The 127,720-nt window shown below is 39.7% G+C and overlaps 1 protein-coding gene across 1 annotated transcript; it reads right to left on the reverse strand.

Moving 5' to 3' along the window:
- Positions 1–5,868: 5,868 nt before the first annotated feature.
- On the reverse strand, positions 5,869–89,246 carry FBLN1 (fibulin 1). Its single transcript, XM_086610763.1, has 17 exons — positions 89,165–89,246; positions 75,499–75,598; positions 67,330–67,465; positions 59,983–60,154; positions 59,093–59,152; positions 55,793–55,894; positions 54,333–54,470; positions 50,164–50,301; positions 47,693–47,836; positions 46,659–46,787; positions 46,028–46,153; positions 45,336–45,455; positions 44,348–44,479; positions 43,668–43,791; positions 29,721–29,863; positions 27,608–27,739; positions 5,869–6,008 (listed from the first exon to the last, which is right to left on the reverse strand). The coding sequence occupies exons 1-17, from the start codon at positions 89,244–89,246 to the stop codon at positions 5,869–5,871; spliced, it is 2,118 nt and encodes a 705-aa protein (XP_086466889.1).
- Between the last annotated feature and the right edge of the window lie 38,474 nt (positions 89,247–127,720).

Raw genomic sequence — 127,720 nt, forward strand, 5'->3', positions numbered from 1 at the left:
CAAGACAACATCCCTCAGTCGTTCAGCCATTTCTGTAGAGGAAGAGCAAGCAGTATTTTGCATTCACAAAAGCTCTCTGAGGTGAGTCACGATGACATGACGTAAGGGGAATTACTACCAGAGGGGACGTGGAAGAATCCGTGCTCATCTGACACGTAGAGCAAGGCAACACCCTGAGCCCCGGCACACGGACAGGTTGCTGCAGGCGGTGAGCTGTGAGCCCTGGGACTTCCCACCAGGCAGCCTCCAGGGAGCCTGGCTGTCCAGGGGTGCAGGGCCCACGGGGAGCTCGACACGGTGCGTCTGGCCACCGAAATGGGTGTGCATTGCCCACCTGTGTGTGGGCTCTCAAACGCCGCGGCAACTCATGCCGCATGATGCCTAGCGTAGCAAATGGAAGGGACACCCCCACGGGACAACTGGTTTTGGACTTCATGCGGAAGTAAGCTAAAGGAGCTGATGTTCCTCTCTCAAAATCCTTGTAGTGCTATTCACTGGTCATTCACAGGGTATTTGTAAACTATCGATTGTCACTGTGCAAGTCGCTCTTGTCTCAACAACCTGTAAATGGGGTTGTTCTGACTTGCCTGGTCTCTCATAACTTTCTCCACATACGTTCCTTGCTCTTCAATTTCTCCATTAGCATCAGATTTATTTGCATGAGCTATGCTGCACGTGTGCTGTGCCTAACTACGTCAGCCGTGGCCAACTGTCACCAGTCCTCCCTACGACCTGGGCTTGGCCTCGGCACTTCCAGCAGCAGCAATATTGGGTTTTCCAGGCCAGGTTTTAATGTCTTGGATTCAGATGGCCAATAAATGCATTAAGCTGTCAACTAAGATTATTGTCTTGTTCAAAAAGGGTATCACCTGACAGCATATTGAATAGGGACAGTAATAAATGCGTCACTCTTACTTGTGATGAAATAAATTTTTACACAACTGCCTCTAAACCTGGAATTGAACATAAAAAACTCAGAGTGAGCTCCCCCTGGCTCTTCTGTTAATAGCAATTACTCCAGACAGGACACAGGGTATGCTTTGCTGCAATATCATGAGAAGTTTGGAATTTACATGATGGTAAAATGGCCCTGGAGGTACCATGACTGATTGCGAAGGGAACTAATCCTCTAACTTCCATGAAGGACTACCTGCCTGGGAAAGCCCAACCCACAGACAGCATCCCTGGGGTAGGTTTCTTGTCCAGTTGCATTAGTGATCTTGCTAGTGTCAAGAGCGAGAGACTTGGGAGACGAGCTGCCAAGCTCAGCTGGGTAAGATAAAAGGCAATATGGTCATGGCATGAACATCTCCATCCCAGCAGGTGTGAATTGCTCCTCAGGCATCAGGATTTCTTGTTGTAAAGAGCCTACCTACCAAGCTACACATAATACGTACATACAGACAATTTTCTGTGCAATATGGATTAACACCACCACAGAATACCGAAGAGTTGTGTGTCAGCATCCCTGTAAAAGCCTTTTATGAAATACTAAATCCAAGCTGCTGAAACATCACAAGAGGATTGCTAGAGGCTATCGTTCACAGCCACTGTTTCTAAGAGCTCGTGCTCTTTTTTCTCGTGCCACAGCTGGCACCCATTTTCTACATCAGTAACATTTTCACAAGCAGACCAAAAATACAAATACTCATTTAAAAAGTGAAGGTAGCATTCACTGGTGAGCAGTGCATATTCTCTGTGCTCAGGGGAACAAATAGCATATTTAAACATCTTCTGACACCTGCTCCTGAAAAGAGTTGCCTTCACAGGGGTACCTGCAAACCAGCTGATATAAGGCAGCCAGTGTTGAATTGGTGGCTTTGTGCCACTCTTCAGAATTAGATATTAAATAAGAATTGCATTCACTTCAGGTACCAGCAAGCATGTTTTTAGCTGGCTTGAAATATGGGCTGTCATCACATACACTTGCTAATTGAACTACAGATCATTACAAAGAGTTACTATATTTAATTGGGAAGCCATCTCTCTTTTAATTCCTTTATACCGGCATGGATGTGAGAACACAACTGTACTGAACCTGCTGCCATAAAAAGTGCAGTTTGTCACGTGTTGGTGACACTGGTGTAACTCACCCTGCTCCAAAAGTCAGTGTTTTGCTCCACCCTGCAGTGCAGGAGGCAGGAGGTTTCACCAGGGCCATGCTCGCAGCACTGATGGATTGCACGTGTTCGGGCACTGAAGCTGTCACCAACTGGATGGGCAAAGTGGATGCTGCGATATTTTTCACGGGCCAAATTCAGGCATAGTGTGATTTTTGTGGTTGAGGCAGGAACACATTAATGCTGCCTGAGCTCCAAATAATGGAGGCATTCACAGCGCTGACAAGCAATTTGCCGTGTTGGAGCGTTACAGTCACCAGTGGCTTCCAAGAGTTACCATACGGTGTATACAGGTAGGATAGCTACCCTGGAAAGGCACATGGTATTTCTCTCCAAATCATGAAATAACTTTTGTCATCCCTGCACAAGCTTATCCAGCTGTCATATGTGGAATGTGCTGATTTGAACGCTGCTGTGAAACTTGTTTGTTCCTCATTGCTGTTGTCCCTGGCTGTCGTGCCCTCCCTCTGCAAAAGGAGTAACCATGCCAGGATTACACATGCTCTTTGCCTTCTCTATCCGCTAATAAATTACAGATCCATCAGGAAGTGATTTTTAAGCTGAAATACAAGTAAGCAGATCAGCCTATCAGCAAACTGATCTGAAATCTTCCTGGTTCGTTCTTATTTTATTTGACTAAGGCTATGGCCTCGGTTGCTCAGAACCATCTACATACACTGAATGCTTTCTCAGGCAAACCAGAAATACCTCTGAGGCAATTTTTCCTGCCGTAAGACTTGTCCTAGAAGCATTCCCTGTAGCACACGAGAAGTCTTCCCATGTATGCAGGACGCCTGACTTTTGGCAGAACAACCTGACACCTACTGCTCCTCCCATCGGGAATCTGGCTAGCACCTGGGAGCCTTTGCTCATTCGAGTGATTTTTGTCCCTCCATACTCATCTAGTGTCAAATAAGACAGTTTATAAGGTAATTCGATCCTGTGTAGTATCTGTAATTGTGTGTTATTACTACTCATTCTTTTATTAGCGTGTGATTGTTTTTCCAAGGCACGTGGTATCATTCTGTGTATGACTGAGCAGATGACTCCTAAAAAGCAGACTAATGAACACTTGTTCTTGTCGTTTTCTTCTAAATGCTAATTTACTTGTGATTCTGTTTCCCCTCAATTGGAACGATTTGAACTTAGATCTAATCAATCCAAAGAGAGCACAGCAAAGGAAAAGCCCTCGAAGTCAGTGGATCTCAGGGACAATTTCATAACCCCACTGGAACAGAAGCACGTTCTCCCACTTGAACAGCTTTAATGATTTGCTAATAAAAATTGCAAGTATTTTAACTTTGTCCTATTCACAACAAATTAAACTTTATTGTCACAAGTTTGGATGAGAGAAATATTTAATCTTTCCTATCATTATTGAATTATCTGTTTTTTCTATGCTGATCTATTAAAAGTTAAGACACATCACAGTGACCATGGCACTAAGCACTCTGTAATTTTATTACACACAAAACATAAAATCATCTACTGGATCAATGTTGTCATATGACATTAGGACTATTTAAAAAGCTGCTTGCAATTTTCAAAGATTATTTGGGACAACGTAGGAAAACAGTTTTCCAGGAAGTAGTGGTAATCTTTCTTCTATTCTATTTTTACTCAAAAATGCAGAAAGAAGGGGAGAGGTGTGTGTGCACGCGCACGTGTGTGTGTGTGTGTGTGGTTTCTCCTCTACAGAAAGAAGTCTGTAAATTAGTTTGTTCATCAGTTCGATCCTAAAATTAGATTTCTGCTGTCCCAAAGTTCTTTCCACTGCAACTAAATACCACTTACAGAGGAAATAAAGGATCAAAAATTACAGTCTAGAAAATCAGATGGAAACAGTCTTTGTATTTTTGGTACTAAGGCTACTTTCTTTTCCCACACGGGCAAGAAAAAGAACTTGACAATTTAAGGAGAGTCTTCCAGCCTCCTTTTCTCGGACTCTGTTAGGATAACAAAACGTTTTACTTTCCAATCTAAATTGGAATTACGTAGGCTGGTAATCCCTGCAGTCAACAGTATCTCTTGTACTTCGGAGTTTTCCAAAGTCTCCATTAGTTAGTTGAATGATGAAGGTCACCTGCTATAAATATATCTGCTTCATGGCATTTTTCCACGCAAATATGTAACTATTTATTGAAATCAGGACTATAGAGGTGGCCACTAGCAACCTAACAACACTGAATATGTTTTAAGCGGATGGAATCCTGAAAACCAGGCTATGTATGGGGTTGGGATGCTATGTAAGTGTGACAAATACTGCCAAGATGGTATTCTTTAGTCAAATACTATTTATAAGAATATGTTATCATAAAATCTTAAGCAGTGAGAATGCTGCAGGCAGAGAAGCTTCCCTGCCACAGAGAATGTAATGAAGACTTCTGTATGTACCCAGTGAAGTTGCTATGATCTTTTATTTGCAATGGATCAGAGAGGATGGTCTTTATTAGTCTTATTCGAAGATCATTCAGGTCAATGGAAAGATTCCCTTAAGCTTCAGGGGCTTTTGTATAAATGGAAGAGACAAATGCCTAGTGCCAATAATGACCGATGAAATAGCGACTGTTTTGAGCAGGGAATGTGTAATATCTACATATAATTAATTTGCTCACAGGAGCAAATTAATTTTTGTATATTATATGATTTTTTTGGTAAGTAGAAAACATAGCATGTGTCTGAGTATTTCCCATCTGACTGACTTTATTTCCTCATATCTTAACAAACATAACAAACTAAAACATGGAGCTATTTATTTTCTGTTCTGTAATAAAAAAGATACGTTACTTTGATGCCTATAAAATACATTAAACATTCATTTATTTATTTGTGAGAGTTTCATTATATTATTACATATGCCTTGGTTTGGTGCATAGGAAGTGTACAGTTTAACATGCTGATTTTATTACCAATTTAAAAAAAGTATGGAGCTTTACTCTATAACAGACAGGAGATAAAGGTCTGAGTTTCCATGTATCGCTGAGTATAGATGAGACTGGAATTTAAACAGTATGCCTTATCCTTGTAAGAGGTTAATTTCAGTGAGAGGTATTTGTTTAATTAGAATCAAACATAATCTTACAATCAAATAATAAGTACAAAGAAGGAGTATTTTTTTAATATGTGCAATAGCTTGTTAGTCTCTTACTATTTCTAATTCCTTTTGCACTTCCTCTTGTAGCCGTAGCCAAATGGTGCTTTTTAAATATCTAAGCTAAACTTTTCAGAAAGGATTAGCAATTCTGGATGCCTATTCAGAGTTACCCTACTGGGGCCCAAAAGCAAATATTTAGCACTTTCTGACAATCTGACTCCTTCAAGGTAGTTAATATTGAGATGAAATCACGAATCCTTACCAAACTTCTTCCATCCGAAGATACCATATGTTCATCCCAATGAATTCTGACATCTATTTTGTTCTACATCCTCAGTCGCTCTGGTTATCTGGCCAAGGAGCAATAGTTAAGATCTGCCTAAACATTTAGAAAAGTTTTAAATTTCACTAGGCAGCTGAGCACTTTTACACACTACTTATTTATACAGACAACTACTACATCAGGCTCACTTCATTTGCTCCACCCTATGTCTAATCAACATAATAGCTTGTTATTTGTCTTAAACTATAAACCAAATATTTAAAAATAAAACAAAAAACACTATTGGTTTTACAAACAAGTATATGACATAATAGTTTGTGGTAATGATTTAGGTTGGAGTGGCTTGCTTGTCTGGGATTTTAAACACTCTCTCAGAACCAGTACTCGGAGACAAAGATGTGAACATTGACAATGTTACGATGAGATACCACTCCACCCATGACGTAGTTCATCTCCAGTTTCAGGATGGCATGGAAAGGTCCAACAATGGGCCTCACCTGGCGAACTACACCTGTTGGGATAGAAATAGGTTGCTGAGATTAATAGGAGAATCAGAAGAGTTTGGATGAGCTACACCCTGCTTCATTTCAGCAAGAGAAAAACTCTCCTTCATTTTCAGTATTGCTGACGGAAAGTTATTTTATCTATTGGACTTGTAAATGGCTTGCAAGAAAGTTTGCAAAATAAGAATAAAATATAACTTTTGAATCAAAATATCTTGTAAAGATCTAGAAACAGCACTAAAATGTTGCTGATGGCAGAAAAAGTACATATTCTGAAATGAGAAATTTTTTTTTTACCTTTTATTCAGAGTAATAAACTCTTGAAGAAGTCTGCGACACTGCTTTTTCAGCAGGACATAAGGAGGCTTTCCCTAGGTAAGCCAGCACATATGTGGCCCTGAGAAGTACATAAGCACGCACACCTGGAAATGCCATGCAATTTCGGGTACCATGTTGAAAACCCCATTTCAGTTGGAACAGTAGAAATTATTTGTAATGGCAATTACGAGGCAGAAATAAAATCCACACTTTCCCTACAAAAATCTGGTAACACTATTTGTAAATTGACAGTGCATGCATCACGGATGGATAACATCACTGGAAGCAAACAGAATAAAAGCAGATCACTGGGCAAGTTCATGGTGATGACACAGGGCCAAAGTGAAACTAGGAGGCAACATACAGGTCCGGCCCAGAACAAGAGGACCTACAGCTGTGATGCAGCTGGAGACCAGCTCTCTTCCAGCACAGCTCAGGCAGGGACTGAAGGTGAATTGTGGCTTCTGGACTTTGGGCAGGGTGAGGGGGAGGACCCCGGGGAGGTCCATCTGGGCCATAAGGTCTTATCAGTGCCTTGACACACTGTGGCCAAACAGAAGAGCATTTACAGCTTCAGATCTACACGGAAGAAAGTTGACAGGACCTTTGCCGTTGACTCCAAAGGCTCAGGATCAGATCGTAAACGTGTCCTCCCTTCACAGTTATTTTCTAGGTTTGGTGTTATTAGAGCAGGGAGCTACCAAACGGCTCACATCTGAAAGGGTGTATCCAAAAGGACAAAATCACGGGAAGCTGAGGTCAGCCAGCAGGCACGGGGAGTCTGGCGGAGACCCTCCTTCTGACAGCTGACTCATCTGACAAGGGCCTTCGATTCAGAAGGAAACACACAGTTTAAGAAAGGACTATTTGAGACGTATTCCTTCTGCATGCTGGGGGCTACATTTCGCAAGCGCGCAGCACACCAGCGCCTTCCCCGAGTCCCAGCCGACCTCCTCCGGCAGTCCCCTACCAACACATTGGCTGGAGATCTGATGGCAGAGATAAACGCTTGCTTATGCAGCCTGTCAGCGCCTTCTTCCAAGGCAGTGATGACATTACAGTTTTGTCCTCTTCAAATACCAACTAATATCTTCAGTATGCAGTAAAATTGCAAACTTTTCACCACATTCACTCTGCTTGCCATATTTGATGAATACACTTTTTCAGCATCCTTCCCCCTACAATTTATATGTACATACAAACACATATATACACTTTTCTTTTTTTAGATTTTTTTTTTAGTTTTCTTGGCTGCTCTCCTGCACCTTATAAAAATGACTGGGCTTGGCAGATGATATATTGAAAAAGAGAAGCCTTGCTAAAATTGCCCTCCCTTTAGGGTAGCATTTAAAGCATTTTGCTAACAACACATCACGTTATTGCAGGCAGTGCTTTAACTGACAACCACGGAAACACGCAGCATTGGAATCACTCAGCACTGGCAAGCTGTTTAACCCACCCTGTTCGGGGCTCACGCAGTGATCACCAAGCCTCGGATGGCAAAGGTTGCTGCTTCCATTTAGCAATCTTTTTATAGTGTTCTACACTTTCTTGCTCCGCTCTAGTAGAGTCTGCTCTAGTCTAGAAGTGGGATTCTATATTGTGTTTTTTTCCTGACATGACGTAATTCCACTCAGGATGGTTTATGCTACAGTATGGCATCTATCCATATGTTATGGATGTAGCATTCAAAGCAATTAGTAACTTTTTTATTCTTGTTTGGATGCATTTGGCTAAGAGGCAGAAAAAATGGAAGATTTATTTTCAAGGTGGAACAGGCAAATACACTGTGATCCATGTGGCAGTACTTTTCCATGCAGTTCTCTTGCTGCAGTTTTAAAATCAAGCCTAATAATGGTCTGAGAAGTGAATGCTGCACATGTTAAGACAGCTACATGGAAGAAAGAAATTGAAGGGATGTACAAAGAAACACAATACTCTATATTTATTTATCTGTTTTACCGTGCCAATGTCCTAGATGGTCCTGAAATGACCACCAGTGCAAAAGAACTACTTCCCTTCCTCTCCTTTTAAATAGACAGGAGGATGCAGTCAGATGGGTTTGCTCTACAGCATGTGTATAAGGACACAGTCATTCTAAATGGGCAGAAGGAAAAAAAAAAGAGTAAGAAAAAACCCTTGAAATCATAGAATCATAGAATGGCATAGGCTGGAAGGGACTTTAGAGATCATCTAATCCAACCTCCCTGTCATGGACAGGGACACCTCTCAACTAGATCAGGCTACTCAAGGCTCCATCCAACCTGGCCTTGAACACCTCCAGGGAGGGGGCATCCACAACTTCTCTGGGCAATTTATTTCAAAGTCTTACCACCCTCTTACTGAAGAATTTCTTCCTAAGATCTAATCTAAATCTGTTCTCCTTCAACTTAAACCCATTTCTCCGTGCCCTATCAGTGGACACTCTTGCAAAAAGTCCCTCTCCAGCCTTCCTATAAGTTCCCTTCAGGTATTGGAAGGCAGCTATTAGGTCCCCCCGAAGTCTTCTCTTTTCAAGGCTGAACAATCCCAGCTCCCGCAACCTGCCCTTGTAGCAGAGGTGCTCCAGCCCCTGGATCATCTTTGTGGCCCTCCTCTGAACATGCTCCAACAAATCTATGTCTCTCTTATGGTGGGGACACCAGAACTGGACTACTGGAATGTTCTACAGAAATGTTCTACTGGACAAAAGCATATGACAAGTTTTCATCTCTTGGCAGATTTACTCATCAAGAGCTTACCATCTTTTTGGGGAAAAGTGTAAAATGAAAAACCTGAGCATTTTTCTCCCACCAAACTCAAGGACCAATGTGAGTGGAAACCTTGCCATAGCAAAGTTGCTCAAAGCCTGAAACCTGGCTATGCATTTATCCAGTTCCCAGCGATCTTGTTGCAGTGGTCCTAGGACTTGTCTCAGAAACACTGTTAAAGGCTACCTGCTAGAATGTGTCACTGAATTTTGATGCTGCCTGTGCCTGATTTTCTAATATCTTGTGCCTTTCACATCAGGTATGAGTGAGGCACAGCTGTTCCAGACCCAAACAAGGCCAGCAGTGCCTTGTGCCTACTCTTACAAACAGCTGTCTGCAGAAAAAGCTTGAGGCTCAGGCCTGGTACATGTAATTCACATACATGATTCAATGAATCAGTCAATATCTCAAAAGCATTTAACACAGGACACATTTGAAGATGCCATGTGTAATAATTCTGGATGGTTTTAAGTGATGTGGATTTATCAATTACTGTAACATAAACATGTTGTTCCACTATGCCTTTTGGCAGACTAATGCTAGGTCCAGATTTGTGGTCTGGCATCCTTCAGCATTTATAGCTGAATACAAAGTATAAAAACATACTTTATAGTAACAGGAAGGTTACAATTTTTAAATGTACTGAAAAGTCAGGAAATGTAGAAATTAAAGCAGCTGCTTTTTAATCTCTTTTTACCAGTCTAAATCCAAAGTAACTGGATGGAGCCACTCAGATTCGACATGGGCATAAATGCAGACTGGGACTTGGTCCTGGATCACCAGAGCAGTACACACTGTCCTGTGAGTCGCTCTCTATAGGATGCCGGAACAATGGCGTTGATCCTCAGGAGTCAGTACTGGGGCCAGTGTTATTTAACATCTTTGCCAGTGACATGGACAGTGGGATCGAGTGCACCCTCAGCAAGTTCACAGATGACACCAAGCTGTGTGGTGTTGTGGACACGCTGGAGGGAAGGGATGCCATCCAGAAGGACCTTGACAGGCTGGAGAGGTGGGCCTGTGAGAACCTCATGAAATTGAACAAGGCCAAGTGCAAGGTCCTGCACGCGGGTCAGACTTTTTACAAGGGTATGTAGCGACAGGACAAGAGGCAATGGATTTAAACTAAAAAAGGGGAGATTTAGATTAGATATAAGAAAGAAATTTTTCACTCTGAGGGTAGTGAGGCACTGGCACAGGTTGCCCAGGAAAGTTGTAGATGCCCCATCTCTGGAAGGGTTCAAGGCCTGGTTGGATGAGGCTTTGGGCAACCTGGTGTAGTGGAGGGTTCCCCTGCCCATGGCAGGGGGGTTGGAACTAGATGATCTTTGAGTTCCCTTCCAACCCAAACCATTCTATGATTCTATGATCACTGAATGACCTGAAAACAGAGTGCTCTCAGATACCACCATCAGCTGGTCCTCTCTGGGACCAAAGCTGCAGACTCTACAGTTGGTACATGGTGTGAGTTTATTTAAGCAAGTTCACTCAAATCCTTTTCCAACAAATTTAGATTTCAATGATGTTAGCATTTTGCACCAAAAAAGCCAGGAGAATATTTGTCTATATTAAAACATGGTGAATCACTGATAATAAGTGAACAAGGAGATTCACATTGCTGCTGAATCCCATGTTCCAGGCAATCTCAAGCATCTGTGTTGTCTTTCCTACAGGCGCATCTATGCAAGCAATCGCTGTCACCCTCCAGTCTGATGTGCTGCTGTTAATACTCTTCAGTTCACAATCTGTGACCCAAACACAGACTCAATCTACAGAAAACCCTACGCGTCACAGGCCAGGCAGACTACTTTCCACCAGCTCACCTTTGTTTGTGTTTGCTTTTTTGTTAACTGAGCAGAGATGTTATTATACGTCCCAAATCTGCTTGGGTATCTTCATGGTTTGCTGACCTCCTTTTAGAAAACAATGATAAGACTTCTACGCCTTGCACACTTTGCCCTTATTGTAAACAGGATCTACGCCAATCCTTTCCATCTGTTGACCTGTGCAAGCAAACAGCCTTGGCTTGAGAGGCAGTAAGTCTCTGGATGTCACAGTTGTTTCTGCAGCGATAGTCTGATCACGGCCCGGAACTTTTAAAGCTCTGTAATTAACACACTGAGCTGCTCTCTTGCCCTGTTTCTTCTTCTTTCATGTTTCATATTTTCATTTAGTCAAAGGTAGAAGTATGTCACCATGTATAGTGAAGACATTAACCTAAATAATATATAATACTTATTTTCAAGTGAGAATAATGATAACAACCAACAATCTTAGAGCCACTGTCATTGGATTACTGAGGCTTTCCTTATCAAAGAAGATGGGATAAATAAGACAGCAAGGTTAATATTGTTAATCTTCCTAAGCCTTTCAGCAGAATTTCTATTATTGTAATCAGATGCCACAGGTATTCCTTGGCTTGTCTATACCTCTTTAAGATATCACTACATTTCTCTGCTTTGAAATATGTGAGACCCTCAGGCAATTCACCTCTGTGTCTGGTTTCTGCTTGTATTTTTGCATTAGGCAAAGATTTGCAAAGAAGCTCTATTTTGAACTTAGGAGAAACACTGCTGTTTCATTACCACATTAACCCCTTCTGGATGACAAGTCTCCCTGTTACCCTGCATTAACATTTTGTCTCCAGAAATCCACGCTCCTGATTCTGCCTTCTGTGCTAAGCTCACTGCCCAGTATGCTGAAGCAGCACTTGCAAAACTCTTTAAAATACTTTAAAAAAAACCACTTTTTTTTTTTTTTTTTTTTTCCCCACTGCAAACCACAAAATCTGCAGCAGTTACACTTGCAATGAATCTGGGTCATTGTGTTCCTTACACCTCTTGCTGAACACTGAATTTGCATTTTCTCTAGAGAAAGTTCCCTCTAACAGCGATCTCCACTATTTGCTGGAAAGCAAAGCAGAACCAAAGCAGCCTATTTTCACACTGCCACTAGAAAAGGCTGGTTGGGGTGGGTAGAGAGCATGCATTATGTTCTGTTTTCTGTTCCAGAGGTGAAGGTTGCAGGATTTTCCACAGGGATTGATTCTCGAGTCTAGTCAAACATTCAAATCTGTATCATCATAAGAACACAGTACAGACATAAGCTGCACCCATTCCTCAAAAAGAGAGCCTCAGATAATGTAAACTTTTAAGGACTCCCACAAAATCAAGCTGAGAAGCTTCAGTGGAGCAGGCAAAGAATCAGAGGCTGAAGAGAGGCAACAGGGACAGATTACTGGGGAGCTGTATCTGATGACTGCTGGAAGAGGGGATGCGCTGAAGTAAATCTCCTCTGGCCCTACCTGCATATACATATGCAGGCATATGTATTTGTGTATACGTAAACAATCCAAACTACGGCCAAATCAAAAGCAGTTCTTCCAAATAACCTGTGGGCTATGCTCAGGAAAATACAATAAACTCAGTTATCAAAAATGTGATCAATTCCCTCAACCACAGTTCAAGCTCTCTGTTAAGTAACAAGCACAAGAGCACTTTTCCTCTTACCACCTTCCCTTCTTTTTCCCCATGCACCATCTTACAGCTCTATTGTTTTGTTCTGGTCATCACACGCCAAAGGACGGTAACAAAACTACCTTCCTTTTTCCCTTTGTGCTCACAGCAAGCACACAGTCTCCCTTCTGTGGTTCTTCTCAGGTGGCAAGTTAACAGTATTGCCTCTTTTTTCATTAGTGCAAGACTTCACACTTGACATTATCGGCAGGTACTAATTTAACCAGTTTTTCTGGGAACAAACCATTTATTTAGCAAAATTTGCTATTTTTTTTTACATTGTTTAATTTTATGATCTGTAGTAAGCTAAAAACTGACCACAAACTGACTAAACTTGGGATGGATGGTAAGAATTACCGACAGAGCATAAAGTGGTGAAAAGAAGAACAATTCACTTTTCTGAATTGTTAATCTATAGTTAACATATTAATCTGGTCCTAAATAGAACAAAACACATCTTTTTATTCATTCTGAGATCTATTTTAAATTAAACACTCTGTAAAAAGTATCTCAAATAGTAAGAATGGGATATATATTTGAAATACCAAAGGCAGACAAACAAGTCTGAGCATAACTCATTGTTCGCTTTTCCTTCAAAATAAGCACATACTGCACTCAATTTTTGTGTGTGTGTGTTTGCATCCTGGCCATGTATTATTAAAATTAACTTTCACAAATCCAAAACTAAGAGGACAACTGAGAATTAGTCTTCATTCACTCTACTGCAAGTGGAACTACCGACCATATAGTAAAAAAAATATAAAAATTGCATTAATTAGAATTAACAGCAACTTGGTATATGAAATATGATATGAATTATTGTGTGGAATACAGCTCCATAAGAACACGGTTCCACATAAAATAGAGTCATAGGCAGCAAAGGGTCTAAGGGCTGAGGAAAGCTAAAGAATTTCCCAGGATCTTCTTGGTAATTCTCATGTGCCATGATGTTTCTCTGCCCGTGATACACAGCCTGTTCACTGGCTGCACCAGCTCTGAGGTCCTCAGGCAATTTCTAATCAAGTACATGCCAGAAAGGCAGGCAGGACAGCAGGGTCAAAAAGCAGAGCAGAGTATGAGGCCAAACAGGTGAGAGGCAGGAATACATGCCAGGGCTGAAAAATGAGTAGCTTGTTCATGCAGAATGTATGGCACTTTGATAGCAATACACTCATTTCTGTTCCTCATGAGATAAATAAAATCCCATGTGAGACGTCTAAGAGCCCGAGCAAACCAGTTTTCCCCCTAAATTTCCTAATCCTCAGGCTATAAGTCTACAGATCTGATTGTAAGGGAAAGCTAAAGCCCCTCACAAAACGTGCCCCCTTTGAAAAAAACACAGGAAGGCTTGCCAAAAGAACATGCTATTACATGGCGAGAGATAGTGCTGTCTGTTTTCAGGTAGAACTTTTGGGATGAGCTGCTATGACACCTACAAGAGAGAGATTTCAATGACACAAAAAACACCTCATAATTTTTCCTCTAGCTATTTTCCTTGTGCTTTAAATGGATACTTGGAACACAAAATTATTAATTTGGAAACATTCAAGTACCAGAGAATGTGATGAGAGCTGTGGAGTGGGAGCCTAAACCCAACTGAAACTCAAGTAATTTATTGGGCTTTATACTAACTTCCAAATAATCTCAGCCTATGTTCTGAAGTCCTGCATTTGGCTGTTCCTAGATCTCTGTTTCCCCACAGAAAACGCTCTGGTCCTTTTTACAGCCTTGTCAGAGGTGAATAGTCCTAGCTGCCACAATGCAGCAGTAACTACCCTTTTTTAAGCAAAGGATCTTTGGGAAACATAAAAATAGCCTTTAAATAGTCTGCTAGTCTGTGTCAGGCCACAAGTATGTATGACTATGTACAAAGGATGGACATAGGCTCTCCCCTAATGTTCATGAATGTCTTTAATCCCATGTGGGCGTTGCAGTAATGAAGCCAAGAGGTTATCATTTCGGCCTCCTAGAACCTAAAGCCACTGCGTGGCTACTAAAGGAAAGTAGCCTAAAACACCAGCACGCTAGCAGTAATGTTCGGTGAACAACTTTTTGTAGGGGAAAAGCATGTTTATGAGTTTCCCTTAAGCAATACAAGAAGACCAATCTCCTCATGTTAATGCAAGATCCTGGACTATAATTTCAAGTTTGCTTTTTCTCCTCAAGGCCTCTTGCTTTATACTGCTGGCCAAGATTTTCAAAATTAAGAGTAAACATCTCAGATGCATCAGTGTGACTGAAGAACCTAGTCATGGTTTCAAAAGAGATGTTCAAGCAATTAGGAAGTTTAGGACTAGGGAAATGATCCTTGCAGTGGCTATTTTAAAAGGCAAAGTTGATAGGATCATTCCAGAAATGAGCAAGAGAAAAAAATCCAGCCATGAATAAATGCTTCCTTGGATCAAACCACAGACGACGAGTTGCCGGTTAGGCTTGAATACCAGAGTATCTCAGTCTACAACATGTAAATACATATCTATAGTATGAAGCCAAAACTATACAGCCAAATATTTTTGGCTCCGTAGACCTCAACTCAAAGAAGTCATGGCAAGATTTGTAAGAAAAAAGTTATTTCTTATTTAATATTCAGTATAAATACACAAAGTTCATCAATAAGGTTGAAAGCATTCTTGTCACAAACAGAAAAAATATATTTTAGGCTATTTTATCCACTTTTTTTTCCCGTAAAAAGCTTTGGGGCTATGCATACCTTAAAGTTTAATTAAATTCCTTTCCTAAAGGCTGCTCTTTATTCCAAAAGGTTATGCCAAAGTAATGATTTTCAGTGCTTAAATTGCTCTGCCAACTCAGTTAGTACAGTATTTAACTGACCTATACCATGACAGGGGAGAAGGGAAGTGAATCAACTACTGGGTCATTGCTTAACGTTTCCTAGCTTTGAAAATATAATGTTTCAAACATTGCGCATTAGGGAATGTCTTACTGCATTTGATAGAGTGAAAGCTGCAAAGTTTTTCCTTTCATAAAAATCCAGTCCTATCGCATTTTAAAAATCACTGCAGATGATTATTAGAAATTATCAGAACCATAATCACAGAATAGTTGAGGCAGAAAGCACCTCTGAAGACCATCTATACAACCTCTTGCTCAAAGCAGAGTCACCTAGAGCATGTTGTTCTGGGCTGTGTTCAGTCTGGTTTTGAATATCTCCAAGGATGGAGACTCCACAGCTTTAGGCAACCTGTTCCAGTGTTCACCCATCTGGAACAGTCAATGTCCCTTGTTCACCCAAGGGACAGTCAATGTCCCTTTGAAAGGCAGCACAACCCTCTGGCATATCAGCCACTCATCATGGTTTTGTTTCCTCTTCAAACCTGCTAAGGTGTACTCTGTCCCATCATCCAGACCATTAATGAAGAAACTGACATCAGCATTGATCCTCCACATACACCACTGGTGACTGGCTGCTAGCTGTGCTGCAGATCACAACCCTTTGAGCCTGGCAGTTCAGTCATTTCTCAATCTACTTCCCTGTTGTCGTGGGTTAGGCTGACCCTCCCACACAGCTGGTCACTCCCCCTCCCCCACTCCCAGGAAGGAGGGAGAGAATTAAAGGATAAAGGAGAAACCTGTGGGTTGAGATAAGAACAATTTAATACAGATGATTTAATACACAGTGTAGGTGCTCACCACCCCCTCGTATGCGAAGCCCGTCTCGTCCTGAAGCTGCAATCCCGGACGAACGCGAGGCCCCGAAATAGAGAGGGGCAGAGAGAGAGAGAGAGAGAGTACTCTGAGAGTGGGAGTACTGGGAGAGAGAGAAAAAAAAGAAAGAAAAAACAACACAGCAACAGCGCAGCAAGCGCAAAAGAGCAAAAGCGCAAAAGAGCCAAAGCGCAAAAGCCCTTCTTCCCGGCTGACCCTCACTTTTACACTGGGCATGACACTGCATGATATGGAATACTAATTGGCCAGTTTGGCCCTCAGTCTTAAGTTCCACCACAAATCACAAGGGGAATCGTGTCCCCCTTGTCCCAACTATGCTCCCCCCTTATCCCGCCGTGCTTCTGCACTCCGGCACACTGAAAAGTCCTTGGAGTTTCACATCCAACCACAAACATCAATTTGCTATCAGTATTCTTCTCAGAACGAGCCTCTGAGTAAAACCAAAACACGGAGCTCTTCTGGCTGTTAAAAAGAAAAGCTAACCCGGTCCCAGCTAAAACTGGGACACCTGTCCACTTCTCTAGTATACACTTCCTCAGGTTGCCTATAAGGAGCTTAAAGTGTTTAAAGCCTCACTAAAGTCAAGACAAGCAACATCCACTTGTCTTCTCTCATCCACTAAATGCAGTCATCTCGCTGTAGAATGCTGTCAGGTTGGCCAGGCATGGTTTCCCCTTCATAAATCCTTGCTGACTACTCCCAGTCACCTTCTTGTCTTTACTACATTTGGAAATGGTTTTCAGGTGGATTTGTTCCATCACGTTCCCAGAGACTGAGGAGAGGCTGACCAGCCTGTAGTTCCCTAGGTCCTCCTTCTTGGCCTTCTTGAAGATTGCAGTGACATTTGCCTTCTTCCAGTTCACAGGAACTTTTGATCACCACAATCTTTCAAAGACAACTGAGAGTGGCCTCAAATTTACATCGGCCAGTTCCCTCAGCACTTGTAGGGGCACCCCATCATCTCCATGGACCTGCGTATGTCCAGTTCGTTTAAATGTTCCCTAACCTGATTCTTCTCCACTGACTGTATTTGAGAGATGGGCCTGTATGAACCTTATGAAGTTCAACAAGGCCAAGTGCAAGGTCCTGCACATGGGTCAGGGAAATCCCAAGCACAAGTACAGGCTTGAATGGATATATACATACAAGAATGGATTGAGAGCAGCCCTGAGGAAAAGGACTTGGGGGTGTTGGTGGATAAGAAACTCAACATGAGCCGGCAATGTGCCCTTGCAGCCCAGAAAGCCAACCGTATCCTGGGCTGCATCCAAATGTGGCCAGCAGGTCGAGAGAGGTGATTCTGCCCCTCTACTCTGCTCTCGTGAGACCCCACCTGGAGTACTGTGTTCAGCTCTGGGGTCTCCAACATAAGGACACAAGAACGAGTCCAGAGGAGGACCACGAAGATGATCCAAGGGCAGGAGCACCTTTCCTATGAAGAGAGGCTGAGAGAGTTGGGGTTGTTCAGCCCAGAGAAGAGAAGGCTCAGGAGACATCTTATAGCAGTCTTTTATAGGGAGCCTACAAAAATGCTGGAGAGGGACTTTTTACAAGGGCATGTAGTGATAGGACAAGGGGCAATGGCTTTAAACTGAAAGAGGGGAGATTTAGATTAGATCTAAGGAAGAAATTCTTTACAATGAGGGTGGTGAGGCACTGGCACAGGTTGCCCAGAGAAGTTGTGGCTGCCCCACCCCTGGAAGTGTTCAAGGCCAGGTTGGATGAGGCTTTGAGCAACCTGGTGTAGTGGAGAGTGTCCCTGCCCACAGCAGGGGGGTTGGAACTAGATGATCTTTAAGGTCCCTTCGAACACAAACCATTCTATGATTCTGTGATTTCTTGCTCCAGACCTTCCTACTGCTCTGAGGGCCCTGGGACTCCTGAAGGCCAGTCTTATTGATAAAGAATGAGGCAAAGTAGACATTGAATACTTCAGCTTTCTCCATGTCTTTTGTCACCAGGTCTCCTGTCCTATGCAGAAGCAGGCCCACGTTTCCTAGTCTTACTTTTGCTGTCGGTGTACTTGTAGAAGTCCTTCTTGTTGCCCTTCTCAGCAGTGGGATGGGCCTCCATAGGCAGTCTCACAGGCATTGTGTTCCTCCAGTCCTCTCTAGTTCATGACTGTGCCTAAAGGCACAATCTAGCTGTCAAACTGCAGGCATTTCCCAGACCACCAGATGTCTGCTGCTGACTTCACAAAGTACACCTTAGATTCCTCCATCTCTCAAAAGCTAAAAAGTCCTTTTCATTTGTTCTTTTTTTTTTTTTTTTAGGTGAAAGCTATCTATATTTCTGTCAATTATTTGTGACAATAACAATGTAGGCTCCTGCTATGTGGTGCTCTATAGTTTCTGATATAATCTTTTTTATTAATAAGTGGCTGCTCTTTGGAAAATGAAATATTTCTTGGTAATCATCACTGAAGGCATCAAACCATATACAGAAAAATAGCTCTGAAAATATCATTAATCCTTGAGCTGCCACACCTGACAAACATAAATACGGTTAAAAGATTCAGAAAACTCATTAATCAAAATACAAGTACTGAAATAGATTTCCTCTTGCTTTGAAGTATATTGCCCTCATAACATTGTGAATTAGACCTTCAATTCAAGTTTGATGGTGAAGACTTCACAAAATAATAGATTTGGAGAATCAAGTTAGGGTTGGATGTTAACAAAGTTTCCAGGCTGATGGAGAACTGCTTCGCAGGAATGTGGCCGGCTATACGTATCTTTGCTGAAATATCTGGGGACAAGATTTTCAAAAACATGTACTTTTCAAACATGAATCTCCGAGATCTTTATTCAAATTCATAAGAAAATGGCCTAATTTTCAAGTGTGGAGCAAGCAAGTGCTTATAAAATGCTTCAGAAGTCAGTTTGGACACATAAAATCGCACTTTCATAAGCTACATGACACTCAGGGCAATCTCACTGTAGGTTTAAGCTGATCAAAAATAGTGGTCCCACTATATCCTCCACCCCTTCCCTTGGATTAACACCTGAAAGAAAAGATCCCAAAATGTATCTTGCCACACAAGCGCTAATGCTGACAACAACGGGCTGGAGTGTTAGTTCAGAGGTAGGAGAGGGCGATCTCCTTTTGAGGATCAGCAAAGCCCTAGATCACAACACAATGCCAACGTTCCCTATGAAGGAACAGAAAGGCAACGGTGATTTAGGTACTGTGAGCATTGCACCAGTGGCATAAAGAGGACTCCTAATGACTTGGGCCAGTTGGTGCAGTGCTGACCACAGTGGGATGTTATCTCAGGAACAGGCAAAAATGTCCGTGTCCCTAGAGCAATTCGATAACCACTTCCCAACAGTGCAGCTCAAAGCTGTACTGCAACCTTCTCTGAGAGACGTAAAAGAGGATCAGGGGTAGGGCACGACACCCCTCAGAAAGAAAGAGTAGTGGAACGAGGTGGGCCTGCACCCGCGACCATAAGCAACACCCATTGCTCAGGTCTCTCCCATGCTCAGAGTATGTATTGACCACAGTAATAATTTATAAACCACATAGACAAAGGTCTCCTTTAAAGACTGTCCAAACAATTGTGTCTAAAACTTCCCAGGTACTCATAGTCTTTGAAGTTTCCACCTAGGGTATGGGTCTTAGTTTAAGTTTAGATGAAATTGAATCTGCTTCTCTTTTTGCCTTTCGTTTCACCTCTGAAGAAAAATGAAAAAGGAAATGACAGTACAAAAATTACATTTCAGCATGAAAAAAGATCTTTCTGCCTTACTCAACAGATCAGAAATTTGGGATTCAATTTATTATAAATGCTATCCTTCAACCACTCAATGAAGGTTAATTTCATTAACACTTAGGCTTCTCTAAAAAGCTTTGATTACTGAAATGTTTCACATAAAGAGGCAATAAAAAGGCCTCATGGCATTAATACATTTTTTGGCCAGAAACAAATGGTAAATATTTTCAAAGCTATTATCTGTCATGTTGGATCATATGGAGCCTTGGTATTATGAAAGAATTAAAAACAACCTTTGATTTTACTGAGGTTTGGCTAGTTTACAAATACTATGATCTTTATTAAGGATACCAAATAACTTCAGAGAGATGTGCTCTTATCTTGGTTTGGCAAACTTGAAGTGCTTTTAGATCTCTGGTTTGCCTTCCAGCCAAACCTTGCAATGGGTTTTAATGTTGACAATGCTGCAAAATCACTCATGCCTAAAATGCAATAACTGTACTTGAAGTAGCCTCATTAAAAAATAGTTTGCACCATATATTTTTTAATCCTTCCTGTTCTACCGAGATTGTGACATGCTTTATGTAGTATAAGAATCTTACATATTACAAAAACAGGTGGAAAACATTCAAGGCTGAATGTCCAAAACATGCAAAATCATATCTATCAGCCTCCTGATACTTTATTCCCACTATGTTATTTACAGGGGGTTTAGTGTCCGTCATGGTACATCATCACGTACATGCAACCTCTCCACTTAGTGGCTTAGTTTACCCTACCTGTCCCACAACCACATTATTCTGTTTCAGCCAAGCTTTGATACAGTAGCATATCCATGACACCTGGGCAATTAATTATGGTAAGCCGAAGCATTTCTTGGCAAAGAGCCACATTATGGCACACAGCACGATATGGCTCTGTGATTCAATTTACCATGGAAGAAAAAGTACCTAATCCTGAGGATTTGACATGAAAGCCCTGATATAGCCGCTCAGTCATCACCTAGAGGCGACAGCCCTGCTGGTATTGTTAGCAGAACTTCTGACGAGGGAAGCTTTCTGAATCTTAATGTGTGTTAATCCCTGACCAAATTCTCAAAAATAAGGCTGAAATAAGGGGTCACTTCACCACATTTGACTCCTTTAAAAATAAAAGTTAGGGTGGGTTTTTTTTTAAGTGAGTCGCGTATCTGTGCATCATACTAGGAAAGATATACGCTATGCCTTGAGTCTCTTGCTTTCTGTCTCCAGTTTTATGGGGTGTGTAGGAGCTACTGCAGGAATGAGATGCTTACTATCCACACACACACTCACAAGCAGCAGAAGCAGCTGAATCAGTTGCGCAAAAATTTCACACTTGGAGATCCTCAGAAAAGCAGGTCTCTGACTACCCTAAACCAGGGAAAAGCACCTCAGAAGGCTGAATTCACACAGACATCTTTCAGAGGAATTGCTATAGCATGTTTCTCAGAGTCCTGGATTCCAACTCTGGCTTTATTTGCTCATTTATGTAATACCTAAGCCCACTGTTTAAAATTAATACCAAAAAACGCACGCTAGATAATCTGAACCAAGGACCTTCGGCAGTCCCTTTAGCTGTTCCCTGACTTGGCAGGTTTTATACTTCACATCACAGTTCACAAAACTTCGTCAGAGTTGCAGTGTGATTTATTTGTCTGCTGGCTTTATGGAAACTGTAACCGGAGGTGGTCTGCGTGAATGTTTTTGAAATAGGTTACACCTTCCTGCCCGCGGGGTGAGATGAACATTGATCAAGGAGGAGCGTTTGATTAACCAGATATTTGCAACGCGCTAGGAGTGAAATTTGGCATTAGGAAGGTTGTTCCACTCGAGCACGAGGCTCATTCTCACCAGAAAAGCACCTTCAGTATTTCTCAGACACAAAATGAAAATTCACCTCCTGCTCGAGTTGCTTGTTTGCCTCCAGAAGCGCTCTCCAGCCTGACATTTTTTCTGGAGGGGAGGAAGGGTGTTGAGAGATTTGGCTACTGAACAGCGCAGTCATCAGCATCCTGAAAGGGCAGGCTCAGGCAATAAATCTAGGACCTCGTTTACCAAATGGCTTCTGGGCACCCTCGTCTCAAATGTGTAGTTGCTAATCTCAACAGGGCAACTTGGCATGGAGAAAAACTCACAAAATATCATTTGGTGAGGGGCTCCTCTTGTGAAAGGGGCAAGCCTAGATGAAACCAGAACAAAGATACTGAAAGGGACTGTGTCTGTTTTAATGTAAGGCTGCAAGAGCCTGTCGAAAAACCTGCTGAATTATGTCCCTGCTCTATGTGCTCACTGTGAATGACTGGACAGCATCGGTTTTGTATTGCCAGACACCATTGTGGTTTCATGCTAATGACATTATAGTCATGACAAAAGGTGGCTATTGTTGCTTACTTTCTAGTAAGAGTATCCACAAGGGGAGATAACGTATGTGCTGAGATCCTGGCCCCTGTGAACAGGGAGCTCTCCTGGGTGCCCCGGCTCTGCCTACACCCAGTCTCCAGTTCCCCACAGAAAGGCAACTGTAGGTGAGCTGTGACTTTCAGCATCACGGCCGTGCCAGAAAGCCCAAATCAGTCCGGGGATCTCATTATGCCAACACCGTAACAAATGCATGGTAAGAGCCAGCCAGCCTCTGGCCCAAAGATAAAGAGTCTAGAGCAACAGAGGATAAGGGGGAAGCAGAGAGGAATGTGAAGGTACTTGCCCAGCACTGCAGAGTGGGTGCAAAGTTCAGTACCAACGCTTTTGGTGACTCTGAATTTAATGTCAGACCATACAAATGTTTGCCTGGCAGACTGTGAAAAAACTGCCACACTGGGAATGGCCGAACTACTTACGAGATACAGAACTACCACCCCTGTGCTAAGGACAGGTTTCCCCAAAAGTCAAATAAACCTCCAGTCTCCTTCTCCTGCCTCCAACCAATATGGGATCCCACAAGCACACTTTCTTATGGTATCTGGTTTTGTTTACCTTCTGATCATTTTTTCAAAGTCTCTCCCGAGCCTCTGGAATGGGCAATCAAGATAAACAATTACAATACCATAGTAGAAATTAGACTACCAACAAATCCAGTGTTGTGCTATCTGTAGTTGAGACGCTTTCTGTAATGGTTCAAAGGTAACATCATGAACTATCACATGTGTAAAAGAGGCTGGAAAGTCAGGACAGAAATAGCAGTGAAATCCTTGCAAATAACAATGGAGAGGAGTAGTATATATCATCTGTAAAATTATGAGCAACTGTTCATAATGTATTCAAGCAGCAGCACAACACCCTTGAGAAGCTCTATAGGTGTAACTGAAATTTTATAATGTATTGGCTCTGAATGTTTTTGATAAGAATAGTACCACTTTGCTTAACAGGCAAGAACACATGCTTAGGTTAGTATCAAATGCAACATGGAAGATTTCAGCCTATCAAAACTACTTTTAGCTGTCTTACAAAACTTTAAAATCTTCCTGAAGTTTACCAGACTACAAGGTGGTATTACATTCACCTAAGGAAATGAATGCATAGCTGAGGGGGAAAATGTTTTATAGTATCTGATAATACCTTAGGCATTGATAGGACATTTTCGTACAGGTTGAAAATGCATTCTTCATTTTTCACTGACAGCTGGTTAAAGGAGGAATGCAGTGAAAAGTCTATAAAAGCCTTAAAAAAAAACCTGGATAGGTCTGCACTTCTGTTTTTCTCCCGCCCATGCTAATAAATGATGTGCAGTTGTTAACAGTATCTTTTGGATTCAGTGCCACCTTGGGCTGTAACCACACTAGGCAACAGAGAGCCTACAGCACTTCTTGAACCAGGAAAGAACGGGGATTCTCATCTCTTTTTAATACAAGAGGGTAGAAATATTAGAGGCAACTTCTTACACAATTCTTTTTCTTCAGTTTACATAAGTCTACTCATGCCACTCCAGCAGGCTGGCTTTCGTTCCTTCTCTTCCCCTGGAAGATACTTTCTGTAGGTCAGCACAACTAGTTTTGGAATCTGCTCTTACTTCTTTTGGCTTCTCCATTTCTGATTCTGCTGCTCATTGATTCCCATTTGATATATTTCCTTTCCTTGATTTTGCAATACTGTCCTCACTGCTTTCTTCTCCTACCTTTGTGCCTGCTCCTCCTACATCTCCTTTGGGAGACTGTGTTCTTTCTTTTTCTGACATTGCCTGGGGCAGCTCTTTCCTCTGTTTCTAGTTCCTTCTTTTTCTTCCTCACAACCTGCTCCTACACACTCCCATCTCCTCCTATGACCTCAGCTGCTATCTCTCCATCAACAAATCAAAAACCAGCCTGATCAGCCATTCTCCATCCAATCCTACATATTTCTCAGCTTCATTAACATCTTCTCCTTGATGTCTCAGTGTCAACTTAAAGGGGTGATGGCTAAAACTGATGACCTTACTCTCTTCAGTCCACAATTCTCTGTCAGTGTTGAAGTCCTCACTTTTCTTCTGTAACTCCACCTCTAACAGCTCCTCCCACTCTCTAAACGTTTACTAAAATAAACCTGTACCTTTTCACTTTTTTTTAATGCTACACTTTTGAGAGCATCTTGTTCCTTTCCACTAACACAAACACCATTTAGATGCAGGTCCTTCTTAAGGCATCATCTCTCTTTTTGTTTGTGACAACCTACCAAAAAACTGTTTTACTAATGAAGGACTTCCTGCAAGAGCATCTTCATTAATCTGTCCTTTCTCCTCCTCTTTTCCCAGTGCTCCCTCCTTTCTTTGAATTCCTTCATTGGTTTCCTCTGCTCTGACATCAAGGCAAGGTTTATTACACGCAGCTCTGAGTAACACTAGTATCTATTTTCCTGCTTTTTTCCATATGCTTTTATACATTTCCTATCTCTCTGAGCTAGTCCATGTCTTTTCTTTAAAAAAAAAAAAACCACCACCTCCTGTAGAGGTTTTGTATCTATTCTCTTGTAGAGAAAATTTGTCTTGTAGATAAAAGATATTTAGTGATCTAATTTACATTAGCAGATAAAATAGCTTTGGTACTCTGGCAATTTCTCCTGAAATATTACAATAGAATGAAACATGCTTATTATTCCTTTGCCCATGAATCTATGATTTATTATCAGACTAAATGTATTCTTTCTGCTACAATATAGGCAGCAAAAAAAGATTAAAATATTGGCTACACAGATTGGAGAGGCGTATGTCCATCAATGGACATCAAGCATGATGGTCCTTTTGACGGTGCTTTTCCAGAAGCATATAAACTGATGATTGCAGCAAGTTAGAACATTTTATTTGGAGAAAGATCCCTGTATTCCTGTCTGTTACTGGTCCATATGCTGGACACTGGTTACTGGGCTAGTTGGGCATTTGCTCTGCTAGACTCCCTGTGTTACATCCCCGCAGTTCTTATGTTCCTATAACTCAACGGGATAACAAATAAAGCTTTCTGATATCATCTGTGCCCTTTGTTATTTTCCACACTTATACAAACCCTTCTCCTTTCTTTACAAGAGGAGCTAACTTTGTGAACTCCTGTGGACAAGGATCCCACCTAACTTATTTGTCTTGAAAACTTCCCAGCGCTTTTATGGGAACACCTAACATTCTGATTATTAATATCAAGAAAAATTATATTATGATGAGTGCAGCAGAACCGCTGCTGGCAGAATTATTTGCAATCCTAATTTCACACATACAACATGCTGTCCTGAACCTCTGCCCCTCCAGGTAATATCAGCTGGGGCTTTTTTTGTTTGTTTTTCCTTTTCCAATTCTGCTGCAGGCAGCTTACTTTGCAGCTTCCATCTATTAATCTCAAAGTACTTTTACACAGAGGAATTAATTAAGGCTTTTACATACAAGAATTAATTAAGACAGTAATAGGCATGTTTTATCAGCTCCATGTTGCACATGGGGGAACTGAGGTGAAGAAAGAGTTGCCCAATTCTTCTGCAGAGCTGGGAACGTAGTTAGGCATATATCATATCCTCTCAACCTGGTGTATAAGAATATCCTTTCTCTCCTAACATTGTGAGGCAGTTATACAGTTTACCAAGTAAAATACCATTGACACGCAGTCCTATTATTCAAAATGGAAATGCTTCCCTCAGGCGAATACCTCGGCCAGTCAAATTTTTAAACATATCCTTCTTTCTTATTTCAGACAGAAAGAAGCACACAGCACGAAAAGCAAACTACTGTAACTACTGTGGGATCTGATAACATTTATACTCTTCTAAAGAATCAGCCCAGTACCTTAAATCTTTAATCTTATCATCCCGCTTTACCAGACTCTCCCTCTTTCTCAGCATTCACATGTATACTTCTGTTTGATAAAGAAATATAAACCTAATGACTTAGGATTTTTATCTACAGTTCATAAAACCTTTGCACTGCTGACGCCGTACTATCGTGCTTGTGAAATGCAACAGTGCCACCTTCAGATCACGCTAAACATGACTTTTTCACAAACCAGCAGTACGGATGAACAGCAGCGATTCTTCTTTTCATCCAGATAGGAGCAGTGTATATACCTGAGCAGAACCTGCACGTTCACGTATTGAAGAACAAATGTCCACTGGGAACACTGGTCCTCTATTTTCATAAATAAACATTAATAAAGAGGAATTAAATACTACCTTTTAATACCTGGCATATTCATTCTCCAAGCATGAGAATCACAGCATATTCCCCCGCCGCTGCACTACCAACTCACACTGGGCAAAGCAGCACATCAGCTGGGACGTGCTCCTGCTCTGCGACTTTCAGACAATTTGCCAACTATGCCTGGGTATGTTGAGTTCCACAGTGAGAGCCAAGCTCCCTCACAAGCCACTGTAAATATATATCTGTATGCACGTATGTATATATCCCATATACACTATACACATTACATACTGGACACAGTATGCATTATATCGCCCAAAAGGGCCCTGATCTGAAAGAAACCTACCAGAAAGTACGACCCCAGTTGCGTTGCCGCCCCTCCCTGCTATATGACGAGATGCAGGTCTAGTGCTTGACCCATACACACAAGTATACTTCGTGCCATGTCTCCTCCCTGCCAAACTGAGACTATAAATCAAACGTGTATGTTCCATTCTGAAGTTTCTTCTAAACCACAGCATCTGACAGATCTTTTTTATCCTCAACAGAGGTACTTATTCAAAACTGAACCAGCCTGTCTTTAAACATTAAAACATGTAACTTTCAATAAATTCAGTCCTGCTTTAAAAATTTTATTATTATCCAAAAATCAGTGCAATGCTGTTTAAACAAGAAAAAACAGTTAGTTAAATTTACAGTCTCTTTGCAGACATACTACATATTTTTGATTATAATGGGCAGACCTCATAATTTTAAAGCTAAGTCTTTTGCATTTTTAATTAGAACCAGTTCTGAAAAAAGTTACAGTTCTTCTCAAATTAAAGTTTAGGCCTCTGGTATTTTGAATAAAAAACCCAACTGTGATATTAATTCAAATTACACATATTGGACTGGAGAATATTAAATCAATACAGGCTTGAAAATCAAGGTGGGAATGAATTACTTAAGTTAATTTCTTCTTCACCCTTGTTCTACAATATTATTGAGAGAAGAAAGCAAGCAGAAAACACTCTACTCACCCACTGTCATACCATCCATGTAACGCTTGATGATATCAAAGGAATCTCTTAAATTTCCTTCTGTTATGTCAAATATGATATCTGCCTGGTTGGCTGGATATGTAGGTGTGACGGCACGAAGAAAAATAATCTCTGCAAATAAATAGTATCACAGAACATACTGAGAAGAAATTGAAAGCACCACTGAAGAACCTAACAGAATTTTATCCAAAATTACTTGCCTCCAAAGCTGGTGGAGGACACCTCCCCCCTCTTCCCAGTTTGTCCTTTAAAACGGAAAGAAAACATCTGGGGGAAAGGAGGATTTGGATAGATTTATTTTCTCCTCCTGAATCATCCAAGAAGTCAAGAAGCCAAAACACTATTACTTTCAGGGTCCAGAAGGATCATTCTTAGAAACCAGTCAGACTTCTTCCAACTCAAATCGTTCTACAATCTATGATTCCAGCACGCACCCAAAGAGGACAAGACTGAGGACCCACAGGCTGGGCAGCGGAGGAGGACCAAACAGGTAAAACCCTGACCTTTGATTCCCTTAGGCAGCTACATAAAGTATTGCCATTACAAATTACAGAGTCCTTTCGAGTATTGGAGGAGGGTTTTAAGTTAAAAAAAAAAAAGTGAAACTATTTTTCAAGCCCCTTGCGAGAGAGGTAAGTAGTATTATTCTCATTATTATCCTTACTCTCTAGGTGATGAAACTAAACCACGGGGCTGTAAGAATTCACTCAAGGCCATGCACTGAATTACAGTTTAGGAACATCTTCTGGGCTTTGGTAGTACTCTCAGATCGCTGCGACTCATCTCTTTTTATTAACTCATGAGGATGGACTAATGAGGGAAAGGTTTGGGAAGCATCCTGGGCCAAATCTTCAGCTCTGCTGCCAGTACACCTGGTGAAGCTGCAGGGGTGTGTATGGGAGTAAAAGTGGCTATGGGGCATTCCTCCGTTCCCTGTGAAGCAGGGCCAGCCAAGGCCTGACACAATCTACAGCAGCTCCACACGGCTAAGCTATTGGTGGTTAAATTGTTCCTATATGAAAGGATTGGGATGTCTCTTGCCCAGCTCCTTCTGCCTGGTACAGAAGTGAAGAATCTGCTTCGGCTTTCATTTAGGACAACTTTCTCAGATGGCAAGGCTGAGACTCTGGGTGCATCAGAAATAGGGATTTAAGATCTCTAAAAACACCTCAAAAATAACCTTCCTTTCCACTGTCTCCTTCTCTCTCTATGTCTGTGCCACACAGTTAAGCTGCTGAGTGGCTCACCCTACAGAGAAGCAGGGCTGAAGGCAGTCCTCCCACCTATGGATGTGCAGGCAATCCTCAGTGAAGCTGCTAGAAAATGAATACAAATGCCAAGGAGCAAAAATTGGCTCTTGATCTGTAAGTCTATACGTGAGCTGAGCAAAGTGAGTGCGATCCTTCTGACACTTGCAGAATCTAAAAACTTGCAGAGGCTGAAGGAACTAAGGAAATACATGAGTGCCCATCAGAGTGCACCACCTGGGGCTGGAAAACTCACTTTGGATGACTGCACAGCCACTCACTTGGATGCTTTTTGAAAATCTTAGCTTAAAACTTTCTGTCCAGTCTTTGGAATTTCCCTTCCTTTATTGTATATTTTAGAACACTTTTTTTTTATAGGTCGAAAATAGACAAATCACAGATAGCATATTCAATAGTTGTGATTAATGTTTGCATGTAGATAGAGGCTATAATCTTGGAACAAGCCACCCGTCAATAGCAAACAACAGACCATAAAGAGACAGAGAAATATAATGAGCACCTACTTCCTATGGCAAAATATGAAAAAAAGGGAAGAAAAATGTCATGGGGAACACGGCTACTATATAAGTAAATGTGGTAAATGGGAATTCAGACCCAATATTTCCTTAGACTGTATGAGTTAGAGCTCAGAACGATTTTCTTTGCCCCATAAAATCAAAACTCCTGGATATCGAAGGTTTTAATTAAATGAATAGTACACTATAATTTGGAACTGTGCAAACATTTTACTGCACCGGTAGCTAGTCTGGCTTTAGGCAAGGATTTCCGGTGGAGGTTTTATATGTTGTTCGTCTATCAAATGGAACAAGGAACAAACCACTTACCTTCAGGTCTTGTAAATTCTCTAAACGTGGGCAATGAAATGACAGTGTGGGAAATTGTGTGGACTGGATCCAACACACAGTTGACATCATTTGGTCGACAAGACTTAATGCAACGGATAGTATCTGTCTTTTCAAGTCTGACACTAAGAGAAACGAGAGAGAGAGAGGCATATATATTCTGAAAATTAATTACTTTGTGTTTTGCAGTCTGGGGAGCTAGAAACTATAACTGATGTAAGTGTTCATTCTTCACCTCAAAAACTTAGACAAATGCAGATCATCAGAACTGCTGGACCACTGAAAAATTTGGCTAAGAGTTGCAGTCAACCCCCCCTCGAAGCCATTTCTTCAAGCCAGGTGTGCAAGAATAGGGAGAACTGTAGTGCAGAAGATACCATGTAAATTTGCTTTCCAAGTAGAAACAGGACCAAACAACTGGGCCCAGGTCCTCAGCTGCAGTGCACTGGCGTGGTCTCACCAATTCTGGTGAAGCTACACTTATTTGCACAAGGCTTTTTGTACTCCACGTGATATCAATCACGTGGAGTACAAAAACAATCTACAAAAGCAGAAACAATTGTTTCCATTCTGGAAATCTGGCAGGAAATATCTGAGGGGCCAACTTTCTTTCACGATTTTCAGTGCAGCAGGAGCCAGAAAAGCCTCTCTTCAGTCTTTTTTTTCACATCCTCCCTTTCCATCTAAACTGAGAAAACAGAGAGGAATGGAAAATGGGGGAGGAAAAAAGTTAACCACATTATTTAAAACCTCAATGATCGAATTCTGAGTTTGGGGAAATGGGAAGGGTCATTTCATATTCCATCTCAACCAGCTGCTCATTCGTCCTTGAAAGTCTATTAAAAGTTAAATGACTTCTTCTCACCCTTGTCCACTAGAGTGAATTTAAAGTCACTTACAGTTCAAGAACTTCACACAATACCCGGTCTGTGTTTGTGGGAGATGAAAGGGCTATGCTGGGACTTACAATGTGACTAAGCCTCACAAATGATCTCAACTTTGACCTGCCCATTTCTTCATATTTCTAAGTGGAAAAAAGAAAAGACTGCAGTGTCAGAGGGGGGGAATTAAAAGATTAAAAGGAAGAAAAATTCACTGAGTAAAAGGGAAACAAAAATGGAAGCTTTAGTTTGTCAGATACCTCTAGAAACAAATGGTTCTTGCTCTTTTCAAAATGTGTTACCCAAGTCCACACCTACAAGCCATCTTTTTTCAGATGTTCAAAGGGACTTTATGGCTCTATTAATAATAATAAATACATCAGTAACTTCTTATTATATGCTACCCACATTTGCTCATCAAAGAAAACAAAGCCAAACATGCTGATATTGTATGAAGCTAAAATAAAGATAAAAGAGAAAACATGAATCAACATTAAGGAAATCATGCTTCAACAGATGTGAGCTGGCATAGTCCAGGGGAAGGCAATGAAGCCGGGTTAATTTACACCAGCCAAGTCTGGCTTATTATTCTCACTCTGTAGTTGATGTTTTCAGACTGGCCAGGAGATATAGGCCAGGAGACACCTTTTACTTCCCACTGTTATCTGGGTACAAAATTTTATAATTTCCTAGTCATCTCACAGGGAAGAACAGAATAGGCCTTTCTGCTGAAATGCCTCATGCTAGTCATTTTCGAACAAAATAATTCTGGACATATGGACATAATTGTCTGACCTACAATAAGAGATTCCATCCCCTTATTTTAAACTTCAGCTGCCAAATTAAAAAAGGAGTTCCAGCTAGCTGACCCTCATGGCTGTGAAATAAGGATCTGCTAAACTACATAGCCTAGTTCCAGCATACAATGGTCTACTTCAAAATATGTAACAAATGGAATTGAGGCAAAATGTACATCATTCGTGTTTGTTTCCCTCTCTCCCGTTTTTTTTTTTTCCTCACTGGATATAGAAGAGTTTAGTAGGGAGTTACATCTGCACAGCCATACAAACGCACACTGCATCTTTCCTCAGGATCCTGCTAGGCTGGGATCACAACAGCCAAGTCAGACTGGTTTTACTTCTAGTAACGCGTTTACAAATTCTGAAAAAGTTCCTGAAAAGTTTTTCTCTTTGCGTTATATAACATATAAATAATAACTATAGCATCAGCTAAAGGTTTCAGGGACATCAATAAACAGTAGCTTCCATAACCCATTTTGGGACATTATTACTAATAATGTAAGTACTGGCACAAGACATACAGCATCCTAAATTTTCATAGCTGTATTTAGCGAATAGAATTTGTATGCAAAAACATGGTGGTGGGAGTGTCTGAAGCGTTCTGGATTGGTCTGTCTTTGCTCCTTCCTGGGAAGAAAAGAGAGCTTTTACTCTTTTTGTTCAGCTGGAACAAAATTTGGCCAATACAAACATTTCTGAAATTCTCATCCAATAAAGCCATGCATTTGTTTAAGATGAAGTCCTATGTAAGACTTACATTCCTAACTCTCACTTCTGACACACTGTAGTAAAACGTTCTAACGGTACGCATAAGGTACCCTGCATAGAGAAATGGAGGACCACAATGATCACAAGTGATTTGTGATAGTTCCTAACTAAAACTAGTTTCTAGATCCATCCAGCTTGTAACCATACATGTGACAGGTAAACATTTATGTCAGCTCTCTTTCTTTGCACCGTTTCTCTTTCTTCTTACAAATCGCACAACCTTTTTTATTTGCGTGCTCTGTCCACGCTGCTAAATATTCACTCTCTGATCTCCTTTCTTTTGATATCCCTGCTAACTGCTTCAGCATATCCAAAGTCCAGTTGGTACATCTTTAGACATCTTCTGGAATAATTGCTTTGACAACTAGCATCTATTTCAAATCCTGATATTTGCTATTAATGGTGTGCTCTGACCTCAAAATATTTCTTAATTTTATCCTTAAACATTGTCTTTGCATTTGATCTTCTCATTTGCTGATGCTTTCCTTTTTGCTCATGTCCTGCTGTAGTGAGGACTGTGACTGACAAACGTTTCTTTCGAAGTGGTGAGAACTTTCTTTATTCAAATCTTTCCTTCAAAGTTTTCCCCTTTAGCAAAAATTGCAGCTTTGGAGCTGGTACCTCCTCCAAGCCTTTTTCATTTAAAAGAGAAAAATGTTAAGAAACAGCTCTATTGCTCTGATTATTTTGCAAATCAACCTTTCCTGAATATAAATTTTTTATTTCTTCTTTGGTCCTGGTGTCATTCCTTTTCATATCCTCTATTGGATTCAATCAGTAAGTTCTTCAGACCAGGAGCTGTGATTTCATTTTCATTTGGAAAGAGAGATATTGAGCTCCTGGAGCGAGTCCAAAGAAGGGCGACTAAACTGGTCAAGGGGCTGGAAAATAAAACTTATGAGGAGCGGCTGAGGGAGTTGGGGCTGTTTAGCCTGGAGAAGAGGAGGCTGAGGGGAGACCTGATTACAGCCTACAAATACTTGAGAAAAGACGGTGGGGAGGTGGGGGAAGGGCTCTTTACATTAGTGTTGGGTGATAGAACAAGAGGAAATGGGTATAAGCTTAGTCAGGGAAGATTCAGGTTGGATGTTAGGAAGTATTTCTTCTCTGAAAGGGTTGTCAGCCACTGGAATAGGCTGCCCAGGGAGGCGGTTGAGTCCCCATCCCTGGATGTGTTTAAGAATAGGGTGGATGATCTACTTGAGGATATGGTTTAATGGGGATTAGGGATGGTTGGACTCGATGATCTCTAAGGTCTTTTCCAACCTAGAAATCTATGAATCTATGAACCACGCACATAAATGACACTACATAATTACATACATGTTCTTCAAAGTTCCAGCTCAACTGCAGAATTAAAGCATCTAAACCAGGAGAATCTGAGCTCCATGTTCTTGAATTACTTACTGCATGCAATTAATATGGTAACGTTTTACAATACTGAGGGCCAAATTCTCATACTCCCTTCTTTTCTTGCCAAACAAATATATATTAATGCTTGCAAAAATGAAGTTTATTTTTGAATCTTTATCCTACTTAATTATGGCCTCATAATGAACTGGCAGCCAGAGGGCATTTACATACAAGCATCTTCTGTGGCGGTAAGAAACCCCATTAGCTCAAGTAGCACGGGCTTGTGCTTCCAAAATTTAAAGCTGGGACTCTATCCCCACTGGCAACTTCTGGCAGCTTTATAAGTATGTGTCAACAGACTTATTAAACATTGGCATTCCTCGTGAGACTTGAACTCCAGTCAGCGAGCTGGGATAAACTTTGCCTTAGGGAACATATAATACTCTGGCAGAGCGCTGCGATCATGCCCCAATCTAGTGCTTGGCTCATGATGAGCCGGAGAGCCCGCAGCTTTCAGCTAATAGAGCGATTCCTTGTGTTCAAGTGATTAAGGCTTGTGATCTTGGTTTAGAAGGTTCCCAGTTTCTAACCTTGAACCTTGCCTGTGCTGTCTGTATTTACATAGTGAGGCGTTTTTAATATGTGTTTCATATGGATTGTTCCTCATTAATCTATGGACTGACTATTCTACCTATGTACAGGGCAGCAGAAATACCTAAGCCCAGGACTGTGTAAAAGAACATTAATTTTTAGATCATAACTCTGGTATACCTTGAGCTGACTGACAAGGACTCAAGAGTAAAATAAATCCTTTTCCAGCTCACAAAACAAAAGAATGCCAAACAAATTCCGTTTGTAATGTCCACATTGTTCTTGATTGCATAGAAGTAGAGGAAGAAATTCATAGAAGTAAAGGAAGAAACATTTGGATATTGGAATTCCGGCCAACCTTTCAGGGATGCTAGGGTTTGGCTGGGGTTCTTTTGGTGGTGGTGGTGGGTAAAGTCTTTACAGTTAAAAATTTATCAGCTTTGATATGGCAGTTAGAGAGACAAAAATGTGATGAGACCAATTAAGTATCTTTTTCAAATGCTCCTGCAGACACATCCCAGGATATAATAGCCTGTGAAATCGAAAGGAGCTCTCTGCTACTAGCTGAACACTATTAGGAAATCCATTGCTTTTTTCACATCGTTAGTTTTTCAATTCAGTGGAAATTCCACAGAAAAGAAGATGAAATATCTCCAAAATAAATGTTCTTTAGAGGAGATTCTCCTTTGTATCACCCTTAAAAGTCAGAACTGGGACCTGTACCTGGTGGAAATCAGCACAAGCTCACTAGGTACAACAGAGCACTGATAACTTGTGCAGCTTGAGAACCTGGCTCCACACTTTCTAAGTGACTTGTGCACCAGGGCACCTCTGAGGTCCTAAGGGCCTAAGTTATGCCCTTTTAATAGATTTTCAGAAAATGATGAAATTCTCTAAAGATGTCTCAGCTGAGACAGCTCAAATTATGCACCTATTTTGTTTTGAAAACTTAGGCCTAAACATGCGCAGCTGTGTAACATCGGACGAGACCAACTCCACTACTGTGTGAAGTAAATTAACAGTTTTCAATCCCTGATACAGTCAGATAGTAAGCTCTTGGACACCAATTTCTGCTTTTTATAATGATGCAGAGTATACATGAGAATCTCCCCAAACTGAGATGTTCAGTGATAGGGGAAAGTGGAGAACCGTAACAATGATGGCAAATAAAATGCAAGTGCAGGATGCAACAGAGGAACTAAAACTTTATTAAAATCAGGAAAAAAAAAAAAGCTACTCTTAGAAGAGAAAAAAAGCCAATGAGGTCTGTAAGTTAGGGATCAAAGCTGTGCAGAGACAAAGATAAAAAGTTTGGCAATAAAAGTGTTGACAGTTCCATGGCGGAAAAGTTGCATTTGAATTGTCAGAAGATGATCTCTGGGCTCTGTGATTTGCCGCTGCATGACCACAATGCCACTGTGGTTGTTCACTTTTTTTGTGGTGAAAAAACCCTCCTGGTTCCCGCTGATGATGGACAGCAGAATTTTATCCCCAGGGACAGCATTGGAAGGGCCCATGCGGAAAATGTCGGTGGGTACTTGAATGTTGGTAGGAAAAGAGAGGTGATAGTAGGTTATTCTCAGAGGCAGGCTCTGGCACTCCTTATTTTCATTACAAGGCAAGCGCTCACAGCGACTGCAAGAAAAGTGAGAACACAAGACAAGAGGAAGATTAGCGTACATTTAGCAAGCGTGACAGGAGAGCAAGGGCAGTGGGGGTGGGAAAAGATATGTTGACTTGCATACTGCATCCATTCTTCAGCCTGGCACCTCGGTCACATTGCAAATGGACATTTATTAAGTAAGGATGACCTTGTCTGTAGTTGGTGCTTTTGGAGAAGCGTTGCCATTTTCAGAAGTGTTGCCCTTTCTTTGCACGCACAATGGAATGAGTCTGGCACCTCAGCATGGGTAAGAGTTTATTTGCATTTAGATCAGCTCAGCTCTTCCTAGGGAGAACACTGGCTTTTTTTTTTTTTTTTTTCTCCCAGTTTTATTCTTTTGTTGACTGGACATACATTAAACAAAGGAAGAGATCCCAAGTGGTTAGTGAGTTGACTGTGTCCTACCTTGGGATGTCTGGCTGGATTTTAAGACTCAGCAAGGTATTCTGAAAACCACAAATGTACAAGGAATTGGTCCTTCTGAGAGAGAAAAGGCACTCGAGATACTGCACTATGGATGTTCATCATCTGAGAGCATACAGAGGAATGTAAAACTTATCTCTAACACTGCCTGTATATTAAGGTTTATTTGCTTTGAAGATAAACCTTCCTCCTGATGTGGCACAGTATTTCTCTGTGCTACCAGGAGAACCAACTTGAGTCAGTCTAACATACGCCAAGCATATACAAAGCACTGAAAACAAGACCCAACGGCCTGGTGTCTCCAGAATGTGCCCTACGCATTCAGTTTGCTCTTACGCAGCCTGGAGTCACAGGAACGATGCTGGCAAGTGAGAAAGTTGCCCTCTGCTGTTCTCTTACCACTAGGCACTGTATTACAGCAACAAATCCAGAGAACTAGAAAGAGATCACCCATACAGGCTGAAGCTGAACAATGAATGTCAACACTAGAAATCGTGATCTGCATGGGGAGAACAATCTCCTCCCTTTCTGTTACTGAGAGAAGTGAAGTTTGTCCTGTAAAATATGGCACAGACAGGTATGGGCATTAAAGTCACTGCTGTTAAGGAATGCTGTAGTTTACCAGCACGCTAATGAGGATCGGACATGTCACGATACCTGATGGGTTTGAGAAGTGTTTAAAGAATTGCATACAAGGAAAGTTTATATGAATTTCAGATTAAAGATATTCCCAAATCACCACATTCAAGCTGGTATCTGAACATCCTCTCAGACAGGTACGTGGAAGTAGAGGTAAACATGACAGTCTCGGCTGGATGTTGACTTTGCAAAATTTGAGGATGATCAGGTTGGGCATTTAGCTCCAAACTCGCCTCATGCACAACTGTGAATTAACTAAATGATGTACAAAAAACTCTCCAGTCAAAAGCAATATTCAGTCCACAGGCTGAGGTTTTGGAATCTGAACTATTTATTTGTTTCTTTACTAAGAAATGCTCCAGCATGAAAGCATGGTTTGCTTCTTACTACCTCAAGTAAATTTAAGAGCCCATTTCATTTTGACATAGAAAATTGAGGTCCTATCAGGAGTATCTGGTATCAACAGAACTGTGGCCCATAAGAAAGCACCACTTTGTTGCAAGTGACCTGAATTCCAGGAACTTCTCATTATATGCAAAATAAGCATTTTCAAAAAGAGCAGTTAAAAGCACCCTCAGTTCTTCAGTTAATGTGTTCTATGTTTTCTTTTAATACCACTTGCAAATGAAAGTACAAAGCAATTCTTTGAAGATTTAAATGCATTCTTAATTTTATTCATGTGTGCAAAGAGCACACACAAGTCTTCACAGGATGGCCGACTAATTAGGTGTGGATACTCTTGGAATATTTTCAGGTACAGTGAGTTCTGCATTCTTTTCTGAAATGTCATCAATAACTCTGCGAAAAAGAATTACTTGGTTTTGTTGAAATCATGAGGCTACTTGGTTTTGTTGAAATCACGAAGCAAGTCAAGGCAGTTAATCTCTTAGTTGGAAATGTTTTCTTCATGTAAATGTTTTTGGAAGCATGTACACGCTTATGAGCACTTACATGCTCTTTAAGACGTTCTGATTTACTCTTTTGTAAAAGTAAAATACATTTTATAATCATAGCCAGGATTTTTTTAAGAGAAAAAAAAACCCACACAAAGCTCCCAGCTTCCTAAGATTTGAAAAAGGACATTCTGCTGATTCAGAAAGTTATTTGTGGAGACAGATGTGCCTGCGGCTAGGAGCTAGAATTATTCAAAATTCATCATCTTTTATCTTATTCTTTGGTGGTGCACACAACGCACTGCACACTTCACTGTAAGTTTAGTTAATGTGCCCTAATTGTTCCATCAAATAACCACAAAGGAGAGATAGCAAATATTATTGCCTTCAGGAGCCAGAGTTCATTCTGGGGCCATGCACCACAAAGGCAATAAGTGATGAGCATTTAAATCCCAATGTACTCTCTTCTAGACCTTCTTTAAAGGCTTCCCTTCAGTGCGCAGAAGAAACTCATACGGCAGGGGAACCCAACAACCTACTGCTAGTGAGTGCGCAGCCCAAGATCCCGGGTGCGACTCCAGCTCCGTGGCATCTCAGGAGGGATGAGTTGGCCATACAGCTTCCACACCAGGTCACTGTGGGAGAGAGCACGGGGGGCTCGGTGGGAGAAGGGGAGGGCTGAGGAGGCAGCAAGTTGGTCCTAGGGAAACCCAACACAGAGCCCAAGCAGAACATGCACTGCTTCAGTGTGAGGCAGTTGTATATATATCTTTGCAAACCTCTGCAATTAGGCACGTGGGTTAGAAAAATAAGCACATAATGCTGCTAAACGCTTATTCCGGAATTCATTCCTCATTATTTTAACTCACTTACTACTCTCTTCTCTTAGGTTTATTTATGTGGCTGAAGTACTGGTTTCAAAGAATTACTCATAGTTTGAATTTCATATACCAAACACTGGTTACTCCTAAAGGAAAATAAAACTACCAAAACCAGAGAGATTCCATTTTAGATAATGAATGCAATGTTTCCTAACAAAGAAATGAGGAGAAAATATTTTCTGCCTTCCCTCCTGCTAATTTCTGAGCCTGGTTTTCACGTGGTACAGAGGCAATTTACGCCACTGTGCCCAAAGGAGTTGAGTGGTATACAGTTCATCATGCACTGAAGGGAAAAGAACTTTGTAGCAGGATTTATGGCTTTGTGATTTACTTCATATAAGGAAACCATCTCAACATGCTCAACAACTAACCAAGTATTATTACTAAACTATACACTACACCTCTCTGAAATTCAACTCTGTAGATTTCTAGACCTGTAACAATCTTCTGGACCTCCTAGAATATACTCCACTATGAAGGCACTCACTCGTGCTTTCATCGGTGTGTATTTCTTTTCAGTAGGTTGCAACACACCTTGAAGCCCAGATGAGCCATCAGCCGGGCTGCATCACCACATTGTGGACCTCTACATTTACGTTAATAGAACAGCTGCACAGGGAAGAAGATTTTTTGTCTTAAACAGACCAGAACTTAAAGGGAATGAAACCAATTGACGGTTGGTTTTCACACGTTTCTTAACCAAAGGAGAATCTAGAGTCCTGCTTCAGGCTCAGGCGGGAATACAGTACACAGCAGTACAGTAGACAGGATGGACGAATGGCATGTTCCTCCTGTCTGGAGCTGGAAAGTCTCAAGGAATTTTCAAGCTATAGAAGAAACAGATGACAGATCCATCTCCATTTTGCCCTCACCACTGAATCTATATGTCCTAGCCCTGTCTCTATCTGTCTTTCCCAACCTGGCTCCTTCTTCCTATTCCCTTTCCTTGCCTACCGTCCTTCCTGCTCACGCAAACACTTGGCATCAGGACTGTCTACTCAGTCAGGGCCAATCCTCCTCTTCTTGCTCCATCCTCTCCTGGCTGACACTTGGTTCTCTCAGTTTCTACCTCATAGCCATAGTCCCAAAGTGTACACCCTTTCCTTCAGTGTCTTTGTGCAGACATCCCAAATTATTCCTTGCTCTGATGGTCTCCATCCGAATCTGGCAACAATCATCCTTAACTGTAAGCTCCTGACTCCTGTGGTTGTCTTCCCCCTTGCCTCTAAATTGTTTTACCCAATTTTACCTTCTACCCCTCAAGTGTCTCCCAGATTCATTCTCCTCACCTGGTCATACCTTCAGATCCTTCCTTCCCTACATTCAGCATCCTTCTCTCACCCGTGACAGAAACACTTTTCTTATCCATGGAGTCTGAGTGGTCTTTGAAAGCACAGAAGAAAAACTCTGGGGTTGTCAGGATTGTCCGGCCCAGGACAGACAGGAGCTGACATGGAGAAGATTGGGCTTCTTTCCTGCATCCGTATGTGGGAGCAGGCTCAGATAGCCCATGGAGTCAGTACGTGCACATTTCAGACTACTTCAAAGAGCTGCAAGAAGCTCAGGTCTACTAAATCAGAAGAGAATTGTTTGTTGCCAAAAAAGAAAGACTTCTCTACTGATAGGAAGAATTAAATTGCACTGAGGAAGACCATCAGACACAGACTGCCACCGAGGCTATGAAATCCTTATCACTCAAGGACTTGAAGCAAAAGTTAAACCAACAACTCGCAGAAATACTCCAGGTAGACCTGATTCTGTTTTGGCATACAGGAGTGGAATAAGATCACCCATCAAGGTCCTAATTTCCTAAGGTTTACAAAAAAAGGCTAAATGCAATTTTAAAAAGTTCGTAATTTCTGAATTTTCAGAAGTCTTTGGTAAGGATGACAAAAAGCGCAAAAGTAATCTCCTAACAAATTTGAGATTTCTGCTCCAAAATATGACAGCAAACTGTTTAAAAAAAAAAAAAAATCATAAAAATGTCAAACCACCTCCACGTTCCTCCCTACCCTTGTTCTTGGAAACGAGTGAACTGCTTTGGCTGAAATTTGCCAAAACTCAAGCCTGAGTCAGACACCTGGTATGTAAAACTTCAGCCGTTGGTTACGTTTTGGCAAAACTCTAAGCAGTTAAAAACACGTCCTAATAATGAGAAGTGACAGGCAACCTTAACAACACACACACACGTCTACAATATAAAAATATTTCCCAATCTGGCTCAATGCAGCACACATTTCTGACACGCCGCCATAACCACTTCTTTATCTTTTCTACTATTTTTCTTGGCTTAAATATTAGAAATGTTTGACTTCAGTGTCGCATGAAGAGAATTAAACTGTTATGCAATTTGAAAACAAAGTGTTTGGCAAGGCAGTACAGCGAGTTAAGTCCTACTGTGAATAGCTGTAGATCTTAATTACCCTTGGAAAAATACCAAGGCTATAGGTTGATCAAGGGGAAAAAAAAAAAAAAAAAGGCAGAATTTAAGCAAAAGAGAGAAGATCTTCAACAAAATTTTACCAGTAAGGATCAGACCATGCGAGGCACTTTGCTGGTCTTTGGGGAAGGTTACACAGGCTGTTTGCTCCTGAAGCTCAGAGTATCTGTCTGTACAGTGTCCTGAGTAAGCATGCCTGTAGCATGGGATGATCCTGCGATTACTTCACCGGATGGCAATCGCCACTGCCACAGCCACCATGCAAAAATCTCTACTTTAAAGGTATCGGGTAAGGAAGATTCTGGATCACTGATCACTGGATCACTGTTGTCTGTACACAAGAATTTTAAGGAAAAATAAGAATGAAGAAACTTGAATTTGTAGGACTGAGGCCTATTAAATTATAGCTGTTCCAAAGGAAACATCGGTGAATAGGATAAAAAATCCCATGAGGTGCCAACTTGATGGGAATGTAAAAAATGTTGTCTTTCTTCCAACACGCCAAGCTGGTGAAACTGGAATATGTTTTCAATAAAAAGGAGAGGAAAACGGTACCTGTAACAGATGCAATGTTATGAGAAGACAATTTTTTTTATTTTATACTCCTGGCACGAGGTTGGGTGAAAAAGTGATTCAATGTCATTATCATCTAAAAGCTAATGAAGATACGCTACCTATCAGCTATCTTGGATTATACATGTTCAAAAAAATTATTCAATAATACATAAATCAGTTTGGATGTAAAAAGGACGCTAAAGAGCTGCCTTATGAAACTGTTCACCAATGGACACAAGGTAACCCAATACAAAAACCCCGATTCTGGCATGTTGGTATAATACTCGTATACTGGGTAAGTATGAGAGTACCTGTCTCCCTATTGAACTAATTTGGACTTTTTCCAATAAACATACTGAACTCATACTCTCTTTGGTTTATGCAAACACATTTTTGACAATAAATTTAGTAACTATGTCTGTAGCTGTTAAGAGGGGAAAAACCTAATAAATCCAACAAGATAATAACTCGAGAAATTAAAATAATTAGAACTTCACTGAGCAGCTACAGGATTTGTGTCTGACTCATAGCCTAATTATAGCCCTAGCACATGAGAAGAATCTCTCCCTATGAGTCTGAGTTAGGCAGAGTAAGCCATTACAGGGCCCAACAACCCAGACACAGAAAAACAATTCAGACATTTCACTATTTCCCCAAAAGACCCCTTACATATCAAATAGCCATTAATTTCAACACATGTATAAAAATATAGATTAGAAAGAAGATGAAATGGGATGTGTGTGTGTGATGCCTATTTTATTAACTGAACTACGCAACTCAGGGATGTCCATAAGAATAGAAATCTGCTAATTCTGCTTAATGGCCCACTGCAAATAACATTTTTTTTTTTAATTAGGATACAAATGAACCCACAATATCACAAACAAAGAGAACATCTGCATAATAAGGCACTGCTCGTCTATTGATGTGACAAATATAATTTAAAATTTAATTACTATTGACACTTCTCAGAACACAAACATATTTTATAAATACCAGTTTTTATACTATGAACTCCCTCTACAGTGTTCTGATCAAACACATCTGCTGTGCCACTTTTATGGCATTTCACAGATGAAGGTTTAAAAGGAAACTAACTAATCCTCACAAAGTCCCTCTGATGAAGATCAGCATTAGCTTCGCTCTACAGAGGAGGCACAGAGCATTCAATTTTATCTAAAAGATGGTGGGCATATGAACATTAACCATGAAAAGCAATAGGAAGCTGATGACAAATGTGATTTATCAGCTTTCCTCCCTAGCTGACGAAGCATACACTTACCTGGGTACAGGGCACACAGAGGGGACCGTGGAGCAGCCTTTGGAAGAATCACTGGAGTACAAGGTGGCCATAAAGCCACAGAACAGGAGGAAAAGTAGTCACCCACATCAGCCATAAACTCTAGCTATGCAGCTGAAATTTTGCAACAACTTCTACACTTTGCTAGCACCATCTGATGGGTATAAATGAGCTATCAGCTGCCCCTCCTCCTATACTGTGTTTTCCACACCAAAATGCATAGACTTTCTCTGAGCTAGCTTAAGAGACACAAACATGGGCAGCAGCTAACATATCACTCCTGCTAGGAATCCTTTTTAACAGAGCTGAAATGGTACTAAAAATAAGACATTATTGCAACGCTTTGCAACAGCACTGGTAAGAATTTAGAGAGGGAGCTAAAAAGAACTCTTTCACTGGAATGTAAAGACTACGTGTGAAAGGAAGCAACAGTCAGAATTTTGAAGCTGAATGTAACCCTCCTAACAGGCTGCCTGCAAAGTAGCCAGAGAGAGAACATCATCTTTTGGCTCTAGAGATCATTATGATGCAACCCACTGACACATGGTATTTTTTAAGCGAATACCTTTTTCTTAGTCTGAAACAGGAGCATGAGAAAGGGACCAGACCTGTGTGTGCAAATAGGCCTACCAACAAAATACATATTTGCCAGAATACGTTATGTATTCAGTCTGCAGTGGAATGACACAGAGGAGATCATGACACCAAAAAGCTGTTCAATCTTGAAAAAGAAAGCACTTACGTGTCTCCTGACTTGCGGTAATTTTCTGGACATTCCAAAGACAGACAGCGAAAGCCTCCCTGGATGTTAAAGCAGGTCTCATTGAAAGAGCAGTTGTGGCTTTCTGCAACACACTCATCAATATCTGCCAAATGGAAAAAGGTGAGTGGATTAAATACATGTCTTTCCTCTACTTGGAAGTGCCAGATGATGAAAGTATCATATTAGGTAACAGAGAACAGGGGACACAATTAAACATTATTACAGAACTGGAAGGGGAGCACAGAAGAACAAAAGAAAAAGAAGAAATCTAACCCAAATGACAGGCAAGAACAGGAAAAGGAAGAGCAGCAGTGCCACTAAGTGGACAAGACCTAAATATCTGCTGAAATGTTTATAGCATGATATTTCCTTTTAATGGCTAAACTAACTCATACCATTCCGCAGTGGGAATCTTCATCTTCAGAGTTGGTTAGAATTCTTTAATAATGTCATAAAAAGTATTCCCTACTGCATTCTACACTTTATAAGAGAAATTTCCTGTATATTTATTATAAAATATTGGTTTCTTCAGATTTTGAGCTGGTGTTTACCGCTTTACCTATATTGTTATAGGAAAGGCATATTTTTAAACATAAAAACTTGCTAGAACTTTTCAGAAGTCCACAATCCAGTCAGGTCTCCCTGCAGTTTGAACTCACCTTGGCAGTTGCGTGCATTGGGTGCCAACCTGTAACCAGTGGAGGGACAAGTACACTGAAAGCTTCCAGGAATATTAACACATCGAAAGGAACAGATATGCCCTCCAGTAGGTAAAGCACATTCATCAATATCTGCAGGAAGGAAACACCACTAATTTACTATGCGTTCATGACCTTCAACCAAGTGCACATGTACAGCGTTCCCACTGTGAGCTTCAAACACAATTTCATGATTCTAATTCCTGGGCAAGGAAAAGGATCATCAGATAGGAGAGGCTCGAGTCAATAAAGGCTGTTGGGAATAAATGGAGGCGTCAAGAAAATTAAAAGCAACAACAGGGCCCAAGAGACAAAGTAAATGGAGAAGAGCAACCACTTTACAGTGATGTATATCATAGTGCTCTATGAAAGGGAGGGAGAGGAATAGTTTATCCTTGTTCTCACAAAAATGAAATCGAGATGAGGTGTTCTGCCCAAGGTCTTACTGTCTAGTAAGTCCTGGAGATCTAAGTCCAAATTCAGGATCTTGTCCATGAGGTCACACCCACATCCGCTTGTATTTGAGGAAAACCTACTTACACATTAGTTCAGAACCAGCCACAAAAAGAGGATATATAAAATACTACCTACTAATATTATGTATTACATACATAACATATAAATGTGTTTGTATCTTCACTTGCTGAAGACTAGAAATTCTGTTAGTTCCTTAAAAAAACAAAACAAAACAAAACATTTTTGGCAAGTTACAAGAGTATGCCAAGCTACAATTCAGTGAAAACAGCAAAACTGACACCTCACAAGCAGAGATATTTCTAGACTAGAACATGGGTGGGAGACCTTCATTAAATACGGTTTCACAGGAAAATAACAGAGAGAATTAAATGTTAAAATGAAACGATTACAGGTACATGGAACTGTTCATGTATGTTATAGTGAAAATAAGAAATGCTCACTCATCATCTACCTGCAAGACAATAATGCTTACCTTCACACGAAATCCCATCTATGTCACTAAGTTGAAAGCCACGGCGGCAGTAACACTGATACGAGCCATACACATTGGCACACTCTTGACTACAGGGGCTGCTCTCACACTCATTTAAATCTGAAACGTAAAATTGTACACCTGAACCCCACATTTCTTGCTGTATTTGTCACTCCCATTACAAGACTAAGGCAAAAGTTTGGAAGACAATTTTTTTAATTAAAAAAGGATTGTATGCATGTTGTATGCTGGAAATAAGCGGCTTTGGGTGTATTACTCTCTACAGGGCCTGGCAGTATAGGTTAATCTGCACTGTACTATTATTTCCCACTGTCCTTCAAGGTATGTGACTTGGAAGGAGTCTTTAGGACCACACTTACATTTTTATATCTGGATATCTGCAAGGCGGGTTTTGAAGATCTTGAATCTGATCTAGCAGAATCACCCATTAAAATACAGTAACTGCAGACCCATACATCTCTGCGTGATCCAGCCAAAGGGCAGTATATTGGAACTGTGGGCTATAGTGGCCTTGATTAATCATAACAGCATTCACGCAATCAAAGAGACCACACTGTGTTGATTTCTCATGCCATTCCAGTGCAGTCTTACAAGCTAAAATCAAACAAAAATAGCTAAACAGTACTGAGCTGTATCTCACATTATATGATTAAAGCATATGACAGCCATACCTTCACATGACCTGCCATCAGTTGAAAGTTTGAATCCCATGGTACATGTGCAGTAATAGGAACCAGGAGTATTCTCACACTTGTGAGCACAAAGGCGGCCTGGATAGCGTCTGCATTCATTGATATCTGCAATAATAAATATATACAGAGGCCTATGCATAGGCTGGCTTCACTGCAGTAGGAGTCTGGACAAGAACGTCATCATAAAAGTTTGATTTTTATTTTCCAGATCTAAATTTCATACCAGAGAGGAAAGGACTTGCATAAAATGCTCATTTAGAAGCACACCAGTGCATAATTGAATTAGATCTATAAAGAAGAAAGTTGCTTTGATCTTCCAAAGGAATGTTTTGCTGTAGGTGCATATAAAAATATCACAGAAAACAATTACACACATTCTCATAATCTTACCTTTTAACAGGATAACAGATAACATGTTGACAATACTAATACAGCTTCCTTTGAAGTATCAGCAGCTCTTTAATATGGTGTTAGGTTTATACAAATAATATAGTAGTCAATTTTACGTTCAGATGAAAGAGGTTATGCAAAGAGCAATAACATTCTTTACACAGGATCATTTTTTAAAATGCCATGGCTGCACGTATTTAATCCGATAGGTGCAACTTACCAATACAAGTTCTACTGATGACATCAAAAGAATAGCCAGATTTGCACTCACAACGGTAATTGCCTGGGGCGTTTATACAAACATGTCCTTCTCCACAAGGCTGATTAGAGGATGAGCACTCATCCACATCTAAAACAAGGAGAGAAGTGATTGAAAGTACACTTCTGAGCACTCAAGTTGCGAGAAGAGCAACATGTTAACGTATTTCTGTGTCCCCTAGTAGTTATAAAGTGTTTTGAAAGAGAAAGCAAGATTTTGATCTAGCACTCAGCTTCCACAAGATTAGAGTCACAGATCCAAACTATTCTTACTGAAACAGGTTATCTCTCAGGTATCCTGTTAATGTTGATGGACTTGGGAAGGAAAAGAAATCAGGAAATCAGACAAACTTTGGAGGAAATCAGGGCCAAAATTGTTTTATTACGCACATTCAATATTCATGGATCAGATCTTCAGCTTGTGTAAGATGCCAGAGACCCACAGCCAGTAGTGCTTTGATAGGCCATTTACAAAAATTGACATATATGCATAAATACCTCTTTTTACAAAATTCACCTCAGTTAAAAGCCAGCCAAAGGCATATATGCCTTTCCACACCACTTGAATGGCTTCTGTGGGACATTAAGTGGGCATTATGTTATATCTCTGTATTGGGGAGATTTGAGACAACACAGCGTTGTTCCAACACACTAATATAGTCACAGACAATGCCACTTTTGGGGGGTGATAATAATTTCTCCTCTTCTCAGGATACAGGGTTTCATTATTTTCCAGATCTAAATTTCATACTACAGAGGGAAAGACTTGCATAAAATGCTCATTTAGAAGCACACCAGTGCATAATAGACATACTGGACAGGCAGTAGATCCTTGTCATTCTGCACTTGTTGGGACTGTCATGAGGCAAAGAACAGGATCAAGAATTGACTGCAGGAATGAGAAAAATCTGGGCAAATTGCAAGAAACTGGTCAACATAAATCATAGATGTCACTTATTTTCTTCAAACTGTTTTGTTTTCACAACTGTTACTTACCTACGCATCTTGTTCCGTCTTCATTGAGATGATAGCCTCGGCCACAGCTGGGTGAGATTCGCTGGCAGGTATACGAGCCATCAGTGTTAATACATATCTGCCCAGCTGGACATGGCATGTTGGTGCTCACGCATTCGTTGATATCTACAAGAGCACAACAAGTCAGCGTAACTATCTGCTGTTTGAAAATGTTTTAGGCAAGATGCTTTCCTTATGTAATCCTTCAGAGGATTACATCAGGATGTAATCCTTCAGAATCTGAAAAGCTCTGCCCATGGAAGAACACATCTATTCACGTCACCTAGCTTCATGGATATAATGCTTCCAGGGTGAAGATCAGAAGAGGTATGAGAGGCCCAGATCCCACCGAAAAGCAGTGGAAAATACGATTAGCATTTTTATCTGTTTGAAAGCTTTTGAAAGTCTCTCCTAAACATACAAATTGATGATCAACAATTCAGTTCACCAGCTCAACGAGTTATGCTGCAGCCTGTGGATTGTGTTTCACAGTAAATGAGCTATCTAGTAGCACATGCTCATATAGGTAGTAGCTGACCCCATTTTTACAGAGAGATAAACTGCTGCTCACAAGTACTGATCATGAATACCTTACCTTGCTTTATGGCAAGTTGTCCATCACATAAGAATGCAAATAGCTTATTTATTCACAAGGCTATGCAGCCCTCTACCATCCATCCAACATATGTCTTTTTTTAACAAACTGGACATCATATTGCCTTGTGACAAAGACATCCTTTGCCTGATAAGAACCCACCATACAGTAAAATCTCAGAAAACGTAATGAGATGAGACTAAACTGAGTTTATGATCTAGTGTGACGTATCTAGTCAAGAAGGTAAGGAACTCACTATTATGTGCTATTAGTTTAGAGGAAAGGAGTTTTAGAGTCAGGAATCAGTGGCTACAAGGGGTACTGAGGCAGCCTTTGCTACCTGGAAGAGTCAATATAACTAAGACCGGATAGTTTGAAGGAGCAACACTGTGAGTGTATGGGCTTGCATCCCATAACCTTCAGCAAAGTCCAGCTTCATGCGAGTACTTCTCTGTCTAAAATTTTTCCAACTGTTTCACTGGGATATTATCATCATTTTACACAGTGGTACTGTTAACTATCGAGGAGCTACTGTCGTCTATTTGGTATGGTACTAAGCTCAGCATCTAGCTTGCACAACGTTGGCTGTCTGAAGATGGGGAAGGGTATGTCCTTTCAGCCAGGCCCATCCCAGCTCACACAAGTATAAAATTCTCAACATACAATGACACTGGAAACACAAGAAAGTTTTCATACTTTTTGCCTTTCGACATCACACAGGGCAGCATTTGATTCACAGCTTGTAAAATCAGCCTGTGAAATTGTTTTGGTAAATATTGTGAGCAAATGCGTTTTAGGGGACATAACTACTGCTGCTGCAAATAGATGTGGCTTTGCTAATGTCAGTGAAGGCATGCTAACTTCTAACAACCACGGACCTGGTGCCAGCTATGGCTGGTAAATGTCTTCAAACAGTTTGTTGTGTACAAGCCCTGGCCCCCTTCATTTCAGAGGCTGCAACTTTGTTTTCAGCCTCAGTGTTGCCAGCGTCAGATTTCGGCACTACAGGGTATGTATGATACGGTCAGGAGAACGAGGGGGTTGACAATGAGCTAGACTTGGCAGCAGCTGCCGCTCAGCCAGTTCCACAACTCCAAGGCACGCTACGCCGCTGGGGGAATTCAAAGTTAAGTTGAGACTTGAACATACTACTCAAGGGAATAACTGGTAGATTTGTAGGTAACATCAGACAATTCCATTTAGAGTGCTGGAAAGCAGTAATTCTAATATATTTATATAAAGGTTATAATCTGTTTTGTAGGAGTCTTGGAAACAAGGCATTAGCCCAACAGATTGTAATCAGTCTTTAAAATAAAACTCCTCTCCACAGTGTATTATAACTGGCCCATAATTCTAATACATAGTAAGATTCTTGATAAGCTGTAACTAAGGGGGGACAGGTCTGGAAAGACCTACATGCGTGTAGAACCATACATACTAATCAACAAAGTATGTTACAAAGGATGTAATAAATTACAGCTTTTTATATCAAGCTTTAGCTAAAACCTTTTGGATACAGCGAGATAAAACATCTCACAAATTTGTTACAAACTTTATTTCAGACAAAATCCCCAAAGACTTAATGAAAACGTTCAAATGCAGCTAAGTGCCTTAGGTAACCAAATCTCATTAAAAACAGAGATCTCATAGGTAAGTCTTTTATTTAAATGTGGTTTTTTTGTCTGTAAACCTTACCTGTGGGACCAAGCCTGTCTTTAAAGGAGCAGAAAAAACACATAGCAGAGCAATGCATACGTGTGTGAAGAATGACTTGAGAAGCTCAAAACTAACCCAGTGAAACTACAGCTTATCTCACAAGCAACACCTAAGTATTCACTGAAATAAGAATAGGTCTTACCAATACAGTTGCCTAGCGCATCTTGTATAAACCCATTCATGCACTGTAGCTTGGGTCGGCAACGGAAAGATCCAGGAGTATTCTGACAGATAAAATCGGGGGGGCAGTTATGAGTACCAGTCTCACATTCGTCAATATCTGGTACATCACAAAAAAAGATTGTTAGCAGGAGTTTGACAGAAGCTTTTTCATCACATTTAAAACATAAGACATAGTAAAAAACATCAGACAGATTAATCCTCAGCGTATCTTCATGCAATTCGATACAGTGAACCAGGATCAATCTGACCTACTACCTCAAACAGAATCTCAGTAAAAACAGGTAGAATAAGTTAAGGTTTATTATTTTGTTATTAACATTATACATGGGGAAGCATGCGTGTTTATTATGCTTTACAAGCTTAGTTCTCACATCTAAATGATTCAAAATTATTACAGGGCACCTCAAGCATCATGTTCGACTGTGTTCGGCATTGATTCAGCAGTGTGCTTACACATGGCCTCAGCTTTGAAGTCAGTAAGATTTAACTGTATGTCCAACTGAAATTTTGACTTTAACCTTAGATCCAATACAGACATTGTTCATTTCTTTCATAAGTGAATTAATTGGCCTTGATTCTCCTCCATATTAAGGGATGCAATATCCTTCCATTATTGTGCTTTAAATGGCCATAAATATGATTTCTGCTCACTTTTAATATTCCATTCCAGTTCAGAATAGACAATAAAAAATTGTGAATAAATTATGATTCACTCAAAGCAGACAAAGCTAATGAATCTTCATTCATGAATGTAACCCTGTCCACATAAAAGCAGCTAAAAATTAATTTTTATCACCTTGCAATGAGATGAAATCTCCCAAAGGTATTAAAATACAGAAACTTTCTAGAGACAGGATGCATCAGCTTTCACATTTATGCAGTTGACGCAACAGATGCAATTGCTTATCCTTAGAGTTTTATGAGACATAAATGATGATTGTGCAGCCCGTTTTAAGTTTAGGATGGGTTAATACTGAATCGGGTTCAACAGGGTTCTACATAGAATCATAGAATCATTTAGTTTGGAAAAGACCTTTAAGATCATCAAGTCCACTGTTAACCTAGCACTGCCAAGTCCACCACTAAACCATGTCCCTAAGCACCCCACCTTCACATCTTGAAATACCTCCAGGGATGGTGACTCAACCACTTCCCTGGGCAGCCTGTTCAATGCTTTACAAATCTTTTGATACAGAAATTTTTCCTAATATCCAACCTAAACCTCTCCTGGCGCAACTTGAGGCCATTTCCATTTGTCCTATTGCTTGTGACTTGGGAGAAGAGACCAACATCCACCTCACTACAACCTCTTTTCAAACAGTTGTAGAGAGCGATAAGGTCTCCCGAGTCTCCTTTTCTCCAGGCTACACAACCCCAGTTCCTTAAGCTGCTCTTCATAAAACTTGTACTCTAGACCTTTCACCAGCTTCGTTGCCTTTCTTTGGACATGCTCCAGCACCTCAATGTCTTTCTTGTAGTGAGGGGTCCAAAACTGAACATACTATTCAAGATGCAGTCTCACCAGTGCTAAGTACAGGAGGACGATCACTTCGACACTATTGCTGATACAAGTCATAGAATCATAGAATGGTTTGGGTTGGAAGGGACCTTAAAGATCATCTAGTTCCAACCCCCCTGCCATGGGCAGGGGAACCCTCCACTACACCAGGTTGCCCAAAGCCTTATCCAACCTGGCCTTGAACACTTCCAGGGATGGGGCATCCACAACTTCTCTGGGCAACCTGTTCCAGTGCCTCAGCACCCTCCGAGTGAAAAATTTCTTCCGTATATCTAATCTAAATCTCCCCTTCTTCATTTTAAAGCCATTGCCCCTTGTCCTGTCACTACACACCCTTGTAAAAAGTCCCTCTCCAGCTTTCCTGTAGGCCCCCTTTAAGTACTGGAAGGCTGCGATAAGATCACCCCGGAGCCTTCTCTTCTCCAGGCAAGAAGAGAAGACTACAAGAAAGTCAGGACACTTGGCCTTCCTGGCCACCTGGGCCCACTGCTGACTCATATTCAGCTGTCTGTCAATCAACACCCCCAGGTCCTTTCCTGTCAGGCAGCTTTCCAGGTGCTCTTCCCCAAGCCTGTAGCATTGCATAGGGTTGTTGTGACCCCAGTGCACATATTGCACAACTGAGTCATTTTACTTGACATTTAAAAATCATACATGAAGATTATTCATTTTCTATTTTCATTGCTATTAATATAACATTAATAATTAAAATTATTAACAAATGTGCTGGTTTTGGCTGGGATAGAGTTGATTTTCTTCATAGTAGCTAGTATGGGGCTATTGTTTTGGATTTGTGCTGGAAGCTGTTGATAATGCTGAGATGTTCCCCTTACTGCTGAGCAGTGCTTACACAGAGCCGAGACCTTCTCTGCTCCTCATCCTACCCCACCAGCGAGGAGGCTGCGGGTGCACAGGAAGCTGGGAGGGGACACAGCTGGGACAGCTGACCCCAACTGACCAAAGGGATATCCCATACCCTGTGACATCATGCTCAGCATATAAAGCTGGAGGAAGAAGAAGGGGAGAATGTTCAGAATGATGGTGTTTGTCTTACCAAGTAACCATTATGTGTGACGGAGCCCTGCTTTCCTGGAGATGGCTGAACACCTGCCTGCCCATGGGAAGTAGCAAAGGAATTCCTTCTTTTGCTTTTCTTGTGTGTGCAGCTTTTGCTTTACCTATTAAACTGTCTTTCTCTCAATCCACGAGTTTTCTCACTTTTACCCTTCTGATTCTCTCCCCCATCCCACCGGAGGGACAGTGAGAGATTGGCTGTATGGGGCTTAGCTGCCGGCTGGTGTTAAACCACGACAACATATCTTATTCAGATAACGAATTTCTAAGATCAATGGCATGCATAATTTACTGTCTGTACTCTATTTTTTCCACCAGAGAAAGATTGTTAATACTTGCTAGTAAGCTATTTGTTGTCCTAAATCTGATGTCATTCAAATCAGCAGAAATTTCACTTCAAAGGGATCAAAGTTAGGTCACAATACTTTGAAAACATTATATGTTCTGCAGGTTTTGTGTTGAGGTTTTTTCATCAGCTTTTCTGTTCAATTTATTATTCACCACTGATCAGTACCTACAATACAACCTTACCCAGAATTTTGGTTGAGTTAATTTACTCAGCGGAATGAAATTAGTCTGTTTATAAACAATTCTAAGCTCTGGGGCAACAAACTTTCTCATAGTGGAAATCAATTCCACATCAAACAGAGTTTGCTGCTTATTTATATCTCTGCAAAGGTAGCATGTCGGGTAAAGTTATGGATGCACGTAACACCATACTTTGAGCTACATGGGCTTTGAGCAACCTGGTCTAGTGGAAGGTGTCCCTGCCCATGGCAGAGAGGTTGGAACTAGATGATCTTTAACGTACCTTCCAATCCAAACCATTCAATGATTCTATTTCTTTAGTAAATAAAAACTATTACCCTAGTCTTCAAACATAGCTGGTCAAGAATAGTGCTTTTAATCCTTTTTCATTTTTAAATCCTTTAGAATGTTGTTAGAAATGAATCCCTTTGTAACAAATTTAAACCTCCTGAGGATAAAAGTTGATTTTTTTTAAAAGATGCATCTATGTTAGTGTTTTCAAATTGAGTCACCTGGTCACTCCACTTGCCATACTTTGATTCACACTCCGAAGTGTGTAAACTTGATTCTTCCACGTGGAACTAAACCAATAGATATGCTCCAGGAGCAGGACTTAGGTGCTCCACTCACTAACGAGCAACCAATTCACAGGATCAGACTAGAGCGAGCCAGAATAAACACCAGAAAAATGTGTATAGTGTGAGCCCTGGGCCTTAAAAATCAACTGTTTCAGTCCAGCTCCTATCGCACAACGCAAATTGCCAGTGTAAAACAAATGTAGTTATCTCTCCTGGAAGTCTTTGTAGAAGCCCACAGACGGCCTGATCTGGTATCTGCAAAGTGACAGGTGGAAAACTAGTGCCTCAGAAGAACTAGCACTGTCTGCGTGTCCCTGCGGCACTGCAGCTTACACGTGTATTTACCAAAAGTAAAAGAGTATGACATGATGATGTACTTATTTTTTACTTTAAGTCTGGAAGACTTCAGTTTCTCTGCACAGGGCATACCTTTGCAGCGACTGTCATCTGTCAGTTCATAACCAGTTCCACAGCTCGTGTCCCGCTGACAACGAAAGGATCCTAATGTATTGACGCAAGTTTGTCCAATCCCACAGCTGTGTGTCCCAGTGATGCATTCATTAATATCTAGAACATGACAAAATATTTTAAAAAAATAAATAAAGAGTAAAGAAACATGAAATCACTGGAAAGCGATTAGGTCAAAGGCCACCTGTGGGCACATTTCCAACTAGTCATTACTTTGAGCATCAGGATGAAAAGAACGGTGTGGATTCGGCCCCACGCTCACAAACCTGCAATGTGGCTGCTTATCTCTGTTCTCAGTGTGAGTCACTAAAGACATTTTGACTCCACTGGTAACGGGACTTAGGACTGCTGATTCACTGCTCTTAAGCAAGAGGGGGAAGTTGTACTGAGTGACAGCAAGGGGCCAGCATCATCTGATTGAGTCAGTAGCAGATGATTATAGTGGCTATATGAATGAGGCAAGCTTTCAGAAATCTTTCCCTTGCTCTGCCTCCCACCCACATACGGCTTAGGGACTCCCTGACCACAAGCTGGAACTTTCTATTTTGTAGTTATTGATAGACGTTTCTTTTGTGAATCTTTTCATTTTCTCTTTGAATGCATAAGAGCATTTGGCATCCACGTGTATCAAATGTAAAAGTTCTTCCTTTTAATATTTCACATTAAGTTGGTGTTAATCTGACCATTCATTGATATCTATTTTATATCCTGAATTTTGTATCTGAGCTACTTAAGGAGACTCCCTTTTCAGTCACAGAGAAAAAAAGGCTGATTACTCCTGATGAGTCATGCTGCTCATTCTACAATAGCTACGCAAAATACGCAAGATAAACTGTGCTCTGGAAATGGTTTTTTCTCTCAGTTAGCACCAAAAGGAGCCTAGGCTAACTAGTGCAGAAGCAGATGTCCACATTGCACATACCTGAAGTCAAGCGCGATAAGCTCTATCCCAGCCCATTTCATTTGATGTCCCTTTAGTAGTTTTTCTGGGAGAAATGTAACAGTTCTTCCCCTTGACTATTCCCATTCCACTCAGGACATCCCAGATTTTCATCCTTCCTGTCATTTGTATCCTTAGCAAGCTGAAGAATTCTGCTTTATTTCATCTGCCTTATCGATTACTATCTACTACTATAAAAGAGAACTGGTATTTTATTTTGGTTTTATTCACAACAATAAAGTCAAGATCTTCTGCCTCTTCTCCACTCTAAACCCTTCATCTGTTCTACTGTTTCTTCACTCCATTGTCCCACAACTCTCATTTCAACACTCCATTTTAAATCAACTTTTTATGATCTCACCTCTTTACCCAGTAGGCATAAGCATATTCTGATCTCTTCTGTCTGGATCTTTTTTTATCTATTCTTGCTCTTTTAAAACAAGGACGTTGATAATCGAGGCAATGGCTTTATTTCTTTTACCTTCACAGTTGACACCATCTGATTGAAGTTGATATCCAACAAAGCAGGAGCAGACGTAACTGGATCCTGTGTCTCTGCACTGCTGGGAGCAGGGACCACCGCCTAATTGGATATTTTAAGAAGTCTTACATAATTAAGAGGCTCTTCACAGGAACTGAAACAAACCATTGATTTACAGGATGCTTGTTGATTTAGAAAAACAGGTAACTAAGCACACACATATACAAAAGAAGGAAAGGGCTAAACACTGAAAGAAGTGTTTGTAATCACTGGATTCTTTTAGTTCTGAAAATGTATACAAGAAGGTAGTAAATTAAGGAGTTGCTCATAGCCCATCATTGTTAGAAGTTGAAGGGAAAATGCTGATGAGCTCAGAAACCTCCTCAGGTTTCGGCTGGGAAGTTAAAACTTTGTATGGTGATTACCACACAACAAGGAAGACAAGATGCATCGGCATAAGTTCATGAAACATTTTCACTATTAGCTGCATTAGGCTTTATTTTTAGCCTGTCCTTATTAGCACCATACTCCTGCGTCAGCTACAGCATGTGCTCTTTTCCTAATCAGCAGGCAGGAAACATGAAAGGAAGAAGACAGTGTTGTGGGTGACAAAGGCTTCAGAAATGTAAAGGAATCAAGACTTACTACTGGGGTACTAAGGACCTAATGAGGTGTGTGTAGGAGTCACAAAGGATGTCAAAGAGAGTTGGAGTTATTCTGGCAGACAGAAAGAGAGCAAGCTATAGGAAATTTACACAAAATGTGGCTCATCGTTAAGAAATCTTACTTTTTCTGATCTTGTTAAAAAATAAATTAATATTAAAAACATTTAATATTCTCACAGCAGAGAAAAGGTTATGTACTTCCAACTCTTTGCTGTAAGAGTGTTGATATTCTTAGTACAAATAGAACTAATACAAATTTAACATCTTTATCAATGACCTGGATGAGGGGATTGAATGTACCCTCAGTAAATTTGCGGACGACACCAAGCTGGGAGGCTGTGTCGATCTGCTCGAGGGTAGGGAGGCCCTTCAGAGGGATTTGAACAGACTGGATCGTTGGGCTGAGGCCAATGGCATGAGCTTTAATAAGGCCAAGTGCAGAGTCCTTCACTTGGGGTATAAAAACCCCAAGCATCGCTATAGGCTCGGGGAGGAGTGGCTGGAGACCTGCCTGGCGGAAAAGGACCTGGGGGTGTTGGTTGACTACCGGCTTGATATGAGCCAGCAGTGTGCCCAGGTGGCCAAAAAGGCCAATGGGATACTGGCGTGTATCAAGAATAGTGTGGCCAGCAGGAGCAGGGAAGTGATCCTGCCCCTGTACTCGGCACTGGTGAGGCCGCACCTGGAATATTGTGTCCAGTTTTGGGCCCCTCGCTTTAAGAGAGATATTGAGCTCCTGGAGCGAGTCCAAAGAAGGGCAACTAAACTGGTCAAGGGGCTGGAAAATAAAACTTATGAGGAGCGGCTGAGGGAGTTGGGGCTGTTTAGCCTGGAGAAGAGGAGGCTGAGGGGAGACCTGATTACGGCCTATAAATACTTGAGAAAAGATGGTGGGGAGGTAGGGGAAGGGCTCTTTACATTAGTGATGGGAGATAGAACAAGAGGAAATGGGCATAAGCTTAGTCAGGGGAGATTCAGGTTGGATGTTAGGAAGTATTTCTTCTCTGAAAGGGTTGTCAGCCACTGGAATAAGCTGCCCAGGGAAGTGGTTGAGTCCCCATCCCTGGATGTGTTTAAGAATAGGGTGGATGAGCTACTTGAGGACATGGTTTAATGGGGATTAGGGATGGTTGGACTCGATGATCTCTAAGGTCTTTTCCAACCTAGAAATCTATGAAATCTATGAATCTATGAACTTGTCTTCTTCTGTTTTTCAGAATGGCTGGATAGGCATTAAACAAAAGGTTTGAGATAAGCACAATCAATGTGGGCAAATGCAGCTAAAATACTTTAAACTTTTGAGTGAATTAAAATAATTTTTTAAGTGTAACAATTTCTAACGAGGACAGGGCCATTAATACACCACAGAAAATTAGGTCTGTACGCAATACTAGCAAAGGCAATGACATTAGAAGGAACCACAGTCTTGTGGTTGAGATGGACAGCTACAGCCTTCTGAACCTCTGCTAATACTCTGAGCTCCTGTCAGCCACAGTAAAACCTATCGTGGAGGTGGTGGAAGAAAAGAATTAATTTCCTCATATACCATGAAAGTGCTCAAAAACAAACTGCTGGAGGTTCCACTGCCTAGGAAATTTAAGCTTCCCCTGTTGAAAATTGAAAAATCACAAGTAATTTTGGCATGCCAATTTATCAGAAAAATATACTGTAGACAGAAACTCTAATTTGCAATTAAAATTTGTAAAAGAGTACCAATCCATCTCTTGCAGGCAGCTGATTAACTGACAAATGCAGCAATTGATTACATAAAGAAATAATGCTAGGAAAATATGTAACACGTTTTTCCATGTCATCTCTTATAATTAGCAGCTGGAGACAAGAAGGAATGCCAGTGTTGGCTTTGACTAGCTAATGACCTAGCAGACACTTCCATTCTCTCTAGACTGTAACAGCTATACAACATGCAGCACAGTAAATCATCTCTGAAATGGAATATAAGTCTATTAAATTGATTTTATCCTAAATAAATTACTTAGTTCTGAAATGCTTGAAGAAGACAATAAATCACTGCTGCTTTAAGTTTATAGACATGTAAATCACATGTGACAAGCAATAAATCAGAATACTTAGCAGAATGATATCCCAATAACACATTCTTCCCAGGAGGCAGAACAGTCTGACTAATGAGGACAATAGTCCCTTTTCTTCCCTTTTTTTCAGGTGATGCATCTCAAAAGGAAACAAGTTTTGCCCAATACTCAACCACTCTGATCATCCCAAGAGGAGAAGAAAAGAATGGACATATTTAATACAGGATCCCCACGTTCTGAAGAATCCAGAGTACTCTACAGGTTCAATGGGTAACACCTCTGAGGTATTACCCACTAGAAGATAAATAAAAGTTAACTGTGTAGTCTAAGCTAAGTTGGGTAAGGCGAACGCCGCTATGGGAGACAATGCATCCCTTGTATTTAAGAACTACTGAGGCATCACATTTCTTAGAACTATTTCTAAGTTCACTCTGCTGTTTCTTAGAAAGGATATTCATGTTGTTATTTTACCGGTAACTAGCCTGGACAAAAGGTTTTGGCTAATCTCTAGATCTAAGTTTGCTTCACTTTTATTGGAGGCAATCACAAAAGAGCTGGCTAACAGGACTAGTCACCTGACTTACCTCTGCAGCCATCATGCAGATAAGGATCTTCTTGGTCTAGTTCCTCCTTTGAAATCTCAACTAAAAAGAGGAGAGAGAGGCATTAGAGGAGAAAGCACTTTTCTTCTTACAGTAAAAAGTTGCCTGCTTGGGACGAGACTCAGACCAGGGTTTTGGATAAACCAGGACAAAATTAAAGAGTGTTATTTACATATTTTACAGCTATTTCATACTTAAATTTGACATTCAAATGCACATGGCCATGGGGCATTTTCCACCTGACTGATTCAATATGAAAGACATACTGTTATCACAGATTACATTTGGGCTGAGATTTTCAAACGCAGGTTCTTAACATTAGGCTTTTAACCAGAGCTTAACCTCATTTTCATAAGACATGTTGTTGAGGCACGCTTGGCTTCCACTGACTTTATAGTAGCTTGGGGTACTCACAGTTTTAATGAAAATCAGATTAACCTCAATTATTTATTTAGACTTCATTCCAAAAAGAACTCCACACCCAACTTTTGGGCACCTACTTAGGGCATTCTTTCAAACGTACTTCATATACCTTAACTCGGAGAGTTTTGATCAGCCGTACTTCTGCTACGTGACTGTGTCCTGAGAGTTCTTTCTCTCCACATGGAGGACATAAACCAGCTGAATACATCTGAACACTGCCTGAACCCATTGCTTGCCCAAACACCAGGAACTGCATGACCACTTTCCAGCTCCTTTAGCTCGTTTCAGCTATCACTAGCCAAAAAAATGAGCTCCAAAACATGCATCATTAAATTACTCAGAGATCTCAGGTTAGAGGAATTCCAACAGAAATAATTTAAAGTACAAGCATTCCTTGTATCCCATGCAATTTTGTGTCTTACTCTTTTACAATTTGCAACATAAAATACCTTGCTCCTTTTTAGGAGCATCATCGCTGATGGACACATCAATGCCTTCTTGACCCTTCACACAGCAGGTTCTGAAGACAATTCCACACTGGTATCCCATCTTCGGGTTGGGTTCACAACTCTGTCCTTGAACTTGGGCAGCCTTTCCCAGCAAACAACAATGACAACATGTCTGGTTAAAAAAAAAAAAAAAAGTCAAATCCTAGCTCTGAACAAATGAATGCAAATGTTGTCAACAGCGTTATCTCACCTTGGCAAACTGATGGAAAATTTTCTGTAAACTCTTCAAGAACTCCTGACATACTTAGGCTCCGACATTTTAATCTGTAGCTGAGTTCATTGAGCTCTGCATTTGGCCCACATAGAGCCAAGCACAGAACCTGGATCCAGTTCTCAGAAATATTGTGTATGTGTGAATGTGCGTGCAGGGTGATGTGAAGGACCAGAATGATCCACATATGCATATGGAATCCCATTTCTCCCTGCCTGCACAGCCCAGTTTCCAACATCAGTGAACAGTGGTAATGCTTAACACCTCCGCTTCCCCTCTGTGTCCAGTTCAATTAAACTGGAACATGATCAGTGAAGTACATGACTCAGCTTACAATTAAACTGCCTCCTCAACTTCCCAGCAAAAATTATCCCTCTCTGAACTAACAGACAAACAAGCGAACAAATGTGATTCATCCAAGGCTAGTGTTAACGAGCCACAAAGAGAAGCTATTCTGCTCTGAAAAACAGACTACATAGTCAAACATTACTTAAAAGCATCGCAGTCCTGACATGGCTTCCAGTGATGAAACATGATCTGCCTCTTCCAAACCTTCTGAACTATGGCCCTGGAACACACCACAGAAGTGAACACAGGACAAGTTAATCCCATGGAAGTTTCTCTTTATCTTAAATTGAGGGGACACTGCTGATTTACTCAGTCATCTTCCTTGCTGTTAGAAAGCAGCAAAGATGTTTGGTTCTCTGCAACTGGCGTCTGCCAATCGCTACTGTCATGTAAAAGCAGATTTCAGCTTTTATTGCTAATTTTATTGTTCTTCCAGACTCTGTTTTGCTTGAAGAAAATAGCCTGTTCCATTAAACAGAGCAGATGAAATACAAAATAACTGAACATTGAATTAATCTTCTGTAATTTGGTGCTTTAAGCACCTCATCTATTGAAAAGAAGATAACTATTACGTTTCTTTCACTACTCTGAAACGTCTACCACTGCCTATATTCTAAGTTTTCCCTTATAAGGTATTACATATGTTACTCTTTCCGTGAGTGAAAGGTTCTTTTAAAAGCTAGAGTAGGATAAAAGTAAAATGTTAAAATCCTTTTTCCTTGTTTCTTCAATCGTTTTTTACTTTAACGCATTTTGAAGTATGTAAGCATACTATTTTGTACTTTGTCTTCAAATACACGACTGAATCCTTCCCCTACTGCAGAATGTTGTATGGCAGGAACTCTTCCCTCCTGGCCAGTTCTGGGGTGTTGTTTTCATGCCCACCATAATGTTAAGATACATGTTTCCCCTTATTAACTACTGTTTGGTGGGATGGTTCCTCACTACCCACTTTCTTTACTTGGTTCTCCAACTACTTCCATCCAGTGGCAGATGCTCTGGTTTCATCACTAGTATGTCTGGGATATTTCCATCTTTCCTGTTTTTTCTGGATGACTTCAGAAATAAATACTTGATGATCTCTTCCAAGAACTGCAACATTTCTGAGTATTTATTCTGTCTAATACATGTAACATTTTCCTGAGGCATCTTTCTCAAAGTTTTTAACATCTGCCTACAATTTTGTTAGATTTCTAATTTTCACAACCATAAATTAGAAGACAGAAATGAAAACTGCACTGAAAATTCATTGTTTGACTTAAGCTTGCATATTTTTGATAACCAAATATCATTTAAGTTACTAAATACAGCTGATGCCTTGCCAGATTTTGACATTATACTCTGCTAGAGATCCTCACTGGCTTCTACTGTTAGGTATAAGAACTGACACACTTGATTTGTTTGTCTTGTCACACAATTCTTACACTGGGAGTTACAGACTTTCTCTGGATTTTTTTGTAAAGAGCAACCATAAATCTTGCTGTTCTTGAAGCGCTGAACAACCTTATGTTCTTTATTTCTTCCAGGTTGAGCCACCACTTGAAAGACCTCTGTCTCCAGCTAACGTGAACCTTCAAGTACAGAGCTTGCCAAGTCTTGCAATGTCTGTAAGAAACTGTATCTTCATTTAACACAACTGTATGCATTGAAACACTTGTTCCAACCTGTACTTATTCTAACTGTGCATGATGCATCTTGATTTAACATACTGATAATAATTCATGTCGCTATACCACAGCCAAAATGTTCCAGAGATGGGAAGTGTCACATGTTTTCTTAACCAATGTTTATGTTAACTGGCTTTTGCTATTGACTCTAGAATATTCTGCACTGGCAGTCCTAAAGGCTAACATTTCCTGTTCAACTAAACAAGAAAGATGAAGCAGCTGATGAATGGCCTTGTGCTCAGAGCATACCCAGGACTCTGCAGACTCACATATGTCTCCACAAATTTCACCTGTTAACTTGGAAAGTCAGCTTTTATTTCAGTCCTCCCACTGCAGAATGGTAATAACATAGCAGTGATAAGGCTAGTTTAACTCATGTTCACGGAGCACTCTGGTATTCTGAGACACAAAGCAGTGTATCATTGTAACTATCACTGTCCTGGTAAGATTAATCTCAACATTTCCTTTTCACGCTTATTTTTTCAGGGCTATTCTGAAAGACTTTGATCCTTTAGTCCAGACCACAGCCTAGACTCTCTATTAGTTCAGTTCTTTATGTGAAAGAAGGTTGCCAGCTGCCTGGAGGCATGTTGCAATGACCATTCACCCATTTGCTAGAACCGTCATTGCCTTCGTGGATAGGATAACCTAACAGTTGAGTTATTACACACTTTCACTGCCTGTAAGCCTGGTGATAATCTCAAACTGGTGGTGATAATCTCAAACATCTTTTCCTTTGCCTCTCCCCTGTTATTAGCAAAAGCCCATGCAGCTTCAAAGCCATGCCTTTGTTTGCATAGAAAGCTGTGTCCTACTTGAAGTCCTATGATTCCTTGACTGCTCTTATACCTTGCCTTCTTACAGAAAGGAATAAAGGTGGAAGGAATATAGGAATAAATAGTTACATGTGAGAAGTGTGAAGATTTATTTTTGGTGTGATTAGGAAGCACCTCAATTTTCTTTCATCAATAAGCTCCCTTAATTAGTTAAATTTTATAATAGTTCTTTATTATTTACGTCACCATTTAAATTACCAGATCTGGAAGGGTGAACCATGTATTTGAACCATGAACATTGCTTTTGTGTATTTGTCCACAAGAGGTCTCTCACTTGCTGAAATCCAGACTAACCAGTAGGTGCTATGAAAAATAGGCTGAAAAAAACAGAAGTAATTCAGCAGAATTTTTCAGAACTTTTGAAGATCTGAACAAAAATATGTTCAATATTTCAAAGCAATAGAACTTTTGTGCTCACCTAATATACGCGACCACAGTATGCTTGACAAAACTGAGGAGATAAGGCTGTATCTCGATCTTTGGAAAAAGAAAGTCCCTACGACAAATTTTTGGGAAAATGTCCAAGTCTCTTAAAGAAGGTCAAATTTCTACAAGCTTCACTCCTTTCTGCAGGGCTTTTGTGGTAGAAACTGTCACAAAACCATTTCTACATGTCCTGTATCAGCAACAAATCTGGAAATTGATTACTGTTTTTTGATGAAGATTTTAAAGATAAATGATTAATTTTGCATCCTTTTTTCAAAGCAAGAAAAGATATGCTTCCAAAAAAACGGAGGAATAAAATTATGTCCATTATTACCTATGCCTGTCATCTTGAAGTGTAAAAGCTGAGGCAAATGTTTTCAAAATATGGTCTTTTTATCTTCTATCCAATCGCAGGTTTTGGCTTCAAAAGAAAGATTAGCTGCCTCATTTGCTGCAAAGTGCTGCGATTAATCCTACTAATTGAATTACTAAATCACTCTTTCTGCTTCTTTGAAGGAGACAAAGAGGATTCAAAGGACTTCCCATGCGACCTAAGCTAAACTAAACCGGACCAACTTAGGCAAAATAAGATTCGAGCCCATGTGAGATGGGCTTGGTGTCAATGTAGAAGTTTACCACAGCAGGGTACAGTTGCCAGATAAATTGTATGTCTCAAGGTCACCAGATTAAAAATGTATTCAACAAAAGAAGTGATGAGTTGTTCACCGATACTGGATCATAAATCATCTATGTCCATCATGGACCAAAGAGATTACCTACAAAGATACTCCTACAGCTACCTCAGTACAGTTACCAAGTGTAGGATATTCCTATTAGGGAGCGGGAGGGCAGAACGTGGCTCACAAAGATTAAATAACACTGACTATGTTTATACCAGTAAATTAAACAGGGACAGAATATGGTCTCAGGCATTGTCCCACAATCGTCTGTAATGTCGAAATATTCGCAAGGTCTAATTACAACTAACATCCTTTTGGACAATGGTGAAGCATATTTTGGGGTTAGGACTGGCCAGTGAGTGTTCCCAGCAGCCCCTATGCACTGTGTTTTGCAGGGAAAGACATCAGTTATGTGACATGAGCTGTGCTGAGCCATTTATTCTCAGGGCCAGAGATCAAAGCTCAGTCCGTACTGTTTAATAACACAGCTGTCACCATGAAAACCTACCATCTTTAAAGAAGTCTGGCCATTTTAAAAAACAACATCATTAACTCTTCTCCCTGATAAGCCCATATAGGGCAACATCAGTAAATTGATGGCAAAGTGGGTTTCCTTGAACAGTTGCATTCTGTTTCAGAGTTGTTCCATGGCATGTGTTTAAAATAGTGCTGCTGTTAGAAACTCATCTCTGGTAGCAAGGACCTGACTCTGCAGAGTACTCTCCATTATGGCCTTGTTCACCTGTTCACAGCCCTTTGAAGTACTGAAACAGAGAGCAAAATATTTCTTCGTGCTGCCTCCAGATTAGGGTGGACAGGCTTCTGACAGTAAAGGCTGCACAAAGGAATCTCTGTGTCTGGAGTAGGGCATACCCTGGATGCGGTCAACAGGTGAGATATGTCCCCTCTGCGAGACATGCTCCAAAAATCATGCTGCACACATAAACAAGTTCGTGACAACCCAACAATGCCAGCCTCATCAGAATGTGTCACCTTTCTTCTACTCACAGTAAGAACTTGGACTACTTCACAGTCCTGGCATTAGCGGCATCTTAGTGCCAGGAACATGATCATGCCAGCATTTTGAAGAGATATGAAACTTGTTAGTCAGACATTGTCTGCCATCTTCTATATAGCAGACTTTTTGTAACTGAATAAACCAAAACATTCAGCATCTTTGAGCAGTGGGAAGAATTAAAATTATTCTCATCTGTTTTCATTATCACTTAAAGCAATCAGTAACAGGATGTGATAGTTTGATGGGGGGGGTGTTCTGGTGGCAGGGGAGGGGATTTGCTCCCTGTGCCACCAGATCTGAGTCCCATCCCCCCCGGGGGGGGGGGGTGAGCCAAATTGGCGCCTCTGCGAATTGCCCTATTTAAGTTGGGACAAAGGGGCGGGAAAGGGCTTTTTGCTCAGGAGCGAGGAGAGAGCAGGAGGGCGCTGCCCTCGCTCCCGGCTCCTGGCCGGGCGACTGCCCGGGCCCGGGCCGGCGCCATGTGCTCAAGATGGCGCCGGGGGAGCCACATGGGGGGGGGCTCGGGAAGCGTCCCGCTCCCGGGGTGCCCGCTGGGCCGAGCTCCTCCAGAGAGGATTAAGATCTAAGAGAAAACAACCACAACGACCAGGTCAGTCAAGATGGAGCAGGAGGAGGTGTGCTGGAGCTGAGGCTTCCCTTGCAAATCGGTGTGAGATGGCAGGCGGCCCCCCTGCAGCCAGGGTGTACTCGGCGGAGCAGCGACCCGCCCGTGGAGAAACCCACGTCGGGGAAGAGATGCCTGAGCCCAGGAGAGGTCGTGGAGCAGGGGATGCACGACCAGGTACTGTTAATAATGGGGCATGGAATGCACGACGAGGTCGTGGAGGCATCTGGAATCCGTGGGATGACCCACGCCGACGCGAGTGGCAGCAGCTCCCTAAGAGGCCGAGACTGGTAAAGCCCGAACTGGTACAATCCATGGGGAAGGATTGCAATCCTGCGGGCAGGACTCACGTTGGAAAAGTTTGGGGACTTTTTTTCTTCATGAGTAGGGGATCCACCGAAGCAAGGGAAAAATGGTGTAAAGACTCCTCCTCCTTTAAGAAAGGAGCGGCAGTTAACAACATGGATGAACTGACCTGCACTCCCCATTCCCTGTCCCCCTGCGCCACCGGGGGGGAGGTTGAGCCAGGAACGAAAGGAAACGGGGTGGGGAGGTGTTGTTTTAAGATCTGGCCTTATTTTCTCTTTTTCTCCTCCCAAGTAACCGGTTTCGTTCCCTTATGTCTCCTGTTAAGTAACTGTTAATAAATTGTTTTGTTTTATGAAGAAAGCCTGAGTCATGTTTTGCCCGGGACAATGGTTGGTGGGTGCTCCCTCTCGGTTCTTGTCTCGACCCTCAGTCCAAAAACCACGACACAGGACCAGAGAGTCATGGTCAAGGTCACAATCTTACTGGTGGAACTTTCTTCCAAAAACACCGTGCAGAGTGGTATGAATATGCTCCCTTTCAAGAAAGGGGGGACAAAGACAGTACTAAAAATGGAGGGCAGGGCAAAGATTAACTAAAGATGCCCATGAGAAGCATTTTTATTCTAATATCAAATGCTATTATCACAAGCTTACAGAAGTCTCCATTCAATTGTAAAATCAAAGTCAGGTTAACTAAGGACATGTACACAACCTGGAATTATAAGTACGCTGAGAGGATTAACTTCAGTCCTACTCCTTTGGACCACCAATACTGAAAACCACTGTTTGACCTTAGGCCATAAAGCTCTAACGAAAGCTAAAGTCTGAAATGAGACCGAGTTTCTCACCCACCCCTTCCTGCAGTTTTTGATGTCTTCTCTTCTTGCAAAAGAAGTTTTCTAGCTAATTACCAGTTCAAGATTTTTCACCCTTTTGCATTTAACCCTCTGCCTTTGCTAAAATGTAACGAGACAGCCTGCTTCACTCAACGAGGAACTATTTCTCTCAAAGAAGCACAAAGTGCACCGCTTCAACAGAGACACGAAGTGTAGGTGGGGAAAAAAATGTGTGTGTGCATCAAATTGAGTATGTTGATCTTCAGTGTCAACCCGTCTAGACAGTCAATACCATTTCTTAAAGATGAACACGAGTAGCTCTAATGTCTCACCTTAAAGTATTCAGCTTCACAGGTGGAATTTTCACCAATATGTGAGTCACACTCCTCACGCACGTTGGCAAACTCAACCCCATCTGAACAGTACTGCTTCTCCAACTGGCTGTGGCAGCACTGTACCTGAGTCATGCTGACAAAAGGATGGAAGCAACAGGAGAAGAATGTCATATATAGGTCAAGCACAGATAACGCAAGTTTTGACAATTAGCACTTCTACTAGCCTCACGGAAAGGGGTTCCTGTGGGCAGGATTTTTAGTCACAAAGTAAAAATATTCTCCAGGTGTAGGCAGAATATCTAGGTGATATACGTAACACAGTTAAGGTCATATGTTTAATACAGTTTAACTGCCTGTCTACGTTGCAGTCTGTCCTAAAATTTTTTTCAAGCAAATGGGTAACTTCAACCACATTTGCCACAGGGCTCAAGGTCTCCGGGAGGTTGCATTCTTGCATGTTTTGTGACAGCTGGTGGCTGAACAGAGGATGGCGAGAACCAAATTGCTTCCCTGACTGATGGGAGAAGTCAGGCCCAGGACATTGCGAGACCCTGGCATCCTATGGCCACTCAACCCTGGCTCCTGCTGCCCCTTGCGCAAACAGGTGTGGGATGATGAAGGAAGCTCATAGTGTTGCTCTGTGGGACAACTGGAGATGTGGGGAGAAGTGAAGATATTGAGGAAAGTCATAGTGAGAAACAGAGTGTATTGTAAGCAAGAGGCAAAGAAAGATAAGGGAGAGAAGAGCAGCGTTGCATGGCAGGAAGATGTGGAGAGGAGACAGGATATAAATCTACAGGAAACTCAGCTTTGTTACTTCCACTGCTCATAAAATCATTCTATTTTATCTCAGTTTCAGTGAATAAATTAAAAACTCCTTCCTGTGGAAAATAATCTGCGTAAGGAGGCTTTAAACTCCTCCACTCCTATTGCGACTGCCACTTGCATGCAAAGTCCATTCAAGGTGAGACCCCCCCTCTCTCCACTCTGCTTTTACGTGCAACTCTGCCTTGTTGGGTAGTATTGTGGGTGGAGCTTGCAGTTTAAAGCTCTTCCACTGCTACCTCCTGTAACAGACACTGGGAAATATAGAAAAAAGTTAAAGAGGAGGAATAAATCAGTTTACACGTACAAGGATACAAACATATCCATATGCTTGTGATAAACCAATTTCACTAAGAATAACGCTACCTGAGTTGCTGGGGGAAAGGAAACTACCCCAAAGGCAATCCAAGCTGGTAAATTCTATTTATAGTACAACAGGGGCACCTAAAAAGCATGCCCTGATGTGTTAGAGCTTTATAAGAAACAAAAAGAAAATGCCTATAAATGCACTTTTATACCCATCAGCATGGGAAACCTTATACATCTTATAGATCAACAACATTGATTGCATTCTCATTGCTGTTAAAAGAGTATTCACCATTTTTTTTCCCCTCAACTCTAGTTATTTGAGCTGATGAGTGAAATCTTTTCAAGGGTTACATAGAAATACATAAAATTATGTAAAGATTTTCAGCAAACCAATACCCTTTACTCTTAAACATCCTTTGTTTACACTGTTGGAAATTTCAGAAGTATAAGGGAGAGGGGTGGGTTAGTTGCACCACTGTACTACTTCTTCGGTACTGTCATCTGAGATAAGTGAACTCCCATGCATCACCTCTGGAGGAACATCCGTGCTCTCGATAAACACAAGATGAGCTTTCAGTTCCCCGGTGGCACAAGGGGCTCCCTCAGCTCTCAGGCCAGGTCATCCAGCCCAGCCCATCAAAAGCAGAGGACACGTGGGTACTGGGCTCAGAGTCTGCATCTCTGTGCATATTGGTGAGGTGAGGTTGTCAAGTTACATTCCTGAAGATTCCCAATTCTTATTTGTTGAATTTTGTAATGGTCTGACTGTGCAGTTCTCACTTGGACAAAAACAGCTATGAGATGTCAATGCATAGGAACTAAAACCAGGATAAGTTCGTGAACAAATTATTCAAAAATAGACTGTAAAGTCATAGTAAGAAGTTATGCCCAGGACAGTAACTTTATTTGGCAGAATATTTGAAGTTTTTGATATTTGATTTAGTTCCAGTTTGGAAGAATATGTAGCTTTTTTGTTGTTGAAATTCCCTCTGAAGCAGAATTTCCATTCCCTGCCCAGCTCTGGGGTGGTCTGACTGTCAGGACTTTGGAAGCCTGTAAAACCTGAACTTCAAGCCCAAGAGGGGGAGAGCTGAGACTTTCCAGCTCCTTTAGCCCTTCAAGTCCTGTTGAGAAGCTAGATATGTAGCCACAGACAAACAAATAAACAAACAAACAACAGCAGTCTTTCAGTAGATTTGTTTCATTTCCAGTGTGGCTTTTTTTCAAATACAAGTCATCTCTTTGAAATCCCTGACAAATTGGCAATTTCAACCAAAACAAAAAATGTTTCTTAAAATGTTTCCCACAGCTGTATTCATAAGTCATGTGGCCCACCCCAACTGTAATAAGGAATTAAACATCAATTGAATACTGGATTAAAAACTCTCAGCACAATAGCAATAAAATCACACTTCACTGCCCAAATCCTACGATGAAGCTGTACTGGTAGCAAACACTGTTTGAGACTCTAAACACTTGTGTGGCTGTAACAGATGCAGAAATTCTTGAAAGATGGCAGAGAAAAACACTAGAAAAATCTGCACAGTACTGGTCTTCCAGCTGCGATTTATCCTGCCCAGCTGACCATTGTTTTCCCATGCACACCAGTCCATGTGCTGATGGATGCCAGAGCACACCACCACAAGCTCTTCAGACTCCAAGACTTTTGAGATGAAGCGTATCTCTCCCTGTCTTCGCTAAGTTATGTGTGTCTCCCTGGCTTTAGACCCTAATATAACACATACCCACTTTCTACTTCACAGCAGAGTAAAGGAGCCATCTCAACAGCTAACAGGACATCTAGATATGCCTCTCTGTAAAACCTTTCAACTCTTCCTGTGCAGCATTCCTATTAACTTCATGCCTATGGACAGCTTGCAATATTGGTCTCTAAAAAAAGAGAAGGTAGAGGAGTACTTTCCTGTGGGCTGGGGTTTTTTTTGATTACTCCTAATAATTAACAAAGCTGAACACCGTATCTTCCTTATCTGCCATATTCTGATCTTCAGTTAAAACAGTGCAATAGAAATTTATTGAAATAAATAGGCATTTACAATATGGTTGAAATCTTAAAACATTAAACATGGAATCCCTAGGACCATGAGGCCTCATAACTGACATTCACTCAGGATATTTCAGGTAAAATAATGCATGTCTGAAAGATGAGCTTTATTCACGGCTCACTAGTGAACAAAAATCACTCAGACATTTGAAAAATCCTTACTCTGCTGCAGATACTGACCTAAAATTAAAGTTATTTCATTACTAGGTAATTTGATTATAAATCAAGAAATCATGATTTATATTCGCACTTTTACTTTCTGTTAACATTTAACCAATGTTACTGATTTTCATGGAATGAATTTCCAGCTAAAAATCTACATGCCCATTTACCTCCACAATCCTTTCACAGTTATTATTCTCCTTCCCAGAGGATGCACTCCTAAACCAGCATAGATTTTGTAATCACCTATTTTTCCTTTCATTTATTTCCATAAAAGCATTAAAATTTAACTTTGCTCTGAAAACAATGTCTTTGTTGTTAGCCTAATTTCATTACCCTCTGCCTCTCTCCTTCTCTTTATTAGCCCATATCTTCAAACTCTGTCAGTGCTATTCATGTGCACTGGAAGGTCTTGGACAAAAAAAATATTAAAACGGGAACGATTCCATTCCAGAATTATTTTCCAAAAACAAGCTGTGTCTTCCACACTTAGTCCTTTCAGTTTGCAGTTTAACATGCAGCAGAAACAAACTTAGGAAAATTAAGACCAAGAGTAAGATCTGGTATTATGAGTGACACAATATGACAAATGAAAAAAATAAAGAGTGCCTCAACAATGAAAATACATATATTTGATCATGTGTTATAAATTAGCAAAGGACTCAAAGATAATTGATTCAACAAATCTCAAAATTAATCAGCTGCAATCCATAAACAACTTTGTAGACTACCTGATAAAAGTTTTCTTGAAGAGAAAGGGTAAAATTATATTGATTTCATTTATTACCTAGAGAAACAATATTGATAACGTTGTGGAAGAGAAGGACTCAGTTTGACATTACTCACAAAGTGAAGTAAGCAAGTTATCATACATGAGTGGCAATGAAACCCTGACAACATATAAGACTGTTCTTCTATCCCTGACTGAGAAGACAAAAATCTTAGTGACTGTGAGGCACACTTAGCAGGCTACAGAGAAGAGATAATAATTAATAAAGACAACATCTCCAAAAAATACCTTTGAACAGCTTTTTCAGACATAAAAATATATAGAAAGAATTATATAGATATAATTCTTTAGATATAAGAAAGAAATTCTTTACATTGAGGGTGGTGAGGTACTGGAACAGGTTGCCCAAAGTTGTGGATGCCCCATCCCTGGCAGTGTTCAAGGCCAGGCTGGATGAGGCTTTGGGCAACCTGGTGTAGTGGAGGATTTCCCTGCCCATGGCAGGGGGGTTGGAACTAGATGATCTTCGAGGTCCCTTCCAACCCTAACCATTCTATGATTCTATGATTCTAAAACTGTCACAGATTTGATGTCCAAAAGCTCAGGCTCTTCCAGACTTACAATGGCATAAATCAATAAACATCTATCAGCAGTCAAGCATCTGGTGCCTACCACCGCAAACACCCTCGTCTTACTAATTCCTTGTGTTCCTGTCTGAATATGTATCCAAGTGCTGCCACTTGTCCCTGCTTGGGAACACAGATCATTTGTTTTGCACAGCATTTAGCACACTGTGCTGTAGCTTTCTTTTATGCGTTTTTGCAACACTAATAATAAATAACGTTATTCCCAATGTAACTCAAAAAAAAAACTTTACATAGTGCTAAAGGCATGCAGTTCTCATATGGAGATGCACTTTTCCTGGCCCAGGAATTAAGTTAACTTGCTAAGAGCTCTGGGCAGGGGAAACTCTTAATTTTGAAAGCAAGAAGATTTACTGGGCAGGTTGAGTTGCAAAACTAAATGGCAGCTGTTTACAGCTGCTCTGAGTTTAACCACATCACAAGAAAATGGATGAATGGGCAAAAAAGCTGCTGTTATGACAGCCAAAGATATCATTCATTAAAACTCTACACTCATATTTACTGAGTCATGAAGACACAGAAAAAAATACTGTCGCTTGCCAGAGTGATAATACGATGAGGTACACTCATTTGTGAGACAAGCAACCACAGTACGAGACAGTGGACGTGACTGGACATTGAGCCAGGAGCCTTGTTCCAACTGAAATGCAACTGAGTAACGGCAGCCAGATGGATCTTACCAATTAATGTCAACTTCAGGCAGAGGTCTGGCTCACCTGTGCTGTAGGACAAGAAAGTGAGCACATCTGCAGTCTGAACTGTACCATACTCAGCAAGTGACGTTCACACAGATGGCAAGTCCCTCAAGAACCACAAGAGACTATGGGGGAAGGATCCAAAAAAGATGCTGAAACCCTGAACTGTCAGCTTGTTTCTAGGAAGCACGGCAGATATGAGAATGTCAGTGCTTGTGTGGAAACTCATCTCGATTACCATTACTGTGCTTTAAACATTTGGGAAAAGGTCAAGGGGTACAATTCTAAGGCAATAAGGCAGCTTATTCCTCACATGAACAAAAGAAAAGCAAGAGGAACTCTAGCACTGGGCTTGCCTTGAGGGAAAGACCGAACCTGAGATGTCATTATGTTATTACTATTCCAAGCAGACGATTCAAAAACAGCATGTAAATTCTTGTAAAGCGTGTTGGGGAAAGTACTCACATCCAGTCTGTTCTGTGTTGCACAGTCCTTGCAATGTAACTGTGCAAAACCAATTTACTTCAGGAACTTCATCAAATCTGCTCACTTCACATTGTCCTTCTCCCTTGCATTCAACTGAAACATGCAGGGCAAACAGAGCTCCCTTGGGCATGAAGTAATACGGGTTGTACACCCAAAACGCCGTGTTTTTTTAGAGGACTCAAAGTCAGATGACCTACACTGTCCAAACTGTTCTGCAATAGAGAGTCTAAAGATCCCAGCTGAGATTTAAGCGACTGCGTTAAGTGACAGGTATTGGGCCCCCAGCAGTTCCCACTGCACGTAGGTGTCTAAATAGGAAGCAAGTCCTTTTGAAAATCTGTAACCAATAAGATATTGTGTGTCATATTCTCACCAAGTGCATTGGACCTGGCTTTGGTTTTGTTTGCATCGCTGTGCAGTAGGAATAAACGTACAAAATCAGTGTCATGAGCCTCGTGTGCTTGTAAAGGGAATCATGCTCCCTCACTGTTCATTCTGACTTCAGTTACACCGGCAATCAGCAGCAGAATTTGGTCTTGCTTCTGTGTCTGAAATGGCATCACAAAGTGATTTTTCTGTACTTTTTACAGATAAGCCAGTTTGCAATCAGAACTGGAGTAAGATAATATTGCCATCAAAGAAACTAGTCAAAGGTGCCAATTTTACTCAGTCATTTTTATAGTGAAGTCAAGCTTCAGGGGGAGCTATGTTTATCATACAGTCATGAATAAATGAACTGAACTTATTCACCTTTTTTTTTTTTGTCAGTAAGTGCTCACACCTCTCACAGAATATGCCCATTTACCCATTTCTGATTTACCATTACAACACTATAATTTTCTTAATTACGTATGAGTTATGACAGCCGGATGAAGTTATGAAAGTTATGAAAGCTGGATGAAGTATTAGTAAGCTTTTTCAGTTCCTATGAAGTTATAAAGACTTTCTAAAATGGCAATCTTTAGAAGAATAAATTACTTTTGCACCAGAATCGCAACTCATATTAATCAAACAATCATTAAATCATCGAGATTCTTGCTCCAGTTTGTTCAATAAACTTGGTTTCCTGTTTCTCCTGCCTCTGTTTTGTCTGTAACTCTTCTGACTCTTCAAGTATTTCCTAAATTGAGATTTAAGTCCTATCTGTCAATTCTTCTGAGTAAGAGACTGCTTTCTATGCCAATATAAATGCAAAAGTCAGAAAACATGGACAGACTTGCCTGCAAGACACATTCTTTCCATAATAAAGATCAATCCAACACTTCTACAATTACCAAGGTTAAATTACTTTGCAATCCACTTGAAAAGATAGAGGGGAGCAATGTAATGTGTCTTAAATACAGTCCTCTGTAAAACTGCCCTTCAAACTACCAGTTGCAAACTTGTAGCTCTGTAAATTAGTGTAACAAGTGATTTAGCTGCAAAAATAACACAAACATAAAAAATACAAATGCCCCAACCATATAAGAGATTTAGTATAACCAAAATATTACTTTGCAAATAATTTTATCATTTAACTTCTCTATTTCATTTGCTAGATTAAGTAATAGAAATTAGTATCCTATTAAATCTCAGCAGAATTAAGAAATCTATTTATTAACTAAAGGTTACTATTTTCTACAGTCAAATATGTCTGCCAGAAGTCAGACACTCTACGTAACCGGGAATCTTCTTGACTTCAGCTTTAAGATCCTCCATCCAGCAATTCAACTGAGAACTGCGGGACAATTATCTGCGTAGCGCCACACAGGAGAAAACAGTTTTAAAAGGCTGTCTCACATGCATACATATGTACGTATGCAATCTATAGATTATTCACGTACAAGATCTGTTGTGGTTTTCAGTAACCTCTTGCCCAAGAATTCAGATCGCTGTTGCGCTAGATTCGCAATCAGTATAAACTGAAGAAGCTTTGCTGACATTAGGGAAGCCATGCTGAGATATATTGATTGTAGGCAGAGTCCAAGCCCTGTGAGTAGAGTACAGTGGAAAAACTTCTGACTAAGAGACAGTATATGTCAAGCAGATTAGAGCTGGGTGGCTCTACAGTAGACCAACAGCAAAAATTTAAAGAATGTAATGGAAGAAAAGTAGGTACTCAGTAGGTACTGCCCAAGGCTAAGTGTGGATTTGAAAAACTTGGAATTAAGAGCTGTGTGTTTCGTCTTCTAAATCAACTTTCAAACCTGTCATTCTCATGGTTTTACATGAAAATACAAACTATAGTTTAATATATAATACGTAACTATATACCTGCATTCTCTGGACTCGGATATTAACGGTAGAGAAGTACATATTCTGTTTTTATTTGCCCATTCAATACCCTTGTCACAGCATTCTTCCATCGAAAGATCTGCAGAAATGAGGAAAGAAAGAAAAACACAACAATGTATTTAATACAACTTTAGTAAAAGGTATTGCATCTGTCAGTTAAAAACAAAACGAAACAAAACAGAGTCAGTTCGTTTTTGCTTCCCTGATCTAGACAGAATACTGCACCCATCCAAAAGGCAGCCACAGCCAAATGAAGCATCTGTTAGCACGCTGCAATAAGCCCATGTGCTGGAGGTATTCCTTCCTCAGTGAAGGAAACTGCACATTCCCTTAACCTTGCATATAAAGACACAGCCTAGTGACTGATACTCAAGCAGAAAAGAGTTCTGATAGAGTCTTGCACAATAAAAGGATCTGTCAGATTGCACTCCTTTATTATGAAAAGCAGCAGTAGCAATAAGCAACCTTCTAAAATCCTGAAGAATACCGGATAAATCAAATAGTCTAACATGAAAGCCAGATGAATCTCATTACAAGTTAATTTGCAGAACTACTTTTTCCTGAGGCTATTATCCAATTAATTTGTTTTACTCAAAAGTATGTCTGTAAATGCAAAAGTATTGTACAGAGACACAGAAAGGTCTATGGTATTTTCATCATTTAACATATGAAAGAAAAATTAATATAGATACCAACATACACCAACCCTGAAACTAAGGGGAAAAGCGTACTGAAGATAATTATTTGTGCAAAGTATGATTTTTGCAAAAGCCTCTAATTTAATAAAACAAAATACTGTTAATGAACTGACAAGCACTAGAGGTTTGCTTCATATTCCAAGTGCAAAAGTTCACTGCACAGCAGGTATATCAGAACTTGGAATAAAACATGAGTCACATTTTCCTATTAATTATCTTGTAGTCCAGACACTGAACAGCTCCTTGTGTAACAAATATTCAATCTGTGTAAAAAAAAAAATCTGATTATTAACAGGAACAGCTTTCTAATGTTTTCTCTTTGTTTCATACGTTTTTTGACTGATGGCCCTGACAGGCTGCACCCACGAGTGCTGAGGGAGCTGGCTGATGTCATTGCCAGGCTACTCATCATCACCTTTGAGATGTCACGGTGAATGAGAGAAGTTCCTGAAGAATGGAAAAGGACAAATGCCCCCGTCTTCAAGAAGGATAAGAGAGAAGATCTAGGAAACTACAGCCTGGTCAGCCTCTTCCCACTGTCTGGAAAAATCATGGTGAAAATCCTCCCAGAAACAATGTCCAAATGCATGAAGGACAAGAAGGCGACTGGGAGAAGTCATCTTGGATTTATGAAGGGGATATCATGCTTAACTAACCTCATAGTCTTCTACAATGAGGTGGTTAGCTTGGTGCATGAGGGGAGAGCAGTAGACGGATTTACCTTGACATCAGTAAGGCTTTTAACACTATCTCTCATAACATCATCACAGACAAGCTGACAATGTAAAGGTTAGGTAAGTGGACAGTGAGGTAGACACTGGGAAGGAGTGCACCCTCAGCAAGTTCACAGATGGTACAAATCTGGGAGGTGCAGCTGATGCACCAGATGGTTGTGCTGCCATCCAGAGCCAGACTCCTCTCAGTAGTGTCCACTGACTGGACAAGAAGCAATTGACACAAGTTATACCACATGAAGTTCCACCTGAACACAAGAAAACACTTCTTTACTGTGAGAGTGTTCAAACACGGGATGATCTCAAGAGGTCCCTTCCAACTGAAATGATTCTTCTGACTGATTACTTAATGAAAAATAAATAAGACCCTTTCATCTGTAGGTACTTCTTTTGACAGAGAAGCTGAAGTACAGAAGGACGAAATGACTTGCCCAAATAACACAGCCAGCTGGTGGCAGAACAGGGAGTGCACATCAGGTCATTCCAAGACCATCTGGGTGGTGAGGCACTGGAACAGGTTGCCCAGAGAAGTTGAAGATGCCCCATCCCTGGAAGTGTTCAAGGCCAGGTTGGATGAGGCTTTTGGCAACCTGGTGTAGTGGAGGATTTCCCTGCCCATGGAGTCCCCAACACAAGAAGGACATGGAGCTACTGGAACGACTCCAGAGGAGGGCCACGAAGATGATCTGAGGGCTGGAGCACCTCTGCTATGAAGACAGGCTGAGAGAGTTGGGGCTGTTCAGCCTGGAGAAGAGAAGGCTCCGGCGTGATCTTACTGCAGCCTTCCAGTACCTACAGGGGGCCTACAGGAAAGCTGGAGAGGGACTTTTTACAAGGGCGTGTAGTGATAGGACAAGGGACAATGGATTTAAACTGAAAGAGGTGAGATTTCGATTAGATATAAGAAAGAAATTCTTTACATGGAGGATGGTGAGGTACTGGAACAGGTTGTCCAGAGAAGTTAGGGATGCCCCATCCCTGGAGGCGTTAAAGGCCAGGTTGGATGAGGCTTTGGGCAACCTGGTGTAGTGGAGGATTTCCCTGCCCATGGCAGGGGAGTTGGAACTAGATGATCTTTAAGGTCCCTTCCAACCCTAACCATTCTACGATTCTATGATCTGTCTCCACAGGAACATAAAATGCCTCACATGATTGTCTCATTCCAGTTTTTCTCCAAGCACATCTAAAGGTAGCAAAATTCAATAAGCAGCAGCATTATACTCAAGACCATCCATCTTCACAAATGACTTCCTGCAGTCTAGTAAAGACAAGCATCTGGTTCCTCTGGCTCTGCCTATACCAGTTACAAAGCTGTCATTCCCCAGGTGCTCCTGATGTATGAGGGTTACAGCCTCCTTCTATCTGTCCATGTATCCACCTCCTAACCTCCTGCAGTTATCAAAATAAGCAGAAATATTATTTAACCTGTTCATGATCACACTTACTTCGGCACACACCAGAGAGAGTTTACATCAGTACCTCAACTGGCAGATCTTCCTACGTAAGAAAGTAAAAAGCAGCTGAAAGCAAGTAGAGAAGATAACCCCCTCCAGTAACTCAGTTGCTTGCATGGAACAACCTATATTCCCAACTAGTGATGAAAATCCAACAATTAAAAGCAAAAAGGAAAGAGTTAAATGAGATTTTAGGATGCATCAGTCATCTTCAGGTAGGCACTCTTAAGGCAGTCATCAATTCAACAGTGCAAAGCTCTGGAGTACCGAGCCTAACTCTGGCTATCCCTCCCTTAGGGAAGTCTACATCAAAATGGAAAATGTAAAGAAAGGCTAGGAGGATGGTCAAGGGAATCAAAGCCCTATCGTATGAGGAGAAACTGGAAGAAATACACCATTTTAAGTCTAGATAAGTAAAGCTTGTGAAAGGACATGGTTTCTGTCAACAAATATTACCACAGTAAACAATAATCAGAATTATGGGATCAAGTAAACTAAACATTCTTTAATAAGAAAATCATTATACTTACAAAGGGAATTACATTAAATTTTAGTTTATAACAGAGTTCTGTACTCTATGACCCAGGTCACCCTTCTAGTCTTACTTACATACCCGAAACGCTGCTCAAAATTCTGTCATTATGAAGTCAAGGCAATATTTCTCCTGAATTCCTCAGCGTGTCCAGAATTCCTGCCAGTGTCTGAAAGCTAACTGTAGTTTATAATGCTACAGAGAAAATCGGTCTTGTAAATAAATTTATCTGCCTGTGGTGAAAGATATGAATTTGTGTCTGATCTCTTCTTTGGGAATAGGGACCCTGTCTGGTGCTCTCTGTCTGCCAGTATATTGCTAAAAAACATTATATGCATCAAATTTCATACAATGTGTTATAAATAACCATATTTTTAGTGCTGTTTTCTGCAATTAATCTCAACTGTGTTGAAAAATGATACACATCTAACTGAAGTGCAGAGCTGGCTGCAGGGTTTTGCAGGGCTTTGTACAAACGGGTCTTTAGCCAAGTTCCTCCCCAGGACAATCCCTGGCTCTAGACATCAGTTCTTCCCTCCCAATTCTGGCAACGCACCTCTACTCCAACCAAATAACTCAAGAATTTAAAGCAGGCCAAGCTAAGCAAGCTGGTCTGTAGGAGTGCATCCAGACAAAGAAGGATTTTAGATAGTTTGTTGAGGGAGAACTGGGGTCCAAGCTCATTGTTTTGGTGACATCACAATTCATATCCTCCAAAGGTCCTGCCAAAAATCTCCTGAGAATAGAAGGAAGTGAAAAACAAGCAGTAAAAAAAAAGGACTCCACCCTCAAGGCCATTCTTCTAAGACATAACAATAAAACAGTGAAAAACATTTTCTCCAGCTTGGCTTTGCAGTTTGCTTTTTAAAATGATCATTCGTGGACAAATCTCTACTCTTTCGAAATCTCCGAAAGCGTGTGTCTCACACTTTGAAAGTGAACTCCTGACTGCACTGGAATCGATTCCGACTATTTTGGCATTAAGACTTGTTAATGATTATTTAGAAACAGGACAGACTTATCGTCTCATAACTGTATTTTTTCCAGTATTGTTGATTCAACTGTAGATGTGCATATTCATGTGGCTCCCAGTTGAAAATCTTTGGGCAAGCAGTTCATATTGAGGCCATTTGTGCCTCCTTACACCCTCTTCAGGGGACCAACAGTACGGGGGAGCTATGGCCTCTCCTCAGTTTCTCGTACTTACAAACCTGTAATGCAGGGCATCTGAAAGGAAGGGGTATTGGAAAGCAGATGGTAGAAAACTACTCTAATTATGACATCTCGAAGAATGTCACTTACTTGTGCAGAAAGTGACGGTTCTTTCTTCTCTGAATGTGACCACGTGTCTTTTACTGCAATTGATGGGCTCGTGGCACCCCTCAGCGCTGGAGTGCCAAAGATGATGGAATAGGAATTACAGTACTGCTCTTCTGAACATGGTGCCCCTTCAACTGTTCTGCTGAGTGTATAACATCTCATGTAAATGAGCTAGAGATGGTTAAGATGGTAGCGTTTTACTTCCTTTTCATTGAGATACAGTAATTTTGTGTGCTAATTGACAAACTGAGAAAATCCATGTCTATTTTGGAAAAATCAAATGCAACTTCATCACTACTTTGTCCCTGTAAAATTGTATGTGCAGCAGGGCATCCAAAAGAACTTCAGTTGTGTTAGTATGATAACAGTGAGGATGCCTGTCCTGGTGTTAATGTCCTGGTATATGTCGTATTCTGAGAGAGACTTCAGGAGTCTCAGGAAGAAGACAGTAGAAACACAGCCGGAATGCAGACCTCTAATTTTACAAGAGCTGTCCTATCAGATAAGAAGTGACTAAAGGTCACACAAATTCAAATATTTTGTGCACATGATGCGTTCATGTCTCAGCTCTGAACTATGCTTACACAGACAAAATGCGTACGAGCATATGGTTGTTTTAAAAAAAGGTAGTTTTGCTAATCTTAACAGGACTGCCCTGAGGCGTGGGAGTTCAAAGCAAGAAATGCGGTTAAAATCTGTATAACCTTAGACTTCTATGATGTAATAATTGCTTATTCAGCTGTTATGGTGAATTTTTTCTGCAAAAGAAAGATAAGCTTAAGAAATGTTACCCAAAAGCATGATTCCTGGAATGAGAAACCCTGAAATGTTTCTGGGAATTGTGAAAAAAATAAGCAGAAGTAAAAAAGACTGGATAATTTTCATGGCAGTAGCACTCCAGCTAGATCAAAAAAGAACAGATTTTTTAAGTAAGAATCTACAAGAGCAGCTATTCTGTACAGCTGCTGCTGTAAAAAGAAAGTCTACGTACAATCCAGGATGAGATAGCTGTTCATCACTCAGTGCTGATCTATGGAACAGTTATAAAGCTGATGATAATATCAAACCAAAGCTACACCTGAGCCTAGGTGGGGTTATCAAGCTAGTGCTAGCAAAGCTTTCTGGTTCCTCAGTGGAGTAAGTGAGGTGACCATCAAATTCATCGACTTTCCAGCCCACATAACCAGCTCCAGCTGAACATGGATTTGAAAGTGAGTCCAGGTCAAGGGGGTCAAAGTCACACCTCCTCATTAAGATGTTTTCCATCTTTTAAGCCCGTTAATTGATTAAGTTTGTAAAATGTGGTGCAGGTCTTGCCCTTCACTCCATTTACTCTGTAAGAGACTCAGCACTATGGAATGTGAGAAAACAGAACGTAATTATCACTTCTCAGCATATGCAGATACAGGCAGCAGATGGACTCTGTGAAAGCTCAGCACTAGTCCAACACGTTTCAGTAACAGTATGTCATCCAGAATTTTTGGAACTCATGTTTACAACAGATATGCATTGGTTTAGGTTTCCAGTATGAAAAATACTTCCAACTTTCACAGCATACCTTTCTGACAAAACCATTCTTGTCCTGTCATGAAAACTCTCTTACTAGTGATGTTCATCCATCTAACTGTCAGCTGAAAAAAAAAAAAAACCCAACCAGTCTAAATACAGAACTTGAACCTCAACATGACAGTCTGGCCATCCGTATTATTCCGAGTCACATTCTTTGTCTTCCAACCTCCCTGTAGATTTGTACTCTCCTGACACAAAACCAGAGCAATCGCATATCCCTTTGGCCAAGGCTCCCCTGGGCTATATGTTCAGGGTAGTCAAAGCATGCTTGGCCTGATCTGCTACACCAAATCAACTGTTCTCGAAACAATGACACCTGGCTAATGTTAGGCAGACAAGTCAGCTGCCTTTGTAGCAGGGACAGCAGTAAAGCGCTGGCAGCTGGGATCTGTAGTCTTGAATTTTTGGCTGTCTTTACAACAAACTGTGGAAACACTGTTTCTGGCAATGCAGATAGACTCTGGCTGGCCACTTAAGTCACCAAATAGACCCAGAGACGTGCTTAGACAAGAGGGAAGCCATCTGACTTCAAAGGTCCAACTGGTATTAGACTAACATGATAAGTACAGCCTTGTTGCATCTTGATCTTGTGTGTAAGCCTAAGGATTAGGCACACAGAGTAAAGGGTGAAGGAGACCTGAAACTACAAAAGAGAAAGACATACAACAGAAAATCTGGCCTCATGATTCCCTGAAACAAATGCTTTGAACTGGGAGTGATGGAGCGACACAGGAAAGCATTACCATTCTCCATCTGAGACGATGCGAGTATTTGCTGGATCTCTTCAGACTGGAATTAGAATGAAGGTGCCCCTCCTTCTTTTTACATGCAGAAAAATAAGTAAAGCGAATAGGAGCTTTTCTTTTTCTGCAGAGACATTCTTGTTTACCTGAAGACCATACATGCTGATACACTTACAGGGTAAGATGAATAGACACAGCTGAGCTGTGGCATTAGTCACCTTTGGACAGTAAGCTACTCTTAGTCCTTCCACTAGATGGTTCTTACAGGTTTCCTTAAAGAATATACCAGCTTGAACCTCGTAACAAATGCACGAAACTTGGAGCCAGGATGCCCTCTCCTGTAATACCCACAAGAGCAGAAGCCAGGAGGCAGCCTGAAACGCTGTGCTCATCACCAGCTGTCCCTCTCTAGTACTGCTCCAGACTGTTGTTTGCCCTCAAAGAGGGCCCATGACAATAGTGCTTCTCCCTTCCAAGTGTGGAGGTCATACTGGATCTTTATGGACTGACAATCACTCACAGTTCATGTGTTGCTAAGAAATACGATATTCTCTCTAAACAGACTTAAAGGGTTTGGACCTTTTACCTTCAGACAAATTCTCAGCTGAATGTGATTATTTCAGGACAGCTGAAATCACTGAAGAAATCCAGTTAGCACACTAACTAAAGCAGCAGCACCCTAAAGGAAATGCCTGGTATGTTAGTGTGTTTTGTGGTTGGTTTTAAAACAGCCAACATTTTACTGGAAAGTTTCTTAGGTCTGGAGAACACTCATTTACGGAGAATGTGGCTCTGGTAGCACCAGCAGTGGCCACCACACAATTAGGGTCATTTTTCAGATATGGCCAAACCTCATTTTATGAGGTGCCTGTTCGCAGTTTACAAAAGAAGCTCTTGAAATCACTCATGGCAATAGCTGGTGATGAGGTAGCTGCTATGTTCGGTGATAAGGACAGGCCTAAGGGAGGCAATGCTATGTTGAAACTGCCTTGTTTTTCTCTGATGGGAAAGTGCGTGCTCTACCGTGAATTTTCTTTCAAAAAAGTAGGCAACTAGCTACTAAAAAATTGAAAAGATGACTCTATCTATTGCAGGAAGACAATAAGGCATCCTATATACATATCAAAATACCACAAAAGATAGGGATGTAGGAACCCTCAAGACGTTGTCATCTCCTACCCAGTACTCTCAGGCAGAACTGATAAAATTTGGTTGGTTCTAGGCAGATTTCTATTTAGTTGTTCAAAACAGCACCAAGTGAGGCTGATTTCACAACTTCTCTAGGCAATGAGATCTTGTACTTCAATGATCCTAAGGACAGAGAATTTTTAACAATACATTACCTCACTGTCCACTCCAAAAGCCCATTTAAATCCATTCTTTTTTTATACGCAGGCCCTTATACACTTCAACAACCTTCTATATATCTGAAGACTGCTACTTCCCGTGGATGACTTTTTTGTAAACAAACTTTTGAGTTTTTTCACATTTCTGGATAGGCTTTTTTTTTTTTTTTTTTTTTTTTTTTACTTCTGTGAGGCCAAAGTTCAAAAGATATTAAGACTAGAAGATTGAAGGCTGTTCTGAAGATTTCTAGAAGACATGAAGATACTGAGAGAAACTTAATACTGGAGTCCACTGAGTCAGCATCATGTAAACAGTATAAGTAATGGCTGTCCTAGACTTTACACACTCACAAGAACATGAAAAAAGAGGGTGCATTCACAGCTCCGATGGGACACAGGTGGCCTAAAGGACCCAGTCTCACCAAGATCACATGGGTGGACCTACAAAAAAAGACTTGTAATTGCAAGAAGAACAGCAATTGCTCTTTCTGACAAGCATATGCTAAACTTTGTCCTTCACTCCTCCCTGTACGAAAAAAATTGTGCAAACAATGAAATTACTTCACAGCATGTTGATAGCCTGAAGTGGCACATTTTCTTTCTCATTCAAGAATAAGTTTTTATCTTCTCTTCGTTTCTCATTTCAAATCTTGAAAAATGTGTGATTAGAAAGTTTTATACAAGGTGTCACAATTATCCTATTGTTAGTCCAGTTTATTTGTATAAAGGCCATGATCAAAAATGTACTGCAGTAAATGAGAGTCTTTAGATAGCTTTTGTTGAGTTAAAATTTTCAATTAATTTGATTTGAAGAGAATTTGAATAAGAACTCCTGAGAATCAGGAAATTTAATTTCTTCTTAAGATCGGACAGCACATACTTGAAATTCAAAGGGCAATTTCTCAAAACATTTTAGACTAAAGTAGGTTATACTAAGTACAAAGCAGAGGCAAAGTACTCATGAGCGCTGGGGAAAAAAAAGTGTTACTTGTTTAAAAAAGAGAAGGCATGAAGCTTCATAACCACATTAGCCAAAGACATGTGAGTGTATTCAAGAAAGCATTAGCACTGGAGATCCTTCTTTAGAACTGTTGATCAGGGAAGACTTTCCACACAACTTTTACTGGACTGTCCCAGTGTCTTGCCAGAGATGATTTCAGCAGGTCAAGAATCCTCACCGAGTCTGCTAAACAGGCAGGTCATGCGACAATCTTTCCCTTACTGTACGCACTGTCCCTGCCACTGTAAAGTACCCGGTACATCATCTTTGTGGGTGCTACTTTGACTATTCTTTCTCCACTTAATTGACATTATTCTGAGCATTTCTAAACTAATTTTTACTCACAAAATATTACGACCAGTAATTCTTTACATTCTTCTAGAGCTCTTCACTGATCTATACTCACCCTTTATCTCCTTTATATTCCGTCTTTTTGCCTCTTGTGCCCTCTTCCTCCCCTCTTGCTCCTGGCAACTCCTTCATGGACTTCTTTGTAGTCAATTTTTCTATTCTTTCTCATCCTGCAGTCTTCTCAATCTTCTGCCACCACTTCTACATCTTATCTTGGAGCAACGTTATCCACTCTCCCAGTTTAATTGAATGTGATGACTTAACTATAAAAATCTCAACACCTGGCCTACTTCCTTCCATTGAAGCTACACGTAGATACATGTGCCTGACATTTCCTGAGTGCTTTACAAAAACTGTTGCCTATTCTGGCTAAAATTATCTGGTTATTTTGTTCTTTCCTAACGTTACTCATTTTCCTTACACTCTGTCACTGTCATCTATCACTTTTTGCTACCTTTTTCACAAAAGCTTTTGTTCATTTATCTCTTTCATACTAAGCCACTCTACGCTACCATTAAAATTGACAGTGCCCTGACGTTTTATTTGGATTTCAGCTTTTTTTCTTGACCTTCTCTGCCTCATTACCTTTTATTCTCTACAGATATTTTACTATATCTAGAAAACCCATATTCTCAGTCTACCGAACTGATTTTGCCACCTACTTATTTAGATCTATCCCTAACTCACAAAAAACCACAAACTTAAAATTCTTTCATGGTCCCAGGTAACTCTATTTCTGTCAAGTCCCAGAGCAGTAACCCGTCTTTCATTTCAGAAAATGTTAATGAAAGTATTGTAGAACAATTTGGTCTTAAAACAACTATTTATTAAAAACACATGTAAAGTTGATATGAAACTTGCAGAATGGGCTTAAGTGCAACAATAAATAAATACCTTTTGAAAATGCATTGACCTGCTATCAGATAATGCCTGAAATCTGACAGAATAGTATAATCATACTGCAGTAACTTGATAAGCTAGTTTATGGATTTTCATCTTGGATTTCACTAACGTGTCTGCTTTCAATTACACAGATGAAAAACAAGAGTTTAACATCTCGCTCTTCCCCTGATTGCAATAAAATGTCATGTCTGAAAATGGACTATTAAAATGAAACTCAACTGAAAACTAATTTAGAGATAGTACTCATATTTTAGAACTGTATTTTCTGGCAGTATGTGATTTTGGGGGAGAGATTTTATCTATGATGGCAGGCAAGAAAGCATAGATACAGCCTTTTATAAGTCCTACCTCCACCCATATACTTCTTCTAAATTTACTGCTATAAAAGCACATGTAAAAATCATGATCTTAAAATAAAACTCATTCCACAAAGTCAGTGGAACATTTTTTTTATTACAAACTATAAGCTCACCCTGAATAGACATGTTTCCAGATGTTTAGTGAGTTAAACTGTCTGTGCCTGTAGTACCAAGACATGCCAAAGACGCAGCTAGAGGATGAACTATTCATACGCTGACTGGACATAATGATGCGAGTAATTCTTCTTCTTCTGTAGATGACAGTTTATATCATAAGGCACAAAAAGATAAAAAAAAAAATGCAGTGCTTACAATAAAATGAAGTTGCATTACAAAATTTAGAAGGTTTTTAAGACCCTTACTCTTGCAAAGAATGATGTGCGTATTTATATTCATATGCACCAGGCAGTTCCACTGAAGTTGTCCCTTCTGTTGTTTCAGAATGAGGACTTTAATAAACAGATGCTGCTGATTTGATGATTCATTAGTAAGGAAAAGCAATTCAGAAAACTGATAGTAACAAACATAGGAGGAAGCTGTATTTCAGAAATATGTTGCCCTAGTAACTTGTCAATTGTATCACTAAAGCATTTAGGAGCGAGTCTTTGTCCCAAGCCCCCTCACTCTAGTCACACAGATGAACACGGACTCTGCCCCAAAGAGCCTGCACTTAAACAACATGATCTCCCAAGGTAATTACTTCATTTGCCTGCAAAACACAGACAGCCACATGAAATAATGCAGGGAAAAAAAAAAAAAATCTGTCTTACAGCAATTGCAATTGCTAGTAATTATTAAATTACTAATTACAACTACTAGTAATTATTTCACCTGAATGAAGTCTACTCTTCAAAAGGTAGCATCCTAAGCAACGATCCGCATCTGCTTTGAGACAGTCAAATCTAATTTTACCCAGGGTAGTGTTTTCAAATTTCTAAGGATGTAGAAATTCTCAGTGAAATTAGTGTATGGATTTTTATTCAAGAACAAAAACCTGATATACCTTTTACTGCCAAATTTGGCTATACTTTGTGTTAAAATAAACAAACACAATTTTGAAAACCTGAACTTATAAGCCTAATTACTTACCTTTTTCTTCAGTGTTTTACAATAATGTTGAATGCTTAAAATTACAATCAAAGTCACAGTTTTACTGATGTACTCTGTTGTTTGTGAGAAAGTAGGAGCTGTCTTGGGATTCTGGCACTAAACGTTGCTTTTCTAACCTTCTTTGTTTTGTCCTTCCTTCTTTAAAAGGAGTGGCTAACATCTCTCTATCAAAAGCAAATATTGTGAAGGATATCTGTGACAAGTGCTCTACTATATGCAAATCTAAGGGCCAAAATACTGCGATAGTAACAAGTAATTTACTTCACTGGCTTTTGTCTGCCACTGTTAGGCCTAAGCCAGAGACCATATGTTTCTAAATGTTTGCCTGGAGTAAAGCATAATCTAGCCTCAACTCTGAATGGCCCCCTTGGGGTTACTTTAATAGAGAAAGTCACTTATCTGTTAGCTGTGATAAATTCACTATCACCATATGAAAAGTACTTTCTTTGTTGTATCTTACCAGTTACATTTGCGTTGGATTGCTACACTGAACTAAGTGAATATCCTCTTTTTATATACTACTAAGAGAACAGGAAAAAAGCGCACAGCATGGAAAGGGAGTCATGGCCCGGATCCAGATCCCTGCTTTCAAAAGCCACCACATCACACAGCATCATTCATAAACGTTTCTTCACGTTTTGTCTTCAAAAAGCCTGCATCTTTTGCTTCCCCATTCTTCTGAGATTTCAAGTAACTGCTGATCCCGTCTCCCGTTTTTGGGGGGTGTAATTCGGTCCCCAGCGGATCAGATCTGACACCTCTCCTCACCGCCGCTTTCGAGACACATCCCCCCCTCCGCGGTACCATCTAACTCGCGGTGCGACGGCGGGCGGCAGCGCCGAAAGCCCCGACGTGTCGCAATTCCCGGGACACCGGGCTGCAAAATCCCCGGAACGGCCCCCGGGGGCCCGGCCAGCTCTGCCACCAGGAGCCCGGGAGTCACCCAGCCCCGGGCCGGGCGGGGGGTCGGGGGGGGAGCAGGGGGCTGCGCCGGGCAGACAGCGCAGCTCAGCCCGGCCCCGGGACGGACCGACTTACCGACTCCCAGCGGCAAAGTCCGTCCCGGCGGAGCCTCGTAGCGACCCTCCGGCGCAGAGCTAACCTGCTCGGGTGGCAGCAGCCCCGGGGGAGGGACGGCAGCCGGCGGTGGCAGCGGACGGCTGCGGCGGAGCCGGTGCACGCCACGCCTTTCTGCTCACTTGAACGTGGCAGCGGCGCTTTAAAGCCTGCCCGGGACGGCCAGGGGCACGGGGAAGGGGGGGAGACATCAGGGGAAGTCCGGCTGTTCCGCTGCCCCATCCCCCGTGGGATCCCTCTGGCCAGCCGGAGCGCCGGGAGCGGGCACCGCCGGGGCGGGGGGCCCAGCCGCCAGCAGCCTCCGGGCCAGGCGCGGCTGATCCACAGCCCGCCGGAGCGCCCAGGACCCTGAGCCCAGAGCCGGGCGCCGGGGCGGCGGCGGGGAGAGAGCGCGGCGCAGCCCAGCGGGGACGCGCTCGGCTCGGCTCGGCGCCGCTCCCCGCACTTACCTTGGCCTCGGAGCGAAGGCACCAGCGCCAGGAGCAGGAGCAAGAGCAGCCGCAGCGGCCGGGCCCCGCGGAGGTTGTCCATCGGCCGCCCGCAGCTCCCCGCCGGCGGGAGCAGTCGCACCGAGCCGGGGGCTTGGCTCTCCTGCAGCGTCCAGTGGGCTCTCCCCCTTTTTGCTTGCTGCTGTTGCCGGTGTTAGCCCAGCCGCCTGAGACCGGCTGGAAAAGAGCTCGCAGGAACCCCCCACTCGGTGGGCTTCACAAAGATTTAATTCACTGCCTGCCCGGTTAATTATACAGCCTGCAAGTGCTTAGCAGGACAGAGCCGCCACCGCAGCTGGGAGGCAGAGACCCTGTTGCTTCTGACACCCCTACCTCTCTGCTCGCCACCCCCACGCACGCCGTGCAAGTGACTCCCTTGAGCTCGGAAAACTTTACAGATCCTCAGCGGGAACCTAGGGACGGCGTGACGGGTTCTGTGAAGGAGAAATGCAGCGACTTCTCTCGGTGCCAAGAAGGAGAAAGCCACAAACAAAGGCAAAGCAAAGCAAACCAAAACAAAAGCCACCTCGCAGAGAAAGGAAGGTTTAACCTCTGGAGGGGAGGTTTTTCAACCCTCGTTCGTGGTCTTTCCGTGGATTTTACACCAACACAACTTTTGTCAATAAAAAGGATCTTTAAAAGGAGAGAGATTCTAGAATCTTTCCATGAAATTCACTACAGAAAAATTTTTTTTTTACTTCTTTCCTTCCCCCTCCTCTTAAAAAGTCAGGATGAGAATTTCAACCCAATTGAGGCAGTCAGCTCTGCTCTCTCTCTCCCCTCCCTTTTTTTCTTTTTTTTTTCTTTCCCCCAAAACTTCCTTATCTTATTTAAACAGGACACAACCACTGATAGCGGTCAGAAGAAGAGCTAGAGTCGAAAGCACCCAGTTGGCTATGCTGTTGCCAAGATCTTTGAGATAACGTGGGGGATGGATGGTATCTGCAGGCAAACACGCATGGAAACAAACAGAGTTCATCACCCCTCTATACTTTGCCCTCACTGTTACTCAGAAGAACAGTTGGAAGTTAGTGCCTGTTTACTTGGTAGTTGTGTCCCACGCATTCCAATTGGACTATACCTCTTGTAACTATTAAGTAACTGAGCTTTTGAACATGTCTCCTCAAAATGCCCAACTGGAAAAAAGTATTTAAGGCAGTAAGAGTTGAAAGCGCGTGTGTTTTGTTCTGCCCCAGGTTACTGGCTCTTTTTTTTTTCTGACACAAGAACATAAAAATGGCCATGTGGCCAAGGGTCCAACTAGCCCAATAACCTGTCTTCAGCAATGGGCATAAGTGGTCACCAAAGGAAGAGTACAAACAGGGAAAACACATGCGATAATTCTCCCAACTACTCTCCCAGCCTCCAGCTGCTTTGAGTTTGGAGCATTTCCTCAGTGGAATGTAGTTTCTCTGCACTTAGTAGTCCCCAGTGAATGTCTATTCCAGTTATTTATCCTGTCTCCCCATGAGTTCTTGTAAACCTTTATCATCCAAAGCAACAGGTTTCATGGATGTACCTCTGACTGTATGAAGGGCCGTTTCCTTTTGAACCTGGCTCTACCAGCCTTCTCTTGGTGCCTCCAAACTCTGCTGCCGGAAGAGACATCAAAGAACTGACATCTGTCCACATTCTTAAAGCCATCATATCCTGCCCAGGTCATCTTTTTTCAACTGCTGTTTCTTTTTGGTTTGTTTGTTTGTGGGTTTTTTTCTCTATTTTATTGGGAAGGTGAAGCTAGAAAAGGAGACGGATAGAAGGCTGGTTTTATTTAGGAGTATTTTTAGCTTGCTTTTTCTACACATGCATGTCTATTTCTGTCTCTTCCTTAAGTGCCCTAACTCAGTTTACAAGGGTCTTACATCGCTTATAGTGAGACCTTGGCAGTGTTTCATCACAACCTCCAAGCTACTGTTTTTCCCATATCAGCTGAAGGAGGCAACGACAAAGATCACACCTTGCCTAAAGTTTGTACCAGCTTAACTGAACCAGTGGAATCCCTTCTATGGAAACCCTGGGTTGAGTTCAATATCGGCTTATTTCACTTTGCTTTTAAACCCTCTCCTAATTGATTAAAGGTGGGTAGAAAGAGGTTCACCTTTTTGACTAAAACAGTGTGAAGTCATACATAATAGCTTGTCCACACATGGAGTTACCCTGATTAACACCATGTGTGGACATTCTTACTCCAGAGTAAGAATTCCTTGTTCCTGTTTAGTTTGCCACCACAAGCTGTTTACCAGAAATGAGGCAAATTCAAGTAACAGCTTAAGAAATATTTCTAGAAACTATCATGGCTATGGTCATCTGCAGATCTGACAATAGGTTTTTCCTTGGTTCGGGGTGGGTTTTTTTGTATGATATTAATACACATTTCCCGAATAAATTGGCACTCTCACCTACAATCAGATTCAGTGGCCTCGAGTACATGTGATTCTAATTACTGACCCCAAGCTTTGTAGTGAGCTAAGCCATGCACTTTGGGCTCAATTCAAAGCTCCTGGAAGTCAACGGAAAGTAAAGGCTTATGAGAGGGAACATTTTGCATAACCACATTTTTTCTTACATCTGTTTGCAAAGGCCCTGTAATCCTTTGTGTAGCTTCTAAAACAAACAAATGCTTTAATGAAGATTTTATTTTTACTTCAGAAGAATAAAAATCATTTGCAGAAGCTCAGATTAATGAGTAATGACAGCGTAACAAATCAGTGCGCAAGTCATTTCCAAGGGTCTTGTTGAGAGTAGATACACGCAAGTAGACTGACAAAGAATTTAGAATTACTCCAACAAATCCATTGCCATCTATGGCAGCAGGTTTACTGTTGTCAGTTGGTTACTTAGTTTTCAGGGGAACAGGAATTCTTGAGATGGTCTGAATAAGCCTATGTAAGGACATCAACCTCTGTCTAGTGAACAAAGCTGCCCCACAGTCTCAGCTGCTCTGCTTCCCAGCTCCTCTGTTTTACTGCAGCTCACACGTTCTGGTTTTTTTTCCTCCACCCATCTATCCCAGAAGTTAAGCAAAAGAGGTAAAAGAAATTGCTTTGTCTTCCCTGTGTTCAGAAAGGATGTTGCAAGTAAGAAAGTAGATTCAGCTGTAGTTACTGAAGGGAAACTCCTTGGACCCTATGGCAAAAAAAGAAGCTACTTTTTGGCTCTCATTAAAGTAATGGGCCACACTAAAGATGCATAAAAAGGCCTCTTTCCTTCTTAATAGGAAGAATACTTCACTGACTGCTATGGACGCACAAGGATTTTCAGGTTTTAGCATCTTAATATTGGAAATGGATTTTTAAGGTTTATGGGCATCATTCTGACTATCTTGCCCATCCTTCTGAATAGCATCGGCAGGTTTTCCAATTGAACTAGAACATGTTTTTCAAAAAACCAAGCTTGTCAGAGTTTTCAGAGATGGCTGCACCAAAATCCTTAGTTATTTTTAGAAACTGCTAATGGCATTACAGATGACAATTTGTTGCTTAAGTCTAAATCAAACGTAGTTTAGTTTTTAATAGATCTCTGGGCTTGTATTCATGTTGAGGTTACTGACCCTATTCAGCATTTTGAGCATCATCAGTGACCATCAAAGCACTTCAGGGCAGCATAGCTTGTGAACGCTTCAAACACACCTAGCATGTCCTTGTTAGGGATTAGCTTGGAATTAAACCTCCCCTTAGATAAGTCAGTTTGTCCCCGACACCACAGGCTCATCTTCATTCTCAGGTCCCAAACTACTGACTATCCACACCAAATGGATACCAGCCTTAACTATGCCAGGCCCTAGATAAGCTAGGGAATGTGGGAGGACTGAGAGCCTCCTCTGTTCCCTAGTGCTTACGAAATTGTGCCTCCAAGTCTAGTCAAGAAGGCTGAGCTAGCCACCACCTTTACGCTATCTGGCTTATGGGGGCATCGTGAAGCTAAAGTCAGGCAGAGAAGTTGGCTCGGGAGTCCTTCCAGGATGATTACAATGTCAGATGAAATGTATAACCATCCTAAATTTGGACTGCTCTTTATATAAATAATATTACACACATATATATAAAAATACATATATAGGTAATATTACATATATGCGTACATGTAATTATGTGGATGCCAATAGCCCAAGCCACTTATACCATATGGGCAGCAATACAGATGCTTGTATCCAGCAAGAAAACCAGAGTATCTACCTGGGTTCTGTGTTTCAAATCACTCAAGTAGATTAGTCTCTGAACATTTTTTTCCTCTTTGCATGGATCAGTCTGTGAATACCAAGACAGAATTTAAGCTTTTTTTTTTGTTAAATATTCCAGACTGAGTCTCATAACCTTGAGCCCTTTTCAACATCATTGCTTCTAAGCATTTTGTGTTTTTACCCATTTTGGAGTTTGTATTAATTTTGTAAATGCTGCCTACATTTTCTTTTCTTTCCTGTCTGATTAAGAAAAAAATATCTTGGACACTGAAAACACATACTGGTTTTCTATTAATATGTATAGGGTCTGCTTCTAAGACAAGGAGGAGTTTATTGGGGTATAAAGGAATGCTTTGATGATCCATGTCATTTCCCTTGTGGCATTACTTGTTGAATTCAGGAATAACTCAATCTGACATTCATAGGGTATTTCCTGTCTTTCCTTCTAGAGATGCATCCTCCAAGCCTCTCAGATCTCCCCCTTCCCATAATTTTCCTTTCTCCTTCTAGACTCTCATGTCACTACAGGCAGAGCTAGTCTTATATGTGAATAGGCAAGGTGTTTTCCAGGACCTGAGGCCTAAGAAGGCTGGGCTTCGTTTGGATAGGCATGTGAGTCATGCACAGGGGTTGGAGGGGACAATGGCATCTGCCTCAAACTCTGCTTGAGGCCTCCACAAATCTAACAACAGCAGGGATCAGTCATTATTTTAGCTGCAGTCTCTCAGAGGGTGACTTTTAAATTTGTCAATCAGCATCTGTGCCAACGGTTATTTTCACTGTTCAAACAAAAATAAAATCTCATTATAAAGGGTGGGGAAAAGCCATCAATAAAGTAAATGGCTATTCTGGCAAAAGGCCATTTCCTTTCCTGACATCCCTGATAAATCTGAGCTCCATCCTTGTCAAACAAAAATAATGTCCAAGTATGTGACCAAATGATCTTTGGGAAAGAGAAAATAAACAAGTGAATATAAGATATTTCAGGTTTGCATAAATAAAATTCCAGAGTCTCTTGTATCTCATAGCTGAAAATCAGGAGAACAGAGTTTTCTATGTTTCCTCATGGTCACTTAAAATCTGCTTCATTCAGTGCTATTTCATTATTGTTTTATGATTTGCTGTATTTACAAATGTTTTTGTGTAAGTCTAATAAAAAAAAAGAAGCCATCCTGTCCATCTGCAAACAGTCCCAGCCTGCCAGAAAATTTTTATCTTACCAGTAGAAACTGCGATTTAAACTGAGTGTAATGTAAGCAGACAGTCGGCAGAAAGAGCATGAACACCGATAAAGCTCTACAACAATTTCGTGTACACCGGGTTTCCTCCGTTTCCCTCAGCCTCACAGACAGCCTCTGTTTCTTTTGCTTAGGCTCAGTTTCTTTAACAGAGCATCCCAAACTTTGTTTACTCATGTACCACATCTTTTTGACTTTACAGCCTTGGGCTGTAATATCTCTGTCCCGGGAACCCAAGATCATCCTTGGTGGCCTCATTCTACAAACACATGTTAATAATATTATACACAGGGAGTGGGACTTGCATTTACACAACACTTACACGATTCTGAGCAGTGGCTATGGGAGGGCACCTTAATGCAAATTAATTTAAAAGTTATTGTAGTGTAGCAAACTGTTTGGAAGAAAAATATTATGAACTTACTATATTTTCTGGCACAATTCTACAGAAACTGGCTTACATCTGGAATACGCAAAGTTGGTGGACACCGGCTCCTAACTGGAAGGATGGATAGATTAGAATATCTTTGGACAGCTGTAAAAGGAAAAACAAACAGATTAGCCCTGTTAAATGAACCTAATGGGTTAAGCTGTTCCATGCTGCATGTACCCTGTAGTTCTCAGGTCTCAGAGCAGACATTTTCATTTGTGCATACTACATCATCAGCCACAGCCATGTAGATGAGGAGACTGGTTCAGAGTCTTTGGAGAAGAGCTGTAGCATAATTGAAGTTTTGCATAAAAATTGAGTTTTCTGTCTGTCAGAGACTACTCTGACACTCCTTTCTTAGCTCCTAGTTGGGCTCTGGAAGACGAGCTAGCAACAGAATTTAGGTTCCATCTAAAAACACTCAAACCAACCAGCACTGTATGACCCATTTTATTCCAGAAAACCCTTTCGTCCCACCTTTACTTCTTTGCACTGTGATCTCACAACCGTTCTTAGATCTAGTCATACAGTTTGGGACTGGGTCAATGAGATATCCCTGTGAGAGGGAAGACCAGTCCCCAGCACAATATATAAAAAAGAGGATGTGACATACACACAGACAGCAGCAACTTACACCGAAGGGAGGCAGAAAAAACATGCTCAGACACCTCTCAAAAATCACCGCACTTCCCCCGCAAGTCCTAACTATTAAGGAGTTAATTAGCCTGCTAAACATCAAGTTTGAGCAGACTTTAACAGAGGTTCTGTTTCCATCTCTCTCTCTGGGTTATGAGATGTCTTTTGGCAAGACACTTTCCCTCTCTGTGCCTCATTTTATCTATAAGAATAACCTGATCTGTAAAATGCTTTGAGCTCCATAAAATTAAACAAGCTGCATAAGAGTTAGCTGTTACAATCTTGAGCCACTAACTTCCCATGAATGTGGTATAAAGTAATTTAGGCCAATTTTAGCTTAACTTCTATTGCCCATGTTTAAAAGCAACATCCTATATAGTCGTCTATGTTAGAATAATAGTGTTCAGAATAGCTCTCATATTCTTTTCTCTAAACTTAGAAATATAGAGGCAGCCAAATTTCCAGCTGAATAGCAGATACATACATTTGCTTTGACAGTTATTCTATAATTTGTACTTCACTTCTGAAATGTTCCACAAACATACAGGCCAATCATTATGAGGATCTAACTTGTGCATGTAAGTAATAGCTTCATTGCAAGTCAGACAAGAAGATTCTGTCAAGATTCTAGATTTCCCATTAACTAGGTGTGTTCGGGAGTAATATAAATTGTGTCTTAACTTGTATAAAACAGATAGCTAGTAAGAAAAGCATTTGCAGAATCATTAATATGAATCCAGAAAAAGAAGTTTCTTTATTTGCAGCTTTCACTTTTTCCCTGTTTATGCGATAAACTGTATTTAATAGCTCTGCTAAAGACGAGTGAAATCTTGGCTCTATGGAAATCATTGGCAAAATTCCCACTGACTTCAGTGGGGCCAATACTGCTGTTAACTCTTCCCTATGAGGAAAATCCAGATTGCCTAAGAAACTGACCTGCCTTTGTTAGGACCATGATCCAGACTGCTTAAAAGTTGAACTGACCTCGTACCATTACTAAAGCTGTTATTCTTGAGAATTTGCCAAATCCTTAAGACAAAACTAGCATCATAAATTATCCCCAAACTTTTACCCTGGAGTAAAACAAACCTTCTCACTTTATAAGTGAAAGTACCTATGCAGACTACCTCTTCCAATGGTTTCACTGACAGTTTTGCTTTCATAGAAATTAAAAAATTCATTCTCAGTTTCAGAAAGAAACTCGTGTTTCTTAAATGAACACTGATGAAATGTTTTGCCCTCAGGTCTGACATTTCACTATAAATACCCTAAAATATACAAAGTTTGGTGAAAGATTAGTATATTATTTTATATCTCCTGAAGCTATCAGAACTAAGGATTATTTAGAACATATGTTTACACCAGACCATTCACTACTATGCTTGGTATGTTTCAGCTTGCTTGTTCCCGTCAAAATATAAAGATGACTTTGTGAGTAGAAAAAAAAGCACTTCAACTTAATGGACATATATGCATAAAATACAGAGACACACAGATAACACTTCCACACCTTCCATCAAACACTTAGCCATCTACTTCAGTAATCTACTGAAATTTCTACACTCATTTATTTATAATGTGCTTTGCTCCTCAGATCCATTCCACCTCACAGCGGTAAAACCAAAAGCCAACACTGTGGTTTTTTTGCTTCATTTACTGAAGCCAGGGCATTAGTATCAATCATAACTTGACCTCATACTGCATATTCTAGTACTTAGCTACACTCTGCTCTCATGAGACCCCACCTGCAGTACTGCGTTCAGCTCTGGAGTCCCCAACATAAGAAGGACAAGGAGCTGTTGGAGCGGGTCCAGAGGAGGGCCACGAAGATGATCTGAGGTCTGGAGCACCTCTGCTATGAAGACAGGCTGAGAGAGTCGGGGCTGTTCAGCCTGGAGAAGAGAAGGCTCCGGGGTGATCTTATAGCAGCCTTCCAGTACCTGAAGGGGGCCTACAGGAAAGCTGGAGAGGGACTTTTTACAAGGGTGTGTAAATAGGACAAGGGGCAATGGCTTTAAACTGAAAGGGGGGAGATTTAGATTAGATATAAGGAAGAAATTTTTTACAATGAGGGTGGTGAAGCACTGGAACAGGTTGCCCAGAGAAGTTGTGGCTGCCCCATCCTTGGAAGTGTTCAAGGCCAGGCCGGATGAGGCTTTGAACAATCTGCTCTAGTGGAAGGTGTCCCTGAACTAGATGATCTTTAAGGTCCCTTCCAACCCAAACTATTCTATGATTCTATGATTACAAACATGACTGGTTTAGTCATATTGTTTTATATGATGCGTTGTGCGCTACTGAATTCTGCCCATTCCCTGGCTGCTACAAAAGGTTTGAAAGCCAGGTCCTGAACCGTCACTAGATAACAAGAAACTCCACATTCAACGTTAGTGGTCATTGAATAAATCTCTGTGTCCTCTTGATAAGTCTTTCTAGCTGCTTAGATGCATTTTTCTTTTGAACTCTGGGAAGTTTTGTAATAGATGTTAAAGTACTGTTTTCTGTTCCTAGACGAAAGAAATTTGACTGTGGCTCTGAACCAGCAAAGCTACGAATAGCTTTAACTTTGCAAGTAACTGCCACTGAAGTAAATGGTGGTATTTCAGAGTGCTCTAAGACTTGTTCCCATGAGATAGCATGTAGGCTCATTTCAATAAAGCAATTGTTTAATAGTCTTATTAAATTTGGTGGGATTATTCACACACCTTAATTTATGTATGGCCTTAAATTCTTTACTGAAGTGGGTTATATAGAGTGTCCTAAACAGAATAGCTCACTCATGCTCTTTATTTTCCAAAGTATATGTTGGGAACTGTAGTCTTTCACTACTATTTCTCAAGTGCTATTTAATAGCTAGCATTTGGCAGACTCCATCATGGGTCAAAAGGCTCTTTTTCACATCCACACTACTCATGATTCCTTCTGTATTTTCTGACAGCTCACACAATTTGAAGTCTTTTTGACTTCATTTGTTGTTACAGTGATCTGTTTCCTTTTTTAGAAAAGCCAGCCTTACTAGAAATGTCTGTAAATTCTCTCCTGCTTTTCTGTTCTCTTTCTAGTAACAAAATCCATGCTGTAGCTCCTAAAGTTTTCACTGCTAGATTTCTGTTCGGCTCAGTACTGAGGAAGAGGACATGAATAATAATATCAGCATCGCTTTTACATGTCTAAAACTGACCTTAGATTTTGAAAGGTTGAACAGTCTGTTTCTCTGACATTCTGAGTGTATTTCTTCTGTGAAGGAGGCAATGACTGTTCTCTTTTTTAAAGAGCTAGCTAGCTCGTCATTGAACTTTACTTTCTCGGAGAACAGACACAAGAGTGTGTTGGTGTCTCAGGAGAGTGTATCCCATATTCACTTTAATCAGGAGTGAAGACACAGTAGTAGGCACTTTCAGTAGACTACAGGCAAATATACTGTCACATCACCATGACTATTGTTCATTGTGTTAGCTAAATGTAAGCTGTTTCAGGCATGGTTATACATGGTAGAATCACTCCTTTATTTCATTACACAGGCATTCGCTGTATACTGCTAGAGTATCTGGCACTGTGGCATCCCATTTGGAAGACAGACCCCTAGATATTGCCTTGATATAAACAGTAACTAATAATAGTAATAATGGTATATGTACTTTCAATAAAAATCAAGGGGAAACCCTTTTTGATGATGGCCTTTCATCAAAAGAAGAATTCCTTTCATCTATTTTCTCTTCCTACATTCCATGGCTCCTCCTTATACAATGTACTTAATATTTGACTTAAACACCAGTTAAAATTCTTGAGCTTAAAGCCATCAAAGCTGCTAACAGTTTCTCATCAGATTGAAGGCTTTTGAGATGGAAGATTAACCAGAGATCTTTCTTGCTGGAGGGACAAGTCTGCTCTTAAGAGCAGAGCCAAGATGGGCAGAAGACTTAATTGTGTATGTGACTGTATACAGTCCTCACTGCTTAATAATCCTGCTAGCATAATAATCCCTGCTAGCAGGATAGCAAGGTCAAAAAAGTACTTATAAGAAAGACTTTATCAGCCTTTATACTGCTTTCAGCATGGGATATTTCAAGGTTTTGTGAGTATTCGCAGCATTTTTGAAATCTTTTCCTACAATCTTATGTCCTATATGGCCCTCACATCCAGACATATGAGGACAGGGGAACCTCAAAATACCTCTTCCTAAAATACGTATTTTTTTAACTAATATAGGTCCTAGAGAAAGCTTCTGTCATATCTATGAACAACCATCTACAAAGCTTTCATTTAAGAATACAGCCAAAGAACAAGTTATTTTACTTTTCTTCCATCTCAGGCTGTTGTTGTCATTATTTCATACCTGGTGTTCTTTGGCATTTTGCTATTTTTTTTTCTTTACAGTCATTTTGATGATTGCTTTGGCTGCCATGGAACCATTGAATGCCACGGTTACTCTCTGCTTTTGTGATACACTGATTCATAAAGTCACTTTAAAGTTCCTTTGTTCTGTTCAGAGTAATGTAAAAGGATTTTGTTTACAATCTCTTTCTTATTAACAGACACAGCTGAGCAATATATACAGCAGCCTGCAGCAATTTAAGTTATACATCATGACTGCAAAGGCCTTACACTGCTTGAGAATCAGAATACAAACATAATGACTTCTGTCTCTATCTGTCCCATGTGACACTGTTCAAAATTTATACTTTTTTTTTAGAATATGAGAAAATGCTCAGCCAATGTGAGTTTCGTTCATATTTTACTCAATTTATACTACTTTTGGCTTTAGCGTTCCCATTTACCACCCAGGCTGTATTTTATTTAGAGGCATTTTCATGGTGCTCCTTTCTACTTCGGAGGACTCAAATACAGTAAAGGAATAGCTGTTTTCCATTGTACACCGGACAGCGGACTGACATTTCCTTTGCAATGTGGGATTGGAGCTGTCACTAGAGCATGTATAACTACATTTATACAATGAATCGTTTAAGCACTCTTAGTTATCACAAAAACAGGATATGTATTTTCTGGGACACACACTCACAAAATTATTGACATTTACTTAAATTACCACCTTCTCTTTTGACACTAGTACATATGAAAAGCATCCATAATTATTTGTGAAACACCACCACCAAATTTCTAAGTTTGAGCATGTATTTCTTTGCTCGTTGTGTATTTATGCATGTATGCATGCATTTTTATGCTGGCCTGCTTTTTAGATAAACACATCCCCAGTTCCAGCTGAAATGCATAGGCTGTTAATGCTCAGTGTCTCTCAAAATGAAGAATTCTTGTTTAAAAGACCATTAGTACATTTCAGCAAGTTAGATATTTTTGCCTCAGGACTCCTGCACTCCAGCCCTAATTTCAGGGAAAGACTGAATAGATACACAGTCTAAAAAGACATCCATGGCATGAAGAAAAACAGAAGTTTTGGTCATAACCAAAAAGGCATAGGAAGTATAAATATCTATATGTCAAGATTCTCAACTGTGTAAATCCTCGTGGCTCCACTCGTTTCAACAAAGCTGTGCCAATTTACAACAACAGTATTTCAAAATCTTGGAAAAAAAGGTGTAGTATCCTACATATCTCTGTATTTCTTTATGCAGAATAGGAAGTTTACTAGTGTTTCCTCAAAGATATCCTAGTTCATCTCTATTAAAAAAAAAAAAAATAGAAAAAGAAAACCAAAAGCCTTTTAAGAAATCCTAGCCAAAGTTTTGAAACTTAGACTTGGAAAAACACCAATCACTGTAAAATCAAACCTTTAACATATCGCGGTATAAAGTACTACACTTTGCTGTAATACTTAAAAATATTCTGACACTGCTTGTAAAATCATCTATAGGACTTGGATATAAAGTTATTTCTGTTATTACATTTCCCCTTTCTTTTTTTTATGTCTCTTTTTTTCCCAGAGTCAAAACTTCTTAAAGCCTCTGCTTTAAATGAAAGAAAACCTGGTCCCAGATGTCACTAATTGGGAACAGGTTAGGAGAGAGATTTAAACAGAGATGCCTGAAGATACAATTCGTCATGTGGGATCTGACAACAGCCTTTTTCACAAGGCTTTTTCATTTAGTTTGTGTGATAATAAGCTTTAACTAATACCACGCAAAACACAGAGGTTACGTTTAAGCAGGCAAATTGCATGAATACAGGTCTTTCTAAATGCTATTAGTGTTTGCAACGTACGATACAACATATAAACATCTCCCCTCTTTCCATTGGTTTGGCATATGCACAGATTGAAAGAGAAATCCATTCATCAAAGTGTTTTGTTTCTTATATCGAGGAACATGTTTCTTAACTTCTGACGCTTAAAAAGTAAATTTAAATTGAGTTAAATGTCTTTCAGCAGACCATTAGTTACAGAACATTTTAAAACTAATTTTCTGTAATAAACAAGATATTTGGAGAGGGAAGGAGGAGTAGAGCGAATTGTGGTTAGTTATGATGTAGACTTGGTTTTGCTGCTGGAATCGGCAGGAATTTCGCCATTAATTTCAAGGGTAGAAGGCTCAAGTTAACTACATTACAGTTGCACTAAACAAATCAACGGAAATATTTACTGCCCACAGGGTTAAAATATTTAATATTAATTTGAAATCTAGTCTTTAAAAAAATAAAAACATCTAATCACAAATAATCAAGACAGTTTTGTACATTTAAATGCAAGCCTGGTCCAAAGACCAATGGAGTCAACTAACAATTCTTAACACTTTTCAACTAGTTGAAATTGCCTGATATAGCTTACTATCTCCTAATTATTTAATTGACTAAGACAGTAACACTTATGTTCAATTAAAAATACTGAATTAGTATTTATAAGGCTTTTTTCCTACAACACAATGTAACAACGTAATTGAACACAAAAATTCTGGCATGTTCCAAATTACAGTATTTTGTGAGCCTTATTATCTATTGTCCTGTGTCTCATGGTACTAATTACGAGTAAGACAGAATAACAGTGGGGTTTTTCTTTCATTTTCTTTGCTTTGTCTCAAACGACTATATAAGCACCTGGGCAAGAGTTAGGACCATTGAAGTCTGTGGCAAAATTCTCCTTGACTTCACAAGAAATAGGATCCAATCCAAGTTATATGAAACATGTTATGTTGTGGAGATGACTTTAGCCATACTCTGTCCTTCAAACAAAATGAAAACTAGCAGGCAGTGGTATGTACACATCTACTAATCGACTATATACTTACTATTCTAGGATGTCACTTATTAATAATGCATAATTTCTTTTTACTCTTAGTTTCATGGTCTTGTGAATATTAAGATCTGCATTTGAATACTGCAGTTGAGATGTACTGATTCTGAAAAGAAAGGTTTTAAATAGTGAGATCTCATCTTGTTTTTCAAGATCACTTTTTATTGCTGGATCTGTAGCTCATTATAATTATTCCAATACGTCTGACTCTCCTGTTATACTAGTCTTTGCTCTCACTGACATACTGTGATGTATTGTGGGAGCCAGACAACCAGTAGACATTGAGGAAAGTGTAATCCCTTTGGAAGCCTTGTCTCAGGAGAAGAGGAGACGGAACTTAAAATTGAATTTCAATAGAAATTGAGTTTTTCACTTAAAAGAAAATGGATGTAAATTTTTCACTTAGTGCAACTGGCAGCTGCACCTGAATTCTAACATGAAGTCATCTTCCTGTTGGTTTAAAAAGATTCTGTAGTTTTTCTGTCCATTTAATACTTGGCTTCTTTAATGGGTTCCTGTAAATTCTGCAAACAGGAGTTCAAAATGCTTAACGATGTAGGTGAAATGGAGAAAAGCAAACTGCTATTTTCTTACAACAATTGTGCAAAACAGGCAAGTAAGGCCACAAGTAAGTTTTCAGCAATTTGTCTTACTGGATATTTCAAGATCTCGAAGGAAGTGTCCAAAGTACACATTCAAGCTCAGAAAGTCTTATCTTCAACATTTAGTGAGGAAACAAAGTGGTATCCACCCTGAACAAGGCAGGAGTGGCAACTTTGGCTTGTGGAGGGAAGAAAAGGAAGATGATAGGAATTGCCATATCTGTCACATTATGTAGCCATACACCTCCACACCAGACTGGGACAGAAGCAGGCACAGCCATAGACATTTTCAGTGGATGCAACATGGTCACATGAAGACTATATGCAGATCCTCACGACACAAAACACTGAGGGGCAACATCACTACAGAGCGCTGTAATTTTTTTGTTTTCCTATGAACTGAAGCAGGCAAACACTGACATATGGTACTCAGCTCCCATCAAAAGTACTTGCTCTGCTGCACTGCTGTTCAGGGTCTTCCCTTCCAGCTCTGTGCCTGTTTGGATTAAGTCTGTAAGGGCCTAATAGGTCCCCACTTGAGGTGCTAGCGAAAGTGGAATGTGATTTTATCATGGATCTTGGAGGGGTCAGAATGAAAAACGTTAGTTGGAAGTGAAAGGTACAAATGCTATTTTGGAGTTTATGACATCCGTAGTGTGCTTAAAGCGTTACTGGTAGTTACGAGTTGTACGTGAAATTCATTATGTAAATTTAATACAAACATTTTTACAATTCTCTTAATCTTCTAGAAGTAATAAGAGAAGAAGAAAGAGACACTAACATCCCAAAGTGATTTAAAAGCAACTCCATTTGTTTGTACCTGCTATGTCCCTTCAAACAGCCAGTTTGGCTTCCCAGTGAGGAACAGGAAGAAGAAATCTACGATGCTCATCAGAAGTATAATTTTCAAACTGCATTCGGTTCATATTAAAAGATATCCACACAGGCACAAAGGTCTCAAATCTGTCCTACAGGGCTAAAGAAAACAAGGCAATGCAACTTCTGCTGTAGACTAAGATTTTCATTGCTCCTGAACTAGAATCTGAATTTCAAATGGATTTGCCTACACTGGGCCCTCTGATGTAGTAAGGGCAATTTTTTAACAATACGAGAAAGATAATGTAGTGGAGCCTTTTTGGCAATTTGCCTGAATCCAAACATGTATCCTCTGTTGGTAAAACAAAAATTGTTCGGTTATGTGAAAAGTGGCATACATTACTTTAAGAGATAAATCTCCTGCGCAGCAAGGAACTTAAACACAAGGGTAACTTTTAAGTACCTGAAAAATGCTTTTAATCAAACAAAACGACCAGTTTAAAGTGACAAACTACGTTAAACATCTTCCTGAATGAAGGCCCAATACACAGGAACTGATGCACTCTGTCTTATGATTTAAGTAAAGTGCTAAAATATTAAAAATTCTAAATGCCATCAAGCAAACTGGCTAATAGCATTATTTGTTAGAGCTAGAGAAGGAGAAAAAATTAAAATAACAAAATTATGATCTACTCTGCTTGTACTTTTAGAGTTGAGTCTTGGATGCACTGATGTTGGTAGCAAAATACTTAAAGAGTTTTCCCTCCTTCATTCAAAACTTAAAAAACACTCTTACTCCAACTCAAAAATTCTGAATTTTTGCACTTTATTATTTACTAGATGTGCAGACTAAGAAGCAGGCTGTTGTCTACTACCTGATATTGTTTTATTAGACATGAATCTGACATTAAGAACTAAAGTGATGTGCTAACCTTACAGAAGATTATGATTATTGAGGGTTAATATACACTGCAAGCAACAAATAATATAAGCAAAAGCCTTAATGAAGTAAGAAAATTCCTAATTTTATCAGACATCTTGTACTAGATTGCTATATATATTATATATGTATATATACATTAAAATATATTAATTTTCTAATCAGTCAGCAGGAGTCTTTATGTGGAATTCAGAACCCCAATGTGCTAACTATAAGATTTACTTAACTGTGAACTGAGTAGAAATGTTAATGGACAGCGTGGTGGCATCGGGATAGACAGTGAATAAATACTGATTTCACTATTTATCCCTTCATTACTAGTTTTATGCTAATATAACAATATTATTTTCAAAATCCTAAACTTGCATAAATCTCATGAAGTTGAACAAAAAAAGAGGATTAATTGCTGTAATAGCATTAAGCTGAAGTTAATAATGTAAAATACACTCCTCTTAAATCCCTGGAATTCATTACAGAAAATGTTATGCATTGTAGCTGTGGTGCACTGAACGTTAATCTAATGCATATGCTCTGGGAATGTCCATTCATACATAAATTCTCAGATTAAATATTTGAAAGCATTTTCAAAATTAGTTTGAAATAATTAATATAACAGCAATATCCCTGTCAATCTTACGCTGTTTAGTTTGAGGTTTTAAGAAATATATGACTTAAGGAACCACATAATTTTTTGTTGAATCTTAGCTGAAAAAAACCCCAACGGTCGATTCTTGAGAAAAAGACATTCTAAAGGGTTACGCACTCTGCAGTGTTATAGGAGGCTCGGAGAACCAGCAAATGCAGGGAGCACTATTCTGTTTGAATGAACAACAGAATACATTTATGCAACAGTCATGTTTCCTGAAAAATGTTTATCAGCTTGGTTTTGAATTCTTTTTTTTTTTTTTTTTTTTCTCTCTTTTTAGGCTTTGGGGATGCAAATTTAAAACAGAAACCTGAGTTTCTACTCATCCTGTATTGAAAGTACGTATGGCAGCTTAATAGTCTTAAAGAATAAGAGAAGAGATTAATCCCTAATTAAGGTGCAAAAGTCAACACAATTATAGCTTGAATCATAGCTCTGTAATATTGCCTATATGTTATTTTATGCCCAGTTTTCAAGGACAACAAATACAATGAAATATCTAAACCTGACTGCAGTTCAGTCAGATTTGGAAGCCAGGCTCCCTTAATGTTTTAGGAAAATATGAGCTCTGAATTCTTACTTAGGTATTTGAATAGGCTAATAACACAGAACGCCACATACCCAACTTCTCTAGCTGGGTGACTTCGGTCTTTATTGTTTTTAAAAATAAAAAACCCCACTTTATTTGCACTTCTTATATTCCCAGCATGAGTGCTCAGCATCTGGACCTGAGTAGAAGAAATTAGGCCCATATAAGATCAGAAATACATCTATGGATTCAAACCAGGGGTCCACTTAGCCTAGTATCTTTTTTCTAACAGTAGCCGTAAGAGGATGCTCAGCAAAGAGCAACAGAGAAAAAACAGACTTGACTTTCCCTTCAATAGTCCCTCAGTCTTCAGTTATATTCAGATCACGCAATTTCCTGAGTTTAATGGAGTTTTTCTGTTTAGTAATGTTCAGTGTGTTTCTTTTCTAAGTGCTTTTCCGCTCTCCCCTAAAATACACATAAATTTGAGCATCTACAATGCCTTTTGGCAAGCAGTTCCATGGGTCTACTACTCTTTGCATAAAGAACTACCATATTATATTTGTTTTGAAGTTGGCTTAGCCAGCTTCATTTCATGGTCCTTAGTTTTTGTATGAGAATAGACAGTGAACAGCTGATCTGCATCAACTGTCCCCACAAAAGCCAGGATTCTGTGGATCTGTCACCAGGCCTCTAAATCATCCTTTTCCGAGTTAAAAACGCCTAGCCTGCTAATCCATCCCTTTTGTAGAAACTCCATACCTTCATCACCTTTTTTGCCTCCTCTGAACATTTTACAGAGATCAGAACTTGCACAGTATTCAAAACATGGCTGAACTATGAACGTATATGGTGGCATAATGGTGTGGCATAATAGTGTTCTCAGCTTTGTTTTCAATCTTGAAAATGCCTAACAATGGATTTGGGTTTTTGACTGTCATTGAGCAATGAATCAATGTTTTATAAAAACTGAAGATCATAACCTCAGAATCTTGATCTTGAGCAGTAACAGCTGGCTCAGTTTTATATATGACTCTAGAGGTTTTCACCATGTGTGTCACTTCACATCTATCTGTGCTGAATTTCAACCGCCATTTTATTGCCTGTTCACTCAGTTTTAGAAGTTCTTCACAGTCTTCTCTTCTCCTTTCTACCCTGAATAACCTAGCATCTTCCACTCTTAGTCTCCATGTTCCGGAACTGCTGGAACCTGTGCTTCCAGGTTTTTTATGAGCATGTTGAATAGTGTAGATCCTAGCACAGATGGATGCTGAACTTTGCAAATGACCGCTGTCGGTTGTAAAACTGACTTTTTACGCTTACCCTCCTTAGCTGATATTTTAGTCAAATAATAGACTATATTGCCTGGAACAACATTGTCCACAACTGTGTTGATCCTCTGAAAGATCACCCAGAGGTTTGTAAGGCAGAACTTTCCTTCATAGAAGCCATATTGAGTCTCTTATGTAGATCATATTTAGTTAGGTTTCCAGTCATTTTAATCTTTATTATGAATTTATAACAGAATTCTGCATGGAACACATGACTGCTCATTATAAACACTAATGAATTAATATTTCCGAACCCAAACAAGTAATGTTTTTGCAAATAAGGCAAAGAAAGAAAGGCAGTGACTTAAGGAGGGTCAGATGATGCATCCTTGCCATAGTCCCAGTGGGTCGAGGCGTGAAGGATGAGGTAATACCTTATTGTCCTGCTAGATTGCTGGGGAAATAATTATGGTTCAGAAAATCAGAAATGTCTTCTCGCTACTTTGGCACTTCTGAGGAACACAAACTGACTTATGGGCTGTTCTGGCTGTAAATTTGCACTGTCATATGCTAATGGTAGCTGAGCTCAGCAAGTAGCTCACCAAAGCTATGTTTAATCCTCCTCATTTATGTTCAGGCTGCCTGGTCCACAAGGTGAGCAAATGAGTATGTTGCACCTTTTACATGTCAGACCCCAAAGTTAAGAAAGACATAGAATGGTCTTACTGCTCTTAACTTCTTCGCACAGATGTGAAGCTGAATTGTTATCCTCTGACCTTACATTCAGGTTTGAGAATACATGAAAGAGATCTTATTACTCAGTAAGCGAGGTTCACAAAGCAGAGTCTGCCATTCTGTGCTTCTGAAACCTGCAGAGTCAGCTCAAACAGAATACACTAACATCTTTCGGAGTGGAGAAATGCCTCTGCTATCTTCAGTCTATACTCCTGTAGCTTTAGCAGTGGACATAGCCATGCTCTTTCTAGTCTTCAAGCTGCTAAAACATTAGATTTGTTAGTATGCAAAAGCAGCAGATGATGAAGCTGTATTGATTTATATCTATGGTAAATTGGATTGCTTGGCTTTTACTTTCATTGCAATGTACCATTCTGTAAGCCAAAATCACAGGTTTTACCAAAAATGTCAAGTCAGATGATTCATTCTTTTTGTTTAATTCATGAGAAGGAAAAGAACTAAGCAATTAATTATGAAAACCTAGAAACCTGGAAAGCTAAAGTTGTCTGGGAAGCAAACTCATATACTTATTACTTGAACCCTTTGTAGCCAGATGAAAGGTTACTTAAAGTACCTAGAAAAATCTTCAAAGAAAAATACAGCATTTAACTGTGAATATTTTCCTTCCCTATGATAGAATTTGTTTTAAAAATAACTGCATTAACTAAAGTTACTTTTTTAAAGTGATACCCACAGCCAGCGTTCTACAGCCAGCTGCACCAGCCTCTATCCTCTATACACCACATTGGCTCATAATCCCTAGAAAGCTCAATCTAAACAGAAATATTTTATTTTTCTACTGTCTGAAGGAAGCCTAGTCTCCTAGGCCCACCCATGAAAACTCCCTACAGTGCAAAATCAAAGATGAGTGAAAAAATATTGTCTGGATCATGGCATTTTCAATGTAGTGGATTCATTTCTAATTAGTGGTTTATATTAAGAGTGGTTATCTTTGTAAAGATATTTGTTGAGGCATTTAATTCTCTCTAATTGAATATGAATTAGCACCTAAATATATTTAAAACTCCACCATGTAGGACAAAATGGGAAACAAAATTCTTTTTAGAGGCCAAACAAAAGCACACATGTGCCAAAATATTCCCTATTAAAATTTAGGACAAAAACTGCAGTAAGAGGTGAACACACAAATGGAGGACAGGCTAACAGAAAGATGGCAGTGTGCACATAAATTTGTTGTTTTGTTTGTCATAAGAGTTGAGCTGCTTAGCACCCTCTTATTGATAAAAAAAGCTGAAAATACTCACAAAGTCATTCATCAAAGTAACTATAAAGTAAATTCAAGAGGTGTACAAGGACAAACAGTGCTAGCAGAGCAGCCATAGATTAGTGTCCTGGGTGTGGGCAGCAGCTTACATATACAGAATAATTGATTTTCTCCTGTTTTAATGTTTCTCCTGTTTTAATTAAGAGATCTTTTACAAAAATTAACTAATGCAAGACGCAAGGAGTAAAGAACGTGAGTTTCTGAAGATGGGTTGTTCATTTCTGTTGGTAATAGCCAGAGTCTGGTCAGCACTGAAGTGTGGAAACCATATGGTAAGCTTCACAAACACTCTGAAAATACTGCTGTGAAAATTACTTAAGACAGCAAGGAGCACGTTACAATTACAGCATGCTTACCATAAGCTTCGTCAGCATGCGTGAAAGAGGTAACTATAGCAACAAGATGAAAATCAGAATATTTTAAGGGCAATTGCTGGGTCTTTGGCAGTAGAAGCTTCACATGAATGAAGAACTTCTCGGCCTTTAGTGGTTATAATAATAATAGTTACAATTAAACACAATTGCAAAGGGAAAAAGTGTGGGTTTGCTTGTGTCTTTTTAAACTTACAATGTACTGTAATTGTTTCAGACTATAATGAGTTGTAGGTTTGACTTGTTTGCAGAGCATTTCAAACAAAAAACATCTTTAGCATAAATAATTTTTTCTCTAAAATAGTAGCAAAACCCAATATCCATTCAACTTCATTCAAATAATTCAAACAGCCAGGCCAATGTCTGTTATGCACTCCGCCTTCCATAGAGCAGGTAGACATTCAGCATCCCATAACCGTTTTATACCTGGGTTGAACTGGGTGGTGGAAAGGAAATTCTTTGCTTTTAACACTCCTGTAAGCACAAAGCCCAAGCTACAATTCTGCACTTATAGTTGTGCTTCTAGCTAAACTGATCTGTTAGGAATACTTAGCTGTCCCTGATCTAGTAGCCGGATCTAGTTGAGAGGCATGCCTGCCCATGACAGGGAGGTTGGATTAGATGATCTCTAAGGTCCCTTCCAGCCTATGCCATTCTATGATTCTATGATAAGGGAGGCTTATCTCCGATGCAAGTTTGAAATTCATTTTACCTGCCTCTTCAGTGCAACATATAATTTGAAATTCAAGAATTCTCTAAAAGAGAAGAATCTTCTTAAGGAGAAATGTTTTAAAAGTGAAGAATTCCATTAGAATTCCCTCCTTTCTCTATTCAAACACTGTAACTCGAAGTACAAATACTGCACTTAAGCTTCAGATAAAGACTATTCTCTACACAATAGAAAACCCATAGGTAAATGATCATGACTCGACTTACCAATGAATGGCAAATTCTTCCCACTGTGAACTGCTCCCTTCCTGGGTACACGTAGGTTGTGTACATCTTAGGGAGTTAATGTAAGGGGACAATGTGTCAGACCGGTCTATTCAGCACACGGGCAAATTTGCAAAACAATTTTTACCTCAGCATGTTAAAATTTCCTATCTGTAGCTGATTCTGGCTCTGTGTTACACCAGCTGCATTACTGCAATATCCTTTTTCTCTCCTGAATGATTTCTAGTTGAGCTGGTATAATCTTTGTAGATAATCAATCTTCTAGGGTAAACATTAAAGGCTAAAAAAAAGACAAAAAGAAATTGAGGCAAAAAGGAGGTTAGATTATAGAAAATACGTTTAAAAACTAAATTAAATTGCTCTTTTGTTTTCCCAGTGTGTTCACACTTCTGTCTCTTGTATGTTATTTTCGTAGCCCGGGCCAAATTCAATAGACACATAAATGTGCAAAAGATTATTAACTTCCATTAAAGCTTGTGACAACAGGTACTTGGATAAAGAATGACCTGATCCCAGGTCACGACCTAGTTAGATGACAGAGAACTATTACACGAGATGTAGCAGGTGAGAGAAAGAATGTACAAATTTCTCAACCTCGGGCAAATCTAAATTAGCTGTTAGAACTTCTCAGACTCCGAATTTGATATACAAATATATATGAAGCAAGCATCATTTGTTGTTATTTTGCACATAATTTTACAAAAAATATTAGTGATAAATTAGTAACTAGCATAGCAAACTGCAAAATGATCATACACAGTTGCCTCAGAGATTCTCAGAAACAGAAGACAGAATCCACAGAGATTGCTTAATTTCAGTTTTATAGGAGGAAGCCTGCATTACAGATGATAAAGAGATTTTGTATCATGCTGTAGGAAAGGTTATTAATTCCTTATCACTGGGAGTGAGTCTGTGAACTGGAATGTGACATCAGCAAATATGCTTTTTTGTAAATAATAGGCCTACTACAACAACTAAAAATAAGCAACCAGATCTTGTATTCTATCATTAAGTAAGAAAAAACATGTCATCTGAAAAGATGGAAGAAAGATTGAATTTTTTTCTTCCTACAATTTTAAACTGCAAGTTGTGTGGCATCTACATAACTCCATGGCTGCCTTGAATTGTTAGTGATATGGTTTCCATACTCTTGAGAAGGTGGGCATCCGCTGAGTTGTAGATTTGCTCTTCATATTCCAAAATAACGTGGAATACCCTACCTCAACTGGGCAAGAGTAATGTCTCACAGCAGTAGAGGACAAAGAACCACCTTCCCTGTCTCCCAAATAATGGCACTTTTCCTTCTCTGTCCCACAAGACTGCTTCAGTTGCAGTCTATAGGTACGATTTATACAGCTTGTAGTGCTTTTTCCTATTTAAATGATAGAAAAATATTGTTTCTGCTTCCCTGCAGCTACCAGGAACATCCAATTTCTAAGTCTTTGGAAACCCTATGCTTCATATATGTATACAGATGGATTAATTATGAAGGTAGAATGAGTAACTCTGTCCACAAAAACACTAGTGAATAAATTTTGAAAACACTACTGAGTAAGTTTTAGAACCTTAAACTCTTCCCAGAAGGGATTAAAACTTCCTGGTTTTGCATAGAAAAATTTTACTCCATCAAAGTTTTTTGCTCTCAATGGATAGCTGTGACTTTTATTACAGTATTCATTTAACCTTTTTTTCCTTTCACTTTTTTCTTTCATTTTACTTCATTTTTTCCTCCTGCTTTTTTGTTGTGTTTTTCCTTTCTCCTTCCTCTGTCCAAGACCTTTTAAGACTAATTTAATAACATGGAAGAACAAATTAAAGCAATGAGAAACCAACCTATGGAAACTAACAATATATTTTGCTTGTATGTTACTTCAGAAATGGCTTATAATGTCTTACTTGCCTTGATAATTATACTGTTATCCAAATGGTCTGAAGGTTGTGCTTTACGACGGTATGGTACATAGCTGACACACAGATGTTCCTTCTTTGTTCCACTGGCTGTCACATTGATACTGAGATGAAAAGATGTTTAGATACATAGATGAACATTTTAAATGAGAAAAAAATCTACTTCATATAGCTGCCATTTCTTTTCTCCTCCAATATTCCAATTCCTTTCTTGTTTTTTTCTTGGACACTAGGTAAATATTAAGACAAGTCGCACTAAAATATCAATACTAACACTTTGTTTCTGATGTTTTGTTTCCTGTCATTATTTGAAGCAGATGTTTAAAAAGATACAAACTCCAGCTGAAGTGTTTCCTGTGGCTGCAGAAATTAAGATTTTTTTTTTGGCGATGAATACAGCTGAAGGCTTTTCTTCAACTAGACCTTTAATGAATCCTTCTCCGCTACCTGTATTCAGGGAACTTCTTGCTGAGACCTTTCTCATTCAGTCAAATGTGATCAAAATTGGCTAAGAAGTGCCAACTTATTAGGGGAGCCATCGAGATATAATGACACACAGAATAGTCGTATACATTTTTCCCCAAAAGGAGACCTGTAAATTATTTTCTGTATTCTTCTTATTCTCACTTGCTGAATCTGTGCCTGGCTAGAACACTGTACTGTCTATTTGGATGCACCCGCCAATTAGGAGGAGTAAGGCTGTCCACCTGCTTTTTCTCAGTCCTTGTCAGGTCCCAACTAGAGACACATTGAGTACAGTAAAGTCATTTGCCTCCTCTCCCCCTGACAACTAATAGGTTGAGAAAAAATGAAGAACACTAAGAACTATATTAACTTTTCTGCATTGGAAACTTGAAAAGTTTTTCACTGTGACATGCTGAGTACCTTCACAAAGACAGCTCTGAATACTACTATAAACAGAATTCTTCATCTAAACACCAACACAGATTTTCTTTTATTTTTTTAGAGACAAGAAATGAAATCACAGAATCACAGAATGGTTATGATTGGAAGGGTCTTCTGAAGACTATCTAGAGACTCCCTAATCAGTGCAGGGCCACCTAGAGCTGGTTGCCCGAGGCCATGTCCAGATGGCTTTTGCACATCTCCAAGGATGGAGACTCAACAATTGCTCTGCGCAACCTGTTCCAGTGGTCTGTTATCCTCACGGGAATGACTTCCATCCCAAGTACAAAAGGGCAGCCCCATGCAAAAATGGCACTATACACTGTTTTATAATGGCATGTAAATGTTTAGGTAAAAACAGAAAAGCCAAACCTGAAAATGCATGTTGGCAGTCAAGTAAATAATCACAAGAATATGCTGCTTATTCTACTTCATATCTCTTTGCATATTCATACCTACTACTAGAGATACTATTCTCAACTAAAAAATTCAGTCCTTGTTTACTCTCTGTAAAATTAATAAAAGGATAACACTATATATTCACACTCAATGCCATCATATCCTTTGATAAAATTATAAGCACTGATCGGAAACTAGAGGACACCAAAGACACTGAGATCCCACTATTGACTTCAATGATTTCGGATGTAGACATTAACCACTTTGAACCAAAACTTATGATGTCTCTTCAATGCACATCTCCTCGAAGACTTTGGAAAAGACAACAGTTTAATCAGATCAGTAAACTTGTACATTGATGCAGCATAACGACTATTATACGTATTATACATATGTTTTCTCTAGACATTCAAGAAAATACAGCTGAAAATTGGAAACACACTATACTTTCCATGGAATGTAAGAATAAAAAAAGACTTCTATCATATTTAATTTGTGCGCAACTTACTCAGGGCCTGAGGATTCAGCATTCAAATCTTCTCTTTCTCTTGCATGTAGTCCTAATTCAGATCATGTTATGACAGTGCTATTTAGTCAGATGATCAGACTTTGATTATTCTGTGCATCTAGGACCTCACGTTTTAGCATATTAAAACTATTAACATGGCTCCATTCTAAAGATAAACAACAGTTTCTAGACACAACAACAGCTTTTGTTTGCATAAATGCTTTTTACTGAATCTGAGCAGCATTTGAAAACCATACATTCTTTGTTTAATGTTGCTTGCCAAGAATGAGAACACCATTTGGGCTACAAGCTTAGTGACATCATTGCTGAAGAATGAAATGATTTCCCCATCTACTTAAAAAAAACTGGATGCTATATAATGTTTGAAAAAGGTAATCTCCATCGTCTGTTTCTAGTATGCACATTTCTAATAATTTACATTTCCTCTTCTATTTTTAGAGAGATCAAATGGATCATGCAGAAGACAGGGCTCATAATTCTTTTTTCCTCTATACATCACAGAAAGAGGAAAAACAAAACTAGCATTAAAATACTGCTAGTTACAGGAAAATATAAGAACACAAACTATTGGATCAGATCAGTGATCCATCTATTGTAATGTCCTGCCTTTGACAGCAACTTACACTATTCGTTTTAGGGGAAAGTAAAAGACAGACATAATAGGCACCTTCAAAAGAACCTTCCCATAGTTGCATTACCTTTCCAACAATGAACTATTAGTTCCTGAGCCAGTAGAGCCCTTAAGTGCATACCATCTTTAAGCATGAATAGTTTCACTGCCTGGAAGCCATGCATGTTCTTAACATACTTCAGTGATTTATCAGATGGTGATCTTGGTAATTGGCTTAAGCCCTGAAACATGACTGTTCACATAATTTTTACACCATGGCCAAAGTAGTTCAATAGATTCTAATTAACCATATAAAGATTATTTTAGATTTTATTAAACTGTCTCAAAGATTCTTTACACTATGTGTCGCTTTCAAGCATTTTCTTCTACAATTTTAAGTGCGTTGGCTTCCAGTTCCACTGTCTTCTATCTCATGTTATCAGTGAATAAATAGGATGGCCCATTCACTTTGTCTATGTTCTCAGCTATACTATTTGTAGAAAGCTTGAGTAACTGGAGACACCTGCACTAGCCCAAACTAGGACTGATTTAGATTGCAATTCTGTATGAATGCAACTGCTCTACTTTCAAGGTTGGCTGCATTTCAGAAGCAGTTGGTGTTATCACACGGAACACAAGGCAGGAAAATAAGTCTCTGCAAACCTGAGAAGATGCCCATGAGAACTACAGACCTAGAAAGTCTGAATAGCATGAGACCTGTATACACGCTTGATGTATGTGTGCATTAGTTGAGATATTTGGGCCCGATACAACTTCAAATCCATCGTACTTAACAATTTATCTTATGTATTTTTGTATCTTTCTATAGTGACATAAAATCTGTAATATTATATCTGGTAATATAACAATATCTTGTAGTCAGTTCTTCTGCTTTAGCTGTCTTTGTAATTTGATGCAATTATTTAATCTTATGATTTGACAGTAGTGCTGTGAAACAGTCTCTTCACATTTCAAGTGAGCACAGAATGTAGATCTAATCTAAATATTTGTTTATATTACTTTCTACATAATTACTCTCATTTTGCAGGCTGGAAATTAAAGTAGAGAAAGCTTAAAGAATGCTCTTGTGGTCAGACATGAAATGTGCGGTAGACCAAGGATATGCAATCATGGTCTCTGCTGTTCTAAACTATTGCATAAACTATTTTCTGCTGAGATTCAAACTTTTTTTTCTTTCTCATCTCCAAAACGCCCCTCTCTCTACTTCAAAATTTTTTGACAGAGGACAATCAGAGCCAAGCATAAGGTACTGAATCATATGTTACTGAGTTACCTAATTTCTTAATCTATTATTTGTTTTTTGGGGCAGTGTCAAACTGGCCATAAGCCCCATCTGTCTGTACTTGTTTCAGCTCTTTTTCTAGAAAATGTGGCTACAATTTCTACTTGATAGGTGTCATTATTGTTTATAGCATGCATTGCCTTTCACTAGGTTTAATGTATTATCATGCTGCTTACCGACTTTATCAGCGAAGTGTTCTATGTAGTTACTGTCATACAAAAGTACTTCCTAATGTGCCTTATGTTTTCAGAGACCTGGGCTACAGAAGGTATGACAATGCTATGTCCATAGATCAACATGACTTGCTCGATTCCTATGGAAATAAGACTTGAGGAGTCACAGTGCCCATATTTCCTATCTGGCATTTCTGCTTTCTCTTCACAGTAAGACATTGAATCACTTGCCTGTTTCAACCAAAATGAGTAAAGTTTTCAAACATGAATTTGTTTGAATTTCACAAGTTGAGCTTGGAGGAGGTGGAAAGAACAAAGCTAATTGTCCCATTGAGGGAAAGGATGCAGCAGGAGCTCAACGCTTTTGTTCAATGTGGCTTTGTAGCTAGCCAGTCAGCACACTTGTAGGTCTTAACAAACCACAGTTTGTGGTTAGGTGACATAGGAGGGAGACTGGAAATTTTAAAGCAAAATTGCATTATCACAGGATAAGTTTAAATACCATTATTTCATTTATCAGTGAAGACTTTTCTGTAACTGTATCATAATATTGCAATACAGTAAGTCTCATATGCTAGAGACCTATTGTAAAACTGATTTTTAAGTGGAGATACTAGCATTACTCAAATACCTTCTCTTGACATCGACCTTTAATAGAACATCGACAGTCCAATATTTAATCCTAGAGTAGCTAGTTGTAAAAGATGAAATTTTCCAGTAAACTGAAACATTGCAATTATACACACAATGGAGCTGAACAAACATTCAAATTCATAGTGAGGCAGGTCAATAAACCCTGGGACAATGGCTGTTATACAGGCATCTTTAACAGTCCATCTTACTAACAAACACTACTAGAATAACTAGACAGAGGTCATTTGCTGTGCTGGCCAAACTTGGTACGCTTTTATTGTTCATTAGCCTTTTCTAATAAGCTCTTCTTTTGTACTGAAATACGACAATAAAACAGTCTTCTAGCACTTACTAAGGCATTGGAGAAGGAGGTTGAGGCCTTTCTTTTTCCCCAAGCCTTTGGTGTGTTGAGATATAGATTGTTAACTTCATGGTGTATGGGTTTTATCTGAAAGAAATGCAAAATATATTTTCTGTAGCACAAATCACATTTCTAGAAGAGAAAAATGTGTACTATTTCTTTAAAATTGTCAGCCTCACTTATGTCTAACAGAGGCTTTTTTCTGCTCCACTCTGATGGATTTCCTCGTAAACTGAATTATTTCACAGTTCTGTAGCTTATTTATAGACAAACTAAATTTAAAACTGATGCTGTACTCCAGACTTAATATGACAGGGGCTTTTGTCTTCGGTGAGGATGCAAAATCCTTTGCTTCCTCAAGGTATAAAATTCAAAACTTGAGTTTTATCAGGAAGAGAGGAAATAAAACTGCAAGTCAGGAGAATATTGCTGTGAGATCCTCTTTTTTTCTGTGCTATTCACTTTTCATGCTTAATTTATTCCAACACGGAATGTGACTTGAAATACAGGCCCATTTGGTAGCCTGTGATTCTTCCATCTCTACATAACCTGGGTCTTGAATATAACCACGCAGGAAGAAACTTTAAGATTTCTGTTCGATGTTTCAAAAAAGCATCCAAATTTTAAGAGGAGTAAGTCTCCCAAGTGTCCTTCTGTGTTAACTAAACCTGTGCAGAGCGTGTAATTTCTTGTGAAACTGGAAGGTATAAACAACTAAACCAGGAATGAGGAAGGAAGAGATGGTAACAGGAGTGTGGCAAACCTTGACATCTTTGCAGAATACTAATGAATCAATACACCTTGTAAACTACAGAATAACAGGGGCAGACCTATTTCAGGGTGAAAGAGGAGTTACAGAAACTGTCGCCTTCCATTGTGTTGAGCTGCTTCTTGTTTTTGGAAAGTGACCACATAGCTGCACACGTTTTCACTTTCACTGCAGCCAACAGTGTCCACAATCATCACCAGAACCTCAGTGACTTCTGCTCTATTTTGTTCTCTCTCAAGAGGCTCAAAAGTGCAAAAATTAGAAGTAACAATTATTACTTTCCTAATCTACTCAGATTTTCATACAGCCAAGCTTTGCTATTTCTGTTTGTTCATCGATTATTATTTGATTAATTCTTTTGCTATTTTTTTTCCATTCTGTTTCTTGGTTAGATATCTGAAAATATAGACGATTTAGTTAACTAGCATGAAATCTGTTTTCCCTCGTCTAAGACAAACCTTGCATCAGTGAAATTATATCCCATCTTACAGAAAACTATAGTTACATTCTATATGAGATGCTAACAATGGCTTATCATCCTAGTACTGGGTGGCAAGTACAAATAAAAAAACTGCTGTTTTGTTAACTCCACATTGTGTGTTAGTATTTTTTAGGAAACAAGTCCTTTATCTATATTTTTCCTGTCCACATAGAATTTTGCTAACTAAAAATGTGCAATAAGCAAACAATTTTCAAATGAAAACAAAGTGTTCTTCAGCTTTTAAAATTAAAGTATACTTTATGCAACATAACTTTTTCATACTTACAGTATTAGCACTTATGTTAATTTGGTGGCTTTTTGATCATGTTAGAGATTTTTTGTTTACTTTTCATTTCAAATCTGTTACGAAAGATCCTTGCATTTTTACTGTGCTGCCATTTGTTTCCTATTCTTTCCAGATTTTAGAACGTAACATAGGTCTGGAAAGAAAAGACTTTACAACTTTTTCCCTCTGTTTGTGTCTTTAACTCCTTAAGTTTTCTTCCATCATTTGATATGGACAATCTAACACATGAGCCTCTAGCAATGTCATCTTCTTTTTGCTTATATAAAATATACCTATTGAAGGCCTTATGTAGAGCTTATTGGGGAGCGAGGCAACACAAAAAAGAACAGGGAGAGATACTGGATGAAATTTTGGTTCCACTCAGGGGTTAGGTTTTCACATATTATATATACCTTTTAAAGATACATAGGTATACACCACCAGAGCTCACTTGTGTGAACCACACATGACTAATGCTCTCAGTTTTGTAAGAACTGTTACACATCCTACTAAGGTCTCAAAAACAGAAAAGCTAAGAGCCATTAGACCCAGCCTCAGTGCAGTTCTTTGAAGAAAGAAGTTATTTCCCAGCTTTACACCAGCTGTACAACACTTGGCTAGCCTTGGCAGAATCTCTCACTCTTCAGTCATTTGAGCTTTCAACGAAAAACATTTTCTCTGTAGAAAAAATCTTAAGATCTCTGTCAGAATGAACTCTGTTGCTAGCCATCCTTCCAGAAGCCCAGCATTTTTTTTTTATTTTATTTTTTTTTAAAGTCAGCAGGAGCAAAGCAGATGGCTTTGAAAATTGCACTTTCATTTATGTGTGTGTATGTGCATCTACACTTAAACATTACGCACTCGTATACACAGTGGTAGGCTAAAAAATTGATCCACTGCAATTTCAGTTATCCTGAGTCTAGACTTTGCCCTCAGATCTCTGAGCTGGGCTCGGATAACTACAAATACAAGGAAACTTGAATCTCTCGAGAATTCACAACTCAAACTTTTCACTGCTTCAGACTGACTGTTATCCCAGCAGGAGCAGAAACCTGGGAAATGACAGTGGATCCTTCTGTGTGTGGTAAGACAGCATTTTCCAGCTAGATGGTTTGCTGGAGACTGCTGAGTAGCAAATGGGTAAAATAATCAAAGCCCATTTATTATGTGTCTGTGCTGTTTCTTTTAACTGAGTTTTCTCATATACTACAGTATTAAACTGCTCACTAGTTTTACTGTTTTCTCATCCATCTTTTCACTAATTTCCTCACTCATCCTGATTCCAGAGCAGTCTTTGGTTTCAAGTATTTTAACCGATTTTCATGACATCAACATTTTAATGTATCATCACTTAATTGCCCGTGAAAGCATTAAAACAACTAATATTTTAATATTACCAATGAAATATTTTGGTTTAAAAAATGGTAATATCTTTATGTAGCTGGCTGTTTCTTTTTGTCAATTTTGCCTGTATATGCAGTATTTTCCAACCCTCACTTCCTTCCTAGCATTTTCAATTAAGGAAGTGGTATGAATTAACTCTTAAATTGTATTGATGGAAAAATGTCATAGAAAATTTAATAAAGCTCAAAGATAAATAATTTTCATTTTTATATGCTGTGTCATAAATAGCTAGCTGGTACTTACAGTACTCTTTCTTTTTTAATGTAGTTCAGACATCACCACTGTAATAGCAAATTTTGTGTATGAAAGCCAGAGCATATATTGGAATGTTGTTTTTGTTGCAAGTTGGTGTGATCATGATGTACCTGGATCCTCACAATTTCCACTCTCTTGCATTATTGTAAAATGGCATAATTATGTTAGATTGTGTATTATTACAAAAGAATTATTTACCCTTATCCATCTTTTCTAAGGACAGAAAGAAGGGGGCTATCAGTTTTTGGAGCTTAGCATGAGTATTTTTTTGCTCTGTTAACTGCAATTGTGCAATTTCTACTATGACGTCTAATGGCTGTTGTTTATTTTCCACGGTTTCTTCCACAGACAAGATTTTTGTGGTTTCTTCTGTGAAGAATTAGGATTGCTAATAAGAAGCCACAGGAATTAGATTTCTCAGGGTCAGAGTTCACTATAATTTTGCTAAGCAGCACTACATTTCCAAGATAAAGCATCAACAGCAAGAAAAACTCTTAATAGTAATGTCCTCCTCTCCTGACTGGCAAATACGTGCAAATACTTTACTCTCTATGTATCAGTGAAGTAACTAGTGCATGTTTCCCTAGACCTGGAACAAATAGATATTCATATGGCACACTTCATGACTAGTCTCCTGTATATATTTTGATCAATTCTCCTGGCTTGTAGAGACAGTTCTTGTCAAGAACTGCGGCTATAAACTGAAGTAAGGAGTTCTTTCTGAAGCTGGCTGCATAAAATGCAGGTAGTACATACAATCAGTAAGGTGTGTCCGGCTGTGCAGTGCAGTCCCATTTAATAACTCTTGTAATAAATCTAGAAAAGAAGAGGAAAGTATATTTGAAGACGTATTTAAAACAAAAAGTATGCTAAAGTCCTAAAAAAATAGAGATTCCTGCAAAAGTAGACACAGATATCTATCTGTAGCAACAGAAACTTACAGAACAGCAGCAATATTCTATCTAATAATGTTAACTCAAAAACAAGAAGCCAAACCAGCCCTTAAATAAATTCTTATTTAGATAAAAATCTGCTTCCAAAAAGCAACATCTATTGTGATTAAACGATCACCTCATACTCCCAGTAAATCAGCATTTAACTGAGTAGAACGTCTGCTAGATACTCAATTTTTCCTGGTTCCGTGTGCTGTCATCTGAAAAGCATTTCACTCCATTAATAACTGCAACATAGTATGACAGAAATCACATATGCAATTTACTGGAACAGACTTAACATTAAATGTCTCCCTAACTCATATAGAATATTTCCCTCCTTCAAGAATTTGAAGTACAGTTTTGTTGTATCACAGGGCTGGAGAACACAGTATCCTCAGCAAACAAATCTGGAGGTATATGAGAAGCAAATAAAGAACAGTACAATTACAGCAGGAAAACAAGAACTGACCTGGCTTTGTTCATTAAGTGCTTTTATTTGTTTATTAGCATTACTGAAGTAACATTAGATAAGAAGAAAATACTAATAACATTTCCCTGAAAGCTGCAAATAAAACATAACTTTGCCCTTGCAGCAGGAAAACCAGGAAATCTTAGTAAAATATACTTGTTCAGAAACTGATTTTTTCCCAGTTTTAAAATCCATATGCTCCTTTGTCTATTAATAGTTCACCTTGTCGATTTGTAAATTAAATTTGTCATTATGTAACATATCTGCCTACATTGCCAAGTTCTGAGGTTAACATCCTCTGAATTGAATTCGATACTAAACACCGACTTCAGTTTAACACAAGATCGTCACAGAAACATGAAGCAGAAGAGAAAAAGAGAATTATTACTTCTTCTCATTCTATAATCAAGTATCATCATTTGAAATGGCTATGTTTACAAGGGCAGAAGTAACTAGTAACTTGAGTCTCCACTACCTGCTTACGCGACTTGCCAAAATAACAGCAGCAATTTACTAAGTGAACTACTTCAAATGCATGTTAGTATATGGACTTTACTCATGAAGATTTGCACTCTTTCAGTAGACATTTCTTAGACATTTGTATAGAATTTAATGCCTTGTGATGATATAAATAGAATGCAATTTACCCAACCAAATACACAATTTAGGAATATAATAGGCTTAATTCTGATTAATTCAATTCAGAGGTTCATTTTGCGCAACTCAACAGATGAGAAAATTTAGTGAAGGGTCACACTTGAGCCAGAATAACACTAAGAAATTATTTTATAAGATCTGTTTGCTCCTTTTGGATTTATGATATTCTATTGGGTAAAAAAAAAAATAATTTGCTTTGTTTCTCAGCATGTTTTGACTAAGTTGGACATACACTTCAAACATCTTTCTTGTATCGTGCAAACACTCTGACTTTAATACAAGTATTGAATTTTACTTCAAAGCTGTCTTTCATTAGCTACTGTGATGTTTAATTGCAGTAATAAAATCAGTGGAAATATTTTTAACAATGTGATCTTTTAAATTAGCTTCCTAGAGATTATTAAAACTCGTAGTTGAGAAAATAACTACTAAAAAAACAGTAAGCAAAATTAAACATTATCAAGAACTTAGAACAAAACTTCTGCAAGTATTACTAAGCAACAAAGTAAAGGAAAGTTTTTCAAGGATGCCATCTAACCTCCAACGGTCAGCGTCAGAAGCAGTGCGAGAAAATCCCGAACTCTGAGAAGTTAAATGTAAAACTTCACAACGTAGACCAAAAAAGAGTTTAAGGAAACGATCACACCAATTGCTACCATTTCAAAGTAACTATGCACTATGTCACAGACAGTGAGATATACAGAAAAATGTATCTCATTTACATATATAATTAGCTAGTTCATGTTCCAGTGAAACACAGAAAGATTTATACCAATCCAATTTAAACAGTAAAAAAAAAAAAAAACGACAAACGTATCCAAAAGCACTGATTGCCAGGAGAATCTTTTGCACTAAGAATTTACTTGGGTCAGAGCTTTGCTTCAGATATAGGATGGAGAAATTCCACGCAGCAGGGTACACGGTCACTTAATGCACATTGATGGCTTCTACACCAGCCAGAGTAGTTTTGTGTTTTCTTTCCCTGAAAGTAATCCTCATTATCCTGCTCAACAACATCATGGATGTGCGTTTTTGTAAGATGCATGTAAATCTATCAATCAATATCACTTTCACTCTTCACCCTTTTACCTGCCTGTTCATGTTCATCTGTAGATCGGATCATCTTTTTTGATGCATGAATCTTGCTCGCAGCAAAACTAAAAATAAACACAATTATACGACTGAAATTATATTACGAGCTACAGGCAGTGAGTGACCCACTCATGAAAGTTAATACTTGCCTTTTCGGTGTGGAAATAATACTGTCAATGTTCAATATGCAATCCTTAATGTGCAATGTTATAGAAGTATAAACTTTGAAGATTAAAAGCAAGTAGATATTGTTAAAAGGATGTCCCAGAAGTAACTCAGGAAGCATACAGCAACATTAGATTAGAACAGATGAGAGAATGAATAGACCAGGCACGGAATAATCATTAACCTTGGGAATATTAGGTAGGCAAATTTTGCTGTCATTAACATCCATTAATACAACAGTATTAGAACTCTTTTTTTCAATGTCTCTATAAAAAGATCAATTTCATGCTAGACTCTCTTCAGAGGAGGAAATAAAAGTTCAGCTATCACATAACATACAATATTCAAAGAAATGTAGCTTAATATGAAATGCCTCTAATATAAATCATTTTATATTATATACAAAGAAATATATTTAAATTATATACAAAGAAATGTAGCTTAATATGAAAATGCCTCTAATATAAATCATTTAGTCTTCAATAGGCCTTCTAGGAATAAGTGAAAAGCTTTTGTGTGTACACTGTATGAAATTATTAAAAATACAAGTGTAATAAATCCCAAGAAAAAGTAGAATACTGGACTCAGTTCAACCACTGTAACTCCTTTTTTAATCTTGATATACATGCCTTTTCCCAGATTATTAATTCAAAGTAAGTATCAGCAGTGCAGAAAACTGTGATATAAGCAACATATAAAAAATTTAAACCACAAATTTAAACATAATAGGTTCTGATCATCATTTTCCTCCCAGAAATTAGATCCTAGCATATACATCTTACCCAAATTACGTCAGTGATGCTTCACGAAGACCATTTAACATGTGGACAATTTTGCAGAACCTGCATCTCACTAATTTGGCTAATTGTAAGAACAGTAATAGGAACTGATGAATGCTAGGAATTTTTTATGTAATACTCACAGTTTTTTAAAAAGTTTTTTTTTTTTAAATGGAAAACAAATACATGTTTTTTAATAAAGAGAGAGATGCTAGCTGTGGTACTTCCAACAGCTGTGATTTATACTTATTCCAATCAGCTGTCCAGATCCTCGTATGGAAGATACTGTCTTTTTCACTGCTGTATTTATTAGAAATATCTACAAATATCACAAAGAAAAGATGACCTCAGTAATGGAATCGAACATTTTCAAACAGCACCTATAATCAGTTAATGCTCTTTTAATTCATCTTGTCTACTTATTTCAATACTCAGCAGTAAAAGTTAAGAGAGTGAACTTTCAAAAGCTGAAGATACCAGTCCACATCTTGTTTGTTATACAGCCATACAGGTTTACAAAGTTCATGCACCTCAACCCTTTATTATCACCTACTCAGCTGAGATATGTCTAGCAAAAACATGGCTTGTTTCCGTGCAAAATAAAAGAAGTCGGTATAAAATAATAATTAATCAGACCTTTTTCATGTTACATTAAGAACGTTCTCTACAATTTGATTGTGCTTCTTTTTTAACATCTAAAATATATTTCCGTTTTCATATTCTGAAACAACAAGTAGAATGTAGCATGGTTGTTCTTGCAAACATGATTGATGATGCTGAAAGTTTTCCAGGGAATTTAGTGATGCCTGATCCTACTCAATTATTGAATTGTCAAGAGTCTTCTTATTTGAATTTCTATGTAAGTATAACTGAGAAACCTGTCCTTTTTGTAACTTCATATTAAAAGTTTTCAAGCAAATGAGTGAGTAAATCCAAAAGGCTTTAATCATATAGTCCTTCCTTAAGGAAACTCAAACGTCACCCGATTAGGCCCAGCATATTTTAGTTAAACTGTACAGTTGTCGTAAAGTCTGTAAACACCTACTCACACGAGTTGGACAAATGAAGACAACGTCATGACCGTTTCAACACTTTCTTTATTCATTTTTCCGTCAAGTAACTAAAACTTTAGTTAAAAAAAAAAAAAGTCAGAGCCTGAGATAGTCAACACAGTTCAAAACCAGCTTTAGTTAAATGAAAACTACTATGAACAGCCTATTGTTTTATCCTCCCACCCCATTTCTATTCTCAGAAAAGTACCTGCATTCCTGGGATTGTCAATTTAATACAGTATTTGGTAACACTACAAAGGCATCCAGCCATGTGTGAATTGCAGCCTGACAAATAAATGGATCTACAAATGTTATCACATTAGAATCTCTTGAATATCATCCTTTTTTACTTCTTTGTAGTCTGGCTCGTCACTAATGGTGCAAGTCTAATTCCTCTCTCTTTATCTTCCAACTTTTCTGAACAGCACATTCTTCAGTTCCTGTTTTCCAGCGATACTGCTTTTCTACCTAGTTTTCATCTATACTGCAATTAGTCCCAGTTGTATTAATATACTAAAATTGGGACATATCTTTTTGCTATGGGACATATCTATTTGCTATATCTTTTGCTATCCTGTCCCACGACAGTACTTTACCTATTTTTATATTCTCCTTACTTAATTTCTTCCTCTTCTCCATCTAGAGGGATTAGCATTATGGTCCTTCTGTTGTTATTACCTGGTTCAAAATGGTAATTAGTCATATCAGCCTGATCACACAGGGCTGCTATTTCAGCTGAGCAAACAGACCTATTCAAAAAGAGTCCCCTTTCAAGGAATGCAAACAGACCTGTTTGAATAGTCTTTCAAGGAATGCTTCCTTCAAACATCTCAAAATCCTCCCAATAATAGCTATCTTGAGAACCATGCATTCTTCGTTATTTTCACAATGATAAGAATAACCTATTAGAGTTTATCTCAGCCTCAGTTTCTTCAAACATCTTTCCTATTAAGCTTGGTGCAGTCACCTTCAACCTGTTTCATCAGAATTCGAAGTTATCACTTATCCTGACACAAAGAACAATCAGAGGACTCCATGCCAATATCATCAGGATGTTTGTACTGCAAGGTTACATCCCAGATTCTGACAAGCTACATACACTTATTTCAAAAACTTCTCATAAACAGCCTCTCTACTTTTATTAAGGGTTCACAATCTCTTAGAGGTCTTAGATGTTTAGCTGAATCTCTGTTCATCTTTCATTCTTTCTTCTAGGTTAGATCATAAAGTCTTCTAACCCTTTTTCAGTCCTCTGTATGTCATCTCTTTCCCTTCTGGATTTCATTTTCTGGATATCTCCATCATCCATTTCTCTTGTGCAGTTAGTTTCTTACATTGCTTCTTCATATTTTCTTCTCCTGTGTTTCACTTGCCCGTTTTTCAAATATCATTGATTTGCTCTTCCATTGCTAAGTCAATTCTGTAACCATAAGGACAGGAAGCGAACTGTTTCCCTCAATTACCCTGCACAAGCTGAGATTCTTCTCCTTCATTTTGTTTGGTGTATGCCTGCTTTC

This window comes from Tauraco erythrolophus, chromosome 4, assembly GCF_009769465.1.
Source record: "Tauraco erythrolophus isolate bTauEry1 chromosome 4, bTauEry1.pri, whole genome shotgun sequence".
Classification (NCBI taxonomy): domain Eukaryota; kingdom Metazoa; phylum Chordata; class Aves; order Musophagiformes; family Musophagidae; genus Tauraco; species Tauraco erythrolophus.

Excerpts from the sequence above, each read along its gene's own strand:
- FBLN1 (XM_086610763.1), bottom strand. The coding sequence starts at position 89,246 with ATGGACAACCTCCGCGGGGCCCGGCCGCTGCGGCTGCTCTTGCTCCTG. Across the intron at positions 46,154-46,658 it reads CATCAGTAGAACTTGTATTG|ATATCAATGAATGCAGACGC; the intron begins GTAAGTTGCACC and ends TTATTATTGCAG. Across the intron at positions 45,456-46,027 it reads TGATGGCAGGTCATGTGAAG|ATTTAAATGAGTGTGAGAGC; the intron begins GTATGGCTGTCA and ends TTTACGTTTCAG.